Source organism: Pongo abelii, chromosome 5, assembly GCF_028885655.2.
Source record: "Pongo abelii isolate AG06213 chromosome 5, NHGRI_mPonAbe1-v2.0_pri, whole genome shotgun sequence".
NCBI lineage: Eukaryota > Metazoa > Chordata > Mammalia > Primates > Hominidae > Pongo > Pongo abelii.
Genome location: NC_071990.2, coordinates 33280558 through 33403337, shown reverse-complemented (window position 1 = coordinate 33403337; position 122780 = coordinate 33280558). Strand labels below are relative to the sequence as shown.

General features: G+C 43.3%; 3 protein-coding genes and 3 pseudogenes across 4 annotated transcripts; 3 read left to right on the top strand and 3 right to left on the bottom strand.

Annotated features, from left to right (window-relative positions):
- Window positions 1-28716: 28716 nt before the first annotated feature.
- On the bottom strand, window positions 28717-49489 carry LOC100460553 (HLA class II histocompatibility antigen, DP beta 1 chain-like). The gene is made up of 5 exons (XM_063725452.1): window positions 49390-49489; window positions 44911-45174; window positions 33220-33330; window positions 30539-30708; window positions 28717-28989 (listed from the first exon to the last, which is right to left on the bottom strand). Exons 1-4 carry the CDS (start codon window positions 49487-49489, stop codon window positions 30569-30571), a joined length of 615 nt encoding a protein of 204 aa, XP_063581522.1. The 3' UTR covers window positions 28717-28989; window positions 30539-30568.
- Window positions 49490-51853: 2364 nt separating this feature from the next.
- On the top strand, window positions 51854-56069 carry LOC100456887 (collagen alpha-2(XI) chain-like; annotated as a pseudogene).
- Window positions 56070-64642: 8573 nt separating this feature from the next.
- Window positions 64643-70070, top strand: LOC100449199 (HLA class II histocompatibility antigen, DP alpha 1 chain-like; annotated as a pseudogene).
- A 6116-nt stretch (window positions 70071-76186) lies between these two features.
- LOC100444477 (HLA class II histocompatibility antigen, DP beta 1 chain) lies at window positions 76187-101806 on the bottom strand. Its single transcript, XM_024248811.3, has 8 exons — window positions 101687-101806; window positions 98287-98602; window positions 86670-86773; window positions 82202-82465; window positions 78146-78427; window positions 77498-77608; window positions 77148-77171; window positions 76187-76849 (listed from the first exon to the last, which is right to left on the bottom strand). Exons 2-7 carry the CDS (start codon window positions 98355-98357, stop codon window positions 77152-77154), a joined length of 852 nt encoding a protein of 283 aa, XP_024104579.3. The 5' UTR covers window positions 98358-98602; window positions 101687-101806; the 3' UTR covers window positions 76187-76849; window positions 77148-77151.
- Window positions 83725-84128, bottom strand: LOC134761660 (large ribosomal subunit protein eL32-like; annotated as a pseudogene).
- LOC100438181 (HLA class II histocompatibility antigen, DP alpha 1 chain) lies at window positions 89143-98942 on the top strand. Of its 2 annotated transcripts, none has more exons than XR_010140620.1 (5): window positions 89143-89321; window positions 93201-93446; window positions 93788-94069; window positions 94284-96856; window positions 97821-98942. XR_010140620.1 is itself a non-coding variant. In XM_063725451.1 (5 exons), the coding sequence occupies exons 1-4, from the start codon at window positions 89222-89224 to the stop codon at window positions 94436-94438; spliced, it is 783 nt and encodes a 260-aa protein (XP_063581521.1). In that variant the 5' UTR covers window positions 89143-89221; the 3' UTR covers window positions 94439-94450; window positions 98713-98942. The 2 variants fall into 2 exon arrangements, 1 of the variants encoding a protein (XP_063581521.1); XM_063725451.1 differs by having other exon boundaries at window positions 94284-94450; window positions 98713-98942.
- Window positions 101807-122780: the final 20974 nt, after the last annotated feature.

Here is a 122780-nt window from a genome sequence, read left to right as displayed (position 1 = left end):
CACACTCGCATATAGTCACGTGCATACTCTTTGAGTCTTTGTGTTGGGTGGAGTCGCACAGTCCCTGCCTGTGTCCCCCCACTCTTGACTGTCCCCCACTTCCCTAGCCTCCCTCTCCTGGGCACTCAGAAGCTCTGCTCCCTCCGGGTTATGTGTCCAAGAAGTCATCTCTTCCAAGGCTGGCCGCGCAGCCGGGACCCCCTAGCTGGTGCCCGTGGGGCTTCACATTGCCAAGCAGCATTGCCTGGCTCCTGCCTGTCAGGGCGCTGCATTAAAACGTGTACCAGGGCCTCATCCCAATTTCCTCTTCCTCAACCCTCTTCTTCGCGGGCGCCAGACTCAAGAGTGCGCGCCTTTGTGTGCCGGTTTCGCGTCCGCAGCCTCGGGGCGGGCCTGGCGGGGCTGCCCTTCACCCCGAGCCCGAGCCCGGGTAGGCTGCGCCCCCGCCCCTCCTCCCCGTACTTCTTCCTCCCAGCGTGTCCCCGACAGCATCGGCTTGGCCGTCCCGGTCCCAACTCATTCTCGATCGCAGGAAGCCCCACGTGGGCGTCTAGAGGGCCACCCTGGCCCGGGCGGGTGCGCGGAAAAACCTCTCGAGGGTGGAAGCCGCTCCTCGGCGCTGGCGCCTCCGCCTCTGCCGCCCCCTAGTGCCCGCGCTGAGACTGCGGCCCTGCACCGGGTGAGCTGAATAATCCCGGTCCCTCAGACGCCTCTTCCTTGTCACCCGCTGAACCCCCTGACCCCGAAGGCCGAATGGAGGAAGAAGCCCCTGATCTCATCTGTCAGGGGTCCGGTGGTGGATAGATTTTCTGGGATCACCCAGGCCCTCCATCTCAATATCCAAGGTCCAGGGGCTTCAGACACCCCCTTCCCTCCCTTTCAGGGTCAGATCAAGAGAAGATCAGATCTAAATAGGTGCCCCCCAACTGTTTCTCCCGCACCCACTCCCAGCCTAGCCGGGCTGGAGCTGAGGTTTCTCTGGCGCTCTTTCTGCAGCTGGAGCCAAACCCACAGAGGTCGCCCCCCGAACAGCAAGAGGACTTTCCCAAAGGTCACGTTTGGTCAGATGCTCTGAGTTCCGAGGGCTTTTCTGCATGGAAACAATGCTGTACAGTCACTCGAATAACATTTATATATGGCGGCTAAGTCCCCAGGCCAATCCACAAAAGCCTATTTAATTACACAGTGCTGCCAACCAACCCCATCTAACAGTTTCATGAGGGAGTCTGTGCCAAGTTGCTGTGAGGAGGCCAGGCCCACAGCCTTCTCTTGGCAGCTAACTTTTTCCTCCCCTCCGGAAAGCTAGGGCCAGGCTCTAAGGAAGGGTGGGAGGGGTTTAAGGGCAGGGCTGTAGAGGCGGGGTTTTGGGGTGGGGCTGGGTGTGAATAGGGCTAGTGCCCGGACCTCTGGGCCTGTGGGTATTGGCAGTGTCTCCATTGGCTGGTGGGCAATGGAGGCTTCTGGATGGGGTGGGAAGAGGTAGGGAAGAGAAAGGCAGAGGCTTTAGGGAACTACTTTGGGTTTGATTGGGGCAGAACATAAACTCTTTTTGGAGGGGCCAAATTCTGAAAAGTATTGACTGCTTATGGAAGGAGTTGAACTTGAACCCAAAAACTAAGAGAGAGTCATAGATGGTGTTTGAAAAGGCGAGTGATATGATGGAATTGTGTGCTGGCATGGTGGCGAAGGAGAGGAGGGTTTGGGATGGGGTGCACAGGGAGATCATGTTTTGTTTTTGTTTTTTGAGACAGAGTCTCACTCTGTCGCCCAGGCTGGAGTACAGTGGCGCCATCTCGGCTCACTGCAGCCCCTGCCTCCCAGGTTCAAGCAATTCCCCTGCCTCAGCCTCCGGAATAGCTGGGACTACAGGTGTGCACTGCCACGCCTGGCTAACTTTTGTATTTTTAATAGAGACGGGGTTTCCTCACATTGGCCAGTATGGTCTTGATCTCTTGACCTCATGATCCTCCCGCCTCGGACTCCCAAGTGCTGGGATTACAGGCGTGAGCCACCCCGTGGGAGATCATGTATAGAGGGAGGGCTGTGGGGTGGGTCCTCTGGCCTGTCACACCCTTGGAGCTGCTTTTCAGCTTTGGGCTTATATTTTTAGCATCTGTAACTTATGGTTAAAAAATAACTTGTGAAATAAAATAAAAATAACTTACAGACCACTTACATCACTGTACCTGGGAGCACCACATATCCTAGAAGGCCATGGGCTACACGGAGCTGTTCTTGCCCTCCCTTGGCTGTCTTGCATGCTGAGGTTTGTAGTTTTGAATGGACCAGGGCAGGTGGGGGTGGAGATGAGACAGAGGAGGGAGTGAGTCAAAACAAGGCTCTCGGCCTGGGCAACAAAGCAAAACCCCTTCTCTCTCTCTCTCTTTCTCTCTTTCTTTGAGACAGGGTCTCTGTCACTCAGGCTGGAGTGGAGTGGCAAGATCATGGTTCACTGCAGCCTCGACCTCCGTGGGTTCCAGCAATCCTCCCACCTTAGCCTCCTGAGTAGCTGGGTCTCCAGGCATGTACCACTAGTTTTTGTATTTTTTGTAGAGATGGGATTTTGCCCTGTTTCCCAGGCTGGTCTAGAACTCCTGGGCTCAAGTGATCTGCCCGTCTCGGCCTCCCAAAGTGCTGAGATTACAGGTATGAGCCATCACGCACGGCCCTTTTTCTCTACAAAAAAATAATTTAAAAATTAGCTGGGCATGGTGGCATGTGCTTGTAGTTGCAGCTGCTCAGGAGACTCAGGCAGGAGGATCACTTGAGCCCAGGAGTTTGAGGTTGCAGTGAGCTATGCTCTTGCCACTGCACTCTAGCCTGGGTGACAGAGAGAGACCCCACCACAAACAAACAAACAAACAAACAAAGGGCTCCAGCTGCCTCAGAAATAAGTTTCTGTGTAGTAGCTGGTGGCCACCTTGTTTTGTGGTTGCTTAGCCCCTTTTCCTGCAAGTGTGGTGTGGTCAGCAGGGAGCATCAGGGCCACACTGGAGCTTCTTTCTATCGAGCTGTGCAGTTCACAGACTGTACATGTGTAGGCCATAGTTATGTTTCTCAACTCAAACCTAGAGTAAGCAGAGGTCACCTTGAGTGCTTACAATTGGCCTTCTGTTATCTTTTCTCTCATCTTCAGAGTAGTTTCATGGGAACTGGCACTGAGAGCAGACTGCCATCTCAGTAGGGAAGACCTGTCCTGCTAGTCCTTGAATAAAGACCAAGGATATCTACATGGGCTCCTCCTTTAGGGCTCTCCCCACATGGCCAGCATGGTAGAATGAACACAGCTCTCAGCTTCAGCGAGAGCCAGCATATCACCCTGTCTGGCTTTCCCTCAGTTGGCAGGAGCAGGTCAATCCATTTTGTGTACTTTGCCCTGGCCTCTTTTTTTTTTATTTGTTTTTTGTTTTTGAGATAAGGTCTCACTCCCCTTGCCTAGGCTAGCATGCAGTAGTGCAATCATGGCACACCATAGCCTTGACTTCTTATGCTCAGGTGATTCTTCCCCCTCAGCCTCCTGAGTAGCTGGGACTACAGGCGAGTGCCACCATGCCCAGCTAATTTTTTGTATTTTTAGTAGAGACGTGGTTTCTCCATGTTGCCGAGGCTGGTCTCAAACTCCTGGGCTCAAGAGATCCCTCTGCCTCAACCTCCTAAAGTGCTGGGATTATCTGGCCTCTCTTTTTTTTTTTTTTTTTTTTTTTTCTTGAGATGGAGTCTCGCTGTGTCGCCCAGGCTGGAGTGCAGGTGGCACAATCTCGGCTCACTGCAACCTCCGCCTCCCGGGTTCAAGCGATTCTCCTGCCTCAGACTCCTGAGAAGCTGGGACTGCAGGTGCCCGCCACCACGCCCGGCTAATTTTTTGTATTTTTAGTAGAGACGGGGTTTCACCGTGTTAGCCAGGATGGTTTCGACCTCCTGACCTCATGATCCACCCACCTCGGCCTCCCAAAGTGCTGGGATTACAGGCGTGAGCCACCGCGCCTGGCCTATCTGGCCTCTCTTTCTATTTAAAACGCCTTACTCTAGGTTGAAGGACTTTTGGTTCCTGAGACATGGATGGTTTCCCAAAGTACAACAGATAAAAGCCACATTGGCTGTATGGCAGCTCATGTAAAGGTCATGTTCCAGGTCTTGGCCACTTCACCTATAACAGGCTTGGACTCCGGCAGAGCCTCGGGCCAAAGAATGTGGGTCATAGAGATATCTTCTTCGTTGTGTTCACATCTCCCCCGGGCCTGGGCTATATTGTTGGGTCAGGTAATCGGCCTGCTCGCCTCATGAAATAAGGCATACCGGTATTACTAATGCTGGGAGAGATTTCTTATAATTCCATCCCTTTCCAGTTGTGGTTATTTGTATTAATACATGCGGGTTTTCCTTACTTTTAGAACTGCAAATCTATAGAAACAAACAAACCCCAAACCCAACAAACATGTTTCAAAGACATTAGGTTTAGGGAGAAGATGAGAAATAGCACCCTGTTTGATTGGGGCCCTAGGGAGAGAGGGACTCAGACAAAAGAGTTTGAGTAGCAGGTGGTCTAGTTTTGGGTGGGTTGAGCAGACTTAGGGCCAAAGGTGGCACTGATTCTAGCTGGCAGCAGGCCTCTCTGTATTTCCAACTGAGACTTCTCCTTCCTTTAGCTTGTCAGGGATGCTTTGCTTCTGAGTTGCACATTTAACCTCAGCATCAGTTTCTTCACCTGCAAAGTGGGATAATACTTGCTCTGTAAAGGAATAATTCCCCCTTTAGTGACAGCCTTTGCAATGGAAAGGGAGGGGAGGGACCTGACAAGCTGTCTTGGTTCCATTTCCATGTCTTGGTTATTGCTGACATGTGGGTGTCTGGGGCATGCTGCTGTCCCTTTTACACTTTTGATTTTAGTGTTGTTAAAACTCCCTATTTACTATTATTATTTTTTTGTTACAAATAGCAAAATCTGATTCAGAATAGCTTAAGCTCCAAAAGGAATTGATTGTAAAAATATTGGGTTTCTCAGGATTTGAAGACAGAGTTGACTCAGTAGGGAAGAGTGAGAGCAGTTCTGGGAACCTCAGGGACTCATGAACTTTGTCCCTGGAGTGTGGATACCTACCAGTCAGCAGAGCTGCTCTTGACCTCTGTGTCTCTGGGCTCCATAGTTCAGAGTCATGGAGAGACAATCTGATTGGCTTAGCTTGGGTCCTCTCTGTCCCTGAGAACCAATTTTCTGTGGCTGAGGGCCCACTGTACCAACAGACAGGTATGTAGGACACCCTTTGGTGGAGGTGGAGGGGTGTTGGGGGCACTGTTCCCAGATAATGTGGGATCCTGGGGCCCCCAGGAGGTGTCCGCTTGCTTTCCCTTCTTCGCTTCTGTCTAAACAGACTCCTTTGTATGCATTTGACCAGTGTGATACAACCAGCCCCTTCATGATCACATTTGCTCTCCCTGCCACCCAATCTCCTGGATGGGCAACCCAAAGTTACATTCAGCGGCTGTAGCCATGACCTCTCTAACCTCAGAGGCCGACATCTCTGCCAGTTCATATTTTGCCACTTCGTGATTCAGCACATAAACTTTTGTGGTCGTTATATCCAGGGCTGCATTGTGACTTCTGCGGGCCCTATGCACTTTTTTAAACAATAAATTCAAAATCATACTTATGATTGTGTTGATATACAGGCAAGTATATTAATATTATATATTAAAATATTTTCTTCAACCTTAAAGCAATTTTTTTTTCTATTTTAAAAGAAATGTAAACATTGCCACGAGCCACTGGGAATATTGTGGGCCCTAGGCACTGTGGCTACTGTACATAATGGATACATGGGCCTTCCTTGTGTCTTCGTTAAAGATTTTACTGTTTTACTCTTAAAATGTAATCACAATTCTATTACCACAATTTTAATAATCATTCCTGTTGTCATCAAATATCCAGTCAGTGTTCAGATTTCCAAGACTGTTTTGTAGGTTTTGCGTGTGTGTGTCTGTGTGTGTGTGTGTGTGTGTGTGTGTTTGACTCATGATCCAAATAAAGTTGATGGTCTTCTAATTTTTTAAAGATCTACATTTGCCATTATTTATTTAAAGTACTTTTTGTTTATTTTTATTATGGACAAATTTAAGCATATACAAAAGTGGTTTATTATTGCTTTTTTCTTTTCTTTTTTTTTTTTTTTTTTTTTTGAGATGATCTCGCTCTGTTGCCCAGGCTGGAGCACAGTGGCACGATCTCAACTCACTGCAGCAACATCCGCTTCCCAGGCTCAAGCAATGCTCCAGCCTCAGCCTCCCAAGTAGCTGGGACTATAGGTGCCAGCCACCATGCCTGGCTAATTTTTATATTTTTTGTAGAGACAGGGTTTTGCCATCTTGTCCAGGCTGGTCTCCAACTTCTGAGCTCAAGCAATCTGCTCATCTTGGCCTCCCAAAGTGTTGGAATTACAGGCGTGACCCACTGAGCCTTGCCTGTTATTGCTATTTTAAAAAGAATTAATACATATTAAAAATCTTTTTCAGTTCTAATTTTGAATACAGTAAATATCAATAATATCGTAAGTAAAGCTTTTCAGTGTTTTCAGTAATTTTTAAGAGTATAAAGGGGTTTATACTCTTAAAAAATTGAGAGTTTTTTTCAAATTTAGATTTTAAAAAATTGGGAATCACTAATCTAGAAGAACTGTAAAAAATAGTCATGTCCACCAGTGCTCACCCTTAGAGATCTGGATTCAATCCATTTGGGGCGTGAGCAAAGGGACTTGTGTAAAATTTCCCCAGGCAATTCCAAAGTGCAGGCTGAGTTGAGAACCTCTGCTCTAAACTGGAGAGATCCCAGTAAGAAATAAGCAGCCAGGTGCAGTGGCTCATGCCTGTAATCCAGCACTTTGGGAGACCAAGGCAGGTGGATCACTTGAGGTCAGGAGTTCGAGACCAGCCTGTTCAACATGGTGAAACCTTGTCTCTACTAAAAATACAAAAAATTAGCCAGGTGTAGTGGCACGTGTCTGTAATCCCAGCTACTGGGAAGGCTGAGGCAGAGGAATCACTTGAACCAGGGAAGCAGAGGTTGCAGTGAGATGAGATCATGCCACTGCACTCCAGCCTGGTAGACAGAATAAGACCCTGTCTCAAAAAAAAAGAAAAAAAAAGAAATAAGCAAAGATGGCCAGGTGTGGTGGCTCACACCTGTAATACCAGCACTTTTGAGAGGCTGAGGCGGGTGGATCACCTGAGGTCGGGAGTTCAAGACCAGCCTGACCAACATGGAGAAGCCCCGTCTCTACTAAAAATATAAAATTAGTCGAGCATGGTGGCGCATGCCTGTAATCCCAGCTACTTAGGAGGCTGAGTCAGGAGAATAGCTTGAACTTGGGAGGCGGAGGTTGCGGTGAGCAGAGATCATGCCATTGCACTCCAGCCTGGGCAGCAAGAGTGAAACTCTGTCTCAAAAAAAAAAAAAAAAAAAAGGAATAAGCAAAGGCACAGAGTGGGAAAGGCAACCAAATGCCCTAGGTCTGAAAGGGCCTCCTGGGACCTGCTGCATCTGGCAGAAATGCTTGCAAGTGCAGGCCCAGACAACCCCAAAAACAGGGGCTAAAATAAACAGGAATTCATTTTTCTCACAAGAAATCTGAGGATGACAGCTTCCAGCATTGGTTTGACCATTTAATGATGCCATCAGGGTCCCAGACTCTTCATATCTTTACACTCCACCCTCCCACAATGTTACCCTTACATATTTTCTTTGGCTAAACTATAAGCACGTTTTTCATAATAGCTGTTCCATTTACATCACTGTCAAACATGACATTCACCAATAAAGAAAAGATGCATTAGACGTGTTCGGCACCCCTGAGCTGTAGAAATGCCTGCCACCACTTTGCTGTCTTGAAAGAGCCGTTTTATGGCTATTGCAAATGCTTTGAAGATACTAAGACTTGTACCTGGCAGCTATAGATGCAGTGTGGGAAACTGGGAAGTATAATTGCCACTGAATTGTGTTACTGATTTATTACTGCAAATAAATCTATGCAGGTCCCCTCTGAAATTGAGATGGTCCTGAACTGAACAAATGTCTTATCGACATGCATAACAGTGGCTGGTATTCCTTCTTTATCCTCTTTGTCAGTTTTTGGAATTCACTGATTAGATAAATAAAAAGAATCTCACTTGCTCCTTACTAATGAGCTCCACGGAGGGGCATGATGTTGGAAAAGGCACCATGCAAGGCATGATTACTAAGAAGACAAAGGGCTTGTCGGGGAGCTGTTAGGGAGGGTCCTGAACCAGGGCTTGGGACAAACATCTCATCATTTTACTGTATCTGATGCTTGGAGGTGACATGCACTTTGCAAACTCCAGTTTATGTTTTGATGACTTTGTGCTTGTTCTGCTTGGTTAGGATTAGCTTCAGCTGTGAGAAACAGAAAACCCTGAAAACAACAGTGTCTCCACCAAGATAGAAGTTCATTTCTCTCTCACATACAACCCTAGGGCTGATGTAGTGTTTAAGTATCAGACACTCAGGTTCCTTCTTTTTCTTCCACCAGCCTCAACATAGCACTTCTCTCTCAGGTCCAATATGACTGCTTGAATTCCAGCTTTCATGTTTGTGTTCCAGTCAGCTGAAGGAGAAAGGGGAAATAAGGACAACCCGTCTTTTTTTTTTTTTTTTTTTTTGAGAGGGAGTCTTGCTCTGTCACCCAGGCTGGAGTGCAGTAGTGGATCTCAGCTCACTGCAACCTCTACTCCCCAGGTTCTCCTGCCTCAGCCTCCTGAGTAGCTGGGATTACAAGCACGTGCCACTATGCCCGGCTAAGTTTTGTATTTTTAGTAGAGATGGGGTTTCACCATGTTGGTCAGGCTGGTCTCAAAGTCCTGACCTCAAGTGATCCACCCACCTTGGCCAATACCTTTAGGCAAAGCATTATAGCAGGAGTCTAAAAACAAATGGGCTGTTTTGTTTTGCTCGGAAATCTCTCCCCGAGGGATTGTTTTGTTTTTTGAAGTATTTGAAGGCTGTTATAAGTATCTAGAGCTTGTGCTCATGGAGTAGCTGCCCCCTTTCCTCGTGAGGCCACCATTAGTTACCTCTCCACATATGTCTGCCTCTGAGGTGTCTGGCTGTCTGAGGAGGCCTCTGGCTTTGTTAGTACACCACTAGGATATTTGCAATGTGGATCAAGACTTTTTTATTTTATTTTATTTTATTTTTTTGAGATGGAGTCTCTCTCTGTTGCCCAGGTTGGAGTGCAATGGCACAATCTCAGGCCACTGCAACCTCTGCCTCCCAGGTTCAAGTCATTCTTCTGCCTCAGCCTCCCAAGTAGCTAGGATTACAGGTGCCTGCCACCATGCCTGTTGCAGGAAGTCAGGGACCCCAAATGGAGGGACCGGCTGGAGCCACGGCAGAGGAACATAAATTGTGAAGATTTCATTTTAATATGGACATTTATCACTTCCCTAATAATACTCTTATAATTTCTTATGCCTGTCTTTACTTCAATGCCTGAACATAAATTGTGAAGATTTCATGGACATTTATCAGTTCCCAAGTAATACTCTTATAATTTCTTACACCTGTCTTACTTTAATCTCTTAATCCTGTTATCTTCATAAGCTGAGGATGTACATCACCTCAGGGACACTATTGTACAAATTGATTGTAAAACATGTGTGTTTGAACAATATGAAATCAGTGCACCTTGAAAATGAACAGAATAACAGCGATTTTAGGGAACAAGGAAAGACAACCACAAGGTCTGACTGCCTGCGGGGTTGGGCTAAAAGAGCCATATTTTTCTTCTTGCAGAGAGCCTATAAACAGACGTGCAAGTAGGAGAGAGATCGCTAAATTCTTTTCCTAGCAAGGAATATTGATAATTAATACTCTGGGAGAATAATTGCATTCCTGGGGGGAGGTCTATAAACGGCCACTCTAGGAGTGTCTGTCTTATGCGGTTGAGCTAAGGACTGAAATACGCCCTGGTCTCCTGCAGTACCCTCAGGCTCACTAGGGTGGAGAAAAACCCCACCCTGGTGAATTTGAGGTCAGACCGGTTCTCTGCTCTCGAACCCTGTTTTCTATTGTTTAAGATGTTTATCAAGACAATACGTGCACAGCTGAACATAGACCCTCATCGGTAATTCTAATTTTGCCCTTTGCCTTGTGATCTTTGCTTTGCCTTTTGCCTTGTGATCTTTATTGCCCTTTGAAGCACGTGATCTTTGTGACCTACTCCCCGTTCGTACACCCCCTCCCCTTTTGAAGTCCTTAATAAAAACCTGCTGGTTTTGTGGCTCAGGTGGACATCATGGACCTACCGATATGTGATGCCACTCCCGGCGGCCCAGCTGTAAAATTCCTCTCTTTGTACTCTTTCTCTTTATTTCTCAGACCGGCCGACACTTAGGGAAAATAGAAAGAACCTACATTGAAATATTGGGGGTGGGTTCCCCCGATACATGCCTGGCTAATTTTTTGTATTTTTAGTAGAGACAGGGTTTTGCCACATTGGCCAGGCTGGTCTCAAATTCCTGACCTCAGGTGATCCACCTGCCTCAGCCTCCCAAAATGCTGGGATTACAAGCATTAGCCACTGTGCCTGGCCATCTCAACATGGTTTCAATGGTTAGAAATATCAGCCAATTGAATTTTCAGAGGCATATGCCACCTAATTTTGTATTCAATACTTAAGTCATTAAACTCCAGTGGTCTATATACCTGTTTGGCCTCTAACACTGTTTGGCCTCTAAGTCTGATAGCACTTTCTGTGATGATGGAAATGTTCTACATTTACGCAATTTAATGTGGTGGCCACCAATCACATGTGGCTATTGAGCACTTGAAACATGGCTAGTGCACTAAGAAACTCAATTCGAGATTTAAGTTTAATTTTAATTAATTTAAATGGCCACAGGTAGCTAGCTAGTGCTACCATATTAGACAGCACAGCTCTGAGGCTCTTTTAAGGACCCACATAATTCAATGAAGAGACCCAAGTTTAATACAGATGTGGGATATGCAGTCTTCAGAATTCAAACACGCCAATTAATTTCTGTTCCTCTTTTTCAAGTTGGCGGGTTTCAAGCACAAAGGCTTTTGCCTGGTCTTGGGCAGAATTTTTCTCCCCAAAATTTTACTGAAATTTGTGCTCTTTTATAGTCTGTTCCTTTTAACTCATAAAATTAATAATGGAAGACAGAGGTTTTTGGATGCAGTTGCTTTAAAAAAAAATCAGGTTCAGGCCAGGCACAGTGGCTCACACTTGTAATCCCAGCACTTTGGGAGGCTGACGTGGGCGGATCTTCTGAGGTCAGGAGTTTGAGACCAGCCTGGCCAGCATGGTGAAACCCCATCTCTACTAAAAATACAAAAATTAGTTGGGCATGGTGGTGCATGTCTGTAATCCCAGCTACTTGGGGCTGAGGTGGGAGAATTGCTTGAACCTGGGAGGGGGAGGTTGCAGTGAGCTAAGATTGCACCATTGCACTCCAGCCTGGGTAACAGAGTGAGACTCCATCTCAAAAATAAATAAATAAATAAAATAAAATAAGGTTTACTGAGATATAATTTAAATACAGTGAAACCATAGCTGTACAGTTGTTTATGAGTTTTGACAAACATATTCATTGTGTAACTACTACGATGAAGATAATATTTCTATTACCCCAAAAACTTTCCTCATGGACACAGTTTTTTTCAAGTCACTCCTGGTTAATGTGTCATTAGGGTAATAAAACAATGTTAATTCTTGAATTGGATTTAGGCTGTTTAAATTTTGTTCAATGGATTGTACCTCGGGGGTGGGAGAATTTACTCTGGCAACTTAGTAAAGGTTGGGGCTGCTAAGTGAAAGCAGACTGTTGGTGAATATAATTTATTGGGATTGAAAAGGATACATCAGCCAGATTGATGCATGAATGTTAATCAAGGGTTGATTTAGCAAGATCTTCTACTAAGGAAAAACATCATGTACAGTGCTAATCACATTTTTTTTTCATAATTGAGTTAAATATTTAAAGTGATTAGAATAGTCACTGCCACTTAATACTACTTCAGAATTAGCTGCTTTTCTTAATGTTGGTGTAATTCACAATTCACTTCCAAGCTCCACCTACCTTTTGGCTGGCCAAAATGAGTTGTTTAAAGAGTCCTCCTGGTGGGATTATGTCAGATTTCTCCAACAATGTTATCATAATTGTTATTTTACATATTCTCCTAGAGATGTGTCACTATTTCATATTATGTTGTTTTGTGGGAAGTGGAATTCCAGAGGTTCTTAAGAGCTTTTCCAGCTCCCAGAGTTGCAATCTTAAGTTCAGATAACATGCCCAGGGGCAGGATAAATCACCATAGAAATTGTCTTGGTTCTCTGTATCTCCCGTTAATGTTTCATAACCTTCCACCTTGATACTTTCCCCTCCACATACCCCAGTATTCAAAATAGCCTTTCTTATTAGATTGGGTTTTCCTAATTAAAAGTTGCCATTGATGTTATATCTCAAAGTTCCTGGAATTCCTAAACATTGTCCTTTGTCTAAACTGTTTTAACTTGAGTGCAGAGTGTCTTCAGACACAGGCTGGAACAGATCTGAAGGGAAGAACATTGGGGCTGTTTGCCCCGTCATATGAAAGGATCTGGTTTTAGGGCAAAGCTCTTTAAGCTTGGAGAATAAATCAAAGGTGTGGAAGTGCCCTGTTTCTGTATGTACTAAGAGAAATGTGTTCTTAAAGTTTATAAGCTTTTTGTCTTGGCATTCCCCTTTGGTTCAGTTCCTAGCATTGTTAAATTGCATGAGTTGAGGGTTTGCCAAAACTATTGCTAGATTTGTAGCTTCTGTATCTGCTAAAATTGGACTATTTTTGATGCTTCCTTTAACCTGTTTTGTAATCTTATTAATTTTCTAATGAGCCCATTGTGCTGTTGGGATTCTGATATCCCCAAATCTAATGAGCCATGACCATACACTTTAGCTCCATTCCCATTGGCTTCTCAAATTCTTTTTCATTTTTCCAATTCTCTAGCACTTTCTCTTATAGGTTTTGCCTTAATTTAAAATTAAATGAAAACTTCAGCCTGTTCATCTCACCAGCTGCTAGCATTTTAAGTGCTCAAGAGCCACCTGTGGCTAGTGGCGGCTTGGTTGGATAGATACAGAACATTTCCCTAACAGCAGAACGTTGTACAGGACAGCACTGCTCAAGGTATTGCTGATGATCACACCCGCTTTACAGATACTAGGACTGTCTAACTATGTACACTTTCTTTCTTCCAAATATGATGTCGAAGGCCTTCCCTCAGTTTGTATCTTTTAACAAATATTTTAGAGTCTTTATTGATCAATCTCTCATACATCTCTGCAACAAAAATATGTGTATTCATTTAATTCTTTTTTTAATTGACAAAAATTGAATCTATTTATGGTATACAATATGATGTTTTGATTTATATATATATGTATATACATTGTTTAATGGCTAAATCAAGCTAATTAATATATGCATTACCTTACATATTTTTTGTGTTTGGTGAGAACACTTAAAATTATTCACTTAGCAATATTCAAGTACACAGTACATTGTTATTAACTAGAATCACCATGTTGTATAGTACATATCTTGAATTTATTCCTCCTGTCTAACTGAAATTTTGTATTCGTTGATGTTAGTTTGTTTTTACATTCAACTCATTAAAAACATAATTAGGTCACAGAGGTTAGGAGGTTTTGAAAAAAACAAAAAACCAAACAAAAAAATATAATTAGGTTTGTTTGGCAATCTAGCAATGCTTAGTGTGCAAAGCTTTTTACAGCTGCTGCTAAAAGCATAGCAAAATCACAGAAATCTATGTGCTGCCAAAACCTATGTATTGGTCGTATTTATTTTGACTTGTTTTTTTGGTGTGCCTAACCTTTTCTCTAACTTTTTTTTGTAAAGAATGCTGGAGTATTCCCAAATTGTTGACAAATTCCCTTATTTCCTGTTCTAAGTCTAGATTTCAGTGTTGGCCACTAGGTGGGGATAGGATCCTATTTCTCTAGCCTTAACATGATTTTGAATTTCAATGCTTTGCAATGGATAATCCGGCTTTTTCCTCAAAAGCTTTAAAACATTTCTTTTGTGAATTCAAAATAACCCACAGTTTTAATTCTCTGTAGTTATCCAATAAAAAGGAATAGGAAACAAGTGCTAAATTATCTACTTACAGTGTTTCTGTATGGAAATCCTTATCCTCAAGACGGCTGGCTTCACAGCTTGACTCAATGGTGAGAAATCTGAGTTGACTCACAGCTTTCTGACAGTACTCTGATGGTCCATATTAGGATAAATTCTTGGCCAAACAGAAAATCAAGGGAGACCTTCTTCTCCTTGTCAAACTCTAAGTTAATCTAGTAGTTCTTTTCATAAAGCAAAAGGTGAAATGTTGAGGACTCTGAGTCAGCGATCAATCGAAATGACTTTTAAACTAAGTCCCTTTTAATTATGACTGAAGACAATATTAAATAAATCACTGGGTATTATAAACACTGGTTTCTCAGTCCTCTGCTGATGAGATTTGCTTGTTTGTGTATTTCTTTCTTAAAATCCCAAATAGTGAAGTCTCTCTTAAGCAATGGAGGCTCATTCATAGTCAAATTCCTTGCATGTAAAATTCTTTGGGTACAAAGTAGATTGCCTCCCTCTTGTTTTTCTTTTTCTTGAGACAGGGTCTCACTCTGTTGTCTAGGCTGGAGTGCAGTGGCATTATCATGGCTCACTGAAGCCTTTACCTCCCAGGCTCAAGTGATCCTCCTGCCTCAGCTTCCTGAGTACCTGGGACTACATTTATTTTTTATTTTTTATATTTTTTTGTAGAGACGGGGTTTTGCCATGCTGCCCATGCTGGTCAAGCTATCTGCCCTCCTTGGCCTCCCAAAGTGCTGGGATTATAGGCATGAGCCACCAGGCCCAGCCTGCTTTCCTCTGTTTTACCAAGATGCTTGATAGTGGATATATGAAATGACAACTTCCCTTTCTCATTTGTGGCACTGAGAGATGGGCAGCCTCTATTTCCTACAAGAAATATAGAATAGAAAATGTGTAATTTCTCATGGTGTTCTGCAAAAATTAAAAATTTCACAGAACACTCATCTGCATCCCTGGTTTGTAACTTTACCTTTCCAAAACTTGCCTATATGCTAATATGATTCATAAAAAATTATTATTACAAATATTATTTGTAATAATTTCAGAATGAAAATTTTAAAATGAATTTAGTCCTATATTTTCTATAACAACCAATATTTCCAGAAAAGTAGGATTTAAGAGTATCTTCTGTACCAATATATGACTTTCTTTTTCTCTTCTTTTTTTTTTTTTTTTTTTGAGACAGAGTCTCACTCTGTTGCCCAGGCTGGAGTGCAGCGGTATGATTTCGGCTCACTGCACCATTCAGTAGGCTGAAGGCCTGGTTAGGACAAAAAGGAAGAAAAATGGCGAATTCACTCTCTCTCTGTTTTGGAGTAGGGAGTCCTATATTCTCCCCCCCTTGGACATCAGATCTCCAGGTTCTCTGGCCTTTGCACTCAGGGACTTGCACCAGCAGCCCCCCAGGTTTTTGGTCTTGGACTCAGAGTTACTCCACCAGCTCCCCCGGTTCTCAGTCCTTCAGACTTGGACTGAGCCATGCTACAGGCTCCCCTGTCTCAGCAGCTTGCAGATGGCCTAATGTGGAACTCCTCAGCCTCCATAGTTGAGGGAGTGAATTCCCAGCATAAATCCCCTCTCATCTCTCTACCTACATATATCCAATAAATTCTGTTTCTCTGAAGAAGTCTGACTAATAAAAGCCCCCAAAGGCCCTAGTGCTGGTCTGTTACGAGCTTCCTGGTAGATGATATTTTACACATGGGATCCCAGCTCCTTGTGGGAGGCATTAAGTGTGTTCTGTGTGGCTCCAGGGGGACAGGATCCTTGGAAGCCTGCGCCTGGTTTCTCTTAGGCTTTGCCCCGTGTGTCTTTCCCTCCGCTGAGTTTGCTTTACATCCTTTTAACTGTAATGAATCAGAGCCCTGAGTAGGACCGCATGATGAGCCCTGTGAGTCCTCCTAGGGCATCATCTCACCTGGGGTGGCTCTAAGGGCCCCCAACATAGCTCTTCCTTTGGCATTGGTATCTGGTAATATATAAAATCCCTCAAAACCAACCTGTCATCATAATTTATGAACATATTTCATCAAAATTCCCTATAGTCACATCCAAGAAGGTCAGTTAAGAAAGAAAAACTCTTTAAGCTTGGTTAAGGCTCTGCCACTTTTGAAAATTCATACCAATCTAATAATATTGTAGCAACTACAAGTTTTCCTGATTACTATTTTTTCGTGTGTGGGGGGGATGGAGTTTCGCTCTTGTTGCCCAGGCTGGAGTGCAATGGCGCAGTCTCGGCTCACTGCAACCTCCGCCTCCTGGGTTCAAGCGATTCTCTTGCCTCAGCCTCCCAAGTAGCTGGGATTACAGGCGACTGCCACTACACTCAACTAATTTTTGTATTTTTAGTAGAGACAGGATTTCACCATGTTGGTCAGGCTGGTCTTGAACTCCCGACCTCAGGTGATCTGCCTGCCTCGGCCTCCCAAAGTGCTGGGATTACAGGCATGAGCCACCGTGTCCAGCCTCTTGATTACTATTATATAAAATTTGGACTTAGTGGCACATCATACCATGAAATGACTGGAGAAAATATGACTTCTCTCAGTATTAAACATCAATTAAGATGAGTTACAAAAATCATAGTAAACTGTATTCTAAAAGCAAGCCTATGCCTGAAAAATCTGGTATACATATATCTTTTGAAACTAAGGATGTATTTTCACTGTACACCTGCAAGAGAAGGAATTGGGGTGATCTGGTGAACATAGAGTTATGGAATAAGTGTGTATCTATAACTTAGTACAAATAATATACAAAGAGAACGATAATGTATTATGCGGCTGGGCATGGTGGCTCACTTCTGCAATCCCAGCATTTTGGGAGGCTGAGGTGGGTGGATTACTTGAGCTCAGGAGTTCAAGACCAGCCTGGCCAACATGGTAAAACTTCATCTCTATCAAAAACACAAAAAATTAGCTCTCAGCTACTCTAGAGACTGAGACGGGAGGATCGCTTGAACACTGGAGGCAGAGGTTGCAGTGAGCTGAGATCATGCCCCTGTAGTTCAGCCTGGGTGATAGAGTGAGGCTCCATCTCTAAATAAATAAAATAAAATAATATATTATGCTATTATACCTGTTATTTAAAATTGGGATCTTATGTTGATTTCTACATTTGGGATAATAACTGACCTGCATTATCAGTCCAGTATTGTGTTCAGTGACAAAGCCAGGCTTGGTGTCTGTTCCATCTGGAAACGCCAGGAGTAATGGTCCCACTCCTTGCTGCTGAGGGTACAGCATGAAATAAAGCAAATGTGAGGAGATCCTCTATCAGTTGCACTCCTATTTAATAAGGAGACTTGATCATCAACAAGAAGTTAATTTCTCCATGCCTGGGTAAAACCACACTGACCCATCCTGAGGCTCTTCACTGGACCAGTGATCACCAAATCCTTCAAGCATAAAATGGACATGTGACTATCTCCTTCCTCTCAGGATGAAAGGCAGACAATAACAGGTGATTTATGTTCCTCAGGAGAGGACATGCTATAAACTAGAGAACTTGGGAAAGAGGAAGTACATGAATTAAAATGCAGGCACATGGTGGCATGTGCCTGTGGTGCCAGCTACAGGGGAGGCTGAGTGGGAGCATTGTTTGAGCCCAGGAGGTGGAGGCTACTGTGAACTAAGATGGTACCACTGCACTCCAGCCTGGTTAACAGAATGAGACACTGTCTCTCTCTCTTTCTCTCTCTGTCTTACACACACACACACACACACACACACACACACGCAGAAAATAAAGGAGAAAAAGAAATTGTTCTTAAACATAAAATTTAAAGTGGGATTCTTTGTATCACTACATTCTTTTTTTTTTTTTTGAGATGGAGTTTCGCTCTTGTTGCCCAGGCTGGACTGCAATGGTGTGATCTCCACTCACTGCAACTTCTGCCTCCTGGGTTCAAGTGATTCTCCTGCCTCAGCCCCCCGAGTATCTGGGATTACAGGCACGTGCCACCATGCCCAGCTAATTTTTGTATTTTTAGTAGAGATGGGGTTTCACCATGTTGGCCAGGCTGGTCTCTAACTACTGACCTCAGGTGATCCACCTGCCTCAGCCTCCCAAAGTGCTGGGATTACAGGCATGAGCCGCCGTGCCCAGCTGACTCTTAAATTTCATTCAGCTGTGCGCCCAGCCTCACCACATTTTTCTATGAAGAAGAAATAAAATAATAATTACTAATTAAATAATTAAATATTATTTCCTTCTCCTTATATGTTTGAAAACATCAAAGATTTTCTCCAAAATTATCAAAGCTATAAAAGGGTCAATATAATATCACCTGGTAACAAATTAATTCCTTTATGATGCAAAGAATCAATGTAAAATTATGAAGAAATATCATCCATTCACAAAAGTAACTACAAATAAAAAAATCCCAACTTCCGTAATGTATTTCCTCATTAAGAGGAAGGTGATTATGATGTCCTAATTTTTGTTTTCTTCACTTACCCCCACACTCTGCAGTAGGCAGGGGCTTCCTGGGCCATGCTGGTGCCTGACAATTCTCCCACTTCCTCCCAGCAGCTCTAGCATCTTCCTTCCCCCGTCACAGAGGCGTCCCTTCCGATGTCTTCCGGTTGGTTGAGCCCCATCAGGCTGTTTAATCTCCAGCCTTTCTCCCTGGACAGGGGTAGGGAAAGGAGTGCTGGATTCGGAGCTCCTCCGGCCCTGCACCGCCTCATTTTCTCCTCGGGGTGGGGCACACAGTGGCCATTGCAATACACCCTGAAGACTGAAGGAGCCAGTGTAGAGCCAAGATCCTCCTGCGAGCCATGGCCCTGGCTGCCCCGCTGAGCCTCTTGGAACCTGGGCCAGAGTGCGCAGGTGGGCGAGGGAGGGTGGGGGCTCTGGGTGCTTCTGGAGCCCACAGATGCTGTTTTCTTTCCTGTTTCTTTTCTCTATTCTTTACTGTTTTGCATGAGGCTCTCTTTTGCTTTCTCTCATTCTAACAATAATAACCATCATTTACTGAACACCTCCTAAATGCCAAACCTCATGTCCTTCCTCACAACACCATTTTCAGAAAGGCTTTTATTAACACAATTTTAGAAATGAAAAGACTGAGACTCAAAGAGATTCATAAATGTCTCCTTTCCCCCATGTCCTCGTGCTGAAGAGATAAGAGCCAGGGCTTGGCAACCTCCTCTGGAGATTCTCTCGTAAATTGTAGAGGTCAGCTTCCTCAAATAGGAGTCTGCAATGTGGGTTTTTTTTCCTTCCTTCCTTCCTTCCTTCCTTCCTTTCTCCCTCCTCCTCCTCTTCTTCTTCTTCTTCTTTTCTCTCTCTCTTTCCTCTCTCTCTCTCTCTCTCTCTCGACAGGGTCCTGCTCTGTTGCCCAGGCTGGAGTGCAATCACGTGATCACAGTTCACTGCAACCTTGAACTCCCAGGCTCAAGGGATCCTCACACCTCAGCCTCCTGGGTAACTGGGACTACAAGTGTCTGTCACTACACCTGGATAATTATATATATATATATATATATGTATTTTTTCCCCCCTTAGAGACGGAGTCTCACTGTATTTCCTAGCCTGGTTTCAAACTCCTGGCCTCAAGTGATCCTCCTGTCTCAGCCTTTCGCAGCACTGAGATTACAGGTGTGGGGCACCACACCCAGCCCGTTGGTGACTCTCTCCCGTTTCATTCAGTCCTCAATCCACTGCATTCTCCCTTTTTCTTCCCCACATCTCTGATGCTGCTCTCAGGGTGACCTTTATACAACCCAAACCAGTGGTCCCTTCTCTGTCTCTATCTCTTGTGTGTCATTAGTGTGTTTGTGGTGCATCCGCTCCTCTTTCCTGGACTTTTTCTCCTGTCTGTTGTCTTTTATGAACCCACTTCCTCTTTGTTTTCCTCCTACTTTCTAGTCTTCTCCTTTTCAGCCTCTTTTTTCATGTCTGTGTTTGTCTGGATGCAGGAGCACACACTCAGACCCTTGCTATTCTGACTTTATGTACTTTCGTTCAGTGACCCGATCCAAATTTAGAACTTCACTTACAATGAGCTTCCTTCCAGTCTATGTGATTAACCTAATGTAGCCTGGGAGCCATCCATTTAGCTCACTATCCTCAGATTAACTCCATTTGTTCCCACAGAAATTCAAACTAAGCATGTTCCAAACTGAACATCTTACCTTCTCTCGATTATTTCATTTTTCATCACCTTTGCAGTCACTGATGCCACAGTTCTCCACATTGTCTGGGTATTCGGGACTCCTTCATATCCCCACTTCTGGCACATGATTTAGTGATTCCTGTGGCTTCTCGTTTCATTATTGCCATTCAAACCCATCTGCTGTCCGCCTCACCCCGTGTTCCTGCCCCTGCCTACACCGTCATGACTTCCCACCTGATGGCTGAAGAGTGCTATTGGTCTTGCTTTCAAACCAGCCTCCTCCAACCCATCCTCCCTACTGCTGCCCCCTCCAAACACAAATCTCATCATGTTACTGTCCTGCTTAAGATGCTTCACAACTTCTTATGTCCTGTGGGATAAAATGCAAACACCTGCCATCAGCACACAAGGCAGGTTACAGTGCAGCCCGGCCCACATCCCCTCTGGGCCTCAGTCACACTGAAGAACTGCAGTTCTCCTTGCAACTTCATGCCTCTCTGCTCCTGAGCCTGCTTCTCCTGCTGGAAATGCCATTTCCCCTTTCTCTGTTTTGCTAATCTCAGGTAAACACTATCCCTAGGAATCTTTCCTAAATCTCATTTTTAAAAAATGCCTTCTTTATGCTCCTGAGTGGCTCCAGTGTATGCCTTATGGTACTCAGTGGTGATCAAAATAACCTATGGAAATAAAAAATTAAAAAAACACAAAATAAAATACACAAGTAGCAATCTTCTTTTCTTTGTCTCTTTGGATTTTGGATTTCAAGCAGCTTGAGGACAAGGCCCAGGTCTTCTGAGTTACATCCTTAGTGCCTAAAGAGTGAAAATTCACAATGAGTGTTCATTTAATGGAATGAAAATTAACATTTGAAGGTGGAATTTGCTTTAAAATGCACAGACCTTCAGTTTTAGACTTTGTGAATATAATAAAAACAAAGTAACCTAAGGTGAACAAACTACATCTCTGTAGCACAGATTGCATGTCATGTTTTTCATTTGTTTTTTCTTTGGGCTTCGTTTCTGTAGGTGAGTAATTCTCTAGCCCATAAACTCAGTGGAGGACCCTCAGCATCCGTGTGTGACACTGAACTTGCTGTCACTTGACACATCCAAGGAGAGGACTGGTTTTCCCCGTGTTGGGCTTGGAGGGGAAATCCTTGCTTAGGACCAACAGCCATGCAGTGTCATTTCGCTTCACTTCCTCTTCCAGGCTGGACCCCATGCTCTCTCATCTTTATTCTTTTACTGTAATAGTAATAGACTTCTTTGTTGTCAACCTTTTGCTGCTTCTTATACATCAGGTAAAGCTAAGATACTATCCCTAAGGCATTTCAAATGCAACAACTTTTATTTCCAGGTAGAACTACACTTGAAAATATACATTCAATAAGAACACTTTGTGAATATTATGTGAATGACAACACTTTTAAATTTACTATGCCTTAAAATGAAAGTGTTTTGATAAAATTATATAAGGTTCCATTTTTATTCTAAAAGTAAGAACATAACTTGAAGTCTATAAATAGCACTAAGACTCTGGAGGTCTTTTCATGTCCTTCATTATTTTTTTCCCTGAAAGATTTTTATTTCATCTGCCTACTTCCCTGCCTTTCTCTGTGGCTATATCAGTATTTTTTATGTCTGGTCCTGTAGGGGTTCTGAGATCCTATGGGAATGGGGTAGGGACTACGCAATTTTGTTTCTACCAGGAGTTGTGTGACTTGGGCGAGTTACTTTACCTCTGTGGTCAGTTCCCCAATATGTAAAATAATTTCCTCTGTTAAATCAAGTTTAGCCTAAAGCTGCCTCCTTACATATTTTAAGTTTGGCCTAAAGGTTTCTCTGTACATCATGAACTATAACAAGTGAAGGTGTAAACAGACCGTAGCCTACACTTGTGCCAATCACTGAGTTTTGGCCAATCATATGTAGCCAACTGTTTGAACCGTGTTCAAGTTAGGCAAACATTGAGCTGTAACCAATCTGGCTGTTTCTGTACCTCACTTCTGTTTTCTTTATGTTACTTTTCTTTTTCTGTCCATAAACTTTCTTCCTCCACGCGGCTGTGCTGGAGACTCTGAGAATACTCTGGCTTGGGAGGCTGCCCGATTTGTGAATTGTTTATTGCCCAATTAACCTCATTTAAAATTTATTCGGCTGAAGTTTTTCTTTTATCAGGTGGTGTCAGAAGTGGGGTTGGAAGTAGAGCTTCTAATGACCCCCACGAATGCTGAGTGACCTAGCGAGGTACCCTCCGGGCCCACTGTGTCTCTTTCTCTCTCAGAGCAGCTGGGGATCGTGGTAAGTTCTCTCTCAGATTCTGAAGCGCCACAAATTTGTGTGTTGAGCTCTCTGAGTTTCTTTGAGTAAATTTCTGATCCTGATTGGGTTTGAAAGTCGCAAAAGAAATTGAACTGAGTCCAGGATTGGATTGGCTCCAGTAATTAACTGGCTTGGATCCGGTTAGAGGCCTCTTACATCTGACTGGATCAGAAAGAAACCAGTATTAAATGGCAATATTGCAGGGGTGTAAAATTTGGCTTTTGGAAATTCACAGGGATTTTTGTGTTCTACTCCTTTGTTTCATTTTTCTTGTGCACTTAGGTAGGAAAAAACGTCACTGGCTAAGTTGAACAAGGGAACCTGAGAGCAAAGCCAGTATTTGAGGTAAAAATGTGATCCTTAATTTCTGAAGAACTGAGTTCCTTCTGGATTATACAAGCATAAGTATCAGGCCCTGGAAGGAGCAAAGTCTTACAGAAATTGTCCAGGCATGGTGGCTCACACCTGTAATCCCAGCAGTTTGGGAGGCCAAGGTGGGTAGATTGCTTGAGGCTAGCAGTTTGAGACCAGGCTGGCCAACATTGTGAAACCCTGTTTCTACTAAAAATTAAAAAAAAATCCAGGCATGGTGGCAAGTGCCTGTAATTCCAGCTACTCGGGAGGCTGAGGCATAAGAATCACTTGAACCCAGGAGGTGGAGGCTGCCATGAGCTGAGATCGTAATACTGCACTCCAGCCTGGGTGACAGAGACTGTGTCTCAAAAAAAAAAATTTTTTTTTAGTAAAGATAACTTGCAGTGGAACATTCCAAAAGAACAACACTGCACTGAAGTGCATTTGAAAATGAAGGCTCCCAAATTAGTCTCACGTACAGTCTCATGTAGGGATGCCTATTGATATGCAGAAGCTTCTAAAAAATTTCAATATTTACATTTAAAGACTTTACAGAAAAGAAATAAAAAGCTTAAACAACAGATTGATTTAAAAAAATTAAATCTGCCTTGCGCTTTTTGCTGATGGCTGTGGGTGACAGGATTAGGCATGTACAGGATCATGGGACATGGGGAACTTTTTTCTCCTCAAAGTGGGAAACTTGAGAGCTGATGAGATGGCTGGAAAAGATCCCTTCGTGACTGACAAGCAGCTGCCTGAACATATTTTTTTGAAACGGAGTCTCACTCTGTCTCCCAGGCTGGAGTGCGGTGGCACAATCTCAGCTCACCGCAACCTCTGCCTCCCAGGTTCAAGCGATTCTTCTGCCTCAGCCTCCTGAGTAGCTGGGATTACAGGCGCCCACCACTATGCCCGGCTAATTTTTTGTATTTAGTAGAGACAGGGTTTCACCATGTTGGTCAGGCTGGTCTCGAACTCCTGACCTCAGGTGATCCACCCACCTTGGCCTCCCAAAGTGCTGTGATTATAGGCATGAGCCACCGCGCCCGGCCCTGAACTTTTAATTTAGTGTCACTGCAATAGGTGGGTCCTTCTCTGGCCTCCCTGAACTCTTTGCCTTCCCCACCCTGCTGCAGACAATGCTTTTCTTTCTCTCTTTCTCTTCTTTCCTTTTTCTTTCCTTTTTTTTTTTTTTTTTTTTGAGACAGAGTCTCGCTGTGTCGCCCAGGCTGGAGTGCAGTGGTGCCATCTCGGCTCACTGCAAGCTCCGCCTTCCAGGTTCATGCCATTCTCCTGCCTCAGCCTCCGGAGTAGCTGGGACTACAGGCGCCCGCCACCACGCCCAGCTATTTTTTTTTTTTTTTTGTATTTTTAGTACAGACGGGGTTTCACCGTCTTAGCCAGAATGGTCTCAATCTCCTGACCTCGTGATCTGCCCGCCTCGGCCTCCTTTTTCTAGCTTTCTATTGTATCTTGCCTAGAGATCACATGCTGAAACTTCTGGCTGGAGATCATTCCACTCCACTTTGAATGGATTAAAGATAGCAGAGCCCCACCAGGGGCAAGTTTAAGCCTTACCAGTTCAATATTGGGCACTAAGCAGAGTGGCTAATGCCTATGTTTTGTCACATGTATTTTGCTGTGGCTGGAAGGGAAAATTTTAATTCAGTTCCCCCATGCAATCTCTTGGGCAGCATCTTACAAAATTGAGAGGCTTTTGCTTATGGTTCCATGAAATCAAAAAAGATGATTTTCCTTTGTGTTGTGGCTTGGCCCCCAGGCTATGGTGCAGCTAACAGGGTCGCTAGGGCCACTCAGGAAGAGGGAACCCAGAAGCCTGGCATGCTGGCAAAAGGGTAAGAATTTCTTAGCAGTCAGACTTCTGGCCTCTCTCTCTGTGTGGAAACGGTTGTAGGAATGGTAAAAATCACTGTCTCCTCCGCAAAGTTTTAATTAATGATAAAAAGGATTTGTGAGGCCGGGTGCAGTGGCTCACGCCTGTAATCCCAACACTTTGGGAGGCCGAGGCGGGTGGATCACGAGGTCAGGAGATCGAGACCAACCTGGCTAACACAGTGAAACCCAGTTTCTACTAAAAATACAAAAAATTAGCCGGGTGAGGTGGCAGGCGCCTGTAGTCCCAGCTACTCGGGAGGCTGAGGCAGGAGAATGGCATGAACCCTGGGGGCGGAGCCTGCAGTGAGCCGAGATTGCGCCACTGCACTGCAGCCTGGGCGACAGCAAGACTCCGTCTCAAAAAAAAAAAAAAAAAAAAAAAAGGATTTGTGAGCCAGTCTTAAGCTGTAGCAAATCTGGTGTACTTTGTGCTATGAATTGGTCTTTCTGTGTCATTTGGTCATAAAAGGGGTTAAATAGGATAAAATGTGGGCCTAGGATTCCCAGAAGCCTGCTGTTCAAGCCAGCCTGGCAAACTGGTCAGTTACAAACTGCAGGTCCCTGAAACAAAAAAACACTGGATAAGGTTTCCCTCTCATCTTGTCTTATGTCCTCGGGAGCTTGGCCTTATAACCACATGATGGTACTTTCTTTTGGTCTCCACCATCTGGAGGACAGGGATTTTGGAGTTCATGTCATAGTTAGCTCTAAAAATTATCTTGAGCAGTTAAAAGCCTTTGCAAGCTGAAAATTGGCTGCTCTAGGCTCCTCCTTCTGGGAGGAACAATGGAAACCACCAATGGTGTAGCTTAGTGGCTAAGCTTTGCCATCTTATGATGGCGGCCAGGCAGGGTTCAATTCCAGCTCAGGGAATGAGACCTGTTTGGTTTGATATCTTTGTGATCTTTGCTATTTGCTGATTCTCTTCCCCTCATGAACAACTTCTGACTCCTCGTCTTGAATTTTCCTTTCTCTACGTTTGGAAATTCTAGAGTTTGTAAAAATTGCTTGCTACCTTTTTGAAAATACTTCGTACACTTGTGGTTAAGTCATAACCTTGTTAACGCTTATTGGTTTCACCTGGGAGATTACCTTTGGTAAAGTTCAAAAGCCAGACATATTGGCTGTTTGGCCTGGCTAAAGTCAAGTAATAAGAGATTTAAAATGATTATTTTAGGTTGGGCGCAGTGGTCCATGCCTGTAATCCCAGCACTTTGGGAGGCCAAGGAGGGTGGATCACCTGAAGTCAGGAGTTCGAGACCAGCCTGACCAACATGGAGAAACCCTGTCTCTACTAAAAATACAAAAATTAGCTGGATGTGGTGGCTCGCGCTGGTAGTCCCACCTATTCAGGAGGCTGAGGCAGGATAATCGCTTTAACCTGGGAGGCGGAGGTTGCAGTGAGCTGAGATTGGGCCACTGCACTCCAGCCTGGGCAACAGAGCAAGACTCCATCTCTAAAAACAAACAAATTTTTTTTTTTTTTAGAAAGAGCGCTATAATTAAAAGTCAGCTTAATTAAAAGTGGATATCCAAGCTATAGGTATATTTAAAAGGCCTTTTGGTTTTTTCTCTTCTTGGATCTTTGTTTTTTTTTAATTTTTTTTTCTTTTTAGCCAACTGAATTGTTTTTCTCCATTTTGTCTTCTTGCCACTTTTGTTGCACACATGAGAGGACCTAAGGTAACTTCTAAAAGCCTGGGACTCCTTGGGAAAAACAGAGGAGGCACTACGATCCTGCTTTGGGATATAACTGTTTTCCTCATGAAACACCAGGAATCAAAAGCAGATAGATCCCTCTCAAAATCTAAGGCTTAAATATCCTTTTGGGGATGGCCAACAGGGTGAAACCCAGTCTCTACTAAAAATACAAAAATTAGCCTGGTGCAGTGCTGCACACCTGTAGTTCCAGCTACTGGAGAGTCTGAGGCATGAGAATTGCTTGAGCCTGGAAGGCGGAGTTGCAGTGAGCCGAGATTGCACCACTGCACTCCAACATGGGCGACACAGTGATACTCTGTCTCAAAATAAAGGAAAGAAAGAAAGAGAGAGAGAGAATGGAAGGAAGGAAGGCAGGAAAGAAGGTCATTTCCATAGTTAGTTGTTTAATGCTGGTGCAGTTTCTGAAAACTTCACAAGTAGGCACAATTCTAGAATATGGTGTCTTTTAGGAGGTTCCTGAAAGGATGGAAAGGACCCCAAAAGGTATTCTTGATTACAGGTTTCTGATAACTTTAGAATCACATCATTTTTACTGGGTAAGAATTCCTGGAGCTTTTTTTTTTTTTTTGAGACAGAGTCTCACTCTGTTGCCCAGGCTGGAGTGCAGTGGCACGATCTTGGCTCACTGCAAGCTCCGCCTCCCAGGTTCAGGCCATTCTCCTGCTTCCTGGAGCTTTAATGAAAAGACTGACTGGTTTATAAAATTGCCATCCCAAGTAGAACACAAATTAATTGAATACCAAGAAAATACTTTGCAAGTCTTTAATGCTAAATCACCCAATACTGAAATTGTTTAGATACACAATTTGAATAAACTCTGTGGTCTAACTCAAATTACCTGTGATAACCCATCAGTTATCAGTGCTATGCACCTCAGTTGGGGAAACAACTGTGTTAAGCATGGACTCATGGAGAACCAAGGTGGCTGCCTTATCCTTCCTGAGCTTTTAAAGCTTTTATAATTTAAAGTTCTGCATTCCATGACTCATCATGGAAAAGATAAAATGATCCAAGTTAAATGCATATTGGTGTGGTGACTTCTAATTTGCTAAAATAGTTTATGACCAATGCTTGGTTTGCCAAACCCATATTCCTGGGAAGACAATCAAAGCTTCAGGTACATTCTGCTACCTCATGAGCCATTTAAACATTTATGAAGGGATTTCAGTCAACTGTCATTTTCAATGCATGTTTTCTGGTTGTGTAAAAGCTTTCCTATACAAGTGAACTGATGTTATAACAGTAGATTATTATTTCACAGTGTATTTTCACCAGGTAAAGAAAGCTTTTCATGGTTCACTGACTGAGGACAATCAACCCCTTCACAATCTAGAACCTGAAGATCGGATCTTCTGAGAACATCAGAGAAAGACTGCCCTTGCCATCCACACTGCAGCAAACATCAGAACCGTGAACCTTGGGTTCATAATCTCACAACTGAGAAGGATCTCTCCACATTCTTGGAACTGTACACCCATTGGAACCCTTCAGGTAAAGCTAACCAGGGAAATTTCTCCCTAGAAGAAGATGGTATCCTTGATGTGAACAGCTTTTACCAAGATCACAGATCAAGACTTCTCTGCTATAATGAGGCTCTTATCTTTGAGTATTTTTTTCCCTTGCTTATGCCTCTATGAACAATAGAAGTGAAAAGGGGGTCTGTTGTGTGCACTCATGGGGTAGGTATACTTTTATTGGTGAAGGGTTTTGCAGCCAGCCTTATACATGGATAACCTCACACCTTGATAGATGAAAGATGAAGGCCCAGTGTAGGTGAGAAATTTTAATGGTACATAGGTTGCCTCATAATCAGTCAGAAACAGAACATTGATTCACTCCCCTATTCCACATCATGGGTTAAAGAGAACATTGCCAGGAGGCCTTCATTCTTCTAGAAGGGCATTGTTCGTTAGGTCTTTTACCATGATTTGGAGTAAAACAGGCAATGATTAGAAATGTATCCCTCATGATAGGCTCTAAACAGAGTCTACTGTAAGGGCTATGGTTACACAACAGATTTTAAATTCTTTTGTGAAAGTTATGCTTAATAATAGGATTGCTGTAGATTACTTACTGGCTAAACAGAGAAGTATCTGTGCAGCTGCTGGCACTTGTGGCCTATGGAGAAATACATCATGTCAGGTATTACAGAGATTCAGTTGTAGGTAATTAATGAAGAGACTGCTTAAATAAGTAAACTCTTTATTTAGCTCATTCTTTGATCTATTTAATTTTGGGTGGTTTGGTTTATGGGGACCCTGTGTAAGGAGCATACTCCAAACTCTTGGTATTATCCTCCTGATAGTCATAATAGTAGTCTGCCTGGTGCACTGTATTCTCTCGAAAGTTTTGAAGTTTGCATGCAGCCATCTCTAGAATGTCAAATTTTCTCTCTTCAACTAGAATGAAAAGAGTGAAAGAAATGTGTGACCATGAGGGCACTTTAACCTATGAATGATGTGCCGAGACTGGAAACCCAAAATGATGGTAACTGAGAGTGGCGCTAAGGCCCCAAGCTTTGGTCACGTTCTCACCTAAGTGAGAACGTGACCAAAAAGGGGATATTTGTAAACAAAATCATGGGAGGCCATTGTTTTGGACTTTAATGAAAGGCCAAATGCACTAAGCCCCAACAGACCAGACCAAACCAAAATGGAGTCACTCGTGCTAAATGTGACATAATTAAACTAAGACTTTAAGGAAACACATAGATCCTAAAACAGACCAGGTTTTGTTTTTTTCTCCTATAAACAGAACGTTCCAGCAAAAGGAGTTACCCTCTAATCTAACCCTTACAAAAATAAAATAAAATAACCTGAAGTCCTTGTTCCCCTTTACAAAACTCATTGTTCTGCTATTTCCCAGGGGGTTTCAAGACCAAATAAGTACATTTACAATGGTGATAGTGGCATCGATGACTAAAGTTTTGGTAAATCTCAAAATTGAGAAGATTACCAAAAGAGGAAAATTGCTATATCAAGTTTAGCCTAAAGCTGCCTCCTTACATATTTTAAGTGTGGCCTAAAGGTTTCTCTGTACATCGTGAACTATAACAAGTGGAGGTGTAAACAGCCTACACTTGTGTCAATCACCCAGTTTCGGCCAATCATATGTAGCCAACTGTTCAAACTGTGTTCAAATAAGGATACACCCAGCTGTAACTAGTTGGGTGTTTCTGTACCTCACTTCTGTTTTCTGTATGTCACTTTCCTTTTTCTGTCCATAAATCTTCCACCACATGCCTGCAATGGAGTCTCCGAGCCTACTCTGCCTCGGGAGGCTGCCTGATTCACGAATCGTTCATTGCTCAATTTGACTCTTTTACATTGAATTCAGCTGAAGTTTTTCTTTTTTTCTTTTTTCTGTTTTTTTTTTTGGAGACAGAGTGTCACTCTGTCACCCAGTCTGGAGTGCAGTGGCGCAATCTCAGCCCACTGTGACCTCCTCCTCCCGGTTCAAGTGATTCTCCTGACTCAGCCTCCCAAGTAGCTGGGACTACAGACACCACGCCTGGCTAGTTTTTGTATCTTTAGTAGAGACAAAGAGGTTTAGAAGAGACAAAGCGGTTTCACCATGTTGGCCAAGCTGATCTTGAATTCCTGACCTCAAGTGAACCACCTGCCTCGGCCTCCCAAAGTGCTAGGATTACAGGCGTGAGCCACCGTGCCCAGCCAGAAGTTTTTCTTTGAACATTTCTATGTGGAAATGTGAGGATTCAATAAGTTGAGCACATGGTACATATTCAGTGAATATTTTCTGATTGTGTTCAGTGTTATCATTATTGGAATGGTGTGAGGGATGTGTAAGTCTTCAGAGACCAGGGAAACAATTGAAATCTTCTATGAGTCATTTCTGTCATTGTTTATCCCCATTCCTTTTCTTTTCATTCATTTTGCATTTCTCATGTTCTGTGTTATTCCCTTGCATTCCTAAAAACTTTCCCGTTACCTGCTTGCTTCCTGTGTTCTGTGTAGTTTCCTACATGTTCACCATTCTGCAGTCTTCTTCCCCTTCATGCAGCAGACCATGTGTCAACGTATGCAGAGTTTGTGCAGACACACAGACCCTCTGGGGAGTATATGTTTGAATTTGATGAAGATGAGCAGTTCTTTGTGCACCTGGACAAGAAAGAGATGGTCTGGCATCTGTGAGAGTTTATTCACGCTGTGAGGGGCGGAAAATGAAGGCACCAGGGATGGAAAGGGATGGGAGACAAAACACTAAGCTGGCAGTCCTAACCCACTGTGTTTGTTCTACTCCAGGTGTTAAACTTTCTCAGTCAGAAGTTGACGTAACAAAGTCACCAGCTTCAGGTCTCCTTTAAAGCTCCAGGCCTAGCTTTCTTCTGAATCTCTGCTCTTCAACCACAATGACTTATGTACCCCAAGACCCCTCCACCTCCTGGCTGCCTATGATCCCCCTGCACCTAGCACTCAGCAAAGGGTCTGACATTTAGATAGCACTCAATCAATATGAAGAATTTAAAGTGTAGTGACAAGGTGGCGCCCACACTGGATGGTCTGTATGCTGTGGTCTCATCAGGGACCTTTCTCTGCACTGCATTTTTCCTGAGAAATCCCAGAGTTCAATAAATACTTGTGTATGTCAGAGCTGGACACATCTGATGCCTTTCTGTGACTCCTTATATGCTCAGTTCCCTAGGAATGCATATCCTGGACCTGTAATTGTAGGATACAGGTGCATTATGGGTGCAGATACCTCAGTTTTGCATCCTGCAAGAGTTAGTGTGGAGATTGTTCACTCCACTCTGGGTACTGCTGACACCTACAGCATGTGTCCAGGGGCAAAAATGGAAGGGGATGACTCTGATTGGATAGTGAGAGGAACACAGGTAGCTCTGGGAAACTGACCAGGGATAGGTGCCCAGGGGCATACAAGGCCCAGAAGCTGCTTGTGAGAAGTCAGGGAGAAGGAAGCCAACAACTGGATGTATCAGAGAGCCACTGAGTGCTCATTATGTGTATCAGGAGTTAAGAATCCATCCTCTACACGAAAAGGAAAGCTTAGACCAAACATGTCTTCTACCTTGATTTACAGTAACTTAATATGAAATGCAAAACACATAACAATTTTGGATTGTAAAAAAAAGATCAGTGTTTGAAAGAGTGCCGCACCTATTGCTTTGCACTTTCAACAATGGGGAGGCATTTCTCTCTGTATGAATTATTAGCTCAGGAGGTCCAGGCTGGTGAATGAATGCGGACTTAGAGGATAAATGTCGTCTACTTGATGCATTCAGAAGGCCAAGCAACATTTGGTTAAGGAGTATTTGTGATGGCATGCAAAGAAAATGTTGAAAGTGTGTTAGATTATATTTATCATTTTAAATTCTGATGCTTATTTAATTTCTTAACAGTAATGCTAAAACATGCTCTTAGTAAGTTATATGTTGAATCAGTGCTATGTTAATATGGGTCCTATAACACAGATTTGCAGTCTGTTCACCATTGAATAGCTAAGAATAGTGGTTTCAGACCTAAATGGATGACACCAAACATGATGATGGGGCAGCTCACTGAAATATAGTAAATCCAGGAGAGGTCTATGTCCAATGGGCCACCTTATACAGTAGTTTGGATAGCCCTATTTTCATGGTTGTCTTCTTTCCTATGTGTAAACCACAATGAACGTCTTTATTAACTCTTACTGTTTGCCAAAACCCTCAAGAAAAAAAGTGATGAGACATGACTTGGCATATATTCTTAACAGAAAACAATCATGTTGGATTTTGATTATTTATGGCACTAAGGAGAAAGGAACTTGGTTGGAGGCCCCATGAGAGAAACCGTGCATTGAATCCAGGAACAGAATGATAGAAACTGGCTTCAGTGCAACTACTCAGCAGCAGCATCCTCTTGGGAGGCTGGGGGTCTGCCCTCGAAGCAGATACTGTCCTCGAAGCAGATACTAAAGAAACAGAAAATGCTTGTTCCAAGGCACATTAGTCTTTTAGGCAAGGTCAGGAATCTTGTGGAGGTAAAAAACAGTAATCCCAGGTTGCTGGCCCCCTTCCTTTAAGTCCCAGGAGAGAAAAATAATGGTGAAAGGCTGAATCTCAGGCTGATAAAGAATAGAATTGATCTGAGCTTCCTTTAGCAATGGAGCCATGCAATGCTCTTTCCCCACTCACCCCAGGGCTGAGGTTGAAACAGGAGTTCAGGCCTGAGACTCTCTTCCTAAAGGAGCCTCAGTGTCACAATGCACAGAAAGGACTTATGTCCTCCTGTAACTCCCCCAACAAGGAACTCGAAGCAGGAATATTGCCTGTTTATGCAGATCCTTGTTGAACTGAAATGAAAGGAGGAAAGAAAATGTATTCAGCTACTGAAACCACCTCAGACAATTAGAGAAACGTTTCCATCACACTTCCATTGCCCATCACTCAATGGACGCTCTGCAGGAGCCTGAGTAACTGGGACCTCATGCAACTGGCTGCATTAAGATGCCAGGCTGAGATTCCTCTCTCCCTAGAAGCTGTCTTTGTTTCCTGACTCTGTGATTTCAGCAAGCTCTCTGGCATTGCTTTTTCGTCTCAGCCCCTTATCATGGAAGAAGGGTGAGCAAGTCAGGAGAAAGGTGGGTATCGGTCACCTCACAGGATTTCTCACCTTTCTTGCTCCTTCTGTGCATGAAGATGCCCAGTCCACAGATGATGAGCCCCAGCATGAAGCCCCCGGCTCCTGTCAGCGTCTTGCTCTGCACAGAATCAGACTGTACCTCTAGGAAGAACAGGCTCAGGTTCAGTGTCACCTCTGGCAGCTGCACCCCTGCTCATGTCCTGTCTGAGATCCTGCAGCCTGATGCAGAATATCGGCACGAGGACAGCAAGGGGGATACACCTCGCATAACAGGAAACTGAGAAACAGTCACTCTCTCAATTCTGGAACAGAGGGTGTGACCTCAAAAACAGACAAATGCAGATTCAATTAGTTGCCTCTCAAAATAACTTAGAATAAGCTAAAAGGCTGAAGGAAGACAATAGTTCCCATGTGTAAGGTCAGTTCAGGAAGGTGTCTGCATCCCTAGATTCTTGGACAAGAAGAGGAACTGTGAATCCTAAGGACCTCCTAGGCCGGGGGCAGGCAAGTCTCCATTGTCCCCAGATTAAAACTACACTCAGGGTCTTGTATAGAAGAAAAATGGAGTCGGACATGGCCCCAGGTATAAACACATAAAACTAGATGAGTGGACCCCAGAGCCAGAGAGTCCCCTGCTCTTCGGAGGTGAAGTCTAGAGGGTCATCAGACCCTCACCGCACTCCATGGTGACAGGACTGTCCAGGCTGGGGTGTTCCACTTGGCAGGTGTAGATGTTTCCCTGCTGGGGGGTCATTTCCAGCATCTCCAGGATTTGGAAGGTCCAGTCTCCATTACGGATCAGGTTGGTGGACACAACCGCAGCTGTTTCCTCCTGTCCATCCAAGAGCTATTGGACTTGAATGCTGCCTGGGTAGAAATCTGTCACGTGGCAGACAAGCAGGTTGTGGTGCTGCAGGGGCCCCTTCTTGGAGGGGGGATGTTCACCCTAGGCTGGACTAGGAGTGGGGAAGTGGAAAAGTGAAATAGCATTTGAGATTATTATTTCTTAGACATGCTCATTATGGAATTGATTTCCAGATGTTGAAAATAGGAATGATGGCCAGGCGCAGTGGCTCACAGCTGTAATCCCAGCACTTTGGGGGGCCGAGGCAGGTGGATCACCTGAGGCTGGGAGTTCGAGACCAGCCTGACCAACATGGAGAAACCCCGTCTCTACTAAAAATACAAAATTAGCTGGGCGTGGTGGTGCATGCCTGTAATCCCAGCTACTCAGGAGGCTGAGGCAGGAGAATCGCTTGAACCCCAGAGGCAGAGGTTGCAGTGAGCTGAGATCGCACCATTGCACTCCAGCCTGGACAACAAGAGAGAAACTCCATCTCAAAAAAAAAAAAAAAAGTTGGAATGCTGTGATTAGGTCAGCAGATAAGGGGAGTACTGAAACTACAGAAATAGTACTGAGAAGAATAGGAGGCACACAAACTTACCAGTTTGTAGCACATTTAAAAGAAATCTTATCTATCAGCCACTGATTAACAGCCTTTGGACAAAGAATATTTAATCAGCAGTGACACTACCTTATCTTTTGAGTGCTCTATCCTGATGCAAAAGATGAAAAATTTGCTCAAATAATTTCTTGAAATTAATATATATATAAACAATGACATTCTCATGGTCTATTAATCCAGTAACTATATTTCATAAATATATCAAGAAAACAAAGTGAGCTTGACATGACTTACTCTGCAAGTAAGCTATGGATTTTTTGGCCTCGCCTACAAACACTCAAAATCCTCCTATTTACATAATATCCTGAGCCCCCACATGCTTAAATAGTAGAAATCCCATCCTTTTCGTACGTTCCTCCTCTGCACTGTGTTATCACGTCCATTGAGGTTCTCACAGATAACCAGGTGTTGGCTGTGCCTTGGCACCTCTCTATTTTTGCCCCCTCTTTTTCTGCTGCTTACAGATCAATTTCCACACCACCACCTGCAGCTTTTCCTTTGGACATCAGCTACCAGTACCCTTTTCCTCCACAGAAGGCAGAAAAGGGCCAACTGCCCCTAGTGAACAGCCCAATTACAGCAATGTTCCAAATCAGAGCTTCTAAGTCCTTATTTACTCTGTTCTTGAGAACACAAATACCCTGACATGGGCCTGGGCTAGGTAAATGAACAGTCTTGAACTAACCCACAACCCTTACTTCTTATGGTATTTTTGCCTTGTGTGCAGGATTATCCACATTCACAGCCTCTTTCCTCGATGTGATTTTATTTCAGAGGCACTTGGCTCTCCTTCTACTTCAACCACCTCCGTAAACTCAACATCCATCAGACAGGTCAACCCAGGTCTGAATCCCAAATGTGGATTAAGTGGAACTTCTTCCCCATAGGTGTCCTGGGAAGCATGAAAGTCATGGGATATACGGGTGTCTGTTTTAAGGTCCCAGAACATTCCATGAGAAACACTTTGCTCCATCTTCTTCGACAGGAGCTGGTCAGCCTGGAGCACATCAGAGACCTCCAGGGGGCGCTGCAGCTAAGGCTTGATAGCCAATGGCCTCATTTCTGACCCAGTTCAAATATATTTCACCAAGGCAAGGATTCCTGTTTGTTCTAGTTGCCTTTGCTCAATTACTTCTAGATTGGGTGGGCATCCACACTGGAATGGCCAGATCTTCTATCCTCCTCCTTCCTCTGTCTCCCCTACCCCTGTGTTTTTCTCTATTCTAATTCATGCCGTTATTATGGTTTCCCTGGACAATAATAGCAGTTTCTTATCTCATCTCCCTGCATCTGGTTCCTGCTCTCTCCAACTGACTTCACAGTCTTCTGAAAACAGATTTCCAGCCTTGTCATTTTAAGATTTCTGAAGATTTTCAAAAATCTTCAGTGTTCTGACACTTATCTGGCTACATGGGAATCACTTGGGAGCTGATTAAAAACAGAGATCTCCAGATCTCCCCACCCAGGGAATCTGAATCTTTAGGCAGTGAGTCTGGGGGAATCTTTGCTTCACAGAGGATCGCAAGGACAGTCTTCTGAGCAATGAGGTTGGGGACCTGCTGGCCTAGAGGAGAAACCCACACTCCTTAGTCTGGCATCAGGGGGTCTCTGCAATCTGGCAGCTGATTACCATGAAAGAAAATGCTGCCATGTCGCTGATTTGGGCCTCTATGAAGTCTTAGTGACAGTTTTTGCAAATTGTATTACTTTTATTTGGACACCTCTCTCAACCAATTACCTCAGCAACTTTCCTAAACCCGTGTCACTCTCCTCATCCTGACTCAATGTGTGCATCTTCTCCCTCTTATCGGATGACCTTCCTTCCACTTTCCCAGGAACAGAGGGATCAACGGTGTGACTTCCTGAGCCTCCTCCTCCTTCCTCTTCATTCTTTCCTCTTTCTCTAGGACAAAGGTCCTTGTTTAGTGCAAGGCTCACTAGTGCCTTTTGGTCTCCTTCACAGGATTTCTCTCTTGGCCAAATTAACACAGAGGTTATTAAGAGATTATTTTTAGGCAGTTAGAAAGGGTAAAAGTTCTTGGTGGAATTTTCCTTTAATGAAAAGCAGCCCCAAACCATTTTTTCTCTAATAGAAAGCAGCCTGAAAACTCAGGCAGAGATATGCAAACTAGAAGCTTTTATGTAAATGCCGGCAGCTGTTCCTGGAAGCCAGGTAATTCAATATGGCGGTTCTGACCCTCTTTTCTGTCTATGTTTGCAGGTGTCAAGGCAGCCTCCAGGTTAAAGCACGTGTACAGGTATCATGGCCGCCACCAGGTGGAGGCTGCATTTGTATAATAAAAGACTAGGGTGGGAGGGTCAGTCTTTTTGCAGGTTATGTAAATGGCACACCTGGTCAAACCAATCCCCTGAGCCCTATATAAATCAATCACTGCCTCCTCAAGCCTCTGTACAAAACCAATTGCATTTCACTAGAAACAGGAGACCTTCTCTTGGGCGACCTGCTTTCTCAGCATTAGGAAGCTTTTTCCCTCTTCTTTTCTATTAAACTTCCTGCTCCTAAACCCACTCCTTGTGTGTGTCCGTGTTGTGAATTCTTTTTCGGCCATGGCAAAGAACCAGGGTATATACCCCAGACAATGGAGCTGTTTCATTTTGGGAGCTCATCCGGGATCCGAATCAGAACGGAAGATAGAAACATCGGAGTGGTGAGTATAGAGCAAACCTCAAATCTGTTCTTTAATCTCAAGGCTGTCTTCATACCAGTTTCCTTTCATGGGGAACTTCACCAATCGCATGAGGCTGGGGAAAGTCTTGGGGCAACTGAAAATTTCTGGCCAGGGCACACCCTGGTGTTATTCAAAGGCTTCTGGACTGAACCCAGCCTCCGACAGCCTGTCCAGGTGTTGGTAATGGATCTCCAGCTATCCTGTTGCAAAATTTTCCTTTCTTTTCTATCCGTGGTCACTATGTCTCCTGTCCTCTCTGTGTGTGTAATTTGCGGGAAGTTTTATAGTTCTGGGAAACAGTCCTGTTAGGGAAGATCGGCAAATGCCACAGGCAGTAACTGCTACTCTCTATCCTGTCTCTGGCGAGCACATGGTAGTTCTAAGCCAAGATCACCACCTAGTGGAAATAGAAATCCTCTTCATCAGGCACCCTGTTGGTTTTTTACCGTAACACTGCAGCTTCCAAACTCTTTCTTTTCGTGCGGCTGGAAAAGCCTCTTCTGTGAACGAGAAAGCACTGTCTTCAACAGTTAGGAGTAAAATGTCCTCTGCAGTGAAATTTTAGTTCTGATACTGTCCCCTCAGCAGGAAAAACTGCCATTAGTTTCCTACGTTCATTTCTGTCTCCAATTAGGACAGTACTTAATTAGCAAGGGGATTTTAGGTTTGGAAGTTAACCAGAGCCATTTTGCTAAGGGTAAATGTTTTAGCATGGGCCGTAATGGCAGGCAATCTAGCACATTGCCTCCATTAAAGGAGCCTACCCAGAGATGACATAGTCTCTCTGGAGATCCATTTTTCGGGGAGCCAGGCAGATCACACAAATTAAGGATGTCAAAGGGGCTCACATAAGGTGAATAAGCTAAGGTTGTGTGGGTAAAGCATAGCTAATCCCATCACTTAGTTTATCCAGTTCCATGGCTTGGAGGACCACACCTGCAACCATTCGTGGTACATTTGACACATCGCCAGGACCCAGGAACCAAGGAGAGAAAACAGTAGGGAGGACACTTCCACTGTCTTCTCCTTCACCCTGGGTCCCAATGAAAGAATGGGGACTGAAAGGACACTTTTATTCTCACTTCTTTTTCTCGATGGGTGACAGACCAGCTTCAGCTTGCACCCCTCTGGAGTGCACTCTGAAACACTGGAACTCCTTTAACCTCAGGAGTTTGAAGAGAAAAGTGACTCATTTTCTTTTGCACAAGGGCATGGCATTTTTACTAAACATTTGCAAGTGTTGTAAGATCAGCCCAGCTTTTTAAATAGGCTTATCAGGTAGGCCTATAGAAAATAATCCCCCAGAATTACAAAGGCAGTTTCCAAGGTAACCGTCTGAGAATTCCCCTTATTTGGAGTCACCAATGTGGGGGAAATAAAGAGAAATCAGACTGTTGCTGTGTCTATGTAGAAAAAGGAAGACATAAGAAACTCCATTTTGATCTGTACTAAGAAAAATTCTTCTGCCTTGAGATGCTGTTAATCTATAACCCTAGCCCCAACCCTGTGCTCGAAGAAAACATGTGCTGTATTGACTCAAGGTTTAGTGGATTTAGGGCCATGCAGGATGTGCTTTGTTAAAAATGTGCTTGCAGGCAGTATGCTTGGTAAAAGTCAGCACCATTCTCCACTCTCAAGTACCCAGGGACACAATGCACTGCGGAAGGCCGCAGGGACCTCTGCCCAAGAAAGCCTGGGTATTGTCCAAGGGTTTCCCCCACTGAGAGAGACAGCCTGAGATATGGCCTTGTGGGAAGGGAAATACTTGACCGTCCCCCAGGCTAACACCCATAAAGGGTCTGTGCTGAGGAGGATTAGTGAAAGAGGAAGACCTCTTTGCAGTTGAGATAAGAGGAAGGCATCTGTCTCCTGCTCGTCCCTGGGAATGGAATGTCTCAGTGTAAAACCCGATCGTACATTCTATTTACTGAGATAGGAGAAAGCCGCCTTATGGCTGGAGGTGAGACATGCTGGCGGCAATACTGCTCTTTACTGCACTGAGATGTTTGTGTAAAGTCAAACATAAATCTGGCCTACGTGCACATCCAGGCACAGCACCTTTCCTTAAAGTTATGACACAGAGTCCTTTGCTCACATGTTTTTCTGCTGACCCTCTCCCCACCATTACCCTATAGTCCTGCCACATCCCCCTCATGGAGATGATAGAGATAGTGATCAATAAATACTGAGGGAACTCAGAGACCAGAGCCGGCACGGGTCCTCCGTATGCTGAGCACCGGTCCCCTGGGCCCACTGTTCTTTCACTATACTTTATCTCTGTGTCTTATTTCTTTTCTCAGTCTCTCGTCCCACCTGACAAGAAATACCCACAGGTGTGGAGGGGCTGGCCCCCTTCAACCTCAAGCTCCCTTTTCATTACAGGACCTTAGGCAAACAAAGGAAGACTTATGCTAGTTTTCTGACAATCCCAATAAGTATATAGAAGCTTTCCAGAATTTAACTCAGGTGTTTCACCCCACATGGGAGGATGTTATGCTGCTCCTAAACCAAACTCTAACCGCAATTGAAAAGCAGGCAGCTCTGCAGGCAGCAGATAATTTTGGAGATGAGCAACATATCTCCTATAATACACCAAAAGGGAAGAAAAGAGATAGGGAAAGTGAAAAAATAGCAGAAACACCATTCCCAATAGGAAGGGAAGCAGTTCCTCTCGACAACCCCAATTGGGACCCCAATAGCTCTGCAAATGAATAGAAATGGAAGCATTTTTTAAATATGCATATTAGAGGGTCTATGAAGAACTAAGGCCTGACCTCTTAATTCCTCTCAACTGTCTATGATAGACCAAAAGCCAGATGGGAATCTTGCAGCTTTTATGGAAAGGCTGAGAGAGGCACTAATAGAGCACACTTCCTTAGCCCCTAATTCAGTCAAGGGACGGCTCATTCTAAAGAACAAGTTTATTACACAGGCAGCTCTTGATATTAGAAGGAAACTGTAGAAGCAAGCTATAGGACCAGATAGCACCTTGGAGAACCTCCTGAGGGTAGCCACTTATAAAAGGGACCAGGAGGAGGCCCAGAAAAAAGAGAGAAAGCTCAGGAGAAAGACAGAAGCTCTAGTAGCAGCTTTGCAGGCTTGCAAAGTCCAGGATCCCCGAGGTGCATCTGCTAGTTGCTATCGGTGTGGCAAGCCAGGGCATTTTAAAAAGGAGTGCCCAAACAGCAAGAGGAAGCCACCTCAACCCTGTCCAGCCTGTAGTGGAAACCACTGGAGATCCCCCGGAGATGGAGGTCACTGGGGTCAGAACCAGTCTCACAGATGGTCCAGCAGGACTGATGGGTCCTGGGGCTCAAACCCCAGCTCCAGTGGCTCAAACTGCCATTACAGCACGGGAGCCACCAGGTGATTCTAGAAATTGAAGAAAGGAAAGTAGACCTCCTTCTAAACACTATAGCCAGTCTCTCTCTCTTTTCTCCTCTTTAATCCAGGCCTCTCTTCTTCCCATAGCATGATTGTAAGGGGTGTCTCAGGAAAAACTATATTCCAATATTTTTCTCCACCTCCTAATTGCAGTTAGGAGGACCTATTGTTTACACATGCTTCCAAGCCATTGCCACTATGGCTCTACTAGTCAAAAAAGCCTCCAAATTAACCCTAGGGGCACAAACACTGCAGAAGGCCGCAGGGACCTCCGCCTAGGAAAACCAGAGACCTTTGTTCATGTGTTTATCTCCTGACCTTCTCTCCACTATTATCCTATGACCCTCCCACATCCCCCTCTCCGAGAAACACCCAAGAATCATCAATAAATACTTCATAAAAAAAAAAAAAAAAAAGCAAAATGCAAGCAAGTATAGAACAAGGCGGTTCTCTTCCTAAAGTGGAAGCTAAGCTCATCAGTTATGTGAAGAATTGCTTCCAGATAACTCACCAGGAGGCTATTCAAGATCTCTGGCAGTGGAGGAAGTCACTTTAAGAAAAGAGTTTAAACAATTTGTTTAAAAAAATTTCATCTCATTTCATTTCTGTAACAGTTGATATCTGGTTGTCCTCTCCGTAATGCAGAGAGAGAACTTTCCCTACTGTGTTTAATAAAGGTTTTCCGGGTTCCATTGCCAAGAAAAAAAAAAACACAAAAAAAACAAATTAACCCTAGGAAATAATTTAACTGTTTACACCCCACATAATGTAGCCGATTACTGTCCTCTAGGGGAGCCTTTAGCTAACAAACAGCAGGTAAAGCAAGAAATACATAAGGCAGGATAAGCAGTAGTCACTCTAATATCTCTCCCCAGACACAAGCACTCAATTAGCTGAACTAAGCTCTTGCAAGAGCACTTAAATTAAGCAGGGGAAAGATAGCTAACAATTCCACTGACTCCAAGTATGCTAAGGTTCTCCATGCTCATGCTGCTATTTAAAAGGAAAGACATTCTCTTACCACTAAAGCATCTCCTATAAAATATCACCAGGAAATTAACAGGGCATTATCCTCAGTTTTCCTTTCACGAAAAATAGCAGTAACGCATTATAGGGAACATCAAAAGGGAACAGATGAAGTAGCCAAAGGAAATAGGTTAGCTGAGCAGGGAGCTAAGCCGGCAGCAGGGAAGCCTCAAGGCCTTAACACACTTCAAGCCCTTTTAATCTCGGAAGCCTCCATAAAAGAAATTAAACTTCAGTATTCCCCTGCAGAAATAAAATAAGCCATTTCTCAAGGGTATTCCAGCCCTGAGGATGACAAACTCCATCTATCGGCCTCCAGTCAATGGAAAGTCCTTAAAATCCTTCACCAAGCTTTTCACGTAGGAAAGGATAAAACTTATCAACGTGCTCAGAGATTGTTTTCAGGCAGAAAACCTCTAAGTTGTTTAAAAATGTAACCTCTCTAGCTTACTTCCAACAGAAATTGACACAACTAGCAAAAGGCCAACCCCAGGAAATTGGACCACCTTTACTTAGCCAGAAAATTTGGTATTGGTGAAAACTCATCTCTTTCTCCTTCCCTAAGCCAAACTGGGAACCCCCCAGCAGTAAAATTTACAAGTGTCAACTTCTGAATATATCACACTCAAGTCAAAGCCTGAAAAGCTGAGGGAGCAACCTTTGACAGCCCAGAGGAACATCCTGAATGTCAATGTGGAGAAATAGAAGATCTTAAGCTGAAAGTCATAAAAGGTAAGTAAATGAGTGAGGGCTACTCACCTTAGTGCCATTCCTACCTCACCAGGTACTCTTCATCATTTCTACCTTTCCTCTCAAAATTCACTGCCCAGTATTACAACTAATTTTTAATACATATTTGCAGGGAGATTTTTAATTATACATGGGACTGCATTTGTTACTTTGTGAATCCCCAAAGGGAAACTATATCTTGGCAAGTAAAGTTTTAAATGGAAATTATTTACTACATCACTTTTGTGGGAATTGTTATAGTCATGCTATTATTTGCAATAGAACTGTACACTGTGGCACCCACAATGTGGAATTCTGGTTGTAAAATTCTAATTCCTGTAATATTTTGCCTAATTATCATCTTTATGACGGAATTAATAATTGCAGGAAGGATTTGGTCAAGTTTGTTTTGCTTATAGCAGGAGTAATAGTTACAGACAAGAAGTAAGCATGAAAATTTTACTATCACTAAGTTTGATAGGACTTTTTATTGAAGATTGGTAATATGGTGCACTCTAAGCTATGGAAAGAAGGTTACAAAGAAAGATATTTTATATAAGAAAGGATCTTGTATAGTAAATTCTTGTCCTAAAAGGAAATGACTGGTTGTTTAAAAACTGGTTGTTTAAAGGAAGGATGTTTAAGACAAGTCAGAAAGTTGAGTATGTAGTAAAAGGGTCTGTGAAAGTCATGAAATAATTTAATAATTAAGGAACTTAATAATTAAAAGAAAGGAATTGCCAAGATTAACACCAAAGTTATTTTAGCCACCCAATAACGTTTTCCTCCCAATCATATCATAAGCTATAAAGAATGGCCTAAACCTAAAATTATGCCCTAATAGCAAGTCGAGGGGGAAATACATGTTTTTCTCAAAGGAAGTGTTGCTTTTATATTAACGTTTCTAGTAATATACAGCGACATCTAGTGGAGACAAGCCAGTATTACAATACGTTGGTGTAACTAACACGGATCAAACTCTACTGTCATAGTTATGGTCTGTAGGTGGTAATCTTAATACTCATATGGTAACCCTATATTTTAAACCTTCATGTAAAATTTATCTCTTTTCTTCTAGAAGCAATCAAACTTCAAATAGTGCTGCAAACAAAGCCACACACGGACATGCCATTCTTCCAAGAAGCCTTAGATCAACCTCAGGAGGAGCCCCAACTGCAGCTCCCCAACACGACGCCCCTTTTCAGCAGGAAGTAGTCAGAAAGAATCGTCGTCCAACACCCCCTAACAGCAGTTATGGTTACGTCTCCTGAGGGAGGAAATAATACAGAAGTTATTAAGAAATTATTTTTAGGCAGCTAGAAAGGGTAAAAGTTCTCAGTGGAATTTTCCTTTAATAAAAAGCAGCCCCAAACCATTTCTTCTCTAACAGAAAGCAGCCTGAAAACTCAGGCATAGATATGCAGACTGGAAGCTTTTATATGTAAATGCTGGCAGCTGTACCTGGAAGTCAGGTACATCCAATATGGCGGTTCCCATTCTCTTTTCCTTGTCACCACGTTTACAGGTGTCATGGCAGCCTCCAGGTAAAACCACATGTACAGGTATCCTGTCCACCACCAGTTGGAGGCTGCACTTGAATAATAAAAGACTAGGGTGGGAGAGTCAGTCTTTTCGTGGGCTATGTAAATGACACAACTGGTCAAACCAACACCCTGAGCCCTGTGTAAATCAATCACCGCCTCCTCAAGCCTCTGTACAAAACCGATTGCATTCCACCACAAACAGCAGACCCTCTTTTGGGCAACCCCCTTTCTCAGCATGAGGAAGGATTTTCTCTCTCCTATTAAACTTTTCACTCCCAAACCCACTCCTCATGTGTGTCTGTCGTGAATTTTCTCGGCCATGACAAAGAACCAGGGTATATACCCCAGACAATGGAGCCGTTTCAAAATCACAATGTCCAGTTCCCAGGATCCAGCCCTATGCTCCTCCCAATGGGTCCCCTCTCCCTGGGTGGTCTCATGTAGCCCAGGCCCCTCCCCCGCTGCAAACTCTTCTCTCACCTGCCCATCAGACCACCCATCTGGCCCCTCAAGCACCTCAAATTCAGCCATCTCCTGCAAGTTTCTTCTCTGCGTGGCCTGCTGTGCCATCTCCACCTCCATCTCCACACGGCACCCCTGCACGCTGTCCTGTGGCCTCCTTTCCCCTCACCCAACATACAGTCAGCTGCCAGGCCTGATGAAGTCCAGGGGGTCTCTCTCCCTCCATCCTCCTCACTCCATGCTCAGCCCAGTCCCCGTGCTCACCCTCCTGACAAGCTCCGGTTGGGCTCCTCCCATCAATCCCCAGCCCAAAGTCCCCTTTCCTCCTGGCACTAAGGTCCCTTAGGCCGGCCCGGCTGCCCCTACTCCCTGGGCCCGGCCCCCACGGCTGCCCCAGGAGCCCTGGTCCACAGCCCTCACCTCGGCGCTGCCGGATGAGTGGCTCCATCAGCTCGTACTTGTGTCTGCACACCGTGTCCATCACGGCTCGCTTGCGTTCCATAAAGTCCTTCTGGCTGTTCAAGCACTCGGCCATGGGCCGCCCCAGCTCCATCACTGTCAGGAACTCCCCCACTGCGCTGTCAAAATGCACGTATTCCTCCCGGTTGTAGATGAGCCCGTCCACAAAGCGCTGAGTCCCACTGAACGCATAGCATTCCTGCCGTTCCTGGTACACGGAATTCTCTGTGAGCAGGGGGGAGAGATGGGGGTGGTGGCACCCCCAACAACACCCCCCTCCTTAATATTAGCTATTTCCTCAAATCTTCCCACTCAGGACTGGATTTAAAAATACGATTTTTCCTACTACCGAGTTCTGTGGTCCTAGGCAGGTCACAGACCCTCTCCAGGCCTCAGTTTTCTCACCACGCAGCGAGAGGATTTACTGAAAAGAATGAGACTCACTGCTCAGGGTGGCTGAGTGATCATTAGGGAGGGGCGCACGCTGAAGGGAAAGCAGCCCCTTCTGCTGGCGGCTGGAGGAGGAGGGGGAAACATTTCACGTGGAGTCTCAGGGAGGAGCAGAATCTCATCGGGGGAGGGTCCCTCAGGCAGAGAAACAGTAGGGATGGGAGGAGTTGGGGACCTGGAGGGCAGAGCTGCTCCCCCTACCCAACTCCCTGCCTGACATTTCCATCCTGATGTCAGTCCTGGCTCAAGTGCCACTTCCTCCAGGAAGCCCTCCCTTCCTTCTTTCCCTTTCTGCAGCTAGGTGCTCTCTCTTCTCTGCCAGTTTCTTGAGAATACCTCAAATTGCTCTTGCTGTTCTGCATGCTGGAAGTGTAGAAATTCCTTCCCTTCCCTTCCCTTCCCTTCCCTCCCCTCCCCTCCCCTCCGCTTCCCTTCTCTTCCCTTTCTCTTTCTTTCAACAGAGTATTACTCTGTCGCTGCAATCTCCACCTCCCAGGTCCAAGCAGTTTTCCTGCCTCAGCCTCCTGAGTAGCTGGAATTACAAGCATGCGCCACCACGCCCGGATAATTTTTGTATCTTTAGTAGAGATGGGGTTTCACCATATTGGCCAGGCTGGTCTCGAACTCCTGACCTCAAGATCTGCCCTCCTCGGCCGCCCAAAGTGCTGAGATTACAGGCGTAAGCCACTGCGCCCGGCCAGAAATGCATTTCTTAAAACTTCTTCAAGTTTGCCGTAAGAAAGACAATGTAGCCTGAAACTTAAATTTCACTTTTCAAACATGGCTGTAGAAAGACTTGATCTCAAAACACCTGGAAAATATATTAATCAATGAAAATCAACAGAACAACCAGAAAACTAAGTGGCTGGACTCCTTTAGGTTTAGACGCATTGATGGTGTCATTTTTACATAAAGAAGTGTGTCAGCCTTTTCCACCTGTGGTTCTTCCTAGGCTGCACCATGGGCAGTGTCTGGTAGGTGCATGTATATACAGAAGTAGCAATGACCCAGCACATGTCTGCTTGCCTCTGTCTGAGCCTCTTCAGACCTGATCTGTTCCTGGTCACAGTGGGGAAATTAAGGTGCTGTGATTTGCACACAGCAAATTAAGGTTTGTTTTGGACACCTGTTTCATGTTCTACAAATTAGCAACTCACGTTTATTAACCTCACCCCTCATAGAAGATGCACAGCTGGTGGCAGAGGACAGTGGAGAAGCAGTGGGGCTGGGCTCAGGGGCACCATAGACTTGGCCTGTAGTTTCCATGTCATCTCTAAGGCAAGATCCCAGGACTTCAGATATCCTAACTTGCCTCTTCTCCTGGTTCCTTGGGCTCCAGCCCCCTAAATACCCAGGCCCATTTAGCCCGCCCCTCCCTATTCAACTGCCCCACTCTGAGCGTGTATCTTCTCATTTTAATTTGTTAGTCTTTGTTTCTCTTCCTCATTCACCAATAAGAGAACATGTTTTAGTCAAGAGTAAGAATTTCAAAACTTTGTTTTGCAACATTTAACTTTTTAAATGGAATTTTACCTGCAAAGCAGACGTAAGTGATGAGTGTACGGTGGAATTTGAAAGCTTCATTTTTTTTTTTGTATATGGGAAACTTTATCCTGTTTGTGGAAGCCTTGACAATTGAGTTACCCAGAGCACAATTTGAAAACCAATGATCCGAGTGAATTCATCTCTCACTCAGAATAGGATATATGAAAATATAATTGCAGAAAGATATGATGGAGGCCACATGGGTAAGAAAAGGAACATGTCACAGGTAGAGATTCCAGTTCTTGCACTACGACTGATTACTAGGTTATCTTGGGCAAGAAACAACCTTCTAACTCTCCATTTCTTGAAAGGCAAAATAGTAATAACACTATTTACCTTGCAAAATTGCTGTGAGAACCAAATGAGCTCACATATGTAAAATACATACTATTGTATCTGTCACTGCTCAATCCATGTTAGTTAGTTCCCTTCCTCTTTTCATTGTGTGACCTGTTTGAATAGGAGCAAAATTCTAAATAAATGCATATGAAAGAGGAACTGGATCAGCTTATGAGCTACTGGAAAACCTCAGGAAGACTTTCCATGGGCACCAGATCTTAATGGTTGAAAAGTGTTTGTTGGCTGTTTGCTGACTGGATCTTCCCACCTCTCTTCTGTGCTAGTGATTTTATTTGAGGAGTTAGATTAACAGAAGAGTGAGTACCCAAAGACTCAAATGCACAATGAGCTTCTGCAAGTGCCCAGCTGCTGTGACAGGAGGACTCGGGAGTATGGCCCTAATGCCTGGGGAAGTGGATGGGGTGAGGTAAGAAACTCAGCTGTAAAAAGCCCATTTTAAAGCCTGTCAGAGACAAAAGGGTGTTGTCTCCAGGAGTCTGGTTTTTCCACCTGCTGTGTCATCTCCTGCTGCCTAGATGTTGTCTCAGCCAAGCTTTTCTCCACCCTCCCCTCTCTCACTTTAAGCCACAGCCTGGCTCCTTGTGCCTTTCCTCTTGTGCTCTGTTTGACGTTGGGGATGTGTGTGGAGTTGGAAGAGCATGCAGGGAATTGTGGAATTGGCCCTGCCTGCTCTACCCACTCCCCTATGGCCCCAGCTCTCCCTCCAGCAGGTTTTGGTTGAACATTCATTCTACACAGGGAGCTCTGGTAACCCGCCCTCGGTCCCTGTCACATGGCTCCACTGCCTCATCTCATTTCCCCTACCAACCTCAACCCAGTCTTTGCCCCTCCACCTGTTCACTGCTCACCATCATCAATCTCCCTCCTGTGCTTTCTGCTACCCCGCACCTTGAGGTTTCCATGGCGTTTCCCAATACCACCCCTCATCCTACCAACAACTCTGCCTATGGACACTGTTGCTATGGACCTCCTGCTGGACACTGTTCAGTGTCACCAGCGCTGCTCCAGCCTCTTCTCTCCCCAACCTCACTCCTCTCCAGTTCCCAGGGCTGAGCCGTCCTGCTGGTTAGTTCTCAGCACCCCTCTGTGACTACAAGTGCAGTTTCTCCACCCTTTCCCGGACAATGAACCTGAGGTAATAGGTGAGGGGCTTTGGGGTTTGAGGGGCTGTCCTCAGGAGATTCGAATACTGTTACCCTGGAAAATCAGGAGGTGACATGAGGACAGTACTTTCTAGGGGTGTCCTAGGTGGATGTGGAAGGGTCTCAGGGGAAGGGTCTATGCAGAAAGGTGGAAGTCAGTGGAAAAGTAAGGCACCTACTTTGCAGTCCTTCCTCTCAGGGTGTTGGTATAAATTCGGTCCAGAAAGGTAAGAGCATCCTGAGAGAAAAACAATGGGCCATAGAAGCCATAATATTACACCAGCCACAAGGAGACAGCAGGAGACAGAGGTTTTTCCCTTAGTTACTGCTTTTTTGGCTGTCTGACAAGTTTCAACCCACCCTAATACTCTAACCAAGTTCTGGGGAGGCTGGGAGAAATACCTTCAACAAGAGTGCCTTCAGGGGCTCGAACCTGTCCCCCTCCCTCCAATCTTGACTTCATTGTCCAAGGGGCATGGGCTCCTGCTCCACCCTGGAGAATGAGAGGCATTCTCCATAAGCACTGAATCCTCAGTGATCCTTGTAGTCTGGACACACCAGCTGAGGGCTCTCTGCCTGAGTCCCCTCTAGGTTGGATGCAGATGTGAGCACATCCAGGAGCCTGCACTTGCCAACCTCTCTCTCTGAAACCTTGTCTGTCCAAGATTATCCTGAACTTCTTGGCCCCATTTCCCCATAGACAAGCAACCTGACCCCTGAGCACCTCCCCTTATTTACTGTGCCCATGTTTCTGGAGAGAGAATAGACCTGGTAGATAGCAACCTATCCTATAGGAGGTGAGTTTGATTCTCCAGCTGTGATAGAAGGACACTAGGCTGTGGCAGGAGCCCCATGCTGTCTCAGAGTCTGGTTCCATAAAGAGAAATTCCCTAGGAATTGTTCCCTGAACCAGACCCTCCAGGAATAGCAGCTCTGCTCTTACCTGGAGTGGCCGCGGCCTGGACCACAGATATGAGCAGCACCATCAGTAATGCTGTCAGAGCCACTGTCCAGGGCCCCCCTGAAACCTGCAGGATCATCATGGAGCTGGAAAAGAATGGCAGAATGAAGAGAGCTGCAGTCAGGAAAACAAGGATTTATTAAAGGGAGCTCCTGTCTGAAATGTTAGAGATCATGAAACCAAGTATTCTTCTGTGACCCTGGGATTGGGGACAGACTCTGAGAAAAGAACCAATAGGCACTGAGCTTTGTATGAGTCATTGCTCACTGGGCAGAAAGTTAGTATGAAAGCTCTGACAATATAGAGCCAGTGAAGCTGTTAAGATGACAGATGGAGAACAGTGACACTCATTTTAACCAGTCAGAGTCATGAGTTTTGGGGAGATGATGTGTTTTCTTTGCTCTGAAGGTGATATCAGATATTCTGCTGGCCCGTCTACAGGGATTATCATTTCCCCAATTCTGCCACACCTCACACACCCACAGGACATGGCCTGGTGTGGAAGAAATGCTATCTCAGTGTGTAAAAGGTCATTCAGTGGCATGATTTAGAGAGATTAGAGTACCCATCCCAGAACTGAAAATGAGGCCTGGAGTCTGTCTTGCCTTTGTTCAAGGCCGTGCTTCAGATTAGTGCACATTCATATTTTCTTTCTCCCAGATGTCTGTGAGTCCTGAGATGTGCGGGGGATACTGGCTCCTTCCATAGGACTGTCATCAGGGTCAGCAGGGCTCAGTCTAGGGACCTTACACCTGGGAGCATGGACACACCACCTACACTACCATGGAAGTATGCAGCTTTAAGGACACTGCCTGTCTTGGACTTCAGTTCTTTGTCTTCAATATGCGGATGATATGACCTGCCTTTACAGCAGGGCTCTTAAGGTCAAATTACATTAACAGATCTGTAATTGCTTTGGAAAAATGAGACTATAAATTATACAGTGAATGAGGAAGAAATGAAAACATGTCATAAAAGACCCTACAGTTTCCAGAACATCTGATTCTGTGGTGTTTATACTGAATAGTTTCATAAACTTTCAAAGAATATTACTCCTTAATTTAAAGACCTATAAATGTGATCCTGTATGACTTCCTAATCTAATAAAGAAAATGTAAAAGTGGCATCATTTGTTTATATAAATATTAAAATGTAAATAGAAGACTAGCATGTAAAATTCAAGAGAAGAAAATAATTATGCAGCAGAAGGAGCCAGTATAGGATTGTGGAGAAAAACCTCAGGTTCCCTGCCATAGTCACCAAGACAGCATGGTACTGGTATAAAAATAGACACATAGACAAAGGGAACAGAATAGAGAACCCAGGAATAAACCCAAATACTTACAGCCCACTGATCTTCGACAAAGCAAACAAAGACATATAGTGGGGAAAGGACACCCTTTTCAATAAATGGTGCTGGGATAATTGGCTATCCACATGTAGGAGAATGAAACCGGGTCCTCATCTCTCACCTTATACAAAAATCAACTCAAGATGGATTAAGGACTTAAACCTGAGACCTGAGACTATAAAAATTCTAGAAGATAACATCGGAAAAACCCTTCTAGACATTGGCTTAGGCAGGGATTTCATGACCAAGAACCCAAAAGCAAATGCAATAAAAACAAAGATAAATAGTTGAGACTTAATTAAACTAAAGAGCTTTCGCATGGCAAAAGGAACCATCAGCAGAATAAACAGGCAACCCACAGAGTAGTCACAATCTATACATCTGACAAAGGACTAATATCCAGAATCTACAATGAACACAAGCAAATCAGTAAGAAAAAACAAGCCCATCAAAAAGTGGGCTAAGGACATGAATAGACAATTCTCAAAAGAAGATATACAAATGGCCAACAAACATAAGAAAATGCTCAACATCACTAATGATCAGGGAAATGCAAATCAAAACCACAATGTGATACCACCTTACTCCTGCAAGATGGCCATAATCAAAAAATAAAAAACCAGTAGATATTGGTGTGGATGTGGTGATCAGGGAACACGTCTACCCTGCTGGTGGGAATGTAAACTAGTAAAGCCACTATGGAAAACAGTGAGGAGATTCCTTAAAGAACTAAAAGTGGAACTATAATTTGATCCAGCAATCCCACTACTGGGTATCTACCCAGAGGAAAAGAAGTCATTATATGAAAAAGATACTTGCACATACGTGTTTATAGCAGCACAATTCACAATCACAAATCATGGAACCAACCCAAATACCCGTCAATCAACGAGTGGATGAAGAAACTGTGATATATATATGATGGAATACTACTCAGCCATAAAAAGGAATGAGTTAATGGCATTTGCAGCAACCTGGATGAGATTGGAGACCGTTATTCTAAGTGAACTAACTCAGGAATGGAAAACTAAATATATGTTCTCACTGATATGTGGGAGCTAAGCTAAGAGGATGAAAAGGCATAAGAATGATACAATGGACTTTGGGGACCTGAGGGGAAAGGTGGGAGGGGGCGAGGGTTACTGCTCAGGTGATACGTGCACCAAAATCTCACAAATCATCACTAAAGAACTTACTCATGTAACCAAATACCACCTGTACCACTATAACCTACGGGGGAAAAAAACAACATAACCATGAACCAACTAATAAAAAAACAACCTTGCCTTCAGTCTGCATCCTACCCTAGAGACACTCTCTCTGTGTCCTCACACTTGGAGCTAAGCTTCTGACTTTTGTCTCCAGTACATCCCTGAGGATCTTCTCATCATGGCCATCAGAAACCTCTGTAGAAGGTCAAATCCAGTGGGTTCTTGTCAGTGCCTCTGACTTGAGTTACTGATAATATTTGCACTTAATTCACTTCTTTCTAATGAGCTACTCTGTCCTTATTTTTCTCCTATTTACTGAATCCTCCTTATCATCCTTTGAAATCACCTCTTAATTATCATGTTCTCTCATCATGCCCTGAGATCCCTGCATTTCTGATTTTTGGCACTCTTCCTGGAAAAGCTCATCTAACCTGCACCTATGCCTGATGACTCTCAGTTCTCTGGCTTAAACTCCTGTCCTGAGACCACCCATCATACACAAATGTTTATATATTATTTTTCCTTCGATAACTTTTAAATATTCTAAGTGCAATAGCCCCACACTGAACTCAGTGTCTTCTCTCAGTCAGGCTGTCTTCTCTCATTTTAATGTCTTTTTAATGAATGGAATCAAGATGTTTGCATTGGGTTGGGGAGATGTTGGTTAAAGGACACATCCATTTCATTTCATTTAGGATACATTTCAAAGGACACATTTCATTTAGATTGGAGGAATAATTTTAAGAGTTTGATTGTATAACATGGACTATAGTTGCTAACAATGTATTGCTGAAAATTGCTGAAAGGGTGGATTTTAAGTGTTCTCACCACAAAAAATAAGTATGTGAGGTGAGTCATAAATTCTTGAGGTTGATGTAGCCAGTCCATGATGTACATACACTTCAAAACAACATATTATACATGATAAATATAAACAATTTTTGTCAAAGTAATTTAGAAAAGTCACACATGCACACACACACACACACACACACACAAAAAAAAAAAAAAAAAAAAAAGAGAGAGAGACATGATTGCACTGGCCAATCTAGGAATAAGAGTTATCTGGGAGTTTTCTATGTTGGATACCACCGACCTCACTCACCAATAATCCCTTTAATGTCAATTAAATTAAGCCCTCTTCTCCCATAATTTTACTATTGTGCCCATTTCCTCTCTCTTTGTTCAGGCACTATTGGTCTTGCCTCTTGAATCAACTTCTTCCATTCATGCTACCCACTGTTGCCATAGTGATCTTCCTAAATTGCAAATGCGCCATCACTCTCCTGCTTAAAATCCTTCGATAATTCCTTATGACTTCCAGGACAGAGTAACCACTCCTGAGCTTTGCATGTAACATCTGTCATGATCCAGCCCCTGCCTGTCTATTTTTCCTTTTTTCTTGCTGCTGTTCCACATCCAAAGCTGGCTCCATTCATACTGAAGCAGCTGAAGTTCTTCAAATATGTCATTGCCACACTGGGCCCACACTTTTGAACCTGCTTCCTCCTGTGTGAGAAGTGGCTTCTGCCCTGTTTTCAGACTGCCTACATTGAAGCCATCTGTTCCCCAGGAAGCCTTCCCTGATGCCTTGACAGCAGCATCTTGTGCATGCCCCATATCTGCACTTACCCATCTGGGCCTGCTGTTGTCTTGTCACCCGTGTTCTCTTCTGTGAACTGTAAACATCAGGAGTACAAAACCTATGTCTTACTTTTATTTGAATATTTAGCATCTAACGGTGTTTGACATATAGTAGGCTTTTAATACTATTTTTTTACTATGACATTGTAGTATATGTTAATATCCAGTAGGACATAGGATATATTCTCTCTCTTTTCAATTTTTCATTGTTTACACACATTTATAATTCTATCTATAAGGATTTACAATTACTTACATGAAATGAATGAAATGAATAGAGAATGTTAGATATTAAGAGACAGTGTGGAAAGCCAGGCTGGGACTAGGGATGCACTCACCTTAGGTACAAAATCTAGCAGGATACCAAAACAACTCAGTAATAAAAGTCAATCATATTTTAATGAAATATCTTAAGAAATCTAAATTAATGGAAAAATATATAACGAACAAAATGTCAAAAGAGAACTATTCAAAGAAAATGGAGAAGCAGAGAGGCAGAAGAATTAGAAGATTATACTGGCACATAAGCCAAGGAAGTAAAGATTTCCAGGAAGGAGGAAGTAGAGTGGAGTCAGAAGCTCAACAGAAGTCATTTCAGAAATCTTACCTAGGTTTTGAAATCCTTTCAGAGAGCAGTTTTACATAATGTGAGCAATTATTTCTCCTTCATCCCCATCATTCCAGAATTGAGCTTCTTCTCTGGCTTCAGAAATGTGGCCCTTCCCCTTGTCAGGATATATTGGAGATGTGATGCATGCAGATGCCCTCAAAGTCAACTGGGGTTTTGGGGTGAAATTCATTGACTTTAGGGAACTCATTGAATTCTAATTGCTGTTCACCTGGAGGACCAGAGCAGGCACAGAGATGACCACCTAGCTTCTGCCTGGGACCTAAACAGGGCAGAGAAATAGGAGGATCAGGTATAAAGGGAGCGGGGAAGATGGGTCTGGGCTTACAGTACTGAACCCAGGGATGACAGTAACTGTGTGTGTCTTGAGGCAGGTGACAAAATATGTGAAAGGAAGAGGACTTAGGAGAGATCTGAATTTCAGCTGTTTTACAAGCTCTATCTCAGCTTTCCTTCTCAATTCATGTGCTCTCTACCCCAAAGGCTGATGGAATTGCTGACCCTTCAAGTTCTTTTCTCATCTGCACCCCTTCCCTCCTGCTGTACACTGTTCAGCGACATCACACACTTCTCCAGCCTCCTCTCTTCCCAGTCTCACCCCTTCCAATTCCCATAACTGAGCTGTCCTGCTGAGGAGTTCTTAGCAGCCCTCTGTGACCACAAGTGCAAGTTCCACTCCCTTCTGAGACAAAGTCCCCCATTTATTCCCTCCTGAGGGCATGTCCCTTCCCCTGACCTTCATGGACTCTCCCAGGTGCACCCCCTGTGGATTCACTCCTGGGCCTGAGGTTCCCCTCCTTCCCTGATGGTGTCTGGAGGGCAAGGGGTAACTGTCTATCTACTGAGTGTCAAAAGCTGCCCAACTCAGCACACCCACCCTCTACCTCTTCCTAAGTGTAGTGACACGGTGAGGGAGGTAATGGGGTGGGGTCTGGAATCAGACACCAGGAGGAAAGGGGTTGTGGCTGTCTTTGCCTCTCACTCTGTGTGTATTTCTCTTGGGTACCAGGAGGATTTCCCAAAGATTTCTTTCTCCTGACTGTTTTCTGGACCCGTCCTGGTCTCCAAGCTCCCCTCCTGATTCTCTGCAATGCCCAAGTGTCCAACAGTTGAGCCTGGAGCTGGGCCAACTTGTCTGCTTCCCGTATGAGGATCAGACTGGACGACTTCAACCTCCTGCTCAGCCGGTCTTCTGAGGCCTCACCCTAGTAGTTGGCAAGTAAGTCTATTTGCTCCTCTGGTCTGCCTGGCCCACATTTTTGGAAGAAAGTGCCCTAGAACCTGTACACTCTAAACTGTGAAACCCTGTTCCTTCTTTTGGCCACACCACACCTACGCACTGCCCGAATTTCAGTCACTTCTAGCCCAGAGTTTGGGCTTAGAGTGCATCCTTCTCTGCAAGTTGTGTTAGCCTGTACCTTGGGCAAGTTACTTAAATTTTTTGAGCCTCAGTTTCTACATCTTAGGATGGACAGTAAATAGAATTGGCACAAACAAGTGAGAAAGTGATGGCACAGTGTCTGGTGCACTGTAAGCACTCGATAAATGGCAGCTATTGTGATTACTGCTCTCATCATCATTGATTTCAACTCTTATCAACTGATCTCCAACCCTGTTGACGCCCCTGCTTCAGTCAGTCACTTGAACCTCTCACTCCATGACCAGGTGGCACCGTGTGGCTATGGCCATGAAGGGCCAGTCTGTCACCCTCATTGTTGACTGCACGATGTGAGTCACCCGGCCTCTCCCCTGAAGCACTAGTCCAGTGTTGGACACCTGTGGGGTGATAATCGTTGGTGCCTGTATCCCAGATGAAGAAAGTCTTTGAGGTAACCACAGAAATCAGAGAAAGGAGTGACTTCTGGTCCCTTATTTTGTGCCCACTCCTCTTCTGGCCCCAGTATGCAATGTTCCTATTTCCTAAGCCTTCATTTTTTTTCTTGTGAATTTTGATTTGCATTTCCTATCTTCAGGACTGCTGATCTCTGCAGAATAACTAGGTGTCCACTTATGTGGCAGGACTGTCCACAGCCACTTATTCTATCCTTTAGTCTTCATCTCTCCATCTATCCATCCCTTGAACCTATCTCTCTCCTCATCCACTCCATCCATTCACTCATTCACCAGCCCACCTATGCACACATCCACCACCCACTCCCCCAACCATTTACCCACCTATGCATCACACACTTACCCATCTACTCATGCATGACGGCTTATATCCACTCACCTGTCCATCCTCCCCCTGCTTAACGACTCTCCCCTTCTTTACACCCATCTATTCGACTATGCTTTTGTTCATCTGTCCTCTTGAACTTATCCATCCATCTACTCACTCACCCACCCACTCACACACCCCATCTACCCATGCATACAAGGATGCATGCATCTGTTCAGCCACCCATCTATCCATTATCCTTCCTGGAACTCAACCACTCTCTCCTTCAATACACTCATGCACCCATCTTCTCACCCACTCACTTCACATCCAACCGTTCATTCAACCACATATTCAATTCCACCCTTCTATCTATTCACTCATCTGATTCCATCTGCTCATCTACCCACCAAGCCTTGCATGCATAATTCCCTTTGCAGGAGTCCCATTGTACCTGTTTTGTTCCTTTCTTTTCACTCTGGATCATGGTAGCCATATTGTTGAAGGTTCACTTCCCAGATCCTCTTTCCTTGGCTGCTTCCTGTCCGTGCAGCCACTTCCTGTTTGTCCAGTTTGTTTTGTGGCCATCTTGGCCATGTTTAATTTTCCTTGGCCCTGGCATCACTCTTGCATACAAGTGTTTGTCATTTTGTTTTGTGTCCCTTAGTTGTTCTCATATCTTCCGGTATTCTCTGTCAGTTGGACTGCTTCCTGTCTACTCTGCTACATCTTCTGCCTGCCTTGCAGTTATGGCTGCCTTTTCTACCCTGCTGCTGCATGCCATACATCCCGCTCTTGGCACCCTTGAGCTTCTGCTGCCTTTCCTTTATGCTGCTGTCTAGGTCTTTGGGGTTGACGTGGGATATGGGAGAATTTTGAAACTGATCATTGCTGTCAGGATGAAGGTGGAGAGGGGCATTCTGAAGATCTTTGTTTCGGGGAGTTGGGGTGGTGGTGAATGTTTCACCTTCTCCCTACCCTTATCTTGGCTATGGCCTGGATTTGGGAACAGGCATCTGAATGGAGGTGTGCAAGGGAGGGAACTGGTTGGCTTGGAGTGTACATGAGGGCCAGAGGAAGGGCAAAGCATCCTTGCTGGGAGAGGAACTGTGGGGTGTATTGTAGGGGGCTGCTCTGGGGCTTGGATAACTGAGCCCAAGAACTATATGTTTTGCAAAAGCCAGTTATGAGGCCTCAGTTTGGAATATCTCTGGGGAATGCTCTCCAAATTTACTTGGAGTATGGATACTTAACCTGTGCAGGGTTTTTACATTTTTGAACTCCTTCAAATTCTAAATAAAATTTTGTGCATAAGGGCATATACCTTTTCTTTTCTGGAGAAAGACTGAAAGACTCAAAGTCCTCTTTCTGAAAGAGGCTCTTCGGGATTTGGAGAGGTTTTGTTTGCTGAGATGGGACTGGGAACTGGGGTGCAGGGAACCCTGAGGTCTCCTTGGCAGGCCTGAGAGTTTTGTGAACAGAGGTATTTAGAGGATGCCTGTGGGGCTTGTGGGTAGGGCTGGTCTGGTCTCCAGAGGACCCAAAATCAAGGTTGGAGTTGAGATGGGGGCAGGCCTGGTGTCCTGGCTGCTCATGGGCCCCACTGGGGTTACATGTGTGTCTCCCTCAGGCTGCCCATGGGCCCCGGGGGCTGAAGGGAGAGAAGAGAGAGCCTGCAGTGCTGGAACCTGTAAGTTATGCTGGTCACAGGGCTGAGATAGTGGAAAGAGGAGAAGCAAGTGGGGTTTAGTGTGCTGGCCCTGTCGCCTGTAGTTTTAACCTTTGACTCCACAGGGTATGCTTGTGGAGGGGCCCCCTGGTTTAGAAGGCCCTGCGGTGAGTCTAGCAGTGACCTGGTGGCCATTGTTTTCTTAGAGATCCCTCCTATGTGTTCATCTGTGCCTTCCCCACATATGCTCAGGCTTCCTCCTCAGAACTCCAGAGGGTCCTTCCAATAAAAGTTTTTTAAAAAATTACTTCAATAGTTTTTGGGGAACAGGTGGTGTTTGGTTATATGGATAAGTTCTTTAGTGGTGATTTCTGAGGATTTGGTGCACCCATCACCTGAGGAATGCACACTATATCCAGTGTGTAGTGTTTTATCCCTTACCCAGCTCCTACTCATACCTCAAAGTCTTCAAAGTCCATTATATAATTCTTATGCCTTTGTGTCTTCATAGCTTAGCTCCCACTTATAAGTGAGAACATACAATATTTGGTTTTCCATTCTTGAGTTACTTCCCTTAAAATAATGGTCTCTAATTCCCCCTGGGTTGCTGCAAATGTTATTATTTCATTCCTTCTTCTGGCTGAGTAGTATTCTAAGGTATATAGATCACATATATATCATATATATATGTATATATATATCACATTTTCTTCATTCACCCATTGATTGATGGGCATTTGGGGTGGTTCCATATTTTTGCAGTTGTAAATCATGGTGCTGTAAACGTGTGTGTGCAAGTGTTTTTTTCATACAATGAATTTTTTCCTCCAGTAGTGGGATTGCTGGATCAAATGGTAGATCTATTTCTAGTTCTTTAAAGCATCCCTGTACTGTTTTCCATAGTGGTTGTACTAGTTTAATTTCCCACCAGTAGTGTAAAAGTGTTCTCTTTTCATCACACCTACCCCAACGTCTATTTTTTTTTATTTTTAAATTATGACCATTATTGCAGGAGTAAGTTGGTATCAATAGTGGTTTTGATTTGCATTTCCCTGATAATTAGTGATGTAGAGCATTTTTTCATATGTTTGTCGACCATTTGTATATTTTCTTTTGAGAATTGTCTGTTCCTCTGCTTAGCCCACTTTTTGATAGGAGTATTTGTTTATTTCTTGCTGATTTGTTTGAGTTTTTTGTAGATTCTGGATATTAGTCCTTTTTTGTATGTATAGCTTGTGAATATTTTCTCCCACTCTGTGGGCTGTTTATTCTGATGATTATTTCTTTTCCTTTGAAGAAACTTTTTAGTTTAATTGGGTCCCATCTGTTTATCTTGTTTCTTTTGCATTTGCTTTTGGGTTCTTGGTCATGAGCTCCTTGCCTATGCCAATGTCTAAAAGAGTTTTTCCAATGTTCTAGAATTTTTATGGTTTCAGGTCTTAGATTTAAGTCTTTGATCTATCTTGAGTTGATTTTTATATAAGGTGAGAGATGAGGACCCAGTTTAATTCTTCCACATGTGGACTGCCAATTTCCCCCGTCCCATCTGTTGAATACGATGTCCTTTCCCCACTTTATGTTTTTGTTTGATCAGTTGGCTGTAAGTATTTGGTTTTATTTCTGGGACTTCTATTCTGTTCAATTTGTCTATGTGCCTGTTTTTATACCATTCCCATGCTGTTTTGGTGACTATAGCCTTGCAGTATATTTTGAAGTCAGGTAATGTGATGCCTCCAGATTTATTCTTTTTGCTTAATCTTGCTTTGGCTATGTGGGCTCTTTTGTAGTTCTGTATGAATTTTAGGATTGCTTTTTCTAGCTCTGTAAAGAATGATGATGGCATTTTGGTGGGAATTGCACTGAATTTGTAGATTGCTTTTGGCAGTATGGTCATTTTCACAATGTTGATTCTACCCTTCCATGAGCGTGGGACATGGTTCTACTTGTTTGTGTCATCTATAATTTCTTTCAGCAGTGTTTTTAATTTTCCTTGTACAGGTGTTTAACCTCTATTGTGGGAAGTCAGGGACCCTGAACGGAGGGACCGGCTGAAGCCACAGTGGAAGAACATAAATTGTGAAAATTTCATGGACATTTATCACTTCCCCAATTGATACTCTTAAAACTTCCTATGCCTGTCTTTACTTTAATCTCTTAATCCTGTCATCTTTGTAAGCTGAGGATGTTTGTCGCCTCAGGACCCTGTGATGATTGTGTTAACTGCACAAATTGTTTGTAAAGCATGTATGTTTGAATAATATGAAATCTGGGCACCTTGAAAAGAACAGGATAACAGCAATTTTCAGGGAACAAGGGAGATAACCATAAGGTCTGACTGCCTGTGGGGCTGGGCAGAACAGAGTCATATTTCTCTTCTTGCAAAAGCAAATAGGAGAAATATCACTGAATTCTTTTCTCAGCAAGGAATAGCCCTGGGAAAAGAATGCATTCCCAGAGGGAGGTCTCTAAAATGGCCACTCTGGGAGTGTCTGTCTTACGAGTTTGAAGATAAGGGATGAAATACGCCCTGGTCTCCTGCAGTGCCCTCAGGCTTGCTAGGATTAGGAAATTCCAGCCTGGCAAATTCTAGTCATACCGGTTCTCTGCTCTCAAACCCTGTTTCCTGTTAAGATGTTTATCAATGCCAATGCGTACCCAGTGGGACATGGAACCTCATCAGTGATTCTAGTTTTGCTGCCTTGTGATCTTTTATTGCCCTCTGAAGCATGTGATCCCTGTGACCCATTCCCTATTCGTAGACCGTCACCCCTTTTGAAATCCATAATAAAAACTTGCTGGTTTTGTGGCTCAGGTGGGCATCATGGAACCTGCTGACATGTGATATCACCCCCAGAGACCCAGCTGTAAATTTCTCTCTTTTGTACTCTTTCTCTTTATTTCTCACACTGGCCCACACTTAGGGAAAATAGAAAAGAACCTACTTTGAAATATTGGGGGCTGGTTCCCCCAATAAACCTCCTTGGTTAGGTATATTCGTAAGTATTTTATTTTTTTGCAGCTACTGTAAAAGGGGTTGAGTTCTTGATTTAATTCTCAGGTTGGTCACTGCTGGTATATGGCAGTGCTACTGATTTGTGTACATTGATTTTGTATCCTGAAACTTTACTGAATTCATTTATCAAATCTAGGAGCTTTTTGGATAAGTATTTACGGTTTTCTAGGTATACAATCATATCATTGGTGAACAGCAACAGTTTGACTTCCTATTTACTGATCTGTCTTATTGCTCTGGCTAGGATTTCCAGTACTATGTTGAATAGAAGTGGTGAGAGCGGGCATCCTTGTCTTGTTCCAGTTCTCAAGGAGAATGCTTTCAACTTTTCTCCGTTCAGTTTAAGGTTGGCTGTGGGTTTGTCATAGATGGTTTTTATTACCTTAAGGTATGATCTTTGTATGTCAAGTTTGCTGAGGGTTTTAATCATAAAGCGATGATGGATTTTGTCAAATGCTTTTTCTGCATCTATTGAGATGATCATATGATTTTTGTTTTCAAATCTGTTTATGTGATCTATCACATTTATTGACTTGTGTATATTAAATCATCCTTGCATCCCTGGCATAAAACCCAATTGATCACCATATATGATCTTTTTGATATGCTGTTGGATTATGTTAGCTTGTATTTTGTTGAGGATTTTTGCATCTATTTTCATCAGAGATATTGGTCTGTAGTTTTCTTTTTTGTTATGTCCTTTCCTGGCTTTGGTATTAGGGCGATCCTGGCTTCATAGAATAATTTAGGGAGGATTCTCTCTTTCTCTGTTTTGGAATAGTTTCAGTAGGATTGGTACCAATTCTCTTCTTTGAATGTCTGATTGAATTCAGCTGTGAGTCCATGTGAACCTGTGATTTTATATCGCTGGCAGTTTTTAAAAAATTACCATTTCAATCTTTCTGCTTTTTATTGGTCTGTTCAGAGTTTCTATTTCTTCCTGATTTATTCTAGGAGGGTTGTATATTTCCAGGAATCTATCTCCTCTAGGTTTTCGAGTTTGTGCCTGTGAATGTGTTCATAGCAGCCTTGAATGATATTTTGTATTTCTGTAATATCAGTGGTATTTTCTTCCATTTTGTTTCTAATTGAGGTTATTTGGATCTTCTCTTTTCTTGGTTAATCTCACTAATGGTCTATCAATTTTGTTTATCATTCCAAAGAATCAGCTTCATGTTTCATTTATCTTTTGTATTTTTTTGTTTCAATTTCATTTACTTCTGCTCTTTGTTATTTCTTTTCTTCTGCTGGGTTTGGGTTTGGTTTGTTCTTGTTTCTCTAGTTACTTGAGGTGTGACTTTACATTTTGTTTTTGTGCTCTTTCAGACTTTTTGATGTAGGCATTTAATGCTATGAACTTTCCTCTTAGGACTGTTTTTACTGTGTCCCAGTGGTTTTCACAAGTTGTGTCACTATTATTGTTCAGTTCAAAGAATTTTGCATCTTGATTTCATTGTTGACCCAAAGATCATTCAGGAGCAGATTATTTAATTTCCATGTATTTGCATAGTTTTGAGGGTTTCTTTTGGAGTTAATTTCCAATTTTATTCCACTGTGGTCTGAGAGGGTACTTGATATAATTTTGATTATCTTAAATTTATTGAGACTTGTTTTGTGGCCTATTACATGGTCTATCTTGGAGGATGTTTCATGTGCTGATGAGAAGACTGTATATTCTACAGTTGTCGAGTAGAATGTTCTGTAAATATCTGTTAAGTTTATTTCTTCTAGTGTAACTTAAGTCCATTGTTTCATTGTTGACTTTCTGTCTTGATGACTTTCTAGTACTGTCAGTGGAGTATTGAAGTCCCCATTATTATTGTGTTGCTGCCTATCTCATTTCTAATGTCTAGTAATAATTGTTTTATAAATTTGGATGCTCCCATGTTAGGTGCATATATGTTTAGGATTGTGATATTTTCCTGTTGGACTTATCCTTCTATCACTGTATAATGTCCATCTTTGTCTTTTTTAACTGTTGTTGCTTTAAAGTCTGTTTTGACTGATACAAGAATAGCTACTCCTGTTGCTTTTGTTTTCCATTTGTATGGAATATCTTTTTCCACTCCTTTACCTTAAGTTTTTGTGAGTCCTTACACATTAGATGACTCTTGAAAACTGCAGATACTTGGTTGGTAAATTTTTATCCTTTCTGCCATTCTGTATCTTTTAAGTGGAGAGTTTAGGCCATTTACATTCAATGTTAATAGTGAGATGGGAGGTACTGTTCTATTTCTCGTGCTAGTTGTTGCCTGAATTCCTTATTTTTTTCCTTTGCATTACTGTTTTATAGACCCTGTGAGATTTATGTTTTAAGGAGGTTCTATTTTGGTATATTTTGGAGTTTTGTTTGAAGACTTAGAACTCCTTTTAGCATTTCGTGTAGTGCTGGCTTGGTAGTGGTGAAGTCTCTCAACATTTGTTTGTCTGAAAAAGACTTTCTCTCTCCTTCATTTATGAAGCTTAGTTTTGCTGGATACAAAATTCTTGCCTGGAAATTATTTTGTTTGAGGAGGCTAAAAATAGGACCCCTATCCTTTCTGGCTTATAGGCTGCTGTTAGTCTGATAGGTTTTCCTTTATAGGTTACCTGATGCTTTTGCCTCACAGCTCTTAAGATTCTTTCCTTTGTCCTGACTTTAGATAACATGATGACTATGTGCCTGGGAGATAATCTTTTTGTGATAAATTTCCCAGGTGGTCTTTGAGCTTCTTGTATTTGGTTGTGTAGATCTCTAGCGAGGCCAGGGAAGTTTTCCTTGATTATTCCCTCAAATATGTTTTCCAAACTTTTAGATTTTTGTTCTTCCTCAAGAATGCCAATTGTTCTTAGGTCATTTAACATAATCCCAAATTTCTTGGAGGCTTTGTTTGTTTATTAAAGTTCTTTTTTCTTTGTCTTTGTCTGACTGGGTTAATTCGAAAGCCTTGTTGTTTGAGCTATGAATTTCTTTCTTCTACTTGTTTGATCCTATTGTTGAAACTTTCCAGTGCATTTTGTATTTCCCTAAGTGTGTCTTTCATTTCTAGAAGTTGGATTGTTTCTTCTTTATGATATCTATGTCCCTGGAGCATTTTTATCCATATCCTGTGTTTTTAAAAAATTTCTTTAAGTTGTTTTTCACCTTTCTCTGGTATCTTTTTGAGTAGCTTGAAATCAACCTTCTGAATTCTCTATCTAGCAATTCAGAGATTTCTTCTTAGTTTGGATCTATTGCTGGGGTCCAGTGTAGAGGTGGTAGGGGAGTGAAGTAGACTGTGAGAGTCCTTGGTTGTAGATAGACTTAGTGTGGTGGCTTTCTCAAATGCTGGTTATGCTAGCAGTGCAGTTGTCATGTGGACTGACCGAGGACCACTGGTTAGTCAGGATCTTTCAGGCAGTGGAATTAGCTGTTTTCTCCTTTCTTAGAGCAGTTATTCTGTCATGAATTGTTGTAATGTCCTGAGTTGGTTGGCCTCCAGCCAGGATGTGGTGCTTTCAAGAGAGCACCAGCTACAATAGTAGAAGGGGGATATAAGCTTACCCTAAGTTGGCCAAGATAAATATTCGGTTTTTCAGGCAATGGGTGGTGTCATAAAGCTCCCAAGAGTTTACGTCTTTTGTGATTGGCTACCAGGTGGGTAGAAAAATGCCCTCAGGTGTGGGCAGGGTTAGGCAGGTCTGAGTTCAGACACTCCTTGGGCGGGGGGCTGGCTGCAGCCACTGTGAGGAATGGGGTGGGGGGTTTTTCTCCAGCCAATGGAATTATGTTCCAGAGGGCATTATGGCTGCCTCTGTCACCAGAGAAGTAGGGGAAACCTGGTAGCCATAGGCTTCACCCAGCTCCCATGCAGTTGGCGAGGCAGGTCTTGCTCCTGCTGTGCCACACCAACAGCATTGAGTTTATCTCCCTGCAGCCTTCAGGAGGGACTCAGACCTCACTCCAGGCTATAAGTTTCCTGTTGAGAAAGCAAGCACAGCTTTCAGGCCATGTGCCTCCCTGTCTGCCCACAGTGTTGGCAGTAACTTCTGCTCTTTCTCCAGCAGTTCCCGTTCGCCCCCAGATTCTGCTCCAGAGGATTTGTGCCCAGTCAAAATTATAACAAATTTCAGTTGGACGCTTCTTTCACACTGTGATCCCTTCCAGATTTTGCCGTCTGCCTTCCCCTAAGGCCCTTGTGAGATATAGTCAGGGATGGCTTCCCTGGGCTTGAGCTAAGGACTGGGCGTGCCTACAAGGCTCTTCCCACTGCTGCATCTACTTTTTTTTTTTTGAGACGGAGTCTCGCTCTGTTGCCCAGGCTGGAGTGCAATGGTGCGATCTCGGTTCACTGCAGGCTCCGCCTCCCGGGTTTACGCCGTTCTCCTGCCTCAGCCTTGCTGGTAGCTGGGACTACAGGCGCCTGCCACCACACTCGGCTAATTTTTTTGTATTTTTAGTAGAGACGGGGTTTCACCGTGTTAGCCAGGATGGTCTCAATCTCCTGACCTCGTGATCCGCCCGCCTCGGCCTCCCAAAGTGCCGAGATTACAGGTGTGAGCCGCAGCGCCCGGCCTACTTTTATATTTCATGCTGTATCTGTTTCAGGTCTGGGTAAAGTTAAATCCTTTTCCTGTAATCTGGATTTTCGGGTTCCCCAGTGGGGACATGAGTTCAGAAGCAGGTTTTTCCCCTCTCACGCTTTGGGAACGCACAGTTTTTCACCTGTCTGGTGGAGTTTGCAGTGGCCCCTCACTTCTTTAAAAGGATCTGTGAATTCTTTCAATTTTCTGGGTATTCTCCTGCAGTGGTTCCTTTCTTGAGGGGATCTGTGAAGTGAGTTCCTCAAGATATTTATTGTCAGGTGAACAGTCTGTGGTCTCTGTAGGGCCTGTACCACCCCTGGGCACTGTTTGCCCCACAGAGTGGGCCTCTCCTGTGCAGGGCCTGGGAAGAGGCTGATTATAATCTGGTGTCTGAGGCCTGGCAGCACCAGACTCTCTTCAGTGAGTCAGGCTCAAGTCTGAGCACATCTGCAGAGCTTATGTTTGCTGTGTTGCTCATGGAAGGCAGGGAATCCAAAATTGTTTTCTTAGAGATGGACTCTCACTGTGTTTCCTAGGCTGGTTTCTAACTCCTGGCCTCAGGTGATCCTCCTGTCTCGGCCTCTCAAATCACTGAGATTACAGGTATGGGCCACTGTGCCCAGCCTATTACCAATTTTCTCCCATTTCATTCGGTTCTCAACCCAATGCACTCTTTCTTTTTCTTTCCCTCATCTCTGATGCTCCTCTCAGGGTGGCAACTAATGACTTTTATACAACTCAAGCCAGTGGTCACTGTTCTGTTTCTGTCTTATGTGTGTCATTAGTGTGTTTGAGATGCATCCTCTCCTCTTTCCTGGAAGTTTTCTCCTGTCTGTTGTCTTTTATGAACCCACTTCCTCTCTGTTTTCCTACCACTTTCTAGTCCTTTCCTTTTCAACCTCTTTCTTCATGTCTGTGTTTGCCTGGATGCAGGAGCACACACTCAGATCCCTGCTATCTTGACTTTGTGTACTTTTCTTGAGTGACCTGATCCAAAATTAGAACTTTACCCACCATGAGCCTCCTTCCAGTTTATGTCACTAACCTAGTGTAGCCTGGGACCCACCCATTTATTTCACTGCCTTCAAATCAACTACATTTGTTCCCCTAGAAGTTTAAATTCAGTATGTCTCAAACAGAAAATTTTATCTTCTCTCAATCACTTAATTATCACCTTTGCAGTTACTGATGCCACAGTTCTCCACATTGCCTAGTTATTCTAGACTCCTTCATATCCCTACTTCTGGCACATGATTTAGTGACTCCTGTGGCCTCTCAAGTCATTACTGCCATCAAAGCCATCTGCTGTCCTCCTCACCCCATGTTCCTGCCCCGGCCTACGCCCTCATTACTTCCACCACAGAGCTGAAAAGTCCTACTCGTCTTGCCTTGAGTCCAGCCTCCTCCAGCCCATCCTTCCTACTGGTGCCCCATGCAAACACAAATCTCACCATGTTACTCTCCTGCTTAAGATCCTTCACAATTTCCCATGTCCTGTGGGATAATGCAAACACCTGCCATCAGCACACAAGGCAGGTTACAGTGCAGCCCGGCCCACATCTCCCCTGGCTTCAGTCACACGGAAGAACTGCAGTTCTCCTTGCAACTTCATGCCTCTCTGCTCCTGAGCCTGCTTCTCCTGCTGGAAATGCCATTTCCCCTTTCTCTGTTTTGCTATCTGCAGGTGAACACTGTCCCTAGGAACCTTTCCTAAATCGTATTTTAATTTCAATGTCCTCTTTTTCTCCTGAGTAGCTCTTGCGTATATCTTGTGATACTCAGTGGTAATCAAACCACACATGTAGCCATCATCTTTTCTTTGTCTCTTTTGTTCTTGAATTTCAAGTAGATTGAGGACAAAATCCCTATCTTTAGAGTTACATCCTTATTACCTGGAGAGTGAAAGTTCACAATAAGCATTTATTTAACTGAATGAAAATTAACATTTGAAGTGTGGAATTTGCTTCAAAATGTGCAGACCTTTAGTTTTCAGATTTTGTGAATATAATAAATATAAAGTAGCCTAAGCTGAACCAATTACATCTGTGTAGCCCAGTCTATACACCATGTATTTTTTTTTTTTCCTTTGGGCTTCGTTTCTGTAGGTGAGTAATTCTCTAGACCCTAAACTCAGTGGGGGACCCTCACCATCCATGTGTAACACTGAACCTGCTGTCACTATACGCATCTAAGTAGAGGACTGGTTCTCCCTGTGTTGGGCTGGGAGGGGAAATCCTCGCTTAGGGACCATCAACCATGCAGTGTCATTTTGCTTCACTTCCTCTTCCAGGCTGAACCCCAAACTCTCTCATCTTTATTTTTTTACTGTAATAATAATTCGCTTTTTGTTATCAACCAGTTGCTGCTTCCTATACATCAGGCAAAGCTAAGATACTATCCCATAGGTCTTTCAAATGCAACAACTTGTATTTCCAGGTGAAACTACACTTGAAAACTATACTCCACAAGACAATTTTGTGAATGTTATGTGAATGATAATATTTTTAAATTTACTCTGCCTAAAATGTAAGTGTTGTGGATAAAATTATAGAAGGTATCATTTTTCTTCTAAAAGTAAGAATGTAACTTGAAGTCTATAAATGTCACTAAGACTCTGGAGGTATTTTCACCTACTTCATGATTTTTTTCCACTCTGAAATATTTATTCCATCCTTCCACTTCCCTGCCTTGCTTTATGGCTATATCAGTAATTTTTAATGTATTGTCCTGTAGGGTTTCTGAGATCCTATGGGAATGGGGTAGGAGGACTACTCAGTATTGTTTCTACCAGGAGTTGTGTGACTTGGACAAGTTACTTTATCTCTGGGGTCAGTTCCCTACTATGGAAAATAATTTCTTCTACATGGGGGTGTGAAGATTCAATGAGTAAGTTTAGCACATAGTAAGTGCCCAATAAATATTATCTTACTGTATTCAGCATTACCATTATCATAGATGGATATTAAGTCTTCAGGGACAAGGGAAACAACCTATATCGTCCATGGGTCATTTCTGTCTTTGTTTCTTCTCACTCCTTTTCTTTCATTTGCATTTCTCATTTTCTGTGTTATTCCTTCATGTTCCCAATAACCTTCCTGTTACCTGTTTGCTTCCTGCATTCTGTGTAGCATCCTACATATTCACCCATTCTCCATCTTCTCCTTCATGCAGCAGACCATGTGTCAACATATGCAGAGTTTGTGCAGATGCACAGACCCTCTGGGGAGTATATGTTTGAATTTGATGAGGAGGAGCAGTTCTACGTGAACCTGGATGAGAAGGAGATGGTCTGGCATCTATCAGAGTTTATTCACACCTTTGACTTTGGTGCTCAGAGGGGTATTGCTGGCATTGTCATGGCAAGGAAGCACTTGAATACCCAGATCAATGGTCCAAACAGACTTGGGCCACAAATGGCACTGCCTATAGCTGCCTGTTCCTCTACAGTCCAGCTGGAGGGATGGGAGGGCCTCTCTGCCACACAGAGAACTAGAGGCCATGATGCCCACTCATGAACGATCCCCTTCCCTGAGAGTGAGCATGTTGGGTCCACACAGCTGGGTGCTTAGCACAGCAGAGGAGGAGGCATTTTCTTCTTACTCAAGAGAAAGGCCGGGCTGAGGGGGCCAGGTCAGGAGCATGAGAAGCTATGACTCTGTCCAGGAGCCCTGGGAAAGCAGGAGGGTGGGCCTGGGAGATGTGGCCCCTAATCTGGTGAATATAGGGCTTGGGGTGGTGGAACCTTTAAGAGTCAGCCAATGGCAGTATGCTCCTTGGGTTCTATCCCCTTTTGGAGCCCCCACCGAGGTGACTGTCTTTCCCAAGGAGCCTGTGGAGCTGGGCCAGCCCAGCATCCTCTTCTGCCATGTTGACAAGTTCTTCCCACCAGTGCTGAACATCACATGGCTGCGCAATGGGGAGCCAGTCATTGAGGGTATTGCAGAGATCATCTTCCTGCCCAGCAACAAACTCAGATTCTACAAGTTCCACTACCTGACCCTCGTTCCCATGGCCGAGGACAGCTGTGACCTCCAGGGGGAGCACTGGGGCCTGCACCAGCCTCTCCTCAGGCACTGGGGTATGGAGCACTCTCCCTCTGCCATCACGGCCTTGGCACCACCTTTATTTCCTGGACCCATCGCCCCTCAGCACCTGCTTTCCTCAATCCCAGGTTTTATGGTCACTTTATCCAAATTTCACCATCTCGTGGTTTCGAATACCCAACACCTCCCACACCCGAGGCCAGCCCCTGCTCTCTATACCTCATAACTCTGTCTTCCCTTGGTGCCCCAGAGGTCCAGGAACTAATCCAGGTGCCTGAGACCATGGAGATGCTGGTCTGTGCCCTGGGCTTGCTGGTGGGCCTGGCGGGGGTCCTCAATGGCACCATCGTCTCAAAGACCAAGCGATCTGACCGCATCCCTGGGTCCAGGGGCTCCTATGAGTCATCTTAGAGGTGTATTAGGGACAGAGTGGAAAAGACGAAGTAACAAGTTAGGGGTGAAGAGTGGGAAAGAGAAACACTTCACCAGGGGCTCTTTGAGCATTGATGTTTTAGTGCCATTGGGCTGGATAAAAACATTAACAAATGTAATGAGAAATGACATTTGTTGAGTTGCTTACTGTGTTCCAGGCACTATTCTAAGTGCTTCTCATGTGTTCACGTATTTACTTGTGGAGGTTGGTTCTTATTTATTTCATGTTACAGAGGGGGAATCAGACACCAGGAGAGGTGAAGACCTCACAGCTTCAAAGTGCAAAGCTTGGATTTAAACCCAGGCTTTGGGCCTGCAGTGGCTGCAGTCTTGTCCAGTATTTAGATTATTTCATCTGCAGTCACTATCTGTCTTCCTACATTTTACACAGCCTTAATTTTCTTCTGCCCACAGAGTGATGTTCAGAACTTCCAATGCTATGTTAAACATTTCCAGCAACGAAGGACATCCTATCTTTTGCACAATCTCAAAGACAATCCACCTCATTTCTTTGAAATATATATGCTATAGGTTTTTGGTTCACCGTCTTTAACACGTCATGAAATTGATTAAATTCTATGTCTTGAGCTGAATTCAGTTTAAATTAATATGAATTTTGTGGAGTCCACTAATGTGTTAACCACATTATATATTATCTGACACTGAAGAATCATTGCATTCCTAGAATAAATCTAAATTGGTCAAAACTGATTGCATTTGTAATGTACTGTTGGATTCAGTGACATGGGTAAAATTAGTCCACAATCCTGTTCTATTGTACTCTTGTACTATTCTTAGTTGGCTCTGGAAATATGAATTAGCCAACCTCATAAAATGATCTCAAAAATTCTGTTCCATTCTATGTTCTAGAGTCACACGTGTAAGAGGCATGATCTGCTCCTAGAAATGTGAGAGGATGCCCTCATCTGCAATATGATCAGGACAGGACCCTTTGGAAGGTGATTCTTTGCTTCCCATGACAATTTCTTTGATATTCTCTACTCTTTTAGTTTTCTATTTCTTCCTGTAGTTTCGACCTTTATATCTTTCTAGAAATGTATCCATTTTATCTAAATTTTCAAATTTATATGTATAGAGTTGGTTGTAAGATTTTGCATTTTAAAATGTGTGTTTAAATAGTCATTTCCTCTTTTCATTCTGAATCTCCTGTATTTTCCTTAGGAGTCTTGCCAGAGGTCTCATTAAAGTTTTATTTCCCTCAAAATTTGATTTTGTCTTCCCTATTTTTATATTTCATTTAATTCAGCTTTTGTCCTTATTGTTTACAGGTATTTTCTTTTTGCTGTTTTTCTACTTTTCCATCCTCTTGATTCACATAATTAGCTCATTTGTTTTCAGTCATTTTATTCTAACAAAATTGTTTAACAAATAGTCTGACATTCTATGCAGCATTTTGAATGAACTTATTTCATCTTTCCATAAAGACTAAACATCTATTATGTTTTCAGTTATTTCCTCTTCCTCCACTATTTCCCCGACTTTCTAGATGTCTAATTATCAAGATGTCAGATGTCTGTTTCTATCCTTCATTTCTCTTCACTTGTCCTTTACATTTTCTATTGTTTACTCTATCATATTGTCCTTGGGGCAGTTTCTCAGTCTGGCCTTTTGTTTATTAATTACACTTCAGTGGCAAAAGTCCTATTTCTTATCTCATTTATTATGTTTCTTATTCCAATATTTATCAAAGCTCAGTATTTGTGCTTGATTCATTGGCTTCTTGCTTTTGCTTCAAATTCCCAAATTCTCCTTTACTTCTCTATTTAAGCCCTTTTTATTGTGAACTAGGGGCCATTTGGAAGAAACACACAAACCAATAGAATGTACATTGAAGGATTATCACCACAAGTACCCATGTAACTAGTACCTGGGTGAAGAAATAGACTGTTGCCAGCATCCCTGTGCCCCTCCTTAGGCCAGGAGGTAGTTTGTAAGCTTTTCAGGAGCCAAAGGCTGCTGATATCCATAATGCCTAGCATTGCTCCTGGTACACAGTAGGTCCTCCATAAATATCTCTTGTAGAAGTATTTTATTATTTATTTAATATGTACTTCTTAAATGTTTTCGACCTTCAAAGATGCCCACTCATTTGAAGTTAGTTGCAGCCATATGATTTACATTGGAAAATGAAATGTGAGAAGTGTGTTCTTTCTAGGAGGGATCACTAAGAGACAGTGAATAAATTCTTAGGTTCCCTTCATTCTGCTGTGGAGGTTCTGGGAGCACGTGTGCAGGAGAAAGGCTGTCAGCCTGGCTTCCTGAGTACGATGATGAGCAGAGCTTCCCGGACAACTTACTTTGGACGTGTAGCATGGGCCAAACCTGGATATCTGGGTATTTGTTAGTTTAGCACAGCTGATCCTATTCTTACTGTGTAAAAGGAATTGAAGGGAAGGTGCTCAATGAGACTTTGGAGAAGCTGAGGGACAAGAGAACTAGGAGGATGTTTCATCCCATAAGCCAAGTGCACAGGAATTTCAGGGACAGTTTAGAATGCAACATGCTCAAAAGGCATCAACTATGGTAAGTGTTCACTGGCCTGGTAGCAAGTGGTTATCAGAACCCCTTTAAAGAGCATCTTCACACCCCATGCCCAACTCCCACCTCCTTCCACTTTCACCATCCCCTGGCTGGGCCTCACTGCTACTTGACAAATGGGGACAAAGGGAGGGTGAAATGACTTTTCCTTAGGGTACCCCTTGATAACCATCTGAGGCAGCATCATCTGTTGGGCAGGCCACCTTCTCCTTAGGGGACTGTGAGGGGTAGAAAATGAAGGGGCCAGGTGGAAAGGGATGGGGGATACAACGCTCAGCTGGGAGTCCTAAGCCCACTGGGTTTGTTCTACTGCAGGTGTCAATCTTTCTGAGTCAGAGGTTGAGTCATCCACTTCACATCTCCTTTAAAGCTCCAGTTCCAGCTTTCCTTTGAATCTCTGCTCTTCAACCCCAATGACTGATGTACCTCAAGACTCCTCTACCTCCTGGCTCCCTTTGATCCTGCTGCACATAGCACTCAACAAAGGGCCTGACTCTTAGAAAACACTCTGTAAATATTGAACATTTGAAGTGTAGTGACAAGGTGGTCCCCAGTTCGGATGGTCTCTCTACCCTGGTCTCCTCTGGGACCTCTCTCTGTACTGCATCCTTCCTTAGAAATTCCAGAGTTTCATAAATACCAGCATATACCAGAGTGAGACACATGTTATACCATCTTTCTGTGACTGCAGGGCCTTTCCTCATCTCCTTATACCCTCAGTTCCCTAGGAGCACATATCCTGTTCCTGTAATGTGGGTGCAGATACCTCAGCTTCTGATCCTGCCAAATGTTAGTCCAGAGATTGTTCACTCCACTCTGGGTACTGCCCTAACCTGTAACATGGGTACAGGTAACAAGCATGGAACAGAATGACTCTGATTGCATACGGTTTGTAATATTAACTGCTCAGTAGCACTGAGGGTGGGATTTATGTGCTCTGGGTCTGAGGATTTCATAGTGATCTCGATTTGAAGACTTTCTGCAATTCTCATGACTTCCTTCCATCATTGAATTTCTGGATTAAAATCATATTAATTTTCTGCTGCATACGTTTCTCCCAAGTCGGCTGTGAAGCTAAAAGGGAAAATAAGAAAGATAAAGGATACTCATTTATTTAGTATATACTGTCTTCTTTACCTTATTATGTGACAGCTGAAATTACTACACAAAAACAAGGCAGCAGCATTTTCCTTTATAGTTTTTGAGAAAATGAGGCTGATTAGTGATATGGATGTTTTAAAAAGAAAAAATGATTGTGTCCTATTCCCTAGGTTAAGAGGACTATGCGAGACATGATTTGTTATCCTTGTGGGTGGCTTCTTTTTCCTGACTCCCTCACTTAGTCCATCCTCGCTGCAGACTCCAGCTGTATTTACTTATATCTGTGCCAGTGACACCCAATCTGTACCTTCAGCCCCGCCTCTCTTGGAATTGGAGGAAGCTGGTCCCCAGATGCAGGGCATTATTTGCAAGGGGAGGTGGGAGACAGGAGCACAGTAGCTTGTGGAAATTGACCAGGGACAGGCGCCCAGGGGAACACAAGGCCCAGAAGGTGCTTGTAAGAAGCCATGGAGAGGGAAGGCATCAACTGGATGTATGAGAGAGCTGCTGAGCACTCATTATGTGTATCAGGAGCAAAGAATCCATCCTCTACACAAAAAGGAAAGCTTAAGCCAAACGTGTCCTCTACCTTGACTGAAAGGTGACAATATGAGATGCAAAACACAGAACAATGTTGGATTGCAAAAAAGGAAAAAACCACGAGTTTTTGAAAAAGAGTGCTACATGTATTTCTTTTCTCTTTCCCCAGTGGGGAGGCATTTTCGTCTGTATGAAATATAAGACAGGAGGTCTAGGCTGGTGAATGAATGCAGACTTAGAGGATAAATGATGTCTACTGGATGCATTCAAAAGGCCAAACCATATTTAGCTAAGGAGTATTTGTGATGGCATGAAAAGAAAATGTTTAAAGTGTATTAGAATATAATTATAATTTTAAATTCTGATGTTCATTTAATTTCTTAATGGTTATGATAAAACGTGTTCTCAGTAAGTTATATGTTGAATCAGTGCTGTGTGAATATGGGTCCTATCAGACAGATTTGCAGTCTGCTCACCACTGAATAGCTAAGAATAGTGGTCTGAGATCTAAATGGATGACGGCAGTAAACTTGATTTGGGGTCAGCTCACTGAAATCCAGTAAATTAAGAAGAGTGCCATGTCTAACAGGCCACATTATAAAATAGTTGACATAGACTCATTTTCATGGTTTTTTTTTTTTTTTTAAATTGTATTTATTGATCATTCTTGGGTGTTTCTCGGAGAGGGGGATATGGCAGGGTCATAGGATAATAGTGGAGAGAAGGTCAGCAGATAAACACGTGAACAAAGGTCTCTGGTTTTCCTAGGTAGAGGTCCCTGCGGCCTTCCGCGCAGTGTTTGTGTCCCCGGGTACTTGAGATTAGGGAGTGGTGATGACCCTTAACGAGCATGCTGCCTTCAAACATCTGTTTAACAAAGCACATCTTGCACGGCCCTTAATCCATTTAACCCTGAGTTGACACAGCACATGTTTCAGAGAGCATGGGGTTGGGGGTAAGGTTATAGATTAACAGCATCCCAAGGCAGAAGAATTTTTTCTTAGTACAGAACAAAATGGAGTCTCCTATGTTTACTTCTTTCTACACAGACACAGTAACAATCTGATCTCTCTTTCTTTTCCCCACATTTCCCCCTTTTCTTTTTGACAAAACCGCCATCGTCATCATGGCCCGTTCATGATGGTCGCTGTCTCTTCGGAGCTGTTGGGTACACCTCCCAGACGGGATGGCAGCCAGGCAGAGGCGCTCCTCACATCGCAGACAGCGCAGCTGGGCAGAGGCCGTTGTCACCTCCCAGACGGGGCAGCCAGGCAGAGACGCTCCTCACTTCCCAGACGGGGTGGCCAGGCAGAGGCGCTCCTCACCTCCCAGACGGTGTGGCAGTGGGGCAGAGGCGCGCCTCACCTCCCAGACGGGGCAGCAGGGCAGAGACGCTTCTCACATCCCAGACGGGGTGGCTGCCGCGCAGAGGCGCTCCTCACTTCCCAGACGGGGTGGCGGCCGGGCAGAGGCGCTCCTCACCTCCCAGACGGGGTGGCGCCGGGCAGAGGCGCTCCTCACCTCCCAGACGGGGTGGCGGCCAGGCAGAGGCGCTCCTCACCTCCCAGACGGGGTGGCGCCGGGCAGAGATGCTCCTCACCTCCTAGACGGGGCGGCCAGGCAGAGGCGCTCCTCACTTCCCAGACGGGGTGACTGGGCAGAGGCGCTCCTCACCTCCCAGAGGGGGTGGCAGCCGGGCAGAGGTGCTCCTCACCTCCTGGACAGGGCGGCCAGGCAGAGGCGCTCCTCACTTCCCAGACGGGGTGGCGGCCGGGCAGAGGGGCTCCTCACATCCCAGACGGGGCGGCCGGGCAGAGGCGCTCCTCATGTCCCAGACGATGGGCGGCCAGGCAGAGACGCTCCTCACCTCCTAGAGGGGGTGGCGGCTGGGCAGAGGCTGTAATCTTAGCACTTTGGGAGGCCAAGACAGGCGGCTGGGAGTTGGAGGTTGTAGTGAGCTGAGATCACGCCACTGCCTCCAGCCTGCAATCCCAGGCACTCGGCAGGCTGAGGCAGGAGAATAACGGGAGCCCGAGGCGGGGAGGTTGCAGCGAGCGGAGATCACTGCAGTACAGTCCAGCCTCGGCAACAGAGGGAGAAGAAAGGAAGAAAGAAAGAAAGAAGAAAGAAAGAAAGAAAGAAGAAAGAAAGAAAGAAGAAAGGAAGGAAGGAAGGAAGCCATGGTTTTCTTCTTTCCTACGTGTAAACCAAAATGAACTTCTTTATTAACTCCTATTGTTTACTAAAACCCTTAAACAAAAGTGATGAGAGGTGATTTGGTGTATATTTTTAAAAGAAAATAAACACTCATGTTGGGTTTTGATTATTTATGGCGCTGAGAAGAAGGGAACATGGTTGGAGGCCCAGTGCGAGAAACCGTGCATGGAATCAAAGAGCAGAACAATAGAAACTGGCTTCAGAGCAACTTCTTGGTAGCAGGATCCTTTGGGAAGCTGGGGGTCTGTCCGGGTACCAGCCGCTGGTGCTAACGAAACACAGAAAATGCTTGTTCCAAGGCACATTAGTCTTTTTGGTGAGGTCAGGAATGCTGTGGGGGTAAAAGACAAAGTCATCCCAGGTTGCTGGCCTCCTTCCTTTAAGTCCCAGGAGAGAAAAATTATGGTGAGAGGCTGAGTCTCAGGCTAATAAAGAACAGAGTTGATCTCTGCTTCCTTCAGTAATGGAGCCAAGCAGTGCTCTTTCCCCACTCACTCGAGGGCTGAGGTTGAAAGAGGGGTTTACGCCTGAGATTCTCTTCCTAGAGGAGCCTCAGTGTCACAATGCACAGAAAGGACTCATATCCTCCTGCAACCCACCCCACAAGGAAACCAAATCAGGAATATTACCTGTTTATACAGATCCTCGTTGAACTGAAATGAAAAAGGAAAGGTATTGTATTCAGTCATTGAAACCACCTCAGAAAAACATAGAAACATTTCCATCCCACCAAATTCCATCGCCCACCACTCAATGGACTCCCCGCAGGAGCCTGAGTACTTGGGGCCTCATGCATCTGGCTGCATTAAGATCCCAGCCTGGGATCCCTCTCTCGCTATAGGTCATGTTTGTTCTCTATCTGATTTCAGTGGCCTCTAGAGCTTTCTGACATTTCTTTTCTGTCTGAACCCCTCATCATGGAATATGTGTGAATATGCCAGGGGACGGTAAGTCCCATTCACCTTGCAGGCCTTCTCACCTTTCTTGCTCCTCCTGTGCATGAAGATACCCACTCCACAGATGATGAGCCCCAGCACGAAGCCCCCGGCTCCCGTCAGCGTCTTACTCCGGGCAGAATCAGACTGTGCCTCTGGGAAAGAGACACCCAGGTTCAGTGTCACCTCCACCAGCTGCATCCCTACTCAAGTCCTGTCTGAGATTCTAGAGCCTGATGCAGAATATCAGGACGAGGACAGTGAGGGGGAAAAACCTTGCATAAAAGGAAATTCAGAAAGAGCCGCTCCCTCATATCTGGAACAGGGGTGTGACCTCAACAAGGTGGCAAATGCTGATTCTGGAAGTTGCCTCTCAAAATGACTGAGAAGAGGCTAAAATGCTGAAGGAAGAGAACAGTTCCCATGTGTGAGGTCAGTTCCGGAAGGTGTCTGTGTCCCTAGATTCTCTGACAAGGAGGAGAATTATGAATCCTCAGGACCCCCTAGGCCAGGGTCAGGAAATCTCCATTTCCCCGGCTTAAAACTATGCTCAGGAGCTGGTATGGAAGAAAGATGGCATTGGACATGGCCACAGGGTATAGATGCAGAAGACAAGATGAGTGGACCCCAGAGCCAGAGAGTCCCCTACTCTTCAGAGGTGGGGTTTAGAAGGTCATCAGAGACTAACTCACTCCACTCCATGGTGACAGGACTGTCCAGGCTGGGGTGCTCCACTTGGCAGGTGTAGACGTCTCCCTGCTTGGGGGTAATTTCCAGCATCACCAGGATCTGGAAGGTCCAGTCTCCATTACGGATCAGGTTGGTGGACACGACCCCAGCTGTTTCCTCCTGTCCATTCAGGAACCATCGGACTTGAATGTTGCCTGGGTAGAAATCCGTCACGTGGCAGACAAGCAGGTTGTGGTGCTGCAAGGGCCCCTTCTTGGAGGGAGAGACATTCACCCTAGGCTGGACTAGGGATGGGGAAGAAAAAAGTGGAATAGCATTTGAAATTATTCTTTCGTTCTTTGAGACTGAGTCTCTCGCTGTCGTCCAGTCTGGAGTGCAGTGGTGCAATATTGGCTCACTGCAACCTCAGCCTCCCGAGTTCAAGGGATTCTCCTGCTTCAGCCTCCTGAGTAGCTGGAATTATAGGTGCCTGCCACCAGACCCAGCTAATTTTTTGTATTTTTAGTAGTGAAGGGGTTTCAACATGTTGGCCAGGCTGGTCTCCAACTCCTGACATCAAGTGATCTCCCCGCTCGGCCTCCCAAAGTGCTGGGATTACAGGCCTGAACCACCACCTCTGGCCAGATTATTATTTCTTAGGCATGTTCACTATGTAATTGATTCCTAGATGTTGAAAATAGGAATAATGTGATTAGGCTAGTGGGTAAGGGTGGCACTGAAAAGATAGAAATAGACCTTCAAGTAGAGCATGCATGATCTTGAATAAAATAATAAATAATAAGTATATAGGGGAATGGTGGGGATACAGAGGTAGCACTCTGTAGCACATTTAGGAGAAATTTTAACTAAAAGCAATTTGGACAAAGAATATTCAATCAAATGCGAAAATTCCTGTCTTTTCAAAGTTCTATCTTGATACAAATGATGCAAAATTTACCCAAATCATATCTTGAAATTGGGATATACAGACAATGGCATTATGGTGGCCTATTAATCTAGTAACTTTATTTCATGAAAATACAAAGAAAATGAAGAGAGCTTGACATGTCTTATTCTGCAAATAACCTATGTATTTTTTGACTTCACCTACAAAAATTCAAAATCTTCCTATTTACATAATATCCTTAGCCCCTACATGCTTGAGTAGTAGAAATCCCGTCCTTTTCCAAGTTCCTCCTCTGTGCTGTGTCTTCAGGTCCTGTGAAGGTCTCACAGACGACCAGGTGTTGCCTCTCTCTGCATTTCTGGATTTGTGCCCCAGCTCGTTCTGTTGTTCACAGGTCAATTTCCACACTGCCACCTGCAACTTTTCTTTTGGATCTCTGCCACTAGTACCTTTTTCCTCCTCAGAAGGCACAAAAGGGCAGGCATGGTGGTCATGCCCATAATCTTAGCACTTTGGGAGGCAGGCGTGAGGAGCGCTTGAGCCCAGGGGTTCGAGACCAGCCTGGGCAATATAGTGAGATCCCATCTCTAAAAAGAAAAAAAATTAGCTGCACATGGTGGTACATGTATCTGTAGTTCTGTCTACATGAGAGGCTGAGGCAGGAGGATCACTTGAACCCAGGAGGTTAAGGCTACGGTGAGCCGTGACAGCGCCACAGCACTGCAGCCTGGGAGACAGAGCGAGAACCTCTCTCAAAAACAAACACAAACACAAAAACAAAAAACAAACACAGAAAAGGGCCAACTGCCCCTAGAGAACAGCTCATTCAGAGGAATCCCCTAGAGAACAGCTCTTTCAGAGAAATGTCTCAAATTAGTCTTCTAGGTCCCTAATCACTCAGTTCTTTCCTTTCTACTTCCTGGAGAACACAAATACCCTGACATGGGGTTGGGCCAGGTAAAAGCACCGTCTTGAACTGACCCACAACCCTTACTCCCTATTGTATTTTTCCCTTGTTTACAGACTGATCCACATTGCCAGCCTCTTCCCTCAATGTGAGTTTATTTCAGGGGCACCTGTGTCTCACTACTTCAATCACCTCTATAAACTCAGCATCCATCAAACTATTCAACCCATGTCTAAATATCAGTTGTGAATTACATACAATTTCTTCCCCATAGAGCTCCTGGGAACTATGAAATCAGGAGGAATACTTCGGTGTCTGTTTTAAGGTCCCAGAACTTTCCATGAGAGGCATCTTGCTCAATATTCTTTGACAGGAGCCCATCAGCCTGGAGCACATCAGAAACCTCCAGGGGGCGCTGGAGCTAAGGTTTGATACCCAATGGCCTCATTTCTGACCCAGTTGAAATACATTTCACCAGGGGAAGGATTCCTGTTTGTTCTAGTTGCCTTCTCTAATGCCCAGAAAACATTTGCTCAATTACTTCTAGATTTGGGTGGGCATCCACACTGGAATTGTCACAACTCCTTTCCTCCCCCTTCCCATCTCTCCGCGGCCTCTGTGTTTTCCCTGTTCTAATTCATGCCTTCATTGCAATTTCACTGACAATAACAGCAGTTTCCTACCTCATCTCCCTGCCTCTGGTCCCTCCTCTACCTAACACCCTTAGTAGTGTTCTGAAGACACAACTCCAACATCTTTTTCATTTTTCAAAAATCTTCAGTGTTCTGACAATACTTATCTGGTTAGAACCTCTAGGCAGCTGATTACAAACTTTGACCTCCAGACCTCCCCACCCAGGGAACCTGAGTCTGGGGGGCAGTGAGTCTGGGGATCTGTGCATCACAGAGCATCTCCAGGAGAGTCTTTGGAGGAGTGAGGTTGGGGACCTGTGGGCCTAGAGGAGAAACCCACACTCCTTAGGCTGGCTTTACTTTTATTTGAACAATTATTAAGTAATTGCATTACTTTTATTTGAACACCTCTCTCAACCAATTACCTCAGCAACTTGCCTAAACTCATGTCACTCACCTCATCCCCACCCAGTGTGTCCACCTTCTCACTCCTAGCAGGTGCACTTCCTTCCACTTTCCAGGAACAAGGGGATCAAAGGTGTGATCTCCTCAGCTTCCTCCTCCTCTATTTTTTTCTCTCTCTAGGACAAAGGTCCAGGGCTCAGCCTCCATGCTGCTCCCTCAGGTCCCTCAGGTCGGTGCACCAGGCTCCCCACCCCACAAGTTCACAGGAGGAAGCCAAAGATCCAAGGCCCTCTTGTCCCATCCTTGAGAAATCCTCTTACTACACACACCTCACCTCTCTCCATCCCTTTACACCCAGACTTCCTGAAGGAAAAGACGAATGAGCTCAGACACTGCCCTGTGCCAGGCATGGGGAACCCAAGACAAGTAAAATCCATCTCAGCCCTGAGGAGGATGTGCCACACTCAGCCTCATTCACCCCGTCCCATTCCAGCTCCCGCCGCTGCAGCCAACGTGCTCTCCCCAGGTCTCCCTGGTTTCCAAACCCACTTTCCATCTTCTGTTTTCTGACCTTCCCAACTCACTGTCACTGCTGTCCACTGTGCTGCTGAGGTCCCCTCCCCTCAGCCTCCAGGACTCTTCTCTTCAGGCCTCTCCTCACACTGTACTTTGGTTTTTTGTCTCCTTCACAGGCTTTTCTCTGTTGGCCAAATCACAACTGTCCAGTTCCCAGCATCCAGTCCTTCCCTCTTCTCCCTGGGTCCCCTCTCCCTGGGTGGTCTCATGTAGCTCAGGCCCCTACCCTGCTGCAGACCCTTCTCTCTACCTGCCCATCAGACTATCCATCTGCCCCTCAAGCACCTCAAACCCAGCCATCTCCCTGCAGGTTTCTACTCTGTGTGGCCTGCCGTGCCATCTCCACACCACACCCCTGCATGCTGTCCTGTGGCCTCCTTTTTTCACCCCACATGCAGTCAGCTGCCAGGCCTCATGTAGTCCCGGGGGTCTCTCTGTGCTCATCTTCCTCACTCCATGCTCAGCACAGTCCAGGTCCCCGTGCTCACTCCCCTGACATGCATGCTCTGGATGGGCTCCCCATCAATCCCCAGCCCAAAGTCCTCTTCCCGCCTGGCACTTAAGTTCCCTTAGGCCGGCCCAGCTGCCCCTGCTCTCTGGGCTCGGGCCCCCGCGGCTGCCTTGGGACCCCTGGCCCAAAGCCCTCACTCACCTTGGCGCTTCCGGATGAGTGGCTCCTCCAGCTCATAGTTGTGTCTGCACACCCTGTCCACCTCGGCCCGCTCCAGCTCCAGGATGTCCTTCTGGCTGTTCCAGTACTCAGCAGTACGCCGTCCCAGCTCCGTCACCGTCCTGTACTCCCCAAGGTCGCTGTCGAAGCGGATGTACTCCTCCTGGTTGTAGATGAGTCTGTCCAGGAGGCGCTGTGTCCCGTTAAACGCATAGCATTCAAACAGTCTCTGGTACACGTAATTCTCTGCGGGGAGGAGGAGGCCATGAAGGGGGGAGGTGTACTCTCACCTGATCCTCTCTTTCTTCCTCTGTGTCTCAATATTAACGATTCTTCCCAAATCTTCCCACTCAGGGCTGGATTTTAAAATAGGAGTTTTCATTGTACCGAGTTCTGTGGTCCTAGGCAGGTCGCAGAGCCTCTCCAGCCCTCAGTTTTCTCACTACACAGCGAGAAGATTTACTGAGAAGAATGAGACTCACTGCTCAAGGGGACTCAGTGATCAGATAGGGAGGAGCGAGCACTGAGGGGAAGGCAGTCCCTTCTGCTGGCGGCTGAAGGAGGAGAGGGAGACGTTTCACGTGTGGTCGCTGGGAGAAACAGTAGGGGCAGGAGGAGCTGGGGACATGGAGGGTGGAGGTGCTCCCCCACCCAACTCCCTGACTGACATTTCCATCCTGGTGTCAGTCCTGGCTCAAATGTCACTTCCTCCAGGAAGCCCTCCTTTCCTTCTTTCTCTTTATCACAGCTAGGGGCTCTCCTCTGCCACTTTCTTGAGAATTCCTCAACCTGCTCCTGCTGTTTTGCATTTAGGAAATGTAGAAATATATTCATTAAAACTTTCTTCAACTTTGGTAGGGGACCTGGACTGGGCCTGGCACAGTGACTCACGCTTGTAATCCTGGCATTTCGGGAGGCCAAGGCAGGAGGATCATGAGGTCAAGAGATCGAGACCTTCCTGGCCAACATGGTGAAACCCCATCTCGAATAAAATACAAAAAATTAGCTGGGCGTGGTTGTGGGCATCTGTAGTCTCAGCTACTCGGGAGGCTGAGGCAGGGGAATCACTTGAACCTGGGAGGCAGAGGTTGCAGTGAGCTGAGATCGCGCCACTGCACTCCAGCCTAGCGAAAGAGCAAGACTCTGTCGAAAGAAAGAAAAGAAAGAGAAAGAGAGAAAGAGAGAAAGAGAGAAAGAAAGAAAGGAAGGAAGGAAGGAAGGAAGAAGGGAGGGGGGGAGGGAGGGAAGGAAGGAAGGAAGGAAGGAAGGAAGGAGGGAAGGAAGGAAGGAGAGAGAGAAAGAGAGACTCTACAGCCTGAAAGTTAATTTTCAAAGATGGATGCAGAAAGACTTGGTGTCGAAAGATGTGGAAAATATCTTAATGAAAATAACCACAACTACCAGAGACCTGTAGGGGTGGAGTCTTTTGGGTTTAGAGGCATTGAGGTAAGTTTTTTGGCAGTTTTTGTGGTTTTATTTAAACACAGAACGTGGACATGAGCTTTCTACTCATTTTCTTCACTGAGCAGCCTGGCATTGTGGTTGCTGACTCTGATTGCCGACTGGGTGGCTCTTTCCATGATGGGTTTGTGGTTCTTGGTGGAAACTTTCTGAGCCATCTCAGCACAGTAAGATTTGTGGCACATCAGCAGCACTTCAAGCTCCTTGACATTGTGGAGCAGAAACCTCTGGAAGCCACTGGGCAGCATGTGTTTTTTTTGTTGCTCCCATAAGCAATGTTGGGCATCAAGATCTAGCCCTTGAACCTTCTATGAACCCTGTTGTCAAGACCTCTGGGTTTCTGCCAGTTACGCTTAATTTTGACATATCGGTCTAAGTGGTGCCGCATGAACTTCTTGGTCTTCTTTTTGATGATCTTATGCTTCATGAGGAATCTGAGGGAGGCCATGATGCGGAGGAAGAGATGGCTGCCAGCTGCATAGGCAGCGCAAAGGAAGAGAGCATTGATGTAATTTTTACATAAAGAACTTTGGCAGCCTTTCCCCCATACTGTTCTTCCTAGGGAGCGCCATGAGCAGTGTCTGGCAGGTGTGTGTCTACACAGAATTATCAGTGACCCGGCACTTGTTTGTTTCTGTTTGAGCCTCTTCAGGCCTGCTCTGTTCTTGAGCACATTGGGGAAATTAAGGTTCTGTGATTGTTCTGCACATCTGTTTCATGCTCTGCAAGTTAACCTCTCCAGTTTATTAACATCACCCCTCACAGAAGCTGCACAGCTGGTGGCAGAAGATAATGGAGATGGAGTGGGGCTGGGCTCAGGGGCACCACTTTTAGTCTCCAGTGTCATTGCTAAGGCAAGATCCCAGGTCTTGACTCAGATATCCTGACCTGCTTCCTTTCCTGGTGCCTTGGGCCCCAGCCCCCTAAACTCCCAAGCCCAGCCGCCCCCAGCCCCTTGAGCCCAGATTCCTCCTCTACTGCCACCCATCCGCCCCTCCCTGTTCAATTGCCCTGCTCTGAGTGTGGATCCTCCCATTTTCATTTGTTAGTCTTTGTTTCTCCTTTTCATTCACCAGTAAGAGAACATTTTTCACTCAAGAATAAGAATTTTGAAATTTTTCTTTGCAACATTTGATTCCTTTTTTTAAAAATTTACCCAGTCTTAGGTATTTTTTAAATACATTTAACTTTTTAAATGGAATTTTACCTGCCAAGTAGACATAAGTGATGAGGGGTTTTATGATGTAACTTGAAACCTTTGGTTTTGAATATAAGAAACTTTATCCTGTTTGTTGAACCCTTAACAATTGAGTTGCCCAGAGCACAGTTTGAAAACCACTGATCTGAATGAACTCAGTTCTCACTCAGAACAGGATATATTAAAAACCTCTGGCTCCCTATGGATTGTCTCAGTCAAGCTTTTCTCCCCCAACCCCTTTAAGCCACAGCTTGACTCCTCAGTCCTTTCCTCTTGTGCTCTGTTTGAGGTTCGGGATGTGTGTGGAGTTGGAGGAGCATGCAGGGAATTGTGGAATCGGCCCTGCCCGCTCTACCCACTCCCCTATGGCCCCAGCTCTCCCTCCAGCAGGTTTGGATTGAACATTCATTCTACACAGGGAGCTCTGGTAACCCACCCTCGGTCCCTGTCACATGGCTCTGCTGCCTCATCTCATTCCCCCACTAACCTCAACCCAGCCTTTGCCCTTCCCCCCGTTCACTGCCCAGCATCACATGCCCCCTTCTGTTCTCTGCTCCCCCATCTCTGGGTTTCCTTGGTGGCTCCCAACACTGCCCCTCATCCCACACAACAGCTCTGCCTATGGGATGGGGGCACCGTATACCCTCACCCCCTCTTGACGCTGATTAGTGTCACCAGCGCTACTCCAGCTTCCTCTCTCCCCAGCCTCAACCCTCTCCAGTTCCCAGGGCTGAGCCATCCTGCTGGTTAGTTCTCAGCACCCCTCTGTGACTACAAGTGCAAGTTCTCCTCCCCTTCCCAGACAATGGACCTGAGGTAATAGGTGAGGGGCTTTGGGGTTTGAGGGGCTGTCCTCAGGAGATTCCAACATTGTTACCCTGAAAAATGAGGAGGTGACATGATGTCAGTACCTTCTAGGTGTGTCCTATGAGGGGTGTGGAGGGGTCTAGGAGGAAGGATCTAAGCAGGAAAGGTGGAAGTCAGTGGAAAACTAAGGTACCTACTTTGCAGTCCTTCCTCTTAGGGTGTTGGTGTAAATTTGGACTAGTAAGATAAGAGCATCCTGAGTAAAAAACAATGGATCATAGAAGACATAATATTACACTAGCCGCAGGGAGGCAGTGGGAAGAAGAGGTTTTTCCATTGGTTACTGCTTCCTTGGCTGTCTGATAACCTACACTCAATCTCTTTCACGCACCCATACATCCTCATCACATTTTTCCTGCAAGTCTCAACCCACCGTAATACTCTAACCAAGTTCTGGGGAAGCTGAGAGAAGTACCTTTAATGAGAGCCCCTTCAGGGGCTAGAACCCGTACACAACCCTCCCTCCCATCTTGCCTTAATTGTCCAAGGGGCGTGGGCTCCTGCTCCTACCTGGAGAATGATCCTCAGAGCCTGGATACTCTGGCTAAGGGCTCTCTTCCCCTCCAGGCTGGATGCAGGTGTGAGCACACCCAGGAGCATGCACTTGCCAACCTCTCTCTCTGTAAACCTTGTCTGTCTAAGGTTATCCTGGACCTCTTGGCCCCATTTCCCCAAAGACAAGTATCCTGACCATTGGTCACCTCTCTCTGTTTGCTGTACTCGTGTCCTTGATGAGAGAATAGGCCTGTAGGGTAGCAACCTATCCTATAGAGGATGAGCCTCATTCTCTAGCTGGGAAGGGAGGACACTGGCTTAGTGCAGGAGCCCCAGCAGCCTGTCTCAGGGTCTGGTCTCTTAAAGAGAAAGTTCCCTAGGAATTGCTCCCTGAGCCAGATCCTCCAGGAATGGCAGCTCTGCTCTTACCTGGAGTGGCCCTGCCCTGGACCACAGATGTGAGCAGTACCATCAGTAACGCCATCAGAGCCACTGTCTGTGGGGCCGCAGAAACCTGCAGAACCATCGTGGAGCTGGAAAAGGGTGGCAAAACGAAAAGAGTTGCAGTCAGGAAAAGAATGACTCACTAGGGGGAGCTCCTGTCTGAAATATTAGAGACCATGAACCCAAGCAGTCTTCTGTGATCCTGGGATTGGACAGAGTCTGAGAAAAGAACCAATGGACACTGAGCTTTGTATGAGTCATCACTCACTAGGCAGACGGTTAGTGTGAAAGGTCTGAAAATATAAAGCCTGTGATGAAGTTAAGATGACAGAGGGAGGACAATGATACTTATTTTAAGCAGTCAGATAAGTCATGAGATTTGGGGAGACGATGTGTTTTCTTTGCTCTGAAGGTGATCTCAAATATTCTGCTGGCCCATCTAAGGGGATTATCATTTCCTTAATTCTGCCACACCTCACACACTCACAGGACACGGTCTGTTGTGGAAGAAGCGCCATCTCAGTGTATAAAAGACCATTCAGTGGTATGGTTTAGAGGGATTAGGGTACCCATCCCAGAACTCAAATGAGGCCTGGAGTCTGTCTGTCTTGCCTTTGTCCAAGGGTGTGTTTAAGCTTAGCACCCATTTATATTTACTTTCTCCCAGAGATCTGTGAGTCCTGCGATGTGCAGGGGATACCAGGTTCTTCCATAGGACTGTCATCAGGGTCAGCAGGGCTCGGTGTAGGAAACTTACACGGGGAGCATGGACACACCACCCACCCTACCATGTAAATATGCAGCATTAACGACACTGCCTCTCTTGGACTTCAATTCCTTGTCTTCAATATGGGGATGATATAACCTGCCTTAAAGGAAAGCTCTTAAGACCAAATGAGATCAATAGTTCTGAAATTGCTTTGGAAAAATAAAGCCATAGAGAATATAAATTGACCAGCAAATAAGGAAGAAAGTGAAAAAAAAATCAAAGACCCCACCTCCTTCAATCTGATTCTATTTTGTTATAGTGAATATTTTTACAAACTTCCAAAGAACATTGCTTTTTACTTTAGGTACTTATAAATGTGATCCTGATGGACCACCAATTCTAATTAAAAAAAAAAAACAAATTGGCATCATTTATTTAAAATGTAAATAGAAGGCGATAATGTAAAATGCAAGAGAAGAAAGAATTATGTAGTAGAAGGTGTCCAGTAGGATTGAGGGGCCAGGAGAGGATTGTGGAGAAAAGCTCAGTCCAGCTGCCTGGGTTGGACTCTGCTCCTTGTCATTTACCTGCCATAGATTATTAGACAGATACTTAACTTCTCAATATCTCAGGTAAGTTATTTTTAGAGTAGGCATTAATAATACCTCTCTCAGATTTATGTGAAGATTAAATGAGATAATGCTTGCAAAGCACTAGTAACAGCATCTGTCATGTACTAATCTGTTAGTAATTATTATTTATGCAAGGTAAGGCTGCCACAAACAAGAAAAAAATTAATGTAATATATGTACTTCATCATTACATTAAATATTAAATGTTTTGTGACTTTATCCATGAGTATCAAAGAAATAGCCCAAATTTGAAATATTTAAAATGAGACTAGAAAAGTAATTTCTTAACTATGGTAAAGAGAACATAAAATAAAAAAATGAACATTACATGTGACAGAAAAGCATTAGAGAAACCTTCTTGAAAACAAGATCAAAATATGGGTGCGCATTGTGACCATAGGTAATGCTTTCCTGGATTTCTTATATGAAAATGAAATAACATGGTCAGTAATTTAAATATAAAAATGTTATTACACAGTTTAAATAACATGAAAAGTCAAATACTGAGAAATCTAAATAAAAGTTATCTAAACATTTCACTAACAAAGGTAACCAGGAATAGATAAATACTTAAAGATCAACTTCATTCAGGTTAATTAAAACCTCTAAATAGAAATTATAACACTTCTGCAGAAATGATTACATAAAAGGGAGATATCTCAGGGAGGTAGAAAGAAAGAAAGATTACTATATATTTTATTAGATAGCACATTCACTCTTAATTTTCAGCTGAATATTTTTGTAAACTTGACAACGTAACATAAAACATTATTTAAAATATAGTGACCAAAAATCATCAAAGATCATCTGAATGTCTGGGTGGGGATGGGGGTGGGGTGAAAGAACATAATGGAAAACATTTGCCATCAGAAGAAGGTGTGACTTATCTTTTTAAGTCTCTTTCTCTAACTCTGAACACGAACTGTGAACTGGAGTTCTCTTGATCATGCTGGTACCTAAAATTCTCCCATCACTTCCCCAACACCTTCCAGCATCCTCTTTACCCAGCAACAGAGAATGTCAGCTCTATTATTCCTCTGATTGGTGAAGCCCAGCCATGCTGACTCCTCTCCACCCATTTTGACCATTTCCAGGTGTTAGAAGCCCACAGTTTCAGAGTCTCATCTGCCTCCACCCGGCCTCAGTTCCTCATCACTGTTTCTGTGCTCACAGTCATCGATTATAGACCCCACAACATGCGCCCTGAAGACAGAATGTTCCAGACCAGAGGTGTGATCTTGAGAGCCCTCTCCTTGGCTGTCCTGCTAAGTCTCCGAGGAGCTGGGGCCATCAAGGGTGAGTGCTCAGGAGAATGTGAGAGCATCAGGGTGAGTGGTGGGGAGGCTCACATCAATTGTTGCTTCAGGAATCAGAGATTTTAGGGGCTCATTGATCTGTCTGGCCCTCATGATAGTCTATGTTCCCTCTGGCCCTCATAATAATAACAGCAATAGCCCCCAGAATTTACGAGACACCTGCATAGTTTCTTTCCCCATTTACATCTCACAGGAATCTTGAATGAAGATATTATTCCCTTCATTTAGAAATTATTTTGAAAAACTGAATCTCAAAAAGATGAATACGTTTTCCAAGGTTACACAGCAGATCAACGAGCCAAGTTTGAAGACCAGACCCAGCTCTGAGGGTCATAAACTGCCTCCCCCAGATTCCTATACACAGTGACCTTCTGCCAGGGCCTTCTGGGCCCCAACACCCCTCCTATCTATCTGGGATCCCCAGCCTCTGTCTTTTGTGGCTGCTTCACAGGAACTCTGAGCTATGGGCTCTGCATTAGGAGAGGAAGTGCTAAGAGTGTTTCTGTATCCTTCCTCTCTCCTAGGACCCTAGGGCCCTTCCTGGGTCTTTCTGGATGGTCATAAGCTTTCCTCTCTCAAGACGGCAATGTTGCATGGTCTTGATAGCCTGTGACTCGGCTCCTGAGAGATCCAGGACTGCAAGGGAGGCCTAAACTTTGGATAGCTGCAAGGACTCAGCCAGAGATGGGCTGTGATGAATGCTCTTTCTTCCTGTAGCTGACATCAGGGAGAATGACATCAAGCCTGTGTATGATGCTGTCATCCCAAAATCTAGTGATGGGGAAGGTTAGAATCCATAACATACAAGATGCACACTGGCCTCAGACAGTTTGATGTGTAGAATAAAGAGGAGGTGAGGCTGGGGAGAACCAGAAGTATCTATTGCCCTGTTCATGGTCACCTGGGTTATTTCTAATGTTATGTTATAATAAACACCACAATGGGCATCTCTTCTTAGATTTGAATATGTTTTAGGATTCTTGGTAGAAATTCCTAATTAGCTCAGCTGTCTCTTCAGGGTTTCCCTTCCCAGTGGTTCCTTGTCTTTTTAAAAAAAAATTTTATTATTATTATACTTTAAGTTTTAGGGTACATGTGCACAATGTGCAGGTTTGTTACATATGTATACATGTGCCATGTTGGTGTGCTGCACCCATTAACTCGTCATTTAGCATTAGGTATAGGTTCCTTGTCTTAACATTTAAACATGTCCTTTACCTTAAAAACATAAGCGAAAACCAACTGATAAAAAACAACCTTGCCTGCATCTTACCCTAGAGACACTCTCTCTGTGTCCTCACAGTTGGAGCTAAGTGTCTGACTTGTGTCCAGTACATCCTGCTCATCTTGGCCATCAGGAACCTCTGTAGAAGGTCAAATCCAGTGGGTTCTTCTCAGTGCCTCTGACTTGAGTTACTAATAACATTTGCACTGTAATCCACTTCTTTCTGATGAACTACCCTGTCCTTATCTGTCTCCTATTTCTCTGGATCTTCCTTATCATCCTTTAAATCACTTCTTAATTATCATGTCCTCTCATCATAGCCTGAGATCTCTGCAATTCTGATTTTTGGTACTCTTCCTGGAAAATCTCATCTAATCTGCACCTGCCACTAATGACTCTCAGTTCTCTGGCCTAAACTCCTCTCCTGAGCCACCCATCATCCACAAATGTCTATGTATTATTTCTCCTTTCAGATCTTCTAAGTGCAATAGCCCCACAGTGAACTCAGTATCTTCTCCCAGTCAGGCTGTCTTCCCCCTGTGAGAAGTGGCTTTGTCCCTGTTTTCAGAATGCCTACATTGAAGCCATCTGTTCCCCAGGAAGCTGTCCCCGACGTGTTGTTTGATCGCATCTTGTGTATACCCACATATCTGCACTTATCCTTCTGAACCTGCTGTTGTCTTGTCACTTGTGTTTCCTTCTGTGAATTGTACATGTCTGCAGAACAGGACCTATGTATTATTTTTACTTGCATATTTAGCATCTAACAGTGTTTGACATATAGTAGTCTTTTAATACATATTTTTGTCTGAATGGATATGACATTTTGAAGTAAAATAACCTGTTTCATATCTGGCTGATCTTTAGACAGCAGAACTTGTGAAAGTGTTTTTTAAAAACTATTTTAAAAAGTACATGGGATATTCATGTATTAAGAAGATGAATTCCCAATAATTGCTAGAAGACTTTGTGTCGTTTAATTTTGCCCTCTTTTTCCTGGTGAGTCCTTTGAGTCCTTTAAACTGAGGAGGAAGCTATTTCCCTTGTGAAACACCTATAGGATTTAATTCTCCCTGTCACTGTAAGTGCAAGCACTGACTGGGTCCCCACATGTCAAGGCTGCAAACTCACAGGGAAATCCGTGAGTTGGGAGGTGAGAGCAGATGAGCCCTGTGGTCCTTTCTCACTCTCATGCATTTATCATTCTAAACCCAGACTCTCACATATACATTCATTGTTTGCTTTAATGATTATAGTTGCTTTTATCCTCTTATCTTTGCTACTTCTTGCAAACTAATAAAGACTAAGAAACAAAATAAATCCTACAGGTATTTCAAACTCAGCAATAATTTCTTTTTTTTTCTTTTTTTAAAATTATACTTTAAGTTTTAGGGTACATGTGCACAACGTACAGGTTTGTTACATATGTATACATGTGCCAAGTTGGTGTGCTGCACCCATTAACTCGTCATTTACATTAGGTATATCTCCTAATGCTATCCCTCCCCCCTCCCCCCACCCCACAATAGGCCCCGGTGTGTGATGTTCCCCTTCCTGTGTCCATGTATTCTCATTGTTCAATTCCCACCTATGAGTGAGAACATACGGTGTTTGGTTTTTTTGTCCTTGTGATAGTTTGAAACTCAGCAATAATTTCTAGTTGGCCTCTAAAACAAAAATCAAAATATAAATATAAGAAACGTTTAGAATGCTTAGTACCTGGGTGATGAAACAATCTGTACACTAAGCTCCAGAGTCATGAGTTTACCTATGTAACCAACCTGCACATGTACCCCTGAACATAAAATAAATGTTGAAATATTTTTAAAAAGGAAACAAAAGTTTGGAATAAATGCCAAAATAACTATACTGTACTTTTGAATTTATATGCCCCAAATGAAAAATATTATCAACAAAGCTATACATTCTACAGTTTCGTGTTCATAAACTAAGACAGAAACTTTAAAACTGTCAAGAATGCTAAAATTTGAAGGGTATTTTCTTCTTCCTCCCAATTTTCTATTTTTTCTCCCTTTTATGCAATAAGAAAAATAAAATGTCCATTCCCCCACCCCCATGACTCTAAAAACAATTTTACATCTGTGTCCTAGAAGAATTAAGATCTTAAGGGTAGAGAAAATCTCTCTACTAGTTCCACCAGTAGCCATATGACCTTAGCAAGTTATTAATATTTAACCTCTCTGCATTTCCTTACCTGTAAAATGTATGCTATGTATTTGCTTCATAGGGTTATTGTGACAATTTAACGAGTGAAATATGTAAAGTATTTAGAAGGATGCCTGGTACAAGTAAGAGCTCAAGAAATGTTAGCTATCATTGTTACTATTACTGTTGTGTAGGGTCAGGATACCCAGACTTTCAAAGACCAGGAAGCAGCTTGACTTATCAATGATAAACTTTTCATTTTGTTCTTTGCTCCTTTCTTTTTATAACTACTCATCTGCTCTGTATTATTTCCTTTATGGTGTTTCTCCTTCTTCCCCATATGTCCTTCCTTTGACCTCTTACCTTCTTCCTTTTTATAGTCATACATCTTTATTCATTCTCGAGCTTTCACCACTTACATATTCATACTGACATTTTGTCATGTTTTTCTCTACTTTCTTTATGCAGCGGACCATGTGTCCACTTTTGCCATGTTTATACAGACGCATAGACCGACAGGGGAGTATATGTTTGAGTTTGATGAGGATGAGATGTTCCATGTGGATCTGGACAAGAAGGAGACCGTCTGGCATCTAGAGGAGTTTGGCCGAGCCTTTTCCTTGGAGGCTCAGGGCGGGCTGGCTAACATTGCTGCATTGAACGACCACTTGAATGCCATGATCCAGCATTCCAACCACACTCAGGCCGCCAATGGTACTGCCTATCTTTGCCTCTTTCTCTGTAGCCCGACTGGAAGGGATGAGAGGGCCTGTCTGCCACCCTCAGACTAGGAAGCTTAAGTGCCCCCTGCTGTGTGATCCTCTTCCCCTAGTGGCCATGGGCTGATCCCACCACAGCAAGGGCTTGCATCCTCTCTTCTCAGGAGAGAGAAAGGTGAGAAAAGTGAGGCTGGTCAGTAGTGTGATACCCAGCTCTGTGATTCAGGAACTCAGAGCTGCCATAAAATCTATGGCTGAGGTAGATGATCCCCCAGAGGTGGAGCCTTTGGGATTCATCCCAGAACAGGGACCTAACCTGGTCCTGTCTCTTCCCAGATCCACCTGAGGTGACCGTGTTTCCCAAGGAGCCTGTGGAGCTGGGCCAGCCCAACACCCTCATCTGCCACATTGACAAGTTCTTCCCACCAGTGCTCAACGTCACATGGCTGTGCAACGGGGAGCCGGTCACTGAGGGTGTTGCCGAGAGCCTCTTCCTGCCCAGAACAGGTTACAGCTTCCACAAGTTCCATTACCTGACCTTTGTGCCCTCGGCCGAGGACGTCTATGACTGCAGGGTGGAGCACTGGGGCTTGGACCAGCCACTCCTCAAGCACTGGGGTATGCAGTGCCTTTTCTCTCCATAATCTCCTGGCATCCTCTATTCCAAGGACCTGGTGTCCTCTGAACCAGCTTTCCCCACTGGCCAGGTCTCAGTCCTCTCTTCGTCTTAACATCCAATTAACTGGTCTATAACCTTCAATTCCCACAACCATCCCAGGCCATAACCACCCTCACTGCACCTCCTGACCCTATCTCTTCATTCTTCACCTAGAGGCCCAAGAGCCAATCCAGATGCCTGAGACGACGGAGACTGTGCTCTGTGCCCTGGGCCTGGTGCTGGGCCTAGTGGGCATCATCATGGGCACCATCCTCATCTTAAAGGCTATGCGTTCTAGTCGTGACCCCCGCGCCCAGGGGACCCTGTGAAATACTCTAAAGGTGGGAATGTAAAGAGGAGGCCCTAGAATCTGTAGAATGTAAGGAAGGGAGGAAAAATTCAATCTGATAAGTGTTCATTGATCTCCTAATGCGTTAAAAGCATTCAGCCACATAACAACAACAACATTGATAACTAACTGAGTAGTTAATATGCTCAGGTGCTATTCTAAGCATTTACATTTATTAACTCACTTTTTTCTCACAAATAGTCTTTGAGGTAGGTACTATTATTTTCACCATTTCACATGAGAGATAATTCTATCTTTTTACATACACAGAGATCTGAAGCACCTTGATCAAGTTCCCACAGCTATGAAGTAGTAGGGCTAGCTTCCAATCCAGAAAGTCTGGATCCCAGACTGTTTATCCACTGTCTTATTCACCCTATTTTGTGAAGGAAAAGACAAAGTTCAAATTCTCCAAGAGTCCATTGTCTAGTAATGGAGCCAGATCTATATTTGTATACATAATTACAACACACTGTGGTGGGTGCCTGTACTATTTACTGTCTTTACTTGGACTCATTCCGTGGCAATGCTCACACAAAAAATGCCCCTCCTGAGATTTTATATTTTCTATTTATTATAACACTCACCATATTTTATATTTTTATATGTTTTGGGAATTCTGTTAGCATTAGATAGTGAACTTCCATGCAGATGACCACATCTAATTCATTATTATTATTGTTATTCATTCTGGACCTCAGGTACAAAAGGTTAAGAACTTCTCAGTTCATTATACTATCATCATTGGTGCCTCCGAACTCTCTCTCTCTCTCTCTCGATTTGTTTGGTCCCTTTCATCCCCAGTCCTTACTCCCATATCTAACCTCTTACTCTTACCTCATTGGTAAACATTTTAATGAATTTGATGTTTCCTTTTATTTGCATAGATCCTGTACAATATGCAGTAGTGTCCAGTGTACATGTATTTTTAATTAACCAAAATGGCATTAAATTATAGATCTAATTTTGTACATCCATTTTGTTTCTTCCAAATCCTCCATAGTATTATACTCTATACGTCCATGCATTAGTCCATTTTGCATTGCTATAAAGGAATATCTGAAGTTACCTAATTTATGAAGAAAAGAGCTTTAATTGGCTCACAGATCTGCAGGCTGTATGAGAAACATGCCACTGGCATCTGCTTCTGTTGGGGGATTCAGGAAGCTTTTACCCATGGTGGAAGGCAAAAGAAGCCGGTGCATCACATGGTCAGAGAGGGAGAAAGAGAGAGAGAAAGAGGTGCCAGGCTCTTCTTAACAACCAGGTTTCACGTACACTAATAGAGTGAGAACTCACTCATTACCCTGGGGAGGGCACCAAGCCATTCGTATGGGAGTCTCCCCCATGATTCAAATACCTCCCACCAGGCCCCACCTGCAACATTGGGGATCAATTTTCAACATGAGACTTGGAAGTGACAAATATCCAAATCATATCAATCCACATATCTATATTGCTCCTGGGATACCTGGATCATCCCTGGTTCGCTACTATTGCAAGCGATGATTGTATCTCACATGGACCTGCGTATGCATGTAGACCTGACCTGCATCCCTGAAATGTATGTATCTTAGAAAGGGGTTGCAGGGTCTCTGGAGATGCAGCTCCTTAATTTGACTAAGTATTGCTCATCTGCTCATCAGAATGGCTGTACTTATCTGTACTTCCTTTGTCAGTACCTGAAATGTCCTGCAACTCCTAAATGCACATCAACACTGGACATTATCCAGTTTTCTAACTTTTGCCAATTTCATGTGCATAAAGAAATATGCTGTTTTATAATTATTTATAATTATAATTATTTATAATTGGGGCTATAATTGGGACTGATTAGCCACTTGGGGGTTCCTTTTCTATAAATTGCCTGTTCACATTCTATGCTCATTTTTGTACTGTGGGCTTCTATCTTTTTCTTATAGATTTGCAGGAGATCCTTATATAGTCCTGCTAGTAGTCCCTTGTCAGTTTTAGGCATTGCAACTGTTTTCCCCTAATCTGACTTCTGGCAACTTTCTCCTTGGTTTCCTTTATTGAAGAGAAATCCTTAGTATTTTGTAATGAAGTCCATCAACTGTTTTTTTGTTTGTGTGTGTTTTTAAAAGAAGTCTTCCCTATACTGAGATATCAAAGATACTCTTAAAATATCTCCTATAGTTTTAAATTTCACATTTACTACTTTAATTCGTCTGGGATTCACCTTTGTGTTTGATGGGGATCATGTTTTATTTTTCTCTATATAAAGAGCCAGTGTTCCCAGAACTACTAAATAGTTCACCTTTCCCCCATATGTTTGTGGTGTCTCTTTGCTATACTGAAAGCCCCCATTACAGACGGGCCTGTGTCTGAGTTCCATGTTGTTCCGCTGCTCTGTTTGTCTCTTCTTGTGCTGAAGGGGGTGGGTCGCCCCTTCACAGCTGTGGGTGTTTCTCGTTGGGTGGAACGAGAGACTTGGAAAAGGAAAAGACACAAAGTGAAGAGAAAGAAATAAGGGGACCCAGGGGACCAGCGTTCAGCAGATGGAGGATCCCACTGGCTTCTGAGTTCCCTTAGTATTTATTGATTACTTATCGGTGTTCTTCAGAGAGGGGGATGTGTCATGGTCACAAGACAATAGTGGGGAGAGGGTCAGCAGACAAACACGTGAACAAAGGCCTTTGCATCATAGACAAGGTAAAGAATCAAGTGCTGTGCTTTAGATATGCATAGACATAAACATTTCAATGCTTTGTTAAGCAGTATTGCCACCCACATGTCTCACCTCCAGCCCTAAGGCAGTTTTTCCCTATCTCAGTAGATGGAACGTACAATCGGGTTTTATACCGAGACATTCCATTGCCCAGGGACAGGCAGGAGACAGATGCCTTTGTCTTGTCTCAACTGCAAGAGGTATGCCTTCCTCTCATACTAATCCTCCTCAGCACAGAACCTTTACGGGTGTCAGGCTGGGGGACGGTCAGGTCTTTCCCTTCCCATGAGGCCATATTTCAGACTATCACATGGGGAGAAACCTTGGACAATACCTGGCTTTCCTAGGCAGAGGTCCCTGCGGCCTTCCGCAGTTTTTGTGTCCCTGGGTACTTGAGATTAGGGAGTGGTGATGACTCTTAAGGAGCATGCTGCCTTCAAGCATTTGTTTAACAAAGCACATCTTGCACAACCCTTAATCCATTTAACCTTGAGTTTGACACAGCACATGTTTTAGAGAGCACAGGGTTGAGGGTAAGGTCACAGATTAACAGCATCTCAAGGCGGAAGAATTTTTCTTAATGCAGAACAAAATGGAGTCTCTTATGTCTACTTCTTTCTATACAGACATATTAACAATCTGATCTCTCTTGCTTTTCCCCACATTGTGCCAGTGTCCTAGTGTTTTGATTACTATGACATTGTAGTGTGTGTTAGTATCCAGTAGGACAAATTCTTTATTTTTCTTTGTTCACACACATTTATATCTATAATGATTTATAACAGAATGAAGTGAATGGAGAATGTCAGATGTTAAGAGGAAGTATGGAAAGGAGGGCTGGGACTAGGGTGATGTAAGAGATGCACTTGACTTAGGTGCAAAATTTGGGGGATACCAAAAGAACTCAGTAATAAAAGTAAATCATATTTTAATGAAATATCTTGAAAGAGCAAAATTAATGCAAAGATACATGATTAACCAAATATCAAAACAGGAGTATTTAATGAAAATGGAGGAGAAGCAGAGAGGCAGAAGAATTAAGGCAATGTGTTGTCGCATAAGCCAAGGAATTAAAGAATTCCAGGAAAGAGGAAGTACTGCTGTCAGATGTTCAACAGAGATCGTTTTAGAGAATTTACCTTGGCTTTGAAATCCTTTCAAAGAGCAGTTTACACAATGTGAGCAAGTATCCTTCCTTCATTGCCTTCATTGATATGGTCTGGATGTTTGTCCCTTCCAAGTCTCACTCCAGAGTTAAGCTTCTTCTCTGCCCTCAGTAATGTGGCCCTTCTCCTTGTCAGGATATTTTAGAGACATGAAGCTTATGGGATGCCCTCAAAGTCAGCTGGAGTTTGGTGGTGAAATTCGATGACTTTAGGGAACTCCTTCGCTCCTATGTGCTGTTCACCTGGAGGACCAGGGCATGTGCACAGATGACCACCTTCTCCCTGGGACCTGAACAGGGCGGAGAAATGGGAAGATCAGATACAAAGGGAGTGGAGAAGATGGGTCTGGGCTTACAGTACTGAACCCAGGAATGACAGTAACCATGTGTGTTGCTGCAGGTGACAAAATATCTGAACAGAAGAGGACTTAGGAGAGATCTGAACTCCAGCTGCTCTACAAACTACACCTCAGCTTTTCTTCTCACTTCATGTGTTCACTACCCCAGTGGCTGACTGAATTGCTGACCCTTCAAACTCTGTCCTTATCTGTTACCTTAAAGCAGTCATTCCTCAGTAAAGTTCCCAACAAATAGAAGGTAATGAATAAATGTCGACACTTTTGTAGCACTGATATGGAGATTATCCCTTCATTGAGCCTTTTATCCTCTGGTCTCCTTTGAAGAAACTTCACTGTCACCTTCCCAAGAATACCCTAAGACCAATAAATACTTCAGTATGTCAGAGCTGGGAGACGCTGAGTCATTCTTACTGGAAGTCTAGGACAAGGTCACATGTGAATATGATTTATTGAAAGTGTGGTTTCAAGCTCTGTTGCAGATATAGTTACTAAAGGTTCTGATCTTACTTGAATGGAAAGGTCTGAGGATATTGATTCAGCCCTGGGTTCTTCCCTAACTACAGGATAGGGTCAGGTAGAGAAAGGGTATTTGGGGGAAATTTTACTAGGATGAAGTTTTTCTTGGATGTGGTTTGAAGACTGCAGTGTTTGAAGTCTCTGAGGGAAGAGATTTGGTCTGTCTGGATCAAGATTTCAGGCAGATTTGGATTCCATTCCCCTGAGCGCCTTTCCCAAAACCGGATTGTAATTATAGCAATATCTAATAGAGAATATTTTCTACATGATAAACTAAGAGCCAAGAAATAAAATAAGAAACTGCTGTCATTCATTGCACTTTTTACCAGCCATAGTCACTCCATGTGGGAGAACTTAAATTATCATAAACAGAGTTTTCAAAGGTTTGAGAATAGTGGTGATCATGAAGAAAAATATCTTATTTGAGCAAGGATTTTGTTTCTTTATGAGTGTTCTCTAGATGTTAAAATGAAAAGAGCATAAGATGGTAAAAATGCAGATAAATATAAAAACATGTTTTCTAGTTTTTCTATTTTTGAGTTGAAAAAGGTAATTGTTTAAAGTGAAAATTATTTGGGGGTTTATAACAGACCCACAAGTAAAACATGATGACAATGGCACAAAGAATAGAAGGGAGAAATGGAAGTATAATGTTGTAAGCTTCTTATACATGTGAAGAAGTATGTTATTATTTGAAGGTTGAATTATTAAGATGAATATTTTAAACTCTTGACAACTACTGAATGAAAAGAGGTATCACTAAGAGGCCAATGGAGAAGATAAAATAGAATACTAAGCATAATTAATTCAAAATAAATAAAAATGGAAAATCTGATAAGAAAAAGAGAAAACAAAGTGTAAGATGGTAGAGTTTAAAATGACCATACTAATAATTGAACTAAATGCACATGGTCTGAGCACTGTAACTAAAAGGCAAAGATTGTCAGAATGCACAAAAAATGTATAGGCCAACTTTATGCTGTTTACATAATGCCCTCTTTAAATATGAAGGCAAAGACAAATGAAAAGTAAAAGAATGGGAAAATACATATACACCATGGAATATCATGCAGCCATAAAAAAGAATGAGTTCATGTCCTTTGCTGGACATGGCTGAAGCTGGAATCCATCATTCACAGCAAACTAATACAGGAACGGAAAACCAAACACCGCATGTTCTCACTCACAAGTGGGAGTTGAACAATGAGAACACATGGACACAGGGAGGGGAACGTCACACACTGGGGCCTGTTGGGGGGTTGGGGGCAAGGGGAGGGAGAGCATTAGGACAAATACCTAACACTTGCAGGGTTTAGAACCTAGATGATGGGTTGATAGGTGCAGCAAACCACCATGGTACATGTATACCTATGTAACAAACCTGCATGTTCTGCACATGTATCCCAGAACTTAAAGTTAAAAAAAGAATGGGAAAATAATGCCAATGATGGAAATGCTGGTGGCTGTATTAATATCAGAAATATAGAACTCAGAATAAGAAATATTACCACGGAGAAAGAAGGATAGTTCATAATGATAAAAGGATCATCTTATTACCAACATATAACAATCCTAAATGTGTATGTTCTTAGAAAATATGTCTTAAATCACATCACACCAAAAATGATAAAAATAAAAGCAGAAATAGGCAAATTCGTAATTATATTTTAGTATTCAAGCACTCAGTAAAAGTAAACAATAAAATACTTAGGAAAAAACTCAGTGAGGACATGGAAGATTTAAATAACATTATCAACGAACCAGTATGATCTAATCAATACCTATAGAATACTCCACCCAATAGTGGCAGAATACAGATTATTTTCAAATGCTCAAGAATATTCCACATGACAGACTATACACTGGGTCATAAACACATCTAAATAAATAAATAAATGTCCAAATAAATGTCTCTGTTGAAATAATACAGAATAAATTTTTGGACCACAATAGCATTAAATTAGAAACCAATAACAGAAAAATGCATTGAAAGTCCCAAATACCTAGAAATTAAAAAGTATACTGCTAAACAGCACCTGGATTTAAAAAGCGTCAGAAGCAAAATTAGAAAATATTTTGAACTGAATTAATATGAAAGCACACTATATCAAAATTAGTATGATACAGTAATTAGATAATAATTTATAACTTTACATAATTGGAAAGGAGGAAAACTCTAAAATCAACCACCTATGCTCCCATCTTAAGAAACTAGGAAAAAAAGGTCAAATTAATCCCAAGTTTAGTAAAAGCAGAAATAAATGCAATAAAAATGGACAAGCAGTAAAGAAAATAAAGTGAATTGCTGGCTTTTAAAAAAGCTCAATACATTCGAGTATCTCTAGCTAGATGGATCAAGAAAAAGAGATAAGACTCATAGCTCCAATATCAGGAATGGAAGTGGGTACATCACAATAGGTCATAGGACATTAAAAGTATTATGACAAAATACTATGAAAATGCCAATAAATAAAAGTGACAATAAATTTGACAACTTACATTGTTAAATTAAATTATATTTGGTGTAAAGCTTTCTCCATATCTTGAGTCTCTACATAGCAAACTAACCTAACTTAACATAACTGCATCATGTAAACAAACTATAGCCTAACTTGAGTGTTGTAATAAATAGCTGAGTCTCAGCCAATCACAGGCTGCCAACTGATCATACTATGTCCCCCATAAGGCAAATGCCTCATCACACCATGCCCATATAAGGCAAACACTGAGCTGTAACCAATTGGCTGGTTTTGTATATCACTTACTGTTTTTATTTATAAATACCGCCTTCTCATGTTGCTGGCTAGAGCTCTTTGAATCTTTCTGGATTCTGAGGGCTGCCCAATTCATGAACTGTTCTTTGCTAAATAAACTCTGTTAAATTCAATTTGTCTAAAATTTGTATTTTAACAACATGAAATAGAAACATTTCTTGAATGATTCAAATTACCAAAACTAAACGAAGAAGAAATCTGAATCAATGAAAGAAATTAAGTTTATAATTTTAAAAATCCTTCTAACAGAGAAGGCCAAATGGTTTCCAGGTCAGATGGCTTCATTGATTAATTCTATCATACATTTAAGGAAGAAACAGTACCAACTCAATACAAACTCTTTCAATAAAAGAGCAGGAGAAAACACATCCCAATAACTTACAAGTTCAGTATACTAACACCAAACAATGACATTAAAAGAAAAGGAAACTGGGCCGGGCGCAGTGGCTCATGCCTATAATCCCAGCACTTTGGGAGGCTGAGGCGGGTGGATCACGAGGTCAGGAGACCAAGACCACGGTGAAACCCTGTCTCTACTAAAAATACAAAAAGTTAGCCGGGCGCGGTGGCGGGCGCCTGTAGTCCCAGCTGCTCAGGAGGCTGAGGCAGGAGAATGGTGTGAACCCGGGAGATGGAGCTTGCAGTGAGCCGAGATCACGCCACTGCACTCCAGCCTGGGCGACAGAGCGAGGCTCCGTCTCAAAAAAAAAAAAAAAAGAAAAAAGAAAAGGAAACTAAAGATGCATATCCCTCACAATCATAGCCACAAAAATATTTAACAAAATATTATAAAATTGAATTCTACAATACATTAAAAAGGATGATATAACATGATCATAAAAGTTTATGCCAGGAATGGAAGGCATGTTTAACATTCAAAAAAATCAATGTGATTCCACATCTTAACAGAATACGAAAGGAAAATTGTATAATTATGTAAATGGATGCAGAAAAAGGCATTTGCTCATTCATGATAAAATGTCCTAGAAAACTAGGAATAAAGGGGAATTGCTTCACCTAATAAGGGGTATCCATGAAAACCAACAAGTGACATTTTCAATTTTGGGGGAAGCATTTCACTTCCTCCATAAAACTATTAAATTATCTAATGTGAGAGTGGAATTCAGTGAAGAAATATTCCCTACTGGAAAAATACAAAATGCTGGATATTCTGTGAACAGTTTCTATGCATTCTATATAAATGAAACTATTAACTATATAATGCATTTATTGAAAAAAGAAGACGGCCTTCTAAACTGGATGCCAGATGAGCATGCTGAACACAAAGCATGGTTTGCAGAGAAGTGATGTTTCCAATAGAAAAATTAAGGATAGAGTTTCAGGTAATGGCAGAACATCCAGATGGATGCGCCCAGAACACATACTAAGATGAAGCCAGAGACTATACACTAATGGGTTTTCTGTGGCATAATGATTGATGCCACAAGGTGACTGAGATCTACAGGAGAATGAGTGTAGAGAGATGAGCAAAGGGCTGAAGACTATGCCTTAAGTATGTCTCCATTTAAAAATGGGAAATGGAGGAGCACTGCACGAAGGAGTAAGCATTGTTTCCTGCCTCAGCATGTTGGGGTAAATAGGATAAGGAAGAGAGGGCACTGGAAGAGAATGACCTATCTGTCCATCTCACTTATAACTATCTGGTTGGCCACCAACTGGTTAAGATCCAATGGTTTGATATACCTGTCAAAGGACTTAATATAACATTAGGCTGCATTAATATCAGTAATATTTCTGTAGTAAAGAAGGTGATAGATCTCCCATTCCCTGCTTGGACTTTAGCTGAACACTCAGCTTGGACTTTAGGTGAACACTTAGCTGTACCCTCAGACATAGATTTTTAAGAAAAATCTCTATCACCTGGACAGTGGTATAAAAGAAAATGGAAAACAAGAGTACAATTTCAAAGGGCTGTGATTTTGGAGCCATTAAAGAATCTGGTCAAGTTTGGTCTAGTGAAGTGAAAAAAGCAGGATTGGTTTAAGAATCTCTGACTCCAAATAAGTATACCTCAATTATGGAGGTCCTAGGAAGTCAGGCAGGGGTGTGTTGCTTTATTTATGAGAAAAGTGTACTCACATATCTTTAAATATGTAAGATACATGATTGATTCCTTTTTTATTGTCTTGAGAAGGATTATCTACTCCTAGTAAAGTGCAGATGGGGCTTATGTATGCCCTAAGCACTCGTGTATGACAGAGGAACAGAAGGTTCTTCCTTAGGGTAAGAGAACTTCAAGCAAGATTACTCCAGCCCATCCTCCCATTTGCTCTCTCTTTCTGTTTTCAGCTTGCATAGAAAAGCCTTTTTTTGGTATTTAAGCTCAGTTGCTCTTATTGTGGGACAGTGGAGACTGTGTATTAGCCCCATAAAAACTATTTGTCTCCATTTCCTCTCTGAAAAGGTAGCATTGCAGCAATTCCCTCTCTCCTTTCCCTGTTTCCTTCTCTCTCTTAGCCAGGGGCTCCATTGCTCAGGGTTAGAATACAGTCAACTAAAAAAATCTGTCCCAGAAAGGGGCTGTTGAACACTCAACTGTTTATTTGATGGTTGAAGCTAGGCTCTAAGAGTGAGAGTAAAATGTTGGTGGAACAGATTTGGAGAAAGCTGTGATGACAAGAATTATTACTTCTGCTTAATGCCTTTCCCTCCAGCAATCGAGATTTGAGTGTGAGGCATCCTCGCTTGTGACCAGGTAATAGAGGTAATATACTGAGATTGTCCTGAGTGAGTTGCAGAGAAGGGAGAGGTATTAAACAGAGATATTGTATCCTTGAATTCTGAAAGAGAAGTGGCATGCTATCAAGAGAACAGTTCTGTTTCATAGTGGGAAAAATGTATCAGAGGTGTCACATGGACATAGAAGTGAGAGAACTGAGGGTTGAAGTGGGTTCTTGGGAAGGTCATGTCCTCTGCCGTTGAGAAAATCTGAAGTGTATGCCAACTAGGGTTAGAACTGCTGCCTCACAGGAAGTAGCACTCCGTGCAGCCACCAATTAGAGCTGCCCTGCCTGGATCCTTTTAGTATTTTAGGATTGATAAACAGGTATGAATAAAAAATGAGCAAACTCATGCAAGGTAAAACTAAGGAGAAAAAATAGAAATAGTGCATGGAAACGAGTTAGAAAAGAATAAAACAGTATATAAGTACAAGTCTAAACAGGTACGCATGAAAAGTGAGCAAACTCATGCAAGGTAAAACTAAGGAGAAAACAATAGAAATTGTGCATGGAAATGAGTTAGAAAAGAATAAAACAGTATATAAGTACAAGTCTCCATACCTGTCAGCACATGGGAATAGTTTTGGTGTGTGCTAAAATAGTTTTTCCTTAGAGCTTCAGGTCGTAAATTGCTAAGGAAAGTCTGCTTGGTGCTGGAGTCTGGAGTCTTTACTTTTCTTCTAGTTACAGCTCTCAGAGGCCTGTTCATGGTATGTGCCTGTGATCCCAACTACTTGGGAGGCTGAGGTGGGAGAATTGCTTTTCCCCCCAGTGAAAACAAACTCAAAAAATTGGAAAAAGTGACTGTTACATGAGACGTGCAAATATAAATGTAAGGACATGGGAAGCATGAAAAAGCAAGGAAATATGACACCTTCAAAGGAACACAATAATTCTCCAGAAACAGAGTAAAATAAAAAAATTCACAAAATCCCAGAAAAAGAATTCAAAATTGTGATACTAACAAAGCTCAGTGAGATACAAGAGAACTCCAAGAAACTAAATAAATAAATCAGAAAAGCAATTGAAGATTTAAATGAGAAATTTACCAAAGAGACAGATAACATAAAAAAGAACCAAAGAGAAATCCTGGAACTAAAGAAGTCCTTGAATGAAATACAAAATGCATTTGAAAACCTTAACAATCAACTAGACCAAGAAGAGGAAGAACCTCAGAACTTGAAGAAATGTCTTTTTAAATAACCCAGTCAGACAAAAATAATGAAAAAAAGACTTTTAACAATGAGCAAAGCAGGCTGGGGTGCAGTGGCTCACACCTGTAATCCTAGCACTTTGGGAGGCCAAGGTAGGTGAATTGCTTGAGCCCTGGACTTTGAGAACAGCCTGGGCAACACAGCGAGACCTCATCTCTACAAAAAATTCAAAAATTGGCCAGGCACTGTGGTGTGCACCTGTAGTTCCAGCTACTCAGAAGGCTGAGATGGGAGGATCTCTTGAGCCCAGGAGGCAGAGGTTGCAGTGAGCTGAGATTGCACCACTGCACTCCAGCCTGGGTGACAGAGAGAGACGCTGTCTTTAAAAAACAAATAAATAATATAAATTTTTTAAAAAGAAAAAGAGCAAAGTCTTAATGACATACAGAACCCATAAAATGATCAAATATTTGAAATATCAGTATTCCAGAGGTCAAACAAAGGATAAAAGGGTTAGGAAACCTATTTAACAAAATAATAGGTGAAAATTTCTCATGTCTAGCAAGAGATTTAGATATCCAGATATACCCCAAAAAATCAATACAGATATAATGAAAAAAGTCTTCTTTCCAACACATTATATTCAAACTGTCTAAAGTCAAAGACAAAGAGAGATTTCTAAAAACAGCAAGAGAAAAGCATTCAGTCATTTCTAAAGGTACCCCTATCAGACTAACAGTGGATTTCCCAGTAGAAACCTTACAGGATGGAAGAAAAATGGTATGTCATATTCAAAGTGCTGAGAGAATAAAACTGCCAGTAAGGGTACTATACCCAGGAAATTATCCTTCATAAATGAATGAGAAATAAAGTCTTTCCCTGAGAAGAAAAAGTTGAGGAAATTCATTATTTATTAGACTGACCCTACAAGAAATGCACAAGAGACTTCTAAACTTGGAAATGAATAGATGACATTTACCATCAGCAAAAACACATGAAAATATAGAACTCACTCTTAAGCAAACACAAAAATAAGGATAAGAAACCATGCAAATGATGTGACTACTGAAAAACCATGATGAAAAACAATAAGAGAAGAAAAGAATAAAGAATATACAAAACAATGAGGAAACAATTAACAATATGACAGAAACAAAACCTCATGTATCAATAATTACTTTGAATGTAAATGAATTTTTTAAATTCTCCACTTAAAAGATACAAACTGGGCCAGATGCAGTGGCTCATGCCTATAATCTCAATGCTTTGGGAGGCCAAGTTGGGGGGGATTGCTTGAGGTGAGGAGTTTGAGACCAGCCTGGCCAACACAGCAAAACCTTGCCTCTAATGAAACTACAAAAAAAAAAAAAAAAAAAAAAAAAATTAGCTGGGTGTGGTGGCATGGATCTGTAATCCCAGCTACTTGGGAGGCTGAGGGATGAGAATCATTTGAACCTGGAAGGTAGAGGTTTCAGTGAGCCAAGATCATGCCAGTGCACTCCAGCCTGGGTGACAGAGTGAAACTGGGTCAAAAAAAGGAAAGAAAGGAAGGAAGGGAGGGAGGGAGGGAGGAAGGGGAGGGGAGGGGAGGTGGACGGGGAGGGAGGGGAAGAAGAAAGGAAGGAAGGAAGGAGGGATAAGGAAGGAAGGAAAGAAAGAAAGAAAAGAAAGAAAGATGTAATCCCAGCACTTTGAGAGGCTGAGGTGGGTGGATCACAAGGTCAAGAGATCAAGACCATCCTGGCCAACATGGTGAAACCCCGTCTTCAATAAAAAATACAAAAACTAGCTGGGCATGGTGGCACATGCCTATAATCCCAGCTACTCGGGAGGCTGAGGCAAGAGAATCACTTGAACCTGGGAGGTGGAGGTTGCAGTGAGCCAAGATCACACCACTGCACTGTTGAGACTCCATCAAAAAAAGAAAAGAAAAGAAGGAAGGAAGGAGAAAGAAAGAAAGAAAAAGAGAGAAAGAAAGAAAGACAGACAGACTAGATGAATGGGTGAAAAAATATGATCCAACTATATGCTGCCTACAAGAAATGCATTTTACCTGCAAAGACTCATATACACTGAAAGCAAAGGGATAGAAAAAGATATTTTATGCAATAAAAAAGAGCAGGAGTAGCTATACTTATATCAGATAAAACAGACTTCAAGGCAAAAATGCAAAGGGATAGAAAAAGATATTTTATGCAATAAAAAAGAGCAGGAGTAGCTATACTTATATCAGATAAAACAGACTTTAAGGCAAAAACAGTAAAATAGGACAAAGAAGGTCATTACATAATGATAAAGGGATCAATCCAGAAAAAATATAACGATTATATATATATATACATATATATATATACACACACACACACACATACACACACACACACACACACACCCATTGGAGCACCCAGATTTATAAAACAAATATTACTAGATCTAAAAAGAGAGATAAATTCCAATAAAATATTAGTGGAGGACTTCAACACAACACTCTCAGCAGTAGTCAGATCATCTAGACAGAAAATCTACAAAGAAATATTAGACATAAAATGATCTTTAGACCAAATGGATCTAACAGACTTTTACAGGATATTTCATGAATAACTGTAGAATACACAATCTTCTCATCATCACATGAACATTCTCCAGGATAGACCATATGTTAGGCCACAGAATAAGCCTAAACAAATTTTTAAAAATTGAAATTATATCAAGTATCTCCTCATACCACAATGGAATAAAACTAGAAATCAATACCAAGAGAAACTTTGAAAACTATACAAATACATGGAAATTAAACAATGTGCTCCTGAATGACCACTGGGTAAACAAAGAAATTAAGAGGGAGGCCAGCACAGTGGCTCACGCCTGTAATCCCAGCACTTTGGGAGGCCGAGGCAGGTGGATCACGAAGTCAAGAGTTTGAGACCGTCCTGTTCAATATGGTGAAACCCCATCTCCACTAAAAATACAAAAATTAGCTGGGCATGGTGGTGCGCACCTGTAGTCCCAGCTGCTCAGGAGGCCGAGGCAGGAGAATCACTTGAACACAGAAAGTGGAGTTTGCAGTGAGCCAAGATCATGCCACTGCACTCCAGCCTGGGCGACAGAGTGAGACTCTGCCTCAAACAAACAAACAATCAAACAAAAAAAGAAAGAAAGAAATTAAGAGGGAAATCAAAAAATTTCTTGAAACAAATAAAAATGGAAATATAACATACCCAAACCTGTGGAACACAGCAAAAGCATGCTAAAAGGGAAGTTTATAGCAATTAACACCTACATCAAAAAAAATAGAAAAATTTCAAATAGATAATCTAACAATGCACTTCAACAAAATAGAACAGCAAGAACACATAAAACACCAAATCAGCAGAAGAAAAATAATAAAGATCAGAGTAAAACGAAATACAATATTGACATTAAAAAATACAAAGGATCAATGAAAGAAAAAGTTGAAAAGATAAACAAATTGATAAACTGCTAACTAGACTGCAGGGGTCTGACCTGTAGACCCTGACCCAGCGAGGGATGAGAGATGTACACTGACACAGATATCTTGCTTGTCAGTTCGGCTGAGGGTCCAGGCCACACACAGACACCAAGGGAGGTGCTGTAAAGAGTTGCAGCCATGGCCCTGATCAGCCAGTGAAGCTGGCATTTATTCAGTAAAGATTAAATGACAAAGGTCGTGAGTAAACACCACTAGAGGGTAATTGATCTGGTTGGTGACCCCCTGAGTAGAGATCAATTATGCACCCACAGTTGATGAAAGGTTGATCTTATGACCACATAAGTAAACAAGCTATTTAGATAAACTACTCTACATTCCTTTGTATGTGCATTCCAGGAAATTAACTCAAGGTAAGGATTATGCTGCTTTCAGCCATAACCCTATCTTGAGTTTTTTGCAATTACCTTCTGGCCTTCCAAGAAGGTTTTTGTCTATATCTATAATTTTACAATTTCTCCCACCATCTTGACTGAACCCCCACATCTCCCCCTTTTCTGTTTTTTGCATTGGGTTCTGTTGACTGAAGCATGCAGATGTGTGCAGCAACAGGTCTGTCAGGCAAGGCAGTCATTGCTCTTACTCTGGCTTTGTATCCTAGAATTAGCAAATAACACAAGACAATCATGAGTATAATTAGCAACATTCTTTTTCAGTCAAAGAGTGAACCCCAGGAGCGGGGGTCTAACTAGGTGAGATTATCTTGTGCAGCCTTCCATGTGGCTGTTTTTTGGGTGTGTAGATCTATAGTGGGAAGGGATTCTAAAATTTTAGTTTTAAGTTGCTTTACATCTGCTGTTAAATTGTCATGAAAGGTTCCTCAGAGGTGTTGCTTCACCTCATCCCAACTATGTATTGATTGATTTCATGGTAGAGAAGTGACACAGATATGTTTATGCTCCCAGTGCAGTTTAATTGCTGTCAGAATGCCAGTGCATCTTGTCATGCCCCCATATATTCCAGGGCAGTCTTGAGGGCTTGCAGACATGCAAGAATCTTTTGATCTATACCCTGCTGTAAAAGAAGTTTATTAGATACATTTCTGGCCAAATTATCTACAAAAGCAACTGTTTGTACTGATTCAGTAATAGACGCTACAGCCACACTAGCAGTTGCTAGGATGACTATGGCTGAGACTATAAAGGCTATAAGTGTGCCTATGAATCTTTTAGGTCTGACCTAGGACAGGGCATGTTCTAAGGTGGCAAGGACAGAGGAAACTTGCCAATCACATGTCAAATTGACTGGCAGGAATGCCTCAGAGTGTCTCCTTAATACCATGACATTAGTAATATTTAAATTAGATATATTGTAATTAGTGATACATGAGGCAAACCAAGCCTGTTCCTGCACCCGGGTCACAAACATGGAGTTTTGGGGTGTAATGGCAATATCAGTTCCCATAAGGAAAATATATGGATGGGTAGTGCAAATTAGGCACTGATCAGTGTGATTATGAATAAAGGTTATAGTATATTTGCCACTGGAATTATGACATGTCCCATGCCAGGGGAAAAGGAGGTGCTAAGATGTCCCAGGCACCATAAAGCGTCTTGGGGTGGCATGGACTTTACTTGGGGCATGGGATAACCCATCCCCTCATCAGTCCAAATCATAAGGGAATGTGATGCAGCTACAAAACGGTGATTGATGCCATAATGGATGAGGACATCAGTAAGGCTGCCCTGCAAACGGCTGTGGGGGCTCCAATCTAAGGTGTTATAATTGCCTAGCTGGAGGCTACGGGCTTGGTCCCCATGACAGACCTCCCAGCTAAAGTGGACTCCACTACTTTCCCAGCTTTGTTCTTTAGCACAGGAAGGAATGTTTGGGAAAGAGGCATTGGTTGCATTACCCAGTTTCAGGCTACCTGCAGCTTAGATTTTAAGGCATTTCTTTTGCCATGGTGTAGCCATAATTGTGTTTGGGCAGGTACACAGTAAGGGTTATAACCTTTATAACTTACACACAGTGGGAGGATAGTGGAGTGATATGTAGTGTTATCTGGCACCTTAGTCCAATGTGTGCCATTATTGAGGGACCCCACTGGGAGTAAATCTATCCCTCCTAGCCAAGCAGTTACATCATTAAAGGTTGGGAAGAGAGTGTCTGCCCAGGTGACAGGGTGAAAGAAAGGCAGATCTAAGATATTAGCCCAATAGAGTGTAGCAGGTACAGGTTGCAGATAAAGCGAGAGCATAAAAAGATCAATACCCAGGGTCACTTCCAAGATGGCTGAATAGGAACAGCTCTGATCTGCAGCTCCCAGGAAGATCGAGGCAGAAGACGGGTGATTTCTGCATTACCAACTGAGGTACCTGGTTCATCTCATTGGGACTGGTTGGACAGTGGGTGCAGCCCGTGCAGGGCAAGCCAAAGCAGGGTGGGGCACTGACCCACCTGGGAAGTGTAAGGGATCAGGGGTTTCCCTTTCCTAGCCAAGGGAAGCCGTGACAGTCTGTACATGGAAAAAATGGTACACTCCTACCCAAATACTGCACTTTTCCCACAGTCTTATCAACCGGTAGACCAGGAGATTCCCTCCTGTGCCTGGCTCAGTGGGTCCCATGCCCATGGAGCCTTGCTCACTGCTAGTGCATCAGTCTGAGATCGACCTGTGAGGCTGCAGCCTGGTAGGGGGAGGGCTTCCGCCCTTGCTGAAGCTTGAGTAGGTAAACAAAGCGGCCGGGAAGCTTGAACTGGGCAGAGCCTACCACAGCTCAGCAAGGCCTACTGACTCTATAGGCTCCACCTCTGTGGGCAGGGCATAGCTGAAAAAAAGGCAGCAGACAACTTCTGCAGACTTAAACGTCCCTGTCTGACAGCTCTGAAGAGAGCAGTGGTTCTCCCAGCCTGGTGTTCGAGCTCTGAGAATGGACAGACTGCGTCCTCAAGTGGGTCACTGACCCCCAAGTAGCCTGACTGGGAGACACTTCCCAATAGGGGCTGACAGACACCTCATACAGGTGGGTGCCCCTCTGGGACGAAGCTTCCAGAGGAAGGATCAGGCAGCAACATTTGCTGTTCTGCAATATTTGCTGTTCTGCAGCCTCTGCTGGTGATACCCAGGGAAACAGGGTCTGGAGTGGACCTCCAGCAAACTCCAACAGACCTCCAGCTGAGGGGCCTGACTGTTAGAAGGAAAACTAACAAACAGAAAGGAATAGCATCAACATAACAAAAAGGACATCCACACCAAAACCCCATCTGTAGGTCACCAACATCAAAGACCAAAGGTAGATAAAACCACAAAGATGGGGAGAAACCAGAGCAGAAAAGCTAAAAATTCCAAAAACCGGAATGCCTCTTTTCCTCCAAAGGATTGCAGCTCCTTGCCAGCAATGGAACAAAACTGGACAGAGAATGACTTCGACAAGTTGGCAGAAGTAGGCTTCAGAAGTTCGGAAATAACAAACTTCTCTGAGCTAAAGGAGCACGTTCTAACCCATCACAAGGAAGCTAAAAAATATGAAAAACAGTTAGATGAATGGATAACTAGAATAAACAGCATAGAGAAGAACTTTAATGACCTGATGGGGATGAAAACCACAGCACGAGAACTTTGTGATGCATGCACAAGCTTCAATAGCCAATTGAATCAAGTGGAAGAAAGGGTATCAGTGATTGAAGATCAAATTAATGAAATAAAGTGAAAAGACAAGATTAGAGAAAAAAGAGTAAAAAGAAATGAACAAAGCCTCCAAGAAATACGGGACTATGTGAAAAGGCCAAATCTACATTTGATTGGTGTACCTGAAGGTGACGGGGAGAATGGAATCAAGTTAGAAAACACTCTTCAGGATATTATCCAGGAGAACTTCCCCAACCCAGCAAGGCAGGCGAACATTCAAATTCAGGAAATACAGAGAACACCACAAAGATACTCCTCAAGTAGAGCAACTCCAAGACACATAATCATCAGATTCACCAAGGTTGAAATGAAGGAAAAAATATTAAAAGCAGCCAGAGAGAAAGGTCGGGTTACCCACAAAGGGAAGCCCATCAGACTAACAGCAGATCTCTCGGCAGAAACCTGACAAGCCAGAAGAGAGTGGGGGCCAATATTCAACATTCTTAAAGAAAAGAATTTTCAACCCAGAATTTCATATCCAGCCAAACTAAACTTACTAAATGAAGGAGAAATAAAAGCCTTTACAGACAAGCAAATGCTGAGAGATTTTGTCACCACCAGGCCTGCCTTACAAGAGCTGCTGAAGGAAGCAGTAAACATGGAAAGGAACAACTGGTACCAGCCACTGCAAAAGCATGCCAAATTGTAAAGACCATTGATGCTATGAAGAAACTGCATAAATTAATGGGCAAAATAACCAGCTAACATCATAATGGCAGGATCAAATTCACACATAACAATATTAACCTAAAATGTAAATGGGCTAAATGCCCCAATTAAAAGACACAGACTGGCAAATTGGATAAAGAGTCAAGACCCATCAGTGTGCTGTATTCAGGAAACCCATCTCACATGCAGAGACACACATAGGCTCAAAATATAGGGATGGAGGAAGATCTACCAAGCAAATGGAAAGCAAAAAAAAGCAGGGGTTGTAATCCTAGTCTCTGATAAAACAGACTTTAAACCAACAAAGATCAACAGAGACAAAAAAGGCCATTACATAATGGTAAAGGGATCAATTCAACAAGAAGAGCTAACTATCCTAAATATATATACACCCAATACAGGAGCACCCAGATTCATAAAGCAAGTCCTTAGAGACCTACAAAGAGACTTAGACTCCCACACAATAATAATGGGAGACTTTAACACCCACTGTCAATATTAGACAGGTCAGTAAGACAGAAGGTAAAAATGATATCCAGGACTTGAACTCAGCTCTGCACCAAGCAGACCTAATAGACATCTGCAGAACTCTCCACCCCAAATCAACAGAATATATATTTTTGTCAGCACCACACCACACTTATTCCAAAATTGACCACATAGTTGGAAGTAAAACACTCCTCAGAAAATGTAAAAGAACAGAAATCACAACAAACTGTCTCTCAGACCACAGTGCAATCAAATTAGAACTCAGGATTAAGAAACTCACTCAAAACCACACAACTACATGGAAACTGAACAACCTGCTCCTGAATGACTACTGGGTAAATAACAAAATGAAGGCAGAAATAAAGATGTCCTTTGAAACCAATGAGAACAAAGACACAAGGTAACAGAATCTCTGGGACACATTTAAAGCAGTGTGTAGAGGGAAATTTATAGCACTAAATGCCCACAAGAGAAAGCAGGAAAGATCTAAAACTGACATCCTACCATCACAATTAAAACAACTAGAGAAGCAAGAACAAACAAATTCAAAAGCTAGCAGAAGGCAAGAAATAACTAAGATCAGAGCAGAACTGAAGGGGATAGAGATACAAAAAACCCTTCAAAAAAATTAATGAATCCAGGAGCTGGTTTTTTGAAAAGATTAACAAAATAGATAGACTGCTAGCAAGACTAATAAAGAAGAAAACAGAGAAGAATTGAATAGATGCAATAAAAAATGATAAAGGGAATATCACCACTGATCCCAAAGAAATACAAACTACCATCAGAGAATACTATAAACACCTCTACACAAATAAACTAGAAAATCTAGAAGAAATGGATAAATTCCTGGACACATACACCCTCCCAAGACTAAACCAGGAAGAAGTTGAATCTCTGAATACACTACTAACACGTTCTGAAATTGAGGCAATAACTAATAGCCTACCAACCGAAAAAAGTCCAGGACCAGATGGCTTCACAGCCAAATTCTACCAGAGGCACTAAGAGGAGCTGGTACCATTCCTTCTGAAACTATTCCAATCGATAGAAAAAGAGGGAATCCTCCCTAACTCATGTTATGAGGCCAGTATCATCCTGATACCAAAGCCTGGCAGAGACACAACAAAAAAAGAGAATTTTAGACCAATATCCCTGATGAACATCAATGGGAAAATCCTCAATAAAATACTGGCAAACTGAATCCAGCGGCCCATCAAAAAGCTTATCCACCATGATCAAGTTGGCTTCATCCCTGGGATGCAAGGCTGGCTCAACATATGCAGATCAATAAACGTAATCCATCACATAAACAGAACCAAAGACAAAAGCCACATGATTATCTCAATAGATGCAGAAAAGGCCTTTGACAAAATCCAACAGCCCTTCATGCTAAAAACTCTCCATAAACTGAGTATTGATGGAACGTATCTCAAAATAATAAGAGCTATTTATAACAAACCCACAGCCAGTATCATACTGAATGGGCAAAAACTGGAAGCATTCCCTTTGAAAACCGGCACAAGACAAGGATGCCCTCTCTCACCACTCCTTTTCAACATAGTATTGGAAGTTCTGGCCAGGGCCATTGGTCAAGAGAAAGAAATAAAGGGTATCTAATTAGGAAAAGAGGAAGTCAAATTGTCCCTGTTTGCAGATGACATGATTGTGTATTTAGAAAACCCCGTCATCTCAGCCCAAAATCTCCTTAAGCTGATAAGCAACTTCAGCAAAGTCTCAGGATACAAAATCAATGTGCAAAAATCACAAGCATTCCTATACACCAATAACAGACAGAGAGTCAAATCATGAGTGAACTCCCATTCACAATTGCTACAAAGAGAATAAAATACCTAGGAATCCAACTCACAAGGGATGTGAAGGGCCTCTTCAAGGAGAACTACAAACCACTGCTCAACGAAATAAAAGAGGACACAAACAAATGGAAGAATATTCCATGCTCATGGATAGGAAGAATCAATATCATGAAAATCGCCATACTGCCCAAGGTAATTTATGGATTCAATGCCATCCCCATCAAGCTACCAATGACTTTCTTCACAGAATTGGAAAAAACTACTTTAAAGTTCATATGGAACCAAAAAAGAGCCTGCATAGCCAAGACAATCCTAAGCTACAAGAACAAAGCTGGAGGCATCACGCTACCTGACTTCAAACTATACTACAAGGCTACGGTAACCAAAATAGCATGGTACTGGTACCAAAACAGATATATAGACCAATGGAACAGAACAGAGGCCTCAGAAATAACACCACACATCTACAACCATCTGATCTTTGATAAACCTGACAAAAACAAGAATTGGGGAAAGGGTTCCCTATTTAATAAATGGTTCTGGGAAAACTGGCTAGCCATATGTAGAAAGCTGAAACTAGATCCCTTCCTTACACCTTATACAAAAATTAACTCGAGATGGATTAAAGACTTAAATGTAAGACCTAAAACCTTAAAAACCCTAGAAGAAAACCTAGGCAATACCATTCAGGACATAGGTATGGGCAAAGACTTCGTGACTAAAACACCAAAAGCAATGGCAACAAAAGCCAAAATAGACAAATGGGATCTAATTAAAGAGCTTCTGCACAGCAAAAGAAACCAGAATCAGAGTGAACAGGCAACCTACAGAATGGGAGAAAATTTTTGCAATCTACCCATCTGACAAAGGCCTAATATCCAGAATCTATAAAGAACTTAAATTTACAAGAAAAAAAAAACAACCCCATCAAAAAGTAGGCAAAGCATATGGACAGACACTTCTCAAAAGAAGACATTTAGGTAGCCAACGAAATAAAAAAGGACACAAACAAATGGAAGAACATTCCATGCTCATGGATAGGAAGAATAAATATCCTACATATGAAAAAATGCTCATCATCACTGGTCATCAGAGAAATGCAAATCAAAACCACAATGGGATACCATCTCATGCCAGTTACAATGGCAATCATTAAAAAGTCAGGAAACAACAGATGCTGGAGAGGATGTGAAGAAATAGGAAAACTTTTACACTGTTGGTGGAACTGTAAATTAGTTCAACCATTGTGGAAGATAGTGTGGCGATTCCTCAAGGATCCAGAACTAGAAATACCAATTGACCCAGCCATCCCATTACTGGGTATATACCCAAAGGATTATAAATCATGCTGCTATAAAGACACATGCACACGTATGTTTATTGCGGCACTATTCACAATAGCAAAGACTTGGAACCAACCCAAATGTCCACCAATGATAGACTGGATTAAGAAAATGTGGCACATATACACCATGGAATACTATGCAGTCATAAAAAATGATGAGTTCATGTCCTTTGCAGGGACATGGATGAAGCTGGAAACCATCATTCTCAGCAAACTATCACAAGGACAGAAAACCAAACACTGCATGTTCTCACTCATAGGTGGGAATTGGACAATGAGAACACAAGGACACAGGTCAGGGAACATCACCCACCGGGACCTGATGGGGGCGGGGGGCGGGGGAGGGATAACATTAGGAGAAATACCTAATGTAAATGATGAGTTGATGGGTGCATCAAACCAACATGGCACATGTATACCTGTGTAACAAACCTGCACGTTGTGCACATGTATCCTAGAACTTAAAATATAATAATAATAACAAAGGATCAATACCCTACATGAGTTGCAATGTACAACAGAAAGCATAGCAAGGAGCAAATTATCTGGAGTGAATGGTGTCTGTGTCCAGAGCAGGATTCCTTCAGCCTCCTGAGTTGTCCTCTTCAGCATCCCTCAGGTAATGTCTGGGGCTTGTGTCATCAATGGAAGCAACATCATCCGGGGCTGTGGGTCCTGCAGGGTTAGTTCCTTAATTTCTGGTACTGGGTTGGGTCCTAGCCACATCATGGTATGGTTTGATGCATCCTGCTGGAATCCAAAGAGGACTTGAGGGGGTGTGGACACAAGCATACCCTATTTCCAAGTTAACAATTCATTTGGACCACATCATACATTACTGTTTACATTTCTCCATAAATGGCAGGTTTTATGTCTTGAGAGGTTTTAGCAAAAAGTGCTTTTCTATAGCTGATTGAAATTTGTCATCTAAATTTTAAAAATTAAGGGTAAATAAGGCTTGTGCCAATAGTGTTGCAGGGTCTTTACCCATATTCCCCCTTTTCTGATTTTGAGCATATTTTTAAGGGTGGAGTGGGCACATTCTACTATGGCCTGTTGTTGGGGATTATACGGGATGCCTATGGAATGTTGGATATTCCATGTGTGACAAAATTGTTGAAATTGTGAGCTGGCATAAGCTGGACCATTATCAGTTTTAATTTTTCTGGGCTGCCCCATAAATGCAAAAGTTAAAAGAAGATGTTTAATGACATATCGAGTGGACTCTCCAGGAAGAGCATGTGCACTAATTAGATGAGTGTTGGCGTCAACGGATACATGTACATATCTTAGTTTTCCAAATTCAGGGATGTGTGTAACAGCTGTTTGCCATAACTGATTAGGTTCTAATCCTCTGGGGTTAACAACTGCTGAAGGAGGGGACATGCCTGTTAGCTGGCAATCCAGGCATTGTAGGATAATTTGTTTAGCCAGTCTCTGGCTAAGTTGAAATTACTTAGATAAGTTTCTCCAATTTTGAGGGAAAAATTGATGCGATTGTGTGGCTTGGTCAAGCAGTGATGTCATAACCTGAAGGTCTGCTTGATCATTGCCATAAGCCAATGGCCCAGGCAGTGAGCTGTGGGCTCGAATGTGTGTAACAAAAATAGGATGTGTACATTGATCTAGCAATTGCTGAAGTCGGACAAAAAGAGCACACAGGGCAGGCTCCAGAGTGGACTTAATTAGGACTGTTCCAAGGTTTTGCAATAAATAAACAGAGTAGGCAGAATCGCTAACTATATTGATGGGCTGAGTAGAAAAAGTTTCCAAGGCCAGTATCAGGGCCCTGATCCCAGCTCTCTGAGTGCTAGTAAACCCAGATCGAGTGAGTGAATTATGTGGTCTCCACCAGACTGCCGCCTTTCCGTGTTACCCAAACCATCAGCACACAGTGTTAAAGCATTAGGTATGGGGGAGTGAACTATTTTTGTTGGCAAGATCACAGGAGTACAGGATAAGAAATGAAGGGGTTTATCAGCAGGAAGAGCATGCTCTATTTGTCCTGTGTAATCAGAGAGAGCTATTTGCAGATCTAACAATAGGGACAAAACTGCTTCTAATTGCTTTTTACTTAAAGGAATCCTGATGATATCAGGATATCACGATCATAACCTAGCAACTGACTGCATTGTTTGTGGCCTGAATATATTACTTTACTGATTAATTGAATATAGGGAGAGAGTGTTTTAGTCCCGGTATGTGAGCAAAAAAAAAACCCATTCTAGAAAGTGCAGTCCTGGGGTCATCTGTCCTATTAACCCTGTAGGGGAGTGTTTGGTGGGAAAAATAAACAACTAGATGGAATAAGGGGGGTCTATGCGATCTAGTTGCCTCTGAGAGATGGCTTGTCCTATTTCCTCAATTTCCCTTTTTGCTGCAAGGATTAAATATCTGGGAGAATCCAGGGCTGTACTGTCCTTTAAGATAGAAAAGAGGTTTTGTAGCTTATAAGTAGGAATGCCTAAAGTGGGGCGGAACCAGTTGATATCACCTAGTAATTTCTGATAATTATTTAAGGTATGTAAGTTGCTAGTATTTAATTTAACCTTTTGAGGTCTTACTGACTGGGAGGTTAGCATGTACCCAAGATATTTCCAAGGACAGGAAGTTGTACTTTTTCAGGTGCAATGATTAAACCTCTTAGCTGTGTATTCTTTATGACAGAGGAATATAAATTTAAAAGTATTGGCTCCATTGGGGCTGCTGGTAAAATATCATTCATAAAATGAATAATCTTACAATTAGGAAATTCTTTTTTACTGGGGAGCAAAGCTTGATTTACATGATACTCACACATGGTAGGACTGTTTAGCATCCCTTGAGGAACACTTTCCAATGAAATCCACAATCTGGCCTTTCATTATTGATAGCTGGTATCGTAAATGCAAATTTTTCTCTGTCCTGTTCTGCTATGGGAATCGTATAAAAGCAGTCCTTTAAGTCAATAATGATTATAGGCCAATCTTGAGGAATCACCACAGGGGAAGCGAGGCCCTGTTGAAGGAGTCCCATAGGTTGCAAATTAGCATTAATAACACACAGGTAATGCAAAAGTCTCCATTTCCCAGACTTTTTGGGAATGATGAAAATGGGTGTATTCCAAGGACTATTAGATGGTTCTACATGCCCAGCTTTTAATTGCTCTTCAACTAATTCAAGGGCTTTTTGTAATTTCCCTTCAGAGGCCACTGTTCTACTCAAATCGGATCTTGAGAGAGCTATGTCAGGGGTAGGGGAGGAATAATAACAGTGGCCATTGTTAGAAAGGGGTCTGCAGAGTGACGTCCCTCCCCCCACATTGGGCTAATAGGTCCCGTCCCCAATGATTAACAGGGATGGGCATTATTAGAGGTTGTATAACTGCCTTTCTTCCTTCTGAATTGCAACCTGTTAGGGGGTGCATGCTCTGCTTGGCTGTGTGTGCTTCCCCAATGCCAACAACTTTTTGTTTCTGAGTGACCCAAGGCCAAGTTTCTGGCCAGTTTTGATCACTAATGATTGAAATGTCCACCCCCTGTCCAATAAGCCAGTAAAATTCTTATTTCCAATTTTTTAGGTAATCATGCATCTCCGATCAGTGACTAATTGATTCCAATATACTCCTGTGGCTCCTGTGCTCCCAAAACCTCCCTTTCCCCTTTCCTTTCCATGGGCACTGGGGACCCAGTATGGTAAAATCAGTAACTGAGCTATCTTTGATCCAGGGGGAAGAACATGCAGACCTTTACATTCCATCATAACGAATATCTCACCTTGGTAGTCACTATCAATTACCCTGGTGAGCACATTAATTCATTTACTGGATAGGCTAGACTGCCCTAGGACTAATCCCACTTTTCCTGGAGGCAGCGGGCCCCATATCCTGGTTGCAACCCTTTTAGGGTCTTCTCCTTCTTTCAGCACTGATTTGTTGGGGCAGAGTAAGTCCAGCCCTGCACTCCCAGTAGTGGCTGCTCTGAGAGAGAGGACCGTGGGCTTTCCATCTGACTGAGGAAAGCCACTGGCATTGCCCCAGTTTGAAGCAGGGCCTGGGGCCAGCCCCTCATGAGGTTTCCCACCTGGTTACTTATGGGGTTTCCGGTTTTGTCAAATTTTGACCTGCATTGATTTGCCCAATGTTTCCCCTTTTTACATCGGGGGCATATAGAAGGGGGTTCTTTCCCTGAGTTACCTTGGTTTCTATTATGGGGGCATTCCCTCTTCATATGACCTGGCTCTCCACATAGAAAACAACTTTGGTTTCTATCCCTTTTCACTTTAGGAGGCCTTAATGCCATCACCAATATTTTGGCTTTGTGTGTCTCAGTTCCCACTAGCTGACATGCTCATATAAGTTCCCCAACTGTGGCTGCCTTTCCTCTGATTGCCTGCATTGCCTGCTGGCAATCCACATTCTTGTTTTCAAAAGCCAGTTCCAACAATAAGATATCAGTGGCCTGGGTGTGACTAATTTTTCTCTTAATTGCCTGGGTTAACCAATTGATAAACTCCACAAATGGCTCCTGAAGCCCTTGTCGAACATTTATAAAAGATCCCTGCTGAACTCCACTTTCAGGAATTCAGCCCCAAGCCCTGAGAGCACACAAAGACACTTGAGTATAGGCCTGGGGATCAAAATCTAGTTGTTGTTGTACATCGGCATGGGGACCCTTCCCCTGGAGCGTATCAGCTGTTATGTCTTGCCCGGCCACTTGATTCTGGTTGGCTTGTTGCTCACACAACTCATCATATTCTGCCTTCCAGAGGAGGTATTGGCTAGGATCCAAAGTTGTTTTAGCTAGCATTGACCAGAACTTTCAGAGAACTAACACCAATTTTCCTCCAACTAGTCCAAAAAATTGAAGAGGAGGGAATTCTCCCAGACTCATTCTATGAGGCCAGCATTACACTAATGGCAAAACCAGACAAGGATGCGCCAAGAAAAGAAAACTAAAGGTGAATATCCTGATGAATACAGATGGAAAAATACTTACCAAAATAGTAGCTAACTGAACCAAACTGTAGATCAAAACAATAATATAATGTGATCAAGTAGGATTTACACCAAGGATGCAAGGATATTTTAACATACAATAATCCGTCAACGTGATACATCACATCAACACGATGAAGGCCAAAATCCATATGACTCTCTCAATAAATGCAGAAGAAGCATTTGACAAAATTCAATGCCTTTTCATGATAAAAACTCTCAACAAACTAGGCATAGAAGGATTATGCCTTAATATAATAAAGGCTCTACGTAACAAAAACCCGCAGCTAACATCATACGGAATGGTGAAAAGTTGAAAGTTTTTCTCTAGGAACTGGGAAAAGACAAGTATACTCACTTTCACCCCTCCTACTCAACATAGTACTATTCTGTCCATCCAAGGAGGCGGTGCACATCAGCTCTGCTCCTATCCGCCATCTTGCTGGCAAGAGATCATAAAGCAAGTTCCAAAAGAATCTTATATTTAGAA

Coding starts and splice junctions, on each gene's coding strand:
- LOC100460553 (XM_063725452.1), bottom strand. CDS start 49,489: ATGATGATCCTGCAGGTTTCAGGGGGGCCCTGGACAGTGGCTCTGACA. Junction 33,331..44,910: donor ACTCATCCGGCAGCGCCGAG/GTGAGGGCTGTG, acceptor TGTTCTTCCTAG/AGGTACAGTCTGATTCTGTG. Junction 30,709..33,219: donor GCACAGAAGGAGCAAGAAAG/GTGAGAAATCCT, acceptor TTTCTTGTCCAG/GTGCACAAAGAACTGCTCAT.
- LOC100438181 (XM_063725451.1), top strand. CDS start 89,222: ATGCGCCCTGAAGACAGAATGTTCCAGACCAGAGGTGTGATCTTGAGA. Junction 89,322..93,200: donor AGGAGCTGGGGCCATCAAGG/GTGAGTGCTCAG, acceptor TTCTTTATGCAG/CGGACCATGTGTCCACTTTT. Junction 93,447..93,787: donor CCACACTCAGGCCGCCAATG/GTACTGCCTATC, acceptor GTCTCTTCCCAG/ATCCACCTGAGGTGACCGTG.
- LOC100444477 (XM_024248811.3), bottom strand. CDS start 98,357: ATGAAGGCAATGAAGGAAGGATACTTGCTCACATTGTGTAAACTGCTC. Junction 77,609..78,145: donor TCCTGTCACCATGGAGTGGA/GTGAGTTAGTCT, acceptor TCTCTTTCCCAG/AGGCACAGTCTGATTCTGCC. Junction 77,172..77,497: donor GCACAGGAGGAGCAAGAAAG/GTGAGAAGGCCT, acceptor TTTTCATTTCAG/TTCAACGAGGATCTGTATAA.